General features: G+C 38.7%; 2 protein-coding genes across 2 annotated transcripts in view; both read right to left on the bottom strand.

Annotated features, from left to right (window-relative positions):
* Nucleotides 1-839: 839 nt before the first annotated feature.
* LOC143860364 (putative E3 ubiquitin-protein ligase ARI8) lies at nt 840-74,796 on the bottom strand. The gene is made up of 15 exons (XM_077370951.1): nt 74,335-74,796; nt 64,604-64,728; nt 60,690-60,798; nt 60,421-60,511; nt 44,930-45,102; nt 28,470-28,574; nt 28,277-28,365; nt 20,383-20,490; nt 20,188-20,278; nt 19,988-20,077; nt 14,385-14,432; nt 8,931-9,002; nt 8,752-8,851; nt 8,539-8,665; nt 840-1,385 (listed from the first exon to the last, which is right to left on the bottom strand). The coding sequence occupies exons 1-15, from the start codon at nt 74,494-74,496 to the stop codon at nt 1,127-1,129; spliced, it is 1,749 nt and encodes a 582-aa protein (XP_077227066.1). The 5' UTR covers nt 74,497-74,796; the 3' UTR covers nt 840-1,126.
* A 64,817-nt stretch (nt 74,797-139,613) lies between these two features.
* Nucleotides 139,614-144,179, bottom strand: part of LOC143861365 (uncharacterized) — an 8,841-nt gene continuing 4,275 nt past the window's right edge. The window contains exon 2 of the mRNA XM_077372291.1: nt 139,614-140,536. Coding sequence (XP_077228406.1) covers nt 139,614-140,536 — 923 coding nt within the window. The remainder of the gene's footprint in view (nt 140,537-144,179) is intronic.

Consider the following 144,179-nt stretch of genomic DNA (forward strand, 5'->3'; position numbering starts at 1 on the left):
TCATAAATTTAGCTACCTTACCGCACATTAGATTGTCATATAAGAAACCATGGTGCTGAATATCCAGGAATTTATGCGATGTTTTGGAAAATGAATTTCCCAACATTTGGCTCACTCATTTTCAATGGGATCTTTACTTTCAAGAAAATGAAAATTCCCTGCTTTCTAGCATTTACAATGGGCACGCTTGGCTACCATGAATTTTTCAGCGTCTGCAAGGCGTAGGGCAGCTGAAGAGGCTAAAATCAAGAAACAAAATTCAGAAAACTAGCGTCTCCAAGGGGTCAGAAGTGGCTAAAAATCAGGAAACAAAAACTCTACCCAAAATAGGATGGACTTTTACATGATTTTTAGTCACTTCACACCCTCATCAATCAAGGGCTCTCAAATCTTTCCTCCCACAAGCCCCAACCGTCTCTTACCACTTGGAGATTCTAATTTATCAAGGAAAAATTGCCAATGGGGGACATCAAAATACGAGAATTGCCAAGGGCACACTATTGAAAAATTGTTAAAGAGGGTTATAACCCCCTTTTGAGAATTTGAAAACCTCATCTAGAGGGTTGATAACCCCCCTTTTGGAGACTTGATAACCCCCATTTCGTCCCTCCAACAATTTTTCAAAAGTGTGTCCCCCGTTGGCAATTCTTGTATTTTGATGTCCCCCATTGGCAATTTTCCCATTTATCAAAACACCCGATAACGACTACAAAATACCATGAACTTCTTTAAGGAGAGCCCTTTTGCAAATTGCCAAAGAAAGTGATTTCTTAAGAGGCCATCAATGTCACCAGCTTAGTTTCATAGAAAGAGATAACAAACCATGCAACAGATGAGTATATTTGCATTCGCCTCTTCTTGCTATAATCAATAACAAAACAAGTTAGACAGATTATATACAGTGAATGTAGTAGTTTATAGAGCTGTCCCTTCAACACACAAAACAGTAAAACACTACAGAACAAGGCTGGTTTTTTAAACCCCCTTTTTTCTAACCTTTTCACTTGTTTCCTTATCAATGAAATTCACATCCTAGGAGGTGGCCCAATACTTTTCGCCTGTGTTGCGTGGACGTAGAATGGCTTCATTGAGATCTTATGATTGTTACATATAAGGGGTCCAACACTTACCGATGTTGGTGGCATACCTCGCATGTTGTGGCAGATTTGGTGTTGGCGTACGTACAGTGCTCACATGACCAGTGGCTAGAGCTGTCCGAGTTACGGCTGGGACCCGATTTTAAGGATGTCTTGCCTCTCCCACCTCTCCCCTTGCCGCCCAGGTTCTTGGAGCTTCCGGTTCTGCTGCAAGCGCCGTGGGATTCGACATCCGACAGACCATATTCCAAAGCACGGACGAGATTCTCAAAGTAATTCCGAGTCACACTGTAAGAAGCAAATCAGTGACAGTGGAAAGGTGATACTTCTAATTATTCAGATTGCTGAAATAACCTTGACTTTAATGGAAGAAATCTCAGAGGAGGAAATCTCAGAGAAGAGGAAGAAGGAAGACAGAAAAGAAAACTTCATAAATTTATTCATATCCTCCCTTTTACAATTTCCCCTGCTTATAAGGGGATCCTATCAGTTACAACTGTTATAACTACCTTAGTCCAATCAGCAGACTTATTAACTAGAGTTCTAACTAACATCACTTCTTTTAACTATAGTTCTAACTACCATTAGTTGTCTTAACCTCCTAGCTGACTCAGCTTCTTGTTACTTGGATACATAGTCAGATAACCATTTTGGTTGACCCTTAGGGGTGGGGTTAGTCATGTGGGATTTTCATGTGCGGACAACTTGACAATGACTCTTGAGGACTTGGACTTTCATGTGCAGACATTTGAGGACTTGGGGACAAATTGTCCATGACTCTTTAATGTGTGGACACTTAGAATAGAGTTTTTTTTTCCCCTTCAGACTGATAGCTTAGAATCCATTTATAAAAAAACAGTCAAACATTATTCTTCAGTAAAATTGTTTAGAATCCATTCATAAACACACAATTCAAGCTGTTTCATGTTTAACGTAATATTATTGAGGTGTTCAAGAGCCAATATCAGAGCCTGAGTGCCCAAATCCCCTTTCCCCATGCCCTCAGCGACACATACAACTGATGAGCTAACGCCAGCCCTGGCAAAGCAACACCCATCCGCAGATCCGCTAGCATTCCATCAAACAGATTCCCAAATCTTTCACAAAAAAGCCGAGCTTCAAAATCCCTCTTCAAAATCCTCCCACCATAAAAAAACAAGCGATTTCGAACTGGCCGCCCTGTAGAAATCACACTTCGAATGGAGTTTCCGGACTACATAGAAAGGGTTTTGATAGAGGGTTTTGAGAGGAGGGAAAGGGTTTCAGATTGTGACAACCGATTGCCAACCCTAAACCTATTATTGGAGTAAAATTTAAATGTAATTTTAAGTCCAATAATAGGTTTTGGACTTACAATAAGGAAGAATAACAAAATGGGCGCATGAACAAGAAAAGGGGAGGTGGGGATTGAGAAAGAACACAGGGTTTCGATGGTTCTGCGGCTACAGGTTCTCTTTAACCTCCTTTAACCTGATCTGATGAAAAAAAGGGCATATAGGAGAGAGAGAGAGAGAGAGAGAGAGAGAGAGAGAGAGAGAGAGAGAGAGAGAGAGAGAGAGAGAGAGAGAGAGAGAGAGAGAGAGAGAGAGAGTACCTTTTTTCAGTGGGGAAGATGAACCAACCGTTGGGGAGAGACAACCAGAGAGCAGAGACGAAGATTATGGAAGAAAAGACTAGTCGTGAGAAGCGTGGACTTTAAGTTTCACCTATTTGAGGTGGACTCAAGGCTCTACGTTTTCTTTCATAAAACGTGACTTTAAGTCACGGGAGCTTTTAAGGCACCGACAGAAAGTCGGACGCGACTAACACCGGACTAGTGAAATCCGCCAAAGTTCGCTCAAATCCGGCGCGACTAACCCCCCTTACTTCTCTGAAGTCGTACTCTTTCTGTTGTGTGAAATGCTTGATCCACTGACTCTGTTTCTGCATTTGGAAGTGTATCATTGCCTCACCCATTGAGAACCACCTTGTCCTCAAGGTGAAGAGAAGGATGGAGTTGGTGAAATTCCTCAGCATCTTCCCATGAAGTTTCTTCCAATGGCATGTTCTTCCACTGGACTAGCCATTGTGTAACCCATTTGCCAAGCTTTAACGCTTTAACACCTTTCGCTCACCCACAATAGCTAAAGGTTCAATAACGGGCCGATTGTTGAGACAAACCAGAGGCAAATCAAGCGGTACTATGGCTGAAGGAGGATCTCCTTGAAATGGTTTCAAAACAGAGATGTGAAAAACAGGGTGAATTTGTGATCCTTCCGATAATTTGAGTTTGTATGCAACTGATCCAATCTTTTTGATAGCCTGAAATGGACCAAAAAACTTCTTTCCAAGTTTGTGATTTGGCTTATGACCCACCGTTACTTGTCTGTAAGGTTGTAATTTCAATAAAACCCAATCACCCTCTTGAAATTGTAATTCTGTTCGATGGCCTTAGCTTTCATTCTCGTTTGAGCTGAAAGAAGGCATTGTTTGAGACTGAAAAAGCTCATCTCTTGTTCCCAAATCTTGATCTAAAGCTTCCAATTTAGTACTCCCTCGGCAATAAGCTGGAATGCTAGGAGGAAGGCGCCCAAAAACTGCTTCAAATGGGGATCGTCCCAAAGAAGAATGAAAAGCAATATTATAGCGATATTCCGCCCAACCCAGAAAATTATACCATTTGGTAGGATATTCAGAAGTAAAAGCCCGCAAATACTGTTCTAAACAACGATTGACAACTTCCGTTTGACCGTCTGTTTGTGGGTGATATGCATGCAGAACTCATCCGTAATTCAATTCCTTGTAATTGAAACAAAGTTTTCCAGAATTGACTCAAGAACACAGAATCCCTGTCACTGACTAATGACCTGGGTATTCCGTGGTGCTTACAGACCATGGTCATAAACAATGAAGCAACCTTGCTGGCATTATAATGTTTGGGTAAAGCGCCAAAATGGGCACTCTTAGAAAATCTGTCTACTACCACCAGAATAACCGAAAAGCCTTGAGAAATTGGTAAATGAGTGATAAAATCCAAACTTAAATCCTCCCAAACCTGTTCAAGAACAGTCAAGGGTAGTAAAAGACCATAAGAAGGAACGGTAGGACTTTTGATTTGCTGGCAAGTCACACATTGGCGAACAAACTTGTGGACATCTAATTTCATGGATTTCCAAAAAAAAATTGTGGCTAAACGAATATATGTTCGATGAATACCAGCATGCCCTCCAATTGGTGTAGAATGAAATTCCCGAATCATTTGTTCCTTGAGTGTAGAATGAACAGGCAAGTAGAGCTACCCTTTAAAATATAATAACCCATCCTTAGTTGACCAGTGAAGTGTATCGTCATTCTGTTGTTGTAGCCTCTGAAACACTTGTTGAGACTCAGTATCCCCTGCTAATTCCTGCTTTAGAATGTTCAGAAATTCATATTGAGGTGTAGAAATAGCCATCATTTGCATTGATAGTGAAGTAGAGGTTCCCAATGGTAATCATGACAAGGCATCAGCGGCGGTATTCTCTCTTCCTGGTTTATATGAAATTTCATAGTGATAACCCAATAATTTGGTAAGGTAGTGTTGCTGCTCACGGGTTTGAATCAACTGGTCCATAATTCCTTTTAAGCTTTTATGATCTGTATGAATATAAAATTTGCTTCCCAACAAATATTGTCGCCATTTCGCCACTGAAGAGGTAATAGCATATAATTCTTGTATATAAGTGGAAGCTTGTTGCATTCGAGGACACAACTTCTTACTGAAATAGGCAATAGGAAGGCCTTTTTGCATTAATACAGCGCCAATACCCACCCCCTAAACGGAGCCTTTGTCATGGCTTGTTTTAAGTTCTCAAAAGCTAATTGAGCCAAATTATTCCATGAAAATCCATTTTTTTTGAGTCATTCAGTTAGGGGAGCTGCAATGGTAGCATAACCCTTGATAAACTTGCGATAATATCCCGTTAAACCCAAAAAACCTCGTAGTTGTTTCAGATTCGAAGGAATTGGCCATGTCAAAATAGTTTCGATTTTCTTATAATCAGGTTGAACTCCTTTGTATGATATAAAATGACCCAAGTATTCGATCGAGTGCTTCCCAAATGAACACTTACTGAACTTTGCAGATAAGTGAATGATATGATCAGCCATAGTTTTACTGAACACCAAAATATCATCGAAAAAAATGATGACAAATTTTCGTAGAAAAGGTTTAAAAACCTGGTTCAAAGTAGCTTGGAAAGTGGACGGAGCATTGGTTAAGCCGAAAGGCATGACCAGAAACTCAAAATGTCCATCATGAGTACGAAAAGCTGTTTTTGGAATATCCGATGGACTCATTCTGATATGATGATAACCTGTTAAATCCAATTTTGAAAACACTGTAGCTCCATGTAATTCATCGAGCAACTCATCCACCGTTGGAATAGGGAATCTGTCCTTAATAGTAATAGCATTCAATCCTCTATAATCGACACAGAACCTCCAGCTACCATCACGATTTTTTACCAACAAAACAGGGGAGCTAAAACGGCTGGTACTAGTTTGAATTATCCCAGAATCAAGCATTTCTTTTACTAATTTTTCAATTTCCGATTTTTGAAAATGTGGGTATCGGTATGGTTCAATATTCACAGGTTTAGAATTTGATTCTAACAAAATGTGATGATCCGAAGATCTTGATGGAGGCAAAACAGAGGGTTCAGTAAATACCTCAGCAAATTGATGTAAAACAGGTTGTAATGCAGAAATCACTTGTTGATATGGATGTTCGGCTAGCTGTTCCTGTAATGGTGTTGTTGTTGAAGAAAGCAACATGAAACAAGATGATAAGCCCCCATTATCCGCCAATTTGTGAAACTGATTTGATTATATAAAATCTGACTGACAATCTTGAATTCCTTGTAAATGAATTTGATCTCCTTTCCAAACAAAATCCATGGCTAGTGTCTTATAATCGGTTGTAACATGACCCAATCCTTGCAACCACTGAACTCCTAAAATAACATCAGCCCCTCGTAATGAAATGTTGAAAAAATCAGTGACAAATGAATGGTTCTGAATGTCAATATGAATATCGGAACATATGCCTTGACAAGTTAAAAATTGTCCATTGCCCACTTGAACTTTCAAATGAGAAGAAGGGGTAATAGGTAAGCCCAGAAATTTTGCAACCCTTTCCTGTATAAAATTATGGGTACTACCTCCATCAACTAATACTTGAAGAATATGATTTGCAATGGTGCTAGCTAATCTGAGTGTTTTTGCATTGAGACCCATTAATGCATAAAAAGTAATAGTAGGTTCAACCAAAGGGTCTGACGGAATTTCAGAATCCACCGAAGAAAATTCGTCAGTTTCGTCATTTTCACCTTCAAGAAATAAAAGTGACATTTGATTTTTGCACTTGTGTCCAGGATGAAATTACTCATCGCAATTAAAACAAAGCCGTTTTTCTCTTCTTTGTTGCATTTCAGCAAAAGATAGTTTCTTGATTGGGATTCTTGTCGGAATTGTGTTACTTGAAGAAGTAGGTGTTCTTGATGTTGGAACAGTGGTAGTATAGAACTGATGAGGCTGATTGTGGTGTTTTTTTTTTTTTGGTTTGAAAAGCTTGGAGTTGGACCTAAAAGAGAAGGTTGCGTAGCAACTCTGGTATTCCATTGTCTACCATTGAGACGAGTCTCTGCAATTTTTTCTTCTTGCAAACGTGCGAGACCAATAGCCTGATGTAACCCAAATCGCTGATGTGCTAACACTTCTCTTTTAATCTCTGGTTTTAGTCCAGAAATGAAACAGCTTTTCAAGAAGTTATCAGAAAGACCATAGACTTTATTGGACATTTCCTCAAATTGAGCTTGATATTCAACAACAGAACCTACTTGAAGTAATTTGACAAACGCACCTTGCAGATCTTCAAAAGGATAAGGACCAAAACAATACATGAGTGCTGTTTCAAATTCTTGCCAAGAACGCAATTGAACGTTGTTCGACATCCATTGAAACCAATTCGAAGCAGGTCCTTCCATGTGAAAGGAAACCATTGGAAGTTTTTGATTTTCTGGTGTGTGATGAAAAGCTAAGTATTGAGCTACCCTGAAAAGCCAAGCTGAGGGATCTCCTCCACTAAACTTTGGAAAATCAAGTTTTAAATGTTTCGGAGGAATCACAGCAATAGCATTGGGTCTTCTTGATTTGAGAACGAAGTAGAATTGAACTGGGCATTCTGATGTTTGCTATTCTCAAAATCCGTATGTCTAATTTCTATTGCATACGAAGAAGGATAGCCATGAAATCATCATGCATTTGTTTCTGGAATTGAGCCATTTGAGGTGTGAGTTTATCCGATGCAACATCAGATTGGGAGTTTTGACGAGATTGAGTGCCGTTTGCCATTAGTTCAGAACAATGAAAGCACCAATGATACTTCTAATTATTCAGATTGCTGAAATAACCTTCACTTTAATGGAAGAAGTCTTAGAGAAGAGGAAGAAATCTCAGAGAAGAGGAAGAAGGGAAGAAGACTGAAAGAAAAGAAAACTTCACAAATTCATTCATATCCTCCCTTTTACAATTTCCCCTGCTTATAAGCAGATCCTATCAGTTACAACTGTTATAACTACCTTAGTCCAATCAGCAGACTTATTAACTAGAGTTCTAACTAACATCACTTCTTTTAACTATAGTTCTAACTACCATTAGTTGTCTTAATCTCCTAGCTGACTCAGCTTCTTGTTACTTGGATACGTAGTCAGATAACCATTTTGGTTGACCTATACTTCTCTGAAGTCGTACTCTTTTTGTTGTGTGAAATGCTTGATCCACTGACTCTGTTTCTGCATTTGGAAGTGTATCAAAAGGCAAATTTGTGCATATTTGGATTTTATTTTACAGTAGAACCGACAACTACATATTGGATAATCACATTCTCCAATGCCTAGTGTTCTTAGAGAAAAGACAGCGAGGGTAAATGATGGGAAGGAACAATCCTGGCCTCAGATATGTTCAGAATAAGAAGCATTTGGCATTTATAAGAAATAGTGAGGAACCAAAGAAAAAAATATGGAAATCCAAGCAGGCCATGTTAATTACCAATTTGAGTTACAAAAAATAATTTTTTTTCCTAAATCACTGAGTAAGACAAATTCACTTAAAACTTGGGGATTTGCTAGGGACCATCGCAGAAGGCATTTCCCGGACGGCCTGTTGCATGAGAGACCACTAGCCACATCAGAGAATAAAACAAAATAGGTTGAAAAGTTAGCCTATGTGGCTGCTCTCTCATGCAACAGGCCGTCCCCGAAATGCCTTCTGCGATGGTCCGTAGCGATTCCCTAAAACTTATCTATTCTTCATAAATTTAAGGATCATTGAACAGATTGGGTGCAGATATGGTGTTTCTACTTATCATATAATACAACAATTTTATTATTTCAAAGAAAAAAAAGAACTCAGATGAAGTTACCTGGTCAGTCCAGCTAGCTTTGTGCGGAACTCATTGAAATCCTTGGATGGGCCCTCAGCCTCGAGGTAAACTTGTAATTCCTTCTCTGCACATTGATGAAGCCGTTCTAGCCCCGATTCCGCCTCACCTGAGGAACAAAGCACATGTTATCTAACTTATCTCTGATTAGCAGCACATATGAATTATATGCCCATTTTAGATCAAAATAAACACCTTGTAAGTATTCAAAGAACTGTCTCCTGGCAAGTTCGTGCTCGGGTAGGTAATAGCCATATGCATAGGTCCATTTCAGAACACGCCTACATTCGACTATCTGTACATTACACTGCTAAATTTAGTAAAGAAAAATTCTTCAAAAAATTTTAATCATAGAAAATAACAAAAAAACTGACCTGCAACCAGGCATCTGTTATGAACTTGAGCTGAGACTCAGGTTGGGACTGCTTGTCACTAAGCTTTTCAAGCTGCACATTCAAAGAGAACCATTTGCATCCATAATTAAGAACAAAAAATTCTTTATAAAAGTTTCTTTTATTGTTATTCTTACTTGAAAACAAGCACATGTGCTCGACCCATTAAGCTAAAGATAGTAAGAAAAAGTAGTAAACACAGAATTTCAATGATCACTCTACTAAATTTCATCTTTCAACTCATCATCCAAACATTGATATGATAATATAAAATAAACCTCAAGTACAAACAACAAACAGAAACCATTAATAACACTCCTTGTTATCAGACAGTGGATCAACAATTCAGAACCAACATGTAACTAAAGCTTGCATCAATCCAATCCCAAGAATCACTGATAGGAGAGCCCCACGAGCTTGCAAGTTTGCAGCTTTTCCAATCTAATTCAAACTCGTAATTCACCAGCACATATTTAAACTTCCCTCTGAAATTGAAACTGCAACAGAGTATCAGCCTCCTTATTCTACTCATGGTTAATGGTTTCTCAGAAAATATACAAAATAAATGGATTGATTGCTACAAACCATTAAACTCCCACAGGTCAACCAAGGGCCTAGAACAGCAGACATGGGAACAGAAATAAATGCATAGGAAGCTCCTGGTAAAAATGTGATATGAAATATATTAATCTCTCTTTGGGCGTCAAATACAAGTCAAGATTTGTTGAAGTCACGCAATTCTTAAGAGGAAAATAATGCATCGGGATATGCTTGTGCATGTCACGAGGAAACAATTTATGCTGTTAGCACTATGGGGCACACCAACACAATCTATGCTAGGGATAGCTTAACCCAAGTACAAGGACATTGTGGATTGGCACACCTACCAACATTGTTCTAATAACCAAATTACCAAACACAATGAACAACGGACCACTTAGGCAATATCATACCATTAATCAGCCTTCCCATGCAAATCAAGCCCAACCTTGTGATCACCAAACATCACGAATCACAACGCTAAGCCACTTTGGCCTTGCCCATAACACCAACACTTTGGTCAACGAGGCATTGTCAATGCCACAAACCAATCCAGTAAAGTCTCCAATTCGGGCACTTGAGGCACTTGACCATGCCACAAGCTAATACAGGAGACAACCTCAGTCTTGCCTGCAGGCTTAAACCAGACTTAAAGACCTTGACGCACATCGCTCCTGAATGCCACATGAGCTCACGGCAACCCCAAACAGATATATAGGCAACCTTCACCCATAAGCATTCTTACCCAAGGAGACCATAAATAGATATCTAGGCTACTAACAAGGTTTAAAATTTCGGTTTCGGACATAGCCGAAACCAAAATTTCGGCCGATATTCAGTAAAAAAAAAACAAATTTCAAACTTGTGCTGAAATTTCAGCTGAAATTTTGGTTTCAGGAAGTTTCGGTTCCCGAAATTTTAGATTTCGGTCAAAATTTAAAACCATGGCTACTAACAGCACACAATTTTGAATGCTTAGGGTATAACAATAGCACTGCCAAGTCTGCCACCTAGTCGGTTCCCATTCAATAACTGAACATCCTCCTTTCAGAATCAATGTGATTAACCCATGACTAAACTTGCTCGGCACCTTGGTACCCCATACAGTCTCAAGACCGATCAATACTGCGATATAGACACAGAATTACAGATGCTGCCACTGAGAAGAGAATGGAGATACAATTCGGTATTTTTAAAAATCTACGACATGGAATAAATAAAGCATTAATTATATCATCTTTAATACTCACATACGCGGTGGGACCTTCTCAGTACACTTCTCAGCACACTAGAATTGGTGTATTATTCCTCTTCAGTAGACGATCAATTCGTATGGGCACTAGAAACCGGTGGGACCTTCTCGGCCAAATTTTCTTCGCAGAGTTAAACTCAGGACAACGATCTAATAAGAGACGTATCTGGAACTCAGTGGCCCCACCAAGGGTGGTTGCTATTGGGTGGACGTTGGTCCATAGAAAAATTAATACCTGCGACCGTTTGCAAAAGAGACACTTTAGCCTTGCCAGTATCTGTGTTCTCTATCGGCAACATTAGGAGACCTTGGATCATCTAATGCTCTACTGTCCTTTCGCGAATCAAATTTGGGGCCGTGCTATTGGAGCTTTCGGGATGTGTTGGGTATGCCCAAAATCGATTTCTTTGCTTCTCATTAACTGGATGGGAGGACCTTTTGGAGAGATTCGACAACTTCTCTGGCTCACTTTTCCCTATGCTATCGTGTGGAACATCTGGAAGGAGCGGAATAGACGAATCTTCCAGGACCAAAGGAGATCGGTGGGGAGGATTGCTACGGATATCAAGGTGGAACTGATTTCATGGGCAAGGAATAAAAGGAAATTACCATATGGGGTGGGGGATTTGATACGGAATTGGTGTTGGGAGAAGACAATCCGAACCAAACCTAAGCCGAAATGGATTGCTCCGCCGGTGGGATGGCTCAAACTGAACTTTGACGGAAGCTCCATGGGTAATCCTGGTAAGGGAGGGATCAGAGGCCTAATTAGAGATGGCAACAAAACAATCATTATGTCCTATTCTGGCCCAGCGGGCTAGTGTGATGCAAATGCGGCAGAAATCAAAGCTCTACTATTTGGACTACGGTGGGCTTATGAGAAAAACTTGAGGTTCCTGATAGTGGAGGGGGATTCAACGAACGCTGTTGGATGGGCCTCTGGTAGTTCACCGGGTCCGTGGCACCTTCAGAATATAATAGCCGAAGTGCTTGATCTCATAAAGATCTTGCAACCAAAAACTGATCGGAGAAGAACAACTACTGAGGAGGCGGATGTTCTGGCCAAAACAGGGGTGCTAAAGGTGTAGACCATCATTAACACAATCCTAGTTAGTTCAGCTGGTTGAAAATTGTATTGGGGTTACATTTTTATTTACCAACCTTGGTGTACTCGGATTTATCCGCTTTTGAATATTGGCGGGGACAACTTGTCCCACCTATTACTTAATAAAATGTCAACTTTCAAAAAAAAAAAACAAAACTCACACCCTATAATATACTAGCAAATATGTGACAGTGACAGGCAAGAAGTACGGCGATTAATTTGGAAAGAGTCACATTTGAATATAATAATTACTTTAGCCAGCAAACGAATCTATGCAGGACTCTGAACGAGTATCAATATCCAAGTATAATAGAACGAAACTACACTAATACCCTTGAAAATGCTCATGCCATGCTGCATAGTCACCCAACCAAAGTCGTTTTCCAACATGTTCGATGTTCTGCTAATCAGATAGCGGATGATTTAGCTAGAGAGGGAGTATTGAAACAATCTTTATCACTTTTTGATTCACTTCCGTCGTGATTCTAACGCCGTAGCTTGGAGTGATGTTGTATTCATGTTCTTCTTTGTACTTTGACCATCTCGGTCTTTATTAATATTAATGGCTATCATATTAAAAAAATGAAAAAAATAGTCACCCAACCAAGATGGTCAGGAGTCATGACATCTAGGTCTATGAAGGATAACGACTTAATGAGTTGGTACCCATCTTATATTTAGGAACCAAAAATTAACCAAACACTTTTAAAATACCCAAAAAGCATACATGGACATGTGACGACAGAGACGCACATGTACACATGTAAATAGGCAACACATGCATTCGTGCTTAAACACGATTGAAAGAAAGTATGCATGTGAAACTGTACTGGAGATAACCGTCATAAAAAGACTAAAATCTGCACCACTGTACATAAAAAGACTACAAGCAGCCCACACAAAGGCTGCACAACAATCCCAGGCAGTCCACATGGAGCAGCGCCACATTCCACACGAGGAAGCACAATAACCCAATCCATATGAAAATAGGTGTTAGTCACAATCATGGTTTTAAACTTTGGCCGGGACCGAAATTTAAAAATTTCAACTGAAATTATAAGATTTCACCGAAATTTCCACTGAAACCGAAATTGCCACCGAAATTTCGTTCAAAACCGAAATTTTAAACCTTCGTCACAATCATAAAACTGAAATTTTAAACCTTGGTCACAATCATAGATTAAGGCAACACAATCACAAATAAGGGTGGTGCACAACCTACTCCACAAAGGCATCAAATACGAATGGCACACTGCACACAACCTACTACACAAAGGCAGTGTAGTCACAAACTAGGGCATCACACTAGCTACTCTACATGAATGCAGTAGTGCGATGAACAAACTAGCCACTCCACATGAAGAAACACAGTCACTAATTAGGGAAGCACATAGGAAACAAGAGGATCATTCAAGCCACACAAACACTACAGAGGTAATATTCAAGCTGCACAAAAAGCATGAAGACAATAGTCGGACCACACGAACAGCATAGGGGCTTTATCCTCTTTCAAATTCCAATTATATGGGTTGTACATAGTGTACAACCCACACACCTTCACAGAAATCCCACAACAAAAAAGGATTACCCTGAGAACAACATTTAGCCTAGTCACAATCCCACCATGATTTAACAATGAAAGAAGAATCACTTCAGTAGCAATTATCATGACACAAAAGCACAGAGAACCTTATAGGCTTTCGGAGCACAACAAGGGGAGCCCCCTAGATCTAGTGGATCAATCAGCACAAGACGGATTAAGATTTTCCAATAGATGTATCAAGAAGAATAGGTTAACAAAAAGGAAGAGGATTCTACTACCAATTCAGTGCTCTGATATCATGTTAAAGTAAAAGAAGAAAATTCTGGGAGAATATATCACCTATGATGTAGAATAGAGGGAAGGGAATAGAAAGAGAGAAGAAAAAAAAGATGTTGGGTTTGCCGGGCTCTCCCTCGAAATCCATGCTTGATATATATATATATACCCTGCCATCAAGTACTGTCAAAATGGTACCCCCCTTGATATTTGATCCAACTGCAGCCCACTTTTTAAGAGGGCTGCTGTTAGATCAAATATCAAGGGTGGTACTTTTGAGGTACGACCTTCACGGGACTTGATGGTCTGGCACCATATAATTTCTCTCTCTCTCTCTCTCTCTCTCTATATATATATATATATATATATATATACATATATATATATATAGAGAGAGAAAACGGTTCCTACACATATATTAGTATAATTATAATTATAACAATGCCTCATTTTCAAAAAACAAAAAATTATTATTATAACAATACCTAGTTAAGTAAATGAGTTCCATCATAACCCATAAGACCAATCACTAACATAAAATAAACCACTAAAAACATTCTATTCTCAACACATACTAACAAAAACACATACTCCATGCTTAAAAAGCCATCCTCTTCTCACCTCCATATAAGTAATACATTGAGAAGGAATTCAAATTATTTTTACCCACCAGGGAAACAACTATAAACATTGTAATATTGTAAGGAAAACATGACTTACTTGCACAGCTTGCATTTGCTGAAGATCTGAAAGAGCCTTTTGCCTTGACTGCCATAACAGAACAAAATTTCACATTCTATACAGATCTATTAAATGAAAGACAAAATTACAAAGTGGAGAAACAACATGAGCATAAATTCATGCAATCACAGATCAACTCAAGCATCTATATATATATATATATATATATATATATATATATATATATATATATATATATATATATATATATATGTGTGTGTGTGTGTGTGTGTGTGTACGTGCAACGGTCCAAGATCTTGTGGAGCTGAGCATTGTTGAATTTCCTTTTACTTTCCCTTTAATAGTTTCTGTTCTAACCTTTTGAAAAGCAAAACTCACACAAAACAATTCGCTTGTCCTAAAACCAGAATTCCAGATTTAAGGCATACACGAATCTTGAGTAAATGATGTGACTATCAGAAACCAGCTCACATAAAAACATAATCATGCTAGATATCACTAGAAGCCAGAAAAGCAATGCAAGGATTCCTTCGTGAAGATTTAAGTTGAAGAAAAGATTATTCTTGTACTTAAAACCAGAAAATATCAAAGAAGACAAAACAAAGAACCCAGTTGTGTGAAATATTCCATATGTCAGTTAACTTAAAGAAAGTCCCCAACAGCAAAAGCCTACATAAATAAAATTCTCATACATATGCCTCGACAATTTTTTTGAGCAGCATATGCCACGACAAATCTATGTTTCAAAATTGAACCCAAACTGTATATGCTGCCTCAAAAATCTTGGGAGAGTCACCGCGACTTCTGGGAAAGAAAATCATATTTCATGAAGCAGTCCTTATGTTTCCTAATCAAACACACAACAAATCAATTTCAAATAATCAACTTTTTATTTATTATCATTATTTTTTGTAAAAGATGACAACGGATCTATTAGAAAGAAGAATAAAAGCACATAATCGAGATGATCCAGCAGAAAAAGGCTACAAGAGCAGTCATATTGCTAGACAAGTAAAGACACAGTATAGTTACAATAAAACAGTCCTTTATAACAGAAGAAATGCATCTCCAATACGTAGCCCAGCTTGATCAACCCCTGCTCCAACTAACATATCTGCAATATCATTTGTGCTCATAGGTATGTGTCCATAGGAGGATGGTAACTCCCTACAAACGTCAACTATTTGAAGGGCAATTCAGCCAGCTTCGATAGTGAAAGTCCCCTTGACGATGAGTAGCCCAGTGCCATGGACCCAGACCTCTCCGCTTCATTAGAATCTTTGATATCAACTGGACCAGAAACAACATGATGACCGGTCCACAATGGCTTCCAAAAACCCATACAATGCCCTTCCGATCCAGGTTTTCTTAACATCACTTCCATCAGTATTTAGATTGATAACATCAAAATGTGGGAGTTCCCATCAAGCAGCATATTGACTTCCATCAGTATTTAACTTACTCCTTGTGATCCCTTGGAAATCCTGGAATACGTCACTAATCAATAAACCCCAAAATTCTTTTCTCAATATCAGCCATTAAAGAAATGGATAACTTAATATCTAAGGCTAATGAGTCAATGTTTATGCTTGCTTTCACAGCACAATGAATGTGATATCCTTCAATGTGGCGGTGTGATTGCCTTGACGCTATAAGGTGTAATTGCCTTAGGAATACGAATGGTGCGATTGCCTTGATGAACTATCTAGCTATACGCTTCTATCTTAAATTTTTAGTTCACGTTGTTACTTTGATTTCAATCTTGAACTCCCTTTGATTTCCAATTTTATTCTAGAATGAATAATCATGATTTTTTACTCAAAGGACTTTTCCAACCTGTGAACATCCAGAGCTTAATTTAAACCCAATGAACAGATTTAATGTGGGGTTTTCTGCCACATACTTTCATTATCTCACAAGTCCGTTAGTAGTGCTACCTGAGGATTTTGTTAACAGATCTGGATTGTAGGCCTGGATTGATAAATTCCTGATTATTCAAATCTTATATAAGGATTGCTAATTATCCCATGCCAGTCCTGGACCAATTCTGATTCCAAATTCCTCTACAAACTGTTTGGGTTCCTTCTGGTTCAATACCTACGACATGCCTTTTCCCTTTAGATTTACTTGTAATTTTCTGAAATCCCTCCCATAGAAAGTCCTGTCATTTGGTATCATAGCAAAGCCTTTGTACGAAATGCCTACATGTTATAGTAGGATCTCTAAGGGGAGAGCGACATCTGCTCGAAAGGACGACCTATAATCAATGCTTGTTGATATGATCGTGCAATTGAAGTATCAATTGAAGGCATCAACGGGCCAAAGAACAACCTGTAAATGATGCAAAATAGACACCAAGGAGACCCAAAAGAGTGAGTGTGTCAAGAATGTGGAGTAACAGTATTTTCTGAGCTTCTTGCGTATTGTGTGGCCTGTCGAGTTCATGCAAGAAATCTTTATTGCCTAAATGATATATGAACCGATCGGCGATGCGTATATTGGAAATGAGAACCATGTCCGTCCAAAATTTAGTTTAGAGCCATTTTAGGAATATTTATTGTTTAGAGTTAGTTTCTTATTTTGGTGATTGGGTCAATTAGGCTCTGTTCACTCACCTTCTCGAGAAAGGAAAGCAGAAGAAAGTAAGCCAAATTTTCTCGTGATTGGACATGATTGGACATTTTCCGCCATTCACTCATTTTCTCGGGAAAGCAGATTTACACACGTGGAAAACCAACTTTCTTGCACTTTCCCTCAAAATTTTCTCACCAAAAGGATGAGAAAATCATTTTCCTGAGAAAACCACTTTGCCTGCATACCTTCTTTTCTTTTCTCGGCCAAGTGAACAAGAATTTTTTTTCTTTCTCACAGTTTCTTTCCTTTCTTTTCCAGTTTTCCACGTCAGATTCTTTTCCTTTCTCTTCTTCTCCTACAGCTAGAAAACAAGTGAACGGAGCCTCAGGGTAGTTTCCTATTTCTTAATGTTTTCATTGGAATGTTTTCAATAGTAGGAGAAGCCGCCTTAGAAACTCTAGATTGTATAGGATTTTGAGTTTCCAAATTTATTTGGAAATTGGCTATGCAATGTAAGAGGTTTGCTCTACTATATTGAAGGCCTTGGCTAAATCTTTAAGGAATGAATTGAATAAAGTTTATGCTTGTTTTTCACAACCCCATAGATGTGATATCCTCCAATGTAATGGTGTGATTGCCTTGACACTTAATGTCCAAAGCATATAGTAAGTCACTTATTATGCTCTACATGTTGTGACCAAAGCATTGGCACACCAACCTCATAAATGACTTTTTAAGTCTGGTAACCCATGCCCGATCTACCCACACCCAAAAGTAGAGTGAGGCACGTGGAACCACGATTAGTAGGCTAGACTTGTTTTACATTATCATCATTCAAAGAAGACACCAACCTCATAAATGACTTTTTAAGTCTGGTGACGCATGCCCGATCTACCCAGACCCAAAAGTAGTGTGAGTGTAAAGACCACCTTTCGACTTCCTCTTTTTAATCCAAAAAAAGTGATGTTTGGACCATCGGGTTGTAAATCCAAGGTCCCTGGTCATCAATCTACTCGAGATTGATGGCCAATTTTGATGAAAATCAATTAATTTCCCTTGTAGACCCTCGGATCAGCAAACCGCGAGATCGAGGGCTAATATTGATTTTGATAATCTAAAATGCTTTCAGATTTTTCCCATAATTAAGTTCCATGGAAATTTTGGTTAATTCCTGGAAAATCTGGTTTCAGATTTATGCCCAAGAAAGTGTTGCACGTTTTCCCATGGGAGGAAAAACGTGCGCACATCTCTTTCTTCAAATCATGTGGGCCCCACTTGTGTGGCTTAAATGACAAAAAAAAAGATTTCAAAATCTTAGAAGATAAGTATAAAATATATTGAGAAGGGAAAATACCAATAAATCTGGAAGGAAATAACTAAAGTCAACATGATATACATGGAAGGAGATAAAAAAGGGAAAAAGTCGCCGCGAATGGGGAAGATAATTGTGTGCTCACAACTCAGAATTCTGAGTTGTGCGCATTCCCCCAAAATCGTGGGTGGGTCCCACATGGCAAGTTTTGTTGGATAGTTTTAATTGGAAATTAAATCTTAATTAAATAATCCTCTATATTAGTATAAAATAAAAAAATGTCCATTCTTAGTAAAATAGTTATGGAAAACAACTATTTACACCTTATTAATTGAGGAAAGCCATGTTTTCTCAAAAAGGGAAAACGTATGCACCTCCCCTCATTATTCATGCCCAAATATGAAAAACTAATAGAAAGAAGAGAAAAGAGAAAGAAAGAAAGAGAAAGGAAAGGAGAATGGAGAGAGGAAAAGAGGAGAAAGATTAGAGTTGGTCTTTTCGAAACCCTAAATTGATCCCAAGTAACTATACCATTTATTTTATGACCTTATTAGTGTCTTTTCAGAAAAAAACCCTAATATTTAAGATTTAAAAGCTGTTTTCTTTCAAAAAGAGATAATGTAATCAATGATATAGATCTTAAAGGAATTCCTTGCTCTTAAAAAATAAGGTCACACGACTCACATGCATGATAACTAAGACATAGCTACTATTTTTTTTCGAGAACAGCCACTCGCTTAATGTCTGTGAGAAAGATAATCAATTTCTTTCTAAAACTCATCCCTACGCATGCTATTCATGATAAATACAACTGTTTTCCTTCAAAAAAAAGAAAAGATTTTTACTTATTGGGATTAAATTCAATAATTTTCTTGTTTTTTCATTAGCGTATGATCAGTTTATGAGTAAAATATTTATACTATGGAAATGTTATTTTCTTCAAAGGTAAGTTCACATGTATGATTTAAAAGGTGCAGGCAATGTAAACAATAAAAGTTTTTTTTTGGATATGTTCGCATACATGATAATTATGGGTTAAATAAGTATTCCTTCCGAAATGAGTTCACACGTGAGATGTGTATTTTGTAAATAATTATGTTCCTTCAGAATTCAGTATACACACATAATGATATGACCCAAAGAATTATGTTTCTTTCAAGCCTATCCACTCATGTGATATATTTGACCAGTACACCTATTGTCCAATAAAAATCAGTCCTCATACTTGATAAATGCAATAGACATCATTGTCTTGTTAGGTCATAAAATGATTTTTACTATTGGACTATACCGGTAATGTTAAAGTGTGTGTGTGTGTGTATAACTCTTTTCCTTTTCCAAAATATAGGTTCCGCAATGTCTCCACACCCTTCCTATTGGGACAAGCAATGGGACATGACAAAACAATGTTGGTGCCCAATATCATATAAGGCAGGTCCCATCAGTGCCTGATATATCCATACATAGAATGTGCGAGAGAGGAGTACTTTTTTGCAAAAATAAAATATAAAATGAAAATATGTTAGCCCAAAATGGATCATTTGACGGTAACAATCAGAACCTCAAAAATTGTGTATAAGGACTAATACAACACCAGCACAAACTGCAATTATTTCAAGGTAAATATAGAGCTTCCAATAGTTTGAAAGAGAAACTAAAAGGTGATAAATGACAGGCCAAGTAAGACAGTAAGCATTTCATCACATTAACATGGATAAGAGGAAATGGTACATACTGACTGGTTAGTTGCCCAACGTTCATAATAATGTGTGTATCTCTCCAAAGAATTTTTAGCCATTTCCCTTCTTTTCTCAGTTTCATCATACTGCAAACCGTAAAAGGAGTACAAACATAATATCACGGCGGTGCTACATAACGGTGGGCAAAGACATTATGTAACAGATACAAGAAAAAGGTAGGAAGAGTTAACCATACCGCTCCCTCCTGTTTAGCTGTTTCATAGCGATTACATGCATAGAAACCACCTGTCTTCTCACCGTGATCTGACCATGCACCAAGGCATAGCCTGCAAGAATAAAAGATGGTTTTCACATGGCAGAAAACAAATAGAGCAAACAATCATTTCAGATTTTAATGCCAGAGTTCAAACACAAAAGCATAAAGTTTTACCAGCAGAATTCAAATTTACAAGGAGGTGTGCATGTAATATGCATACAACCCTGGTTCTTCTCGATTGGTCGCTTGCACTTCGGACAAGGCTTGGAATTAGCTAATATCCTGATAATTCATAAATAAATAAAAATTAGCACCGAGCAAATAATGAAGGGAAAGCAGAATGCCGCAAAACATTTGTAGATATCAATATTTATATTTTAACAAACACAATCTTTTGATATAACTGTTGGTTAGATGTACATGCATTAGAACAGCAGATATCATAGTGTGCGAATAGGCAGGAGTTGCTGTGGAAGAGAGTAGCATGGATGAGTTTACAGAAGTTACAAGATATAAGATAAATCATCAATCTGATAAACACTCCAATTTGGCATTGGGTCTGCAGTCCCCACCTGATCCTTTCTCAGTGATAGAAGGTAGGAAGTTGGATATCTGGAAGAGGGATTCTCATTCTCTATGAGGTAGATTAATATTCATTGAAGTATTCTTTGTCTACTCTTCTAGTTTACTACAAGCCTTCCTTCAAAACCCCATGAGCAGTGCCATGTAAATTGGAGAGATTGCAAAGAGACTTCTTATGGGGTTATAGGAATATAAAATTTAACCAGGAAGATATCAGTAAGGGAAGTGGCTTTAAATATTTGAAGAGGAAGCTCTTGGGAGGAATACAATTGCATGTAAATATAGTGGGGAACAGGTTGGGATTCTAAGGCGTTGGATATAGGGTTTGACTCTGACATGTAGAACTCCATATGCGATATGCAAACTCTTGTTCGATTCAAGTCAGGTGTGTTAAAATGAGAATAAGAAGAGAGGAATATTCCATTATGAACATGAATAAGACCAACTTAAGAAGTTACAAAATACACAATGAAAAGGCAAAAGTGAAATGAACTTATGAGGCCCAGATACAAATATAGACATGGACACGAGAAAAGAGATGATTTGGCACTTTCCCAAATTTTGGACAGGGATACGGATATGGTTGTCCCATAGCATGAAATAAGACACTAGACATGTACAAATAAAATATCATAAAAATTAAGAGACATGTTTCAAACATTAGTTGTTTTGAGCCTATAACATCACTTATCTGATGACCTAGGGAAATACATCTGTCCTAGTTCCTTACTCTTACGCACTATGCATAGTTTTGAACTTTTGATGATGGCTCGTGCATCCCATCACTCATTTTGATTGCACTTCGATTTCATCTTCTTTGGGTTTGTTTTTGTTCATGGTGTGATCTCATTTTGGTTGCAGTTCGATTTCTTCTTCGTTTGGCGTGTTTTTGTTCTTGGTGTGATTGTTGTCTCTAGTCTTCAACGAGATGCATTATCTGTTTCTAAAACTCACCCCGCAGTTTTCCGGTTATATTATCTTCACATTATATTTTGTTTTTGTGAAAGGATCTGTGTTCAAAGAAAGTAAAAAAGTATGTGTGCACTAAACCTTTGTGCATGTACCACTGTTTAAAAACTCCTAGAGTCAATTCTCGGCTCACCCGATTTGACTCACCTTTACCTCGGGCGATTTCTCTTCGAGTCTAAGTTTTGCTCTACAAAGTCAATCAGAACACCATTACCTTGCTCGGATTAGTGTAAAATTGACCGCATCAATTATTGCCTGACCCGAGTCAGCTCCCTTTCACCTCGGCCGAGTTCTCATCAGAATCCGAGTTTTGGAACATTGTTATATCGATTAAGTTATAATATAACAATGTATAATAAATCTTCATTTATATCCTGTTAAAGGGTATTTTCATCTTTGTAATATATACATCATATAAATACGAAATCGTGAGGGAGAGAACTCCATCTCTGTCTCTCTCTCGCCATTCTCTATCTCTTCTCTATCTCATCATGTAAGAACTTAACATGGTATCAGAGCTAATGGTAGTGAGAGTCAATGATCCTGAAGACACAACGAGACGAGACGCCCCACTCCCACCATCCAAAGACGCGACGAGACAAGACGAACCCCTTCTCCACTCTTTTTGAGTTTTTCAATAAAACCTAAACCTCCCTTACCTCCCTAATCTTCACCACACAACCCTAACTGTTACCCTAACCCTATGCGCCCTCGCTCAACCCTAAACCTAGCCGAAACCTTCCTTTTTGAGTTTTTTTTCCTCATTCTACCGTAGCCGAAACCTTCCTTTTTGAGTTTTTTTCCTCATTCTACCCTAGCCCCCTTTATCCCTCCACCCCCAATAGACCTCCCAATAATTTTCGCCCAACCCTTTTCTCTCTTTCCCATCCCAAAAGTCCTTTTTTTTGAATTATAACCCTAACCCTAAAAGTCCCTAAATGTAATTTTTCTCTCAAACCTAACCCTAGACCCCCTCTCTCACATCAATTTTCTCTTCTTCTTGTAATGATATCACCTCATAACTTCACGTTCTATTCAAATCGGTCCCTAATCCACTCTTCCTTTATGTTCTAAACTTGTTTCTTCTTCTCTTTTATTCCGTTATTGGTTCTGAGATGTAGGTTGGTGGTCCTCTTTTCTTTCTCCTATGTTTGTTGTATACTAGACCCTTTGTTTGTCCCGGAACCACATCTTGATGTCTTCGAAAGTGATTGTTGGTGGCTCCATTTGTAGATTCGTACGTGGTGGTGATTGTTGGTGGCATTATTGGTCATGGTGATTGTTGGCTTTGTCAGTGGTGGATTTGTTAGTAATTGTTGGCAGTTTGTTGGTGGTGGTTAGTTCTGTGGTTGATGGTTCTTGGTTGTTTGGTGATGTTATTGGGTGTTTGGTGGTGCCCTCGTTGTGTTTATGGTGCTTTGTTGGTGTTGGTGCTGGTGTTTGTTATTGGTGATGGCTCTTTGTCGTTAGTGGTGCATGGTATTCTTGGCTATAGATGGTAGCATCTTTGTTGGTGGTTGTCGGATGATTTGTGACATTCTAGTTGTTGGTGGCTTGATGTTGTGTTGGTAGTTGTCAGTGGCTTGATGTTGTGTTGTTAGAGGCTACGGCTGATGTAGTTGTGCCCTCTTTGTTGGTGGTTCATTGGCGGTTCGTTGCTTCTACGCTTTGTTGGTTGGTTGCTTCTCCACTTGGGTGTTTGTTGGTGCTTGTACAGTTGTACATGATGTGTGTAGTTGTTTTACGGGGATTTACGCATTCGTTGTGGTTGTGGTAGTTTGCGTGCCTTTGTCATCGTTTTTGGTTGATCGGGTTGTGGTTGTCTATTGGCCTTTGTTGTACGCCCCGTTGGTTCATGATTGTGCGCCCCTTTGCTGTGTGTCATGTTGGTTGGTTGATCGTTAATGGTTGGTTGGTTGCTTTTGTTCTATTGGAGACGTGCCGTTAGGCCAACTCTCCTCGTTGTGCTTTGTCGCTTTGGTGTGCTTTCTTGTTGGTGGTTTGTTGTTGTTTCCCTGCTAAGGCGCTTCAATTAAGGCTCTCCTCTCGCGTTCGACTCCAACATGTGTTGCTACTCTGTCTGGATAGGCTCTTGGCTCCTATGGTGATCTCTCTAGTGGTAGTTCTGGTATAGGGGGAGGCTGTTGTTCTGGTGGTCATGGCTCTCGCCATTGTACTCATTGTGGTCAAGATGGCCACTCCTTTGCCTTTTGTTCTGATCTTCATCCTGAGCTGCGCCGCCTCCATCGGACAATAGGGGTAGCTTCTATTGCGACATTTGATGGCCCTCTCAACTACTCATATTGTGCATGCAGGTAGTTCCACCTCCACTCTGTCTGATAGCCCACCCTCTTGCTATGTATCTTCCTCTAGGCCATGGCTTATTGATTCCAGTGCCTCCCACATATGACTGATGAATCTGGTATCCATTCTGCCTTTCGACCTTCATCGACCGTTCCTTCTGTTACTTTAGTTGATGGGACCGTCTCTCTTGTATGTAGACTTTCCCCTAGCATTTCTTTATCATTTGTCTTATATGTACCTCGTTTCCTCGTTAACTTACTTTCTGTTCGCCAGTTGACTAAGGATCTTCATTGTTCTGTCACGTTTTCTCGTTTGTGTTGTTTTCAGCATGGTTTGAAATTTCGGTTTCGGCATATATTTCGGTACTAGCTGAAACCGAAATTTCAGCCGAAATCCCAAAATTTCGGCCGAAATTAGGTAAAGACGCTCGAAATGTCGTTCTTTTGGGCTGAAATTAACTGAAATTTTGCAAAGGAGTAAAAAATTCATATTTTTATGAAATTTCACCGAAATTACCGAAATTTTGTACGTTTCGGTAATTTTGGATTTCGGTCATTTCGATGTCGATGTTGACCAAAATCCAAAATTTAGGATCTCGGTCGAAATTTCAAACCATGGTTTTCAGGATCTGGCGACTGGGAGGACGATTGGTTTGGGCCGTGGGGTGAACAGCCTATATTATCTAGATCAGCTGATGCACATTGTTGCTTTGCGTGCCTCGGTTGATGCCTTTCAGTGGCACTGTTGTTTATAGGGCATCCCTCTATTGATACGTTGCGCCGATCTGGCCTTTTCTTGGGTCATGTTACATTCGTCCGTTGTGAGTCTTGTGAGTTAGGTAAACACCATTGTGTGTCGTTCCCACCCTGCAGTGTCCTTAGAGGTTCTCGTCCCTTTGAGTTAGTTCACTCCGATATTTGGGGTCCCTGTAGCCTCCTCCATATTTGGTCATCGATATTTTGTTGTATTTATTGATGATCATTCCCGTCTGACTTGGATGTTTTTGCTGAAGGATCATAGTGAGGTTTTTTCTGCTTGTCGCACCTTTTACCATGAGGTGTGTACTCAGTATAGTCGTTCGGTTTGCTGCTTGCAGACTAGCTATGTCAAGAAGTTTTTTTCCTCAGCTTTTGGTTTGTGCGCCTTCCTTGACTCTCATGGTATCCTTCATCAGTCTTCTTCTGCATATACCCCCAGCAGAATGGGGTAGCCGAGCAGAAGATGAGGTGTGTACTCAGTATAGTAGTTCGGTTTGCTGCTTGCGGACTGACAATGTCAAGGAGTATTTTTCCTCAGTTTCTGGTTTGCGCGCCTTCCATGACTCTCATGGTATCCTTCATCAGTATTCTTGTGCATATACCTCTAGCAGAATGGGGTAGCTGAGCGGAAGATGAGGACTTTATTAGACATCGCTCACACTTTTCTTTTTCAGATGAGGGTTCCCAAGATTTATTGGAGTGATGCCATAAGATTATGACATGCTTCCTTGGGAACCGTCTTCCATCTTCTGTGTTGGGTGGTCATTCTCTTTTTTTCATTCTTCACCCTTCGGGTAATCCCTTTCCTCCGAAACCTCATGTTTTTGGTTGTTTGAGCTTCGTTCATCGGTTTTCTCCTGGATTGGATAAGCTTGACCCCCGTTCTGAGAGGTGCATCTTTCTTGCATACTATCGCACACATAAGGGGTACAAGTGTCACATTCATATCCTTCGGCGTGCCTTTGTCTGTGGTGACGTTACCTTCTTTAAGGATACCCCCATTTCTTGCCTACTACAACTAACCCTGTTCCTGCGTCTAGGGTACCTCTTTCGTTACCTATTCTTGCCTTTACTGAGTCCATTGTATCTCCTTCCTCACCCGGCTTACCTAGCCATGTCGTCACTTAGTCTGGTGTATCTTCTTCCTTACCCACCTTAACTAGCCCTGTCGTCCCTGAGTCTTGTGTACCTCCTACCTCACCTAGTCCTGTCGTCACTGCCTCGTCCAAAGAGGTGAAGGTTTATACTCGTCGCCCTCGCAAGTTGGTGTCCACTTATGCAGCTGCTCCGTCCTCTCCAGCATCTCACTCTTATCTACCTCCTCAATCTGGCGGATCCGCCACAGGTATTGATCTTCTGTCTACTTCTGAGTCTCCTATTGCTTCTCGGATTCGCTCACGGTTTGTTGCTCATCCTATCTCTCATTTTGTTTCGTATGATCATGTTTTCCCTTCCTATATGAGTTTTCCATCTTCCTTATCGTCTCACGCTATACCTAATACTGTTGCAGAGGCCTTATCTCATCCAGGTTGGAGCTCTGTTATAGAGGCTGAGCTGGAGGCTCTTGCCTCCAATCGTACATGGGAATTGGTTCTGCAGCCTCAGGGTGCCCAAGCCGTTGGTTGTCAACTGTTAAATATCTCCCTGATGGTATTGTTGATCGGTTGAAAGCCTGTTTGGTAGCAAAGGGCTATACACAAACCTATGGTGTGGATTATACAGAGTTTCTCTTAATTCTTCAAAAAAAAAATATGGAGATCTTTTCTCCAGTGGCCAAGATAATGTCGATTCGTGTGCTTATTTCTTTGGTAGTTAACTATGGATGGCATCTCTATCAGTTGCATGTTAAAAACACCTTCCTACATATTGTCTTCTCTGAAGAGGTGTATATGGAGCAACTTCCTGGGTTTGTTGCTTGGGGAAGATTGGTTCTGTTTGTCGACTTCGGAAGGCGTTACATGGGCTGAAGCAGTCTGCAGGAGCTTGGTTTCGTAGATTCACGAGGCTGTTAAGCGGTTTGGTATGAGACAGTGCGCCGTTGATCACTCTGTATTCAGTGCTTACTCTGGTGATGGCTATCCTTTTTATCGTGTATGTGGATGACAATGTGATTACTGGGATGATGAGTCAGGTATTCAGAGACTCAAGAAGTTTCTTTAGACAGAGTTTTGTACCAAAGACTTGGGACGTCTGAGGTACTTTCTGGGTATAGAGGTGGCATACTCCGTAGTGGCTTTTCCTTGTCGTGAGGAAATACGTTCTTGATATATTAGAGGAGAAAAGAACCATAGGAATAAAGCCAACTGAGGTTCCTATGGATCCCAATGTGAAGCTTCTTCCAGATCAGGGGGAGTTGTTGGAGGACCCTAGCAGCTACAGGAGATTGATTAGTAAGTTGATATACTTGACTGTGCCCGCCCTTACATATCATATGTAGTGGGAGCAGTAAGCCGGTTCATGAGTTCTCCTCGTACTTCACATTAGGCAGCTGCTCTTCAGATAGTTAGACACTTGAAGAGTGATCCTGGAAAAGGTTTATTTTTCAGGAAGCATAATCATATGACACTGGAGGGGTTCACAAATAAAGACTGGGTAGGATCTCCAGCAAATTGGAGATCAACTACAGGCTACTGCACATTTGTGGGAGGAAATCTTGTCTCTTGGCGTGGTAAGAAACACGATGTTGTATCTAGATCGAGCGCAGAGGCTGAGTACCGAGCTATGGCTCACACGTGTGAAGAGTTGACATTGTTGATGTCTCTTCTGCAACAGATTGGTATTAGTTTTTCATCTCCAATGCTTCTGCATTGTGACAATAGGGCAGCAATTCATATCGCTTCTAATCCGGTGTTTCATGAGAGGACCAAACATATTGAAGTTGATTGTCACCTTTGATGAGCTTCATAGTGGAGAGATTAATACCATCTTCAATAGGTCTGCAGATCAGTTGGCTGATGTATTCACCAAACCATTGGCATAATCCAAGTTGAGAGATATTGGTAACTTGTATGATATATATACTCCAGCTTGAGGAGGAGTGTTAAAAGGGTATTTTGGTCTTTGTAATATATACATCATATAAATATGAAATCGTGTGGGAGAGAACTCCAACTCTCTCTCACACCAATCTCCATCTCTTCTCTTCTCTATCTCATCATCATGTAAGAACTTAACATATCCAAAGAGTAGAACTTTTGAAACCTCCAATCTCAAGGAAGATTGTCAAAACAGAGCATTTGAAATTTGAAACAATGAACAAGCACCCAGGGATTGAATGAATTAAAATAATGAGAACCTATGAGAAAGATCCAAACAAACAATAAGACAAGCTTCCTATGAACAACATTAAACTCAATCAGAACTAACAGGTTCACAGTCCATAAGTCAGGCTGCACACACATATTGTAAAAGGCATTAATACGAGTAACTTCAGAGTCCATAAATTTATATCCTACCAATTCATGTTTTCAGACTCAGCACTATTCTTCAAAATCCACATAGCCACTGTGCCACAGTCCACTGGCCGGTGAGCTTCTTCCGTACACTGCAAGTTTTGTTACAGAAGTTGTAAATTACCCATATGGAAATAGCAATAAATTGAAAGGGAAAATGAGACTATTTGTGAAATTATGCCAAGAGAATACTTACATTCCAGCAAAAGTTATACGAACAATTGCAAGAAACATCATAGCTCCCACTACCCATGATAAAATCCACAGCATACTCACAACCAGGAGCAGGGCACCATTTCGTCTACAAAGAATTACGAAGAAATGTAAACAATAAAGAAAAGACAGTGTACAGGTCGCAATTTCCAATAAGAATGCCTAACCATGTAGGAAGATCCATGCTAAATGACAATTGATGTATGATAAACAATAAATTCAGGATAATGAACAAGCCTCATACTAAGTTTTTACTACTAGTCATCGTCAAATATCATTAGACTTTTTAGATCATGGAACAAACAAGTATAATGGAAAATAATATATGAAACCCAATCAAATTCAGTCATCCATATGGGAATTACTTTCACTCACTCACCAACAGTTAAAGTTCAAAATTATTTTACTACGAACCTTCAATCTGAAGTATGGATGCTAAAGAATTTTCTGTTTGTGCATAATCTACTGTAACATTGCCACCAACAAAACTTTACAAATTCGGGCATATAATTCAGCACATCCTTTGGCCCAAAATTACAATTGAGTGAGAAACAAGACTTCCATTTCCTGATATTACGATAAACATGGAACCCAAGGGTGCAAACCAATCAGTTCTCTACTTAGATGAAGTATTTATAATATAAAATATGGCAAACTTTTTAAACCCGGACTTGCTCACTTTGCCTAAGCAATCACATCCGTAAAGATGTCCTCTATCCACAACAGGCCAAGAACTCCACAAAATTTTGAACCCCGCGAAAAAGCTTTTGCCTTTGCTTTATCTGAATCATTAGCAAAAATAGAAATAAGATAACTATCTCGCAATCTCCTACAAATTATTACACCCCTCCCCAAATAATACATTGACGTCCTCTACCATAACACACCAATAAGTCGTCCATGAAAATTTGTAGCATGGCTAAAAGGGTTCTTGCCTCCACTTCCTTGGAATCTTTAGCAGCTATAGGGAAAAAAATCATTTTCCAAAACAAAGGACAATCATAACTGAACAATCTCAACCAAAGTAGTCCAACACCACCCCCGCCCCCTAAGTACATACTAACCCACGGTTACCTTACAGCTTCATTGAAGTTGAGCTGGATGGAACCCGTTGGGAGACTCGGCCTATCCACAATTCTCTATCCAACAGCAGTTCTTAGACGTCAAAAGTTCCAATTTCAAAACACCTCTCGACCATGGCTATTCGAAAATCTTCCCTAATAACCGTCCATATAGTTGTGTGCCTAATGCTAGTATCCAAGTGGTGCTAGATAGCCATCGATTATCCACTATTTCTTTCATTTTTTATAAACTCCAAGGCATGACATATGGAGTCACTGACGTGGTGCAACTTCAGACATATTTTTATCACAAGAAGATGAATGATTGCAGCCCAAAATTTTACCCTACTGTTACCCAGGATTGATGCCAAAGCTCGAAACAAAGACGGGTGGAAAAACTATCGGTCGTGACTCATGATTGGAGCCCAGTATTGACGTAGATGGGGTCCACATCAATGTGGTAGTGTGAGGCTGATGGAGCCCATCCTTCACAAGAATCAAGAAAGACACCTAAATTACTCAAGAAAGACACCTAAATTACTGAAGTGCATTAGAATAACAAAGGGCTCACCATACTCCCATGACACTGTTCACATCACTGCTCCCAGGGTTAGAGTTTGGGACCGAAGTAGATTAATTTTTGTTTAAAGTCAATAGTCTGAAGGATTAAGTGTTAGAACTATCAGTGTCGTAAAAAGAGTCTTAGCTTAGTTAGCCTTTTATGTTTCTTTTACCTTTTTATTATTAGAAGTGGTCTGATTAGAGCTCTAATGGGACGATTGCTATGGGGCAAATATATTTGTATATGGGAGAGTTTTTTGACTTTTGGAATAAGAAAAAGGAGATTATGCGCCAGAATTTGTTTGTTCATAGGTTTCTTAGAGAAGAACATTCAAACCTTAGAAGATTTCATCCGTAAATTTTTTCGTAGATTTCTTAAAGGTACAATTGTAATCGACCTAGATCAGATTTGTTTCGCTGCAAGTTTCATCTTGTGGGATCTTTATTCAACTTAGGTTGGTTTCTGTGCATTTTCCGCAGTAATTTATTCCTTGCATTTGATTTCAGATCAGAATTATGTTGTAGATATTTCAAATCAAGAGCTACAACGACTCTTAATTTATAGTTTTTTAGTTTAATTTCCATCATAATTCAGTATTAGAGCATCAATCGTAGATTTTAACTTCATTATTTGGTATCAAAGACAAGATGCCACTTAAAAAAGACATCCGACCTTGATTCTAGTGAAGATGTGCAAGAAAACAAGAATCGTGCGGAGGTTAGGAAATTAATTCAAAAACAATAGGAGTTGATTCAACAAGGGGAGAAGCATGATCAAGAGTTGGAAGAGATGGAGCACTCGGCAACTCAACACTGTTCTCTCTCATGTTCTGTGAAACCAAGCCATGCCACATTCTCTAGATCCGCAAGAGGTATTCTATGAGGATTTGAGTGAAGAATCATATGAGGTAAGTGAATCGTTTCGTATACCACAAACTAATCCAGACGGGGATTCTTTCAATAATACAATCAAATAGAATTAATGGAGATATAATTGAGCTCAAGGGAACTGCATCAAAAGAAATTGTGCCAAGAAAATTGGTGTATGATCAACCAATGTTGGAATGGATCTATTGATAAATATATGATCGGTCTGCGCAAAAAAAAAGTCCATTGATTGGGCGAGACGAGTATTGAACTTTCATTCTTCAGTCATCCAATCTTAGAGGAGTTTATTCATATCATTCCCAATGATACACCATCAGGGTTACCACAGGTATTTTCTTTCCAAATATATTGTTTGGAAAAGGGACAAAATCCTTAGGTTCATAGATCGTTGTCACGAAGTTTTCATTGAAAAGTAAATATCTTTGGAAGATGATGACTTGAACTCGAATTCGAGTTCAATATTCAACTTCACAGTCACACATTGATGAACAAAAGCATGAGCTAAAGAACAGTGGAAACCATGGTTGGTGGCCCAGGATTAGAGCCTAGTTCTGATGCAGATGTGGTCCACTTCAATGTAGATAGTGTGAGTAGATGAGACACATCCTTCACAATAATCAAGAGGCATTACACTACTCAAATGAATTAGAATAAAAGAGAGCCACTGCACTCGAACAACACTATTCAAATGACTGTTTAGAACACTATTCATGTTACTATTCGCAGGGTAGGAGTTTGGAAGTGAGGTTGATTTATTGTTGTTTAAAATCAATAGTTAGAAGGTTTGACTGTTAGGAGAGATAGTGCTTTAACATGAATCCTTTGTTTTTTAAGTCTGAAGTTTCTTTTATCTCTTTTTTAGTAGAGGTGCGGACTGGTTAGAACACTAATTGAACAATCACTACGGTGGAATGTCACGGGGCAACTCACCAAAATCAAAATTTCTTCGATAAAGAGGATGTTCGTGATTGCCTAGCACTACACTAGTCAGCCACTCAAGTTTGCACACACAAAGATCACACAACAACACAAGAACACACACACACAACAAAAACACAAGAGACTTTTTTAACGTGGTTCGGCCAAACAATGCCTACTCCACGGGCAACTCCAATGTCATCCTCTTTCTCAAACTCTTTAGGAAAAAGCCATTACAAAGGAAACTCACAACAGATTGCCTATCTGTTGCCTATCAACAGCCTATCTTCCTTCTTGTTGCCTATCTGTTGCCTATCAACAGACTTGGGCATTTTGCACATAGACGCCCATTACATACAAATTGCACAATCCATGTGCCTAAGCACTTACAAATGACAAGCCACCATATGGCATAACAGTTGCCTAACCACCCAGCCATGATTGCCTTTGGAAGTCTTCACAATGTGCAAGTGCATGCCAATGCCTTGCTGCCATATGTGCAAAAACGCCCACCAGTTGCCTTTGCTTCACCCTCCTTGTGCCCAAACCTTTGAACACGACCAAGCAATGCCTTGATTTGAATCATAACCGTTTACAACCGTTGCCTCCATGTGCCAACACACCCAGGTGCTTGCCAATTGTCACATGCACACTGGTGCCCTGGTTTTGCCTGTCTGTTGCCCACCAGTTAGTGCCCACCAACCAGTGCACACTATCCAACACCCACTAGCCAATGCCCACTAATGATCCAGTGCCCAACCCAAACAGTGCCTAACTAATCCAGTGCCCAACCAATCCATAGCCCACTGATCTAGTGCCCAACTAGTCCATACTCGAGTTAGGTTAGGTTCCCACTAATGCTTGCCCGTGCAAGCTATGCATAGCCCACACCTATGCTTTAGGCCATACCAAAGCCTTGGTCCCATGGCCTTCTTCCCACCTTGATGTTCCAAGTGCACATTGCCAAGGGTGCAAGGTGCCACCACAAGCCAATCTGTGTGCCAACATTTTAAGGGGGTGACTAACCTCCCCCACCTAAACCATCCAACGCCCTCGTTGGATCCCTTGGTAGGCCCTTCTCATTGAGGCGCTCCTCTAACCCCAATTTTGTACTCTCTTCACCAAATGCCTTTGCCAACACTTGTTTCTTTTTCTTTTTTTGTGCCCCATGTCCTTTGTCAATGTGGTTGAAATGGCCTACTTCATTAGCCCATCCTCCACCCGGATAACTAAGCACCTTTCAACCCCCTCCCTATTGACTTCAACAACCGGCACAAAACATGGACTTTGCACCTCCATTACAAAAATCCTACTCAAGTAAGGCAACAAACATACATAGGCTTGTACAAAGAAATCCAAGCCAAGAATGACTCCAAAGTCATCCAACGGAATCACCAAGAAATCAGCAACTCCTTTCCATTCCCCCACCCTTAGAGGAACCTCCCATGTTGTGATTAGAGGACGACTCTTGTCCTCCGATCTTGTGTGCAACCATAATTTTGCATCTCCCATAAGATACAAACATGTGAACTCCACCTTGTCCACATCCGGTGTGCGGACCGCCTTGAAATAGTGGTTCATGTCCCATAGAAAACTCTCCAACTCTTTGGCAGAACGAACTCTAGAAAAAGGTTTTGGTTCTGGAACTTTGGCCCTTTCGCTTCCACTCTCACTCCCAACAACATGGCCCAACATTGCTTTGTTGCAACAACACCATGTTCGAGTCTCCATCCGGCAAACCCAACAATTCCACCAACCTTTGAACCCTCTCCTTCAATTGCTCCATAGCAGATCCGCCCGCCATTTCCTTCGAACTTTCTGCTTTGATACCAAAATGTCACGTTGCACACACAAAGATCACACAACAACACAAGAACACACACACAACAAAAACACAAGACTTTTTTAACGTGGTTCGGCCAAACAATGCCTACTCCACGGGCAAATCCATTGCCATCATCTTTCTCAAACTCTTTAGGCAAAAACCATTACAAAGGAAACTCACAACATATTGCCTATCTGTTGCCTATCAACAGACTTGGGCATTTTGCACATAAACGCCCATTACATACAAATTGCACAATCCGTGTGCCTAAGTACTTACAAATGACAAGCCACCATGTGGCATAACAGTTGCCTAACCACCCAGCCATGATTGCCTTTGGAAGTCTTCACATTGTGCAAGTGCATGCCAATGCCTTGCTGCAATGTGTGCAGAAACGCCCACCAGTTGCCTTTGCTTTGCCCTCCTTGTGCCCAAACCTTTGAACACAACCAAGCAATGCCTTGGTTTGAATCATAAAAGTTTACAACTGTTGCCTCCATGTGCCAACACACCCAGGCGCTTGCCAATTGTCACATGCACATTGGTGCCCTAGTTTTGCCTATCTGTTGCCCACCAGTCAGTGCCCACCAACCAGTGCACGTTATGCAACGCCCACTAGCCAGTGTCCCGCAAACCAGTGCCCACCATTGGTCCAGTGCCCAATGATCCAGTGCCCACTAATGATCCAGTGTCCACCGATCCAGTGCCCAACTAGTCCCGTGCCCAACTCGTCTATACTTGAGTTAGGTTAGGTTCCCACTAATGCTTGCCCGTGCAAGCTATGCATAGCCCACACCTATGCTCTAGGCCATACCAAAGCCTTGGTCCCATGGCCTTCTTCACACCTTGATGTTCCAAGTGCACATTGGCAAGGGTGCAAGGTGCCACCACAAGCCAATCTGTGTGCCAACATTTTAAGGGGGTGACAGTGGAAGTATATATGCAATTGGAAGGGTTCTTGGAAACATTTTTTGTTTATGACTTGGAATAAGAAAAGAAGGGGGATTGTGCGCCTGATTTTTTGCAATTTTTCTATTCGTGGGTTTTTATAGAGAGAAAATCCAAACCTTAGAAAATTTCTGTTGTAAGTTTTTCTGCAGATTTCTTGAAGGTCTTTGATCTATGGTTGTAATTAATCTAGATCAGGTTTTTTTTCGCTACAAGATTCATCTTATGGAATCTTTATACGACTAAAGTTTAGTTTATATAATTCTTTATTAGCAATGAATTTTTCTGCAGATTTCTTGAAGGTCTTTGATCTATGATTGTAATTAATCTAGATCAGGTTTTTTTCCTTACAAGTTTCATCTTATGGAATCTTTATACGACTAAAGTTTAGTTTATATAATTCATTAGCAGCAATGTATTCCCTATTTGATTTCAGAGTTTAATATTGTGGATGTTTGAAATCAAGAGCCACCCATCGACTCTTGATTCATAGTTTTAGTATACTTTCCATCATAATTTGGTATCTGAGCAACAATCTGTAATGGACCAAACTTCTCTTCCTTACGTCTATAAACTTCCAAGTGTTATTTATATTCAATATTGCATCCACACAATATAAGATAAAACACAAACTTGAACAACAGGTTCCATGCCCATTAGTTTCATGTACAGAAATCATGCATTCACTGGAATTTGAAGGAACATTACAGAGATTTAATTGAAATTTAACTCAGAAAATAGCAGCCAAGGAGATACATGTAAGCTTCACAAAACATCACGAGGGGACTGATTGTTCAATTCCTATTGGCAGCAACATATAGAAGTAACAATCCTGGGTTGATTGGGAACAGATGATCCTGGCTCACTGCTGTTGGGAGTAATTTGTTGATGAAGATAGAGGATGCTCACTGCATCTTCACCAAGTAAGAAATGCACTATTGTAAAGACCACTATGTTATTTCCCTTGTTAATCTTAAAAATTTGATAATTTGACCACTTGATCATAATTCAATGGTCGAGATCTATCTCTCTTGTTAATCTTAAAAATCTGATAATTTGATCACTCGATCGTAATTCAATGGTCGAGATCATCGATCTACCTAAGATCGATTATCGATCTTGAATTGATTTCGTTATTTTCTTCCTTGAATATCACGGATCAAGTGATCTAGAAATCAAGGGCTCTTGTTTATTTAATCCAAATCTGTAAATGGCTAATCATTTTTTTCCTTGAAAACCAATTTTTCCTGGAAAGAACAAGATTAAGGAAAATGTATAAAATAAGGAGTTAATTGGGAGTGACCCACGTGTGCACATCTCCCCCCCCCCCCAAAAAAAAAAAAAAAAAATCGTGTGGGCCCCACTATGTGGCTTAAAGAATTTAAAAAGGAATGCAAATCTTAAAAGATAAGTATAAAAATATTGAGAAGGAAAAATATCAATACAAATGGAAGGAAATAACTAAATATAACATACATGGAAGGAGATTTTATAGATAATAGTTGTTGCTCACCAAGTCTTCTTCAATAAAGGAATTTTAAAGGAAATAAATCCTAAAAATATTATGGAAACTTAACTAATCACTAAGATATGCTAGGAAGGAGAACTAATAAGAGTGGAAGGTTAGCAACATTGAGATCTTTTAAAAAAAAAAGAGTGGAAAAGAATATATATTGGATTCCCAACCTCTCTCTCTCTTAATCCCACGCCCAATTCTCTCTCCCTCTATCTCACGCCCACTTTGGGTGTGGTTAAAAAACTGGTTTTTATTGGAGATTTGAAAGAAAACTAATAGAAGGTTAGTGTAGATCCAATTTTCGTCTTTGCTATTCCATCAAAGCAAGAGCGTCACGTTTCTCATCTACGACAGGATCTCTCTCCTTAATTCAGAACTTCCATAAGCCGAGGCAGGTGATAGCTAGACTCGGCTTGTATAATTATCAATTAATGTGATTGGGAATGTGATAAGTATCTTGTTATTTTTACTTCATTTCAAGTCTAATTCCATTTTGTTCTGAGACTTTAATAGTTATCGTTTTGTGCCATCATGAGGTTTAAAATAAAGTAGTGCTTTATTGGTTTCACGATGTGAGATAGAAATTTTCAGCCACGAAAATACATGTGATTAGAACCGACATAAGAAGAACAAATAAAATCGTTAATATGTACGGGTGATGGGAGGCCATGAGCTATCCCCGATAAATGACTAGACAACATGGGAGTCATGCGCAACCCCTGTTGATGATGGAATCCTCTGCAGACCATGAGTCTCTAGGCGATAGGATCTACCGTAACAAGTCCGCATGGAACAGACCGTGTTGGCCAAGGTAGCAGGCGAATGGGAGCTGCAGTACCTTGGGGTAACGTGGATACTTAAATGAAGAGATAATGAAAATTTTGGTAATCTATATTTAGTATCTCATGCTTTACAATTAATCATCCTTGTTGGTTTCAGCTGTACAGTTAATTATCTTCGTCGGTTTCATAAAGTTTTATTTCCAGCACTTGTTTGTCAATAGATATTTCTCATGAACTCGTCTCATTCCATTGATAATAAATACTTATTGAGCATAGCCATATGAACCTGCTGTTCTCACTCAGTTTTCATCTCATGGTCAGAGAACGTAAGAGGAGCGTTTGCGGATGAGGACATTTAGTTCGTTGGGCAAGGAAATGGAGTTGACTAAAGATTTTGAGATGACGAGCCCCATCAATCTCTACAGTTTAAAGTTTTTATTTGGAGAAACGTTTAAGAACTTCTAATTATGCTTTTATTTTAGACATTGAATAATTGTAATGGGATTCTCTTTGAGTCATGGAATAAGATTTGTAGATGGTAGAGTTTGAAGTTAGAATAATTACATTTTAACAAAAGTCATGGTAAGTTGGACAGGTTTTGTTCTTGTTCGTAGCGACCTGTTGGATCAGGTCGTTACAGTTGACGCGCCTCGGTTATAACCTCACTAATTGCGTCATTGCCCCAAGCGCAAAGATACCTTCAGTGCTCGAATAGTTATCGCTTACTTATTGCACTAGTGACTTCTTCATCCGGGTGAAGTGATACTTAATCTTCCCTCCTCCACGAACTCTCGGAATTAGATGAGATAATATGGACAATCCTTTCTATTGACGCTTCTCTTTCAAGTTTGGGAATTTCTTCCCCAGGTTCTTTTTCTGATTCCACTTCTGGTTCTTCTTCCGGATCCTCTTCTGGATCAAAAGAATTATCCTCGTATTTCCTTTTTAAGGACTTAGCATTAACTGGGATTGGCATTTCTTCCTCGAGCTCTCTCTTCGAAACAGAATTCTCTGGTTGCAAACATTCTTTGCCAGGCTCTCCTTTCATTATTTGCTTGCCTATTCCATAGGTGTGTCTTGTTGGTGGATTTTCTTACGGTAATCTCTGTGCGAGCCATCCTGAATTTTCAACAATTTCATGATAAGATCGTCAGATATAGCAATATAGCAATATACTATATCCAAAAATACCACCATATGTAGAGGAAATCTTCACAAGTCAAAAATTCTTTCATTGATAAGATCTTGGTGCATTTTCATTCTTATCATCATCAAATTTCATAAACATACTCGTATATTTTCATCAACAATCTTATAATCACGTAGAAATCAAACATAAAAAATTATCTTTCTAATATGATCGCACCTCTTGTTACATTAATATTAACCATCCAATAGCATGACAAATTAAAATCATTCCCTCTACTTTGCCAGCTCTAATTATGATTAACAATCGACTGCCTATGAAATCCATTTAAATCTTCAACTCCTTCGGGTTATCCTCAAAATCCCATTATAAAGTGATCTTAGGCGCAAAAGGTTTAATCCTTTTTTCCGACATTAATGAAATCATTTTTAAATTCCCTAAGCTCCACAGATCTCTCTCCCTTACGAATCCTACTATCTCATACCCAAAATTCCGAAGTACTAATCACGGACGCGAAAACTCTACGAATTCCTACCCTAGGCCAATACTCTACTCTTATGATCCCCCCAGAATCAAGACCTATCGCTACTACTCCAACGCTAAACATAGCTTATAATTACAACAAGAATAAAATTACAACGGAAAGCATTAATTAAAAATCCTAGCCTTCAGCCGCCGCATCTGATGCCTCAGCATTGTCATTAACGAGTGCAAAGAAACGCCTCTAAGCTCCCTGAGGCGTATTTTTGCCTTGGGTCAAAGGACGGTACTGATTTCCCTTCCCTTGGTTTTCTGAGGTGATGGGTGAGGCTGAGCATACTGCGAGGACTTTGGGCAGTCCTTCCTCCTGTGGTTCGGATCTCCACAATGGTAACATACATTCAACGTTCTCCAGCACTGCCCGACATGAACTTTCCCACAATGAGGGCACAACACCTTAGACTGCCCCGAACTAACCTCAATCTTGGGCCTCTTTGGCAGGGGTCCCTGTTTCTTGCAAGCAAACGATTGCGATCTGGCCACCTGCACTAATTTCTCGCTGTCCTCAGCCACTTCTGCCTTCTCACAAACTTCAGTGAAAGTCCGAGAACCTAGGTTAATGATACTCGCCCTAATAGAAGGGCGAAGACCGCTAACAAATTTCCGAACCCGATCTGCCTCAGTCGCTGCATACCAAGGTGCAAAACGTGAGAGCTCCCTGCACTTGGCCCCATACTGAGCCACTGACAACGCCCCCTGCTTTAAATCTGCAACTGATCACTGACACGCGCAGGAAAGAACTGATTGTTGAAGCGGGATTTGAACTGCTCCCAAGTCTCAGTCCTGAATGCGGGATAGTTCTGAACCACATTCCGCCACCAGACACCCGCCTCTCCCTTGAGCAGGAAGGAAGCAAGACGTATCCTCTGATTGTCGGTGCACTCCAACACGGCAAAGATCCCCTCTATTTCTATAAGCCAATGGTCTGTCGCCAAGGGATCGCCTGATCCAGTGAACTCAGATGGCTGATAGTCTCGAAACTGGCGATGCACTTGAGAGGCATCGTCACGAGGCCTCGATTCCTGGCGAGCTGCAAGGCAAGCTGTAATAGCCTGAAGGGAAGCCTGATTGGTAGCATGATTCTGCTGCAGGATCGTCGCAAGCATCTACAACCAATCCTGATTAGGGACCGGAGCTGGATCAGGTCCATCATTTTCAGGGGCATTACGCTGGCTAGCCGCTCTCCTCCTCTGATACATCTGATAAATAATTTCAATCATGCGCTACTATGGAAGATCTCTTTCTTAATGCAACAGACATTAAATTAGGGTGGGTTGGTACATTCTATTTAATATTATCCTAGTGATACATTGGTTTGTGATTTCATACGTATAAGGGACGTAAATCCAATCATGATGTGTAACCCATTCCTAATACCTACCCAAGACTCAATCCAAGTTCCTCACTGACCAAACCTGGCTCTGATACCACAATTGCAACAACGCGATCCAACAGGTCGCTACGAACAAGAACAAAACCTGTCCAACTTACCATGAATTTTTTTTTTAAAAACGTAATTATTCTAACTTCAAATACTACCATCTACAAATCTTATTCCATGACTCAAAAAGAATCCCATTACAATTATTCAATGTCTAAAATAAAGCATAATTAGAAGTTCATAAACGTTTCTCCAAATAAAAACTTTAAACTGTAGAGATTGACGGGGTTCGTCATCTCCAAATCATTATTTGACTCCATTTCCCTGTCCAATGAACTAAATGTCCTCATCAGCAAACGCTCATCTTACGTTATCTGACCCTGAGATGAAAACTGAGTGAGAACACCAGGATCATATGGCTATGCTCAACAAGTATTGATTATCAATGAAATGAGACAGGTTCATGAGAAATATCTATTGACAAACAAGTGCTGGAAATAAAACTTTATGAAACAACAAAGATAATTAATTATAAAGATGAAACCAATAAGGATGATTAATTGTAAAGCATGAGATACTAAATATAGATTACCAAAAGTTTCATTATCTCTTCATTTAAGTATCCACGTTACCCCAAGGTACTCCAACTCCCATTCGCCTGTTACCTTGGCCGACACGGTCGGTTCCGTGCGGACTTGTTACGGTGGATCCTACCGCCTAGAAACTCATGGTCTTCAGAGGATTCCATCATCAACAGGGGTTGCGCATAACTCCCATGTTGTCAAGTCATTTATTGGGGATAGCTCCTGGCCTCCCATCACCCGTACGTATTAACGATTTTATTTATTCTTCTTATGTCAGTTCTAATCACATGTATTTTCGTGGCTGAAAATTTCTATCTCATATCATGAAACCAATAAAGCACTACTTTATTTTAAACCTTATAATGGCACAAAATGATAACTCTTAAAGTCTCAGAACAAAATGGAATTAGACTTGGAATGAAGTAAAAATAACAAGATACTTATCACATTCCCAATCACATTAATTGATGATACCTGCCTCGGCTTATGGAAGTTCCGGATTAAGGAGAGAGATCCTATCACAGATGAGAAACGTGACGCTCTTACTTTGATGGAATAGCAAAGATGAAAATCGGATCCACCCTAACCTTCTGTCACCTTCTATTAGTTTTCTTTCAAATCTCCAATAAAAACCATTTTTTTAACCACACCCAAAGTGGGCGTGAGAAAGAGGGAGAGATAATTGGGCATGGGATTGAGAGAGAGGCTGGAAATCCAATATATATTCTTTTCCCCTCTTTTTTTTTAAAGATCTCAATCTTGCTAACTTTCTACTCTTATTAATTCTCCTTCCTAGCATATCTTAGTGATTAGTTAAGTTTCCTTAATATTTTTAAGATTTATTTCCTTTAAAATTCCTTTATTGAAGAAGACTTGGTGAGCAAGGAAACCATTATCTATAAAATCTCCTTCCATGTATGTTATGTTTAGTTATTTCCTTCCATATGTATTGATATTTTCCATTCTCAATATTTTTATACTTATGTTTTAAGATTTGCAATCCTTTTTAAATTCTTTAAGCCACACAGTGGGGCCCACACGATTTTTTGCGAGGGGAGATGTGCACACGTTTTCCCATGAAAGGAAAACGTGGGTCACTCCAATTAACCCCTTATTTTATACATTTTCCTTAATCTGGTTCTTTCCAGGAAAAATTGGTTTTCAAGGAAAAAAATGATTAGCCATTTACATATTTGTATTAAATAAACAAGAACCCTTGATTTCTAGATTACTTGATCAGAGATATTCAAGGAAGAAATAACGAAATCAATTCAAGATCGATAATCGATCTTAGGTAGATCGATGATCTCGATCATTGAATTACGATCGAGTGGTCAAATTATCAGATTTTTAAGATTAACAAGAGAAATAGATCTCAACCATTGAATTATGAACAAGTGGTCAAATTATCAGATTTTTAAGATTAACAAGGGAAATAACAGAGCGGTCTTTACAACTATCCACTATTTGGCTGGCTACACTAGCCCAAAGCAAACCCACAAAACAGACAAACTTCATATAGAGAAAAGAGCATGATTCGTGCTTGTCCTCCTTGCCATGTAATATAAGTAGTTGCTAGGTACCCACCCAAATAGAATTTGGGTGCCAAAACATTCTAGAACCCTTGTAAGAATAACCAAAGGCCCTTGCATTAACGGCACTCATGGCCCATACTCATCCACTCACACACATGAGTGGCAATATCATTCGAGCACCCTAGCAAAGATGACCAAAAGAGGGTGGCCTTTGGAGTTTGGACGACGGTGGAAAGATGTAAAGGGGGTGCTCCTATCATTCTAGCGCCAAGGCAAAACAACACCAAGAGATTAGATATTCCTATTCATGACCAATTGCATATACCAAACGGGAGAGGGTGTCGATATCATTTCTGCCCCAAGGTAGTGACAATCCAAATAGATGGCCATCTCATGGCTCCTTGGCCCACGTCCTAAAGAGGGACTCCCACTCCATATGTCCTGCAAGTGGGCCACCTCCATACGACCGGCCCCATGGATGATGCCCAAATGTACAAAAAAGGGACCCCTTATGACCCAAACCTTACACTTACATCCGGTCTATGGCACTTGATCACCGTCCCTAAAAAGGAACATTACACAATCGTAGATTTGTCTTTCATTATTCACAAACCAAAGATGATCTTTTCTTTCCTTTGCTATTAGTAGCCATTCTTAAAAGAACCATTCACCAAAGAGAACATTTTCTTTCCTTTGGTATTAGTAGCCATTCTTAAAAGAACCATACGACACTCAAGATATGTAAAAACACCGAGCGATGCTTTACTTCTTTTTTTGAACAAAAGCATGATAGCTTTTTTGAATGGAAATATAGCAAATTATGAAAACAGAGACCAAAAACACACAGAAACCCCCATGATGAGATGATTGAGGACTGAATGACGTTCAATCAAATCCAATGCATTTCTAATGTTTTAAGAGATAGTTTGCATCTTCCGATGATTCCCTACATACAATACCTACCAGCATACTTAAGAAAACCAAAAGTACTCTATTTTCCAGCCACCATAGTCCAACAAAATGCCTCTTTGAGGGGCCATAGGACCTTAAGGGTCATAGGGGGGCTACCAATTGATGAAAGGGAAGGGGGAAAAGACTACCAAAAAGAGACCTTCAAGGGTCATAGGACCGAATCGTCCTATCTAGTACAAAACGGCACACAATAAAACTCTTTAAAGTTCTGAGGTGTAAAGTGGAATGCCCTATACTCAGTGTTCTTAAGGTTCCTTCAAAGATAAACCCCAAACCACTCTTCCCCACAATATTATAATACTCATAGATGCTCACCCCTCTATAGACTACTAAGGTATACAAGCTCTAAACGACATAACAAAGATAGCTCGCCAATTTTGCAATTATTCTAAATGAAGAAATCGACAAAAGATGAACAAAGGGTCAACATGCACCTGAGCTACTACGCATAGAATGAGTTCCTAACAACCACTCAACCCCCTAGAAAGACCCCAAACTAACCAGTACATGACAAGTGTCAAATATTTAAAGCATGATATCTGATTCGATAAACAGAAGTATACATGCATCACTAAGTACAACCATATGAATCTTATGGTTGTACTTCTGTAAGGCAATTGTTAAGGTGCTTCTTACTAGTATCCGTCTTATTGATTAGCCTCAGCTGGATCATCTCAATGTTGAGGGAGACTCCCTCAATGTCGTTAGGTTGGCGAGAGGCTGAGTTTGCTATCCTTGGAGGTTCTTGGACGTTATTGAGGAAATTCTCTATAAGATAGCGGAAGTGCCATTTGGATTCGGGCTTTGTTAATAGTGATGTTGAACTCTTTGCTCAGCCTGGGTTGATATAGACACAATTCTGACTTGCAATCATGCCCATAGAAGCACGAAGCGGGTGCGGGCACAGGGAAGCATGGGGTATAGAAGAGTCTAAGGTTGGGAGCATTCCTTTAGTATTTTCATCATGCCTTCTACAATTCAAGTACATAAAAAATAGTAATTTTTAACTATCTTCATATAAATCTTTCAAAATTTAAGTACATCAAAAGTAGTAATTTCTAACTGTCTTCATTTTCATGGCTTCTGAAGATTTGCCTCCGTGCTTGCTCCAATGAAGTACTTTGAACAGTTGAAGGAGTTTGATGCAAGTAAGTTGGTGAGGGGATACTAACGGATTAATAGGAGCGGGTTGGGAGCGCCATGGGAGCGGTTTCCATCTCTTCGGGATTGCGCCCCCCAGAAGCTCCTTCCTAAGGAGCACCAAATCAAGGTTCCGAGTCAGTAGCGGCACCCCAAGGGAAGATTCCTACTTCTAAGATCATGCCCCCTCCCCAAGGAGTTTTGTTTTCTCTTGGGGTTTCGTTATTCTGTTTTGGTTGCTTTCGCTAGAGGGGGAGGAGGGGGGATCTCAGTCATAGATAATTAACCTTTCATTAAGTTTGAGATGTGGAAATGAAGAACGGATGAGAAGTAGGGCAAAGTATTTATTTGAAACATAGAGATGTAGGGAGGTGTACACGAGAACCAATATATCACAGAACCAGTGAAGATTCATTACCAGCCATTGAAAAAATGACAGTTGAAGTAAAATTAAAATATAATCAAGAATACGATTCATAAAATCCCGCAATTTATATACAATTTTTCTCTAGAAAATTAAGATGCCAATGACACATGCATGTTCCTAAAATTTGCTCACTTCCATTGTTGAGTAAAACATAAAGACAGGAGAAGCAGGAAAATATTGCAAAATGTAGAGACCAAGATTAGGAGTCATGGGCGAACCTTCTTATTATTTTCAATATAAGATCTAAGAAGGTAACGAGAATACTTCTCTTTATCTTCTTCAGAAGCCAATATATTGATCATATCTTGACCAACAGCTGCAACACAAGAAGGATCAGGGCATCTCAACATCAAGCATCCTGGCCCATCATTTATTGATGTGCTAATATAACCTGCCAACAAAAAATCAGATCAGTTCGTAAGTTAAGTAGCCATTGCAGCACTCACTTAGTCAACGAAAAAAAAAAGGTCAGTGAGAAGAAAAATATACCAATTGCAACCATTCAAAACACACACACACACACACCAATTGCTAAAGAGTAGCCAAGTAATAGAGAAATCAAATCATCGCAACAAAATTCATAACTCATATACAATGTAATTCTAGATAACTCAAGTGTGAGAAGCAAAATCATGCAAATCCCTCCATCAAAGTAAGACAAAAGACTAAAGACTGAGCAACAGAATTATTAAAGCTGTCGGTCATATGCACAGTTTCGTTATAACAACAAGAAATATGCTAATAATTAAAAAAATCCCTCCACACGTCATATCAGATGTTAATGATGTAAACCAGCCACATTTTAAGCAGATACTTTGCAAACAAGATCATGTTGCATGAGTCCCACTCCACCCACAAAATACACCAATATCAAAACAAATTGGTCGCAGGTATGAATATCCCTAGCATTTGTTTTATGGAGAAATCTACTACTCTAATCGAGTTGGGCAATGCTGTTATCACTTCCCCCTAATCATTTCAAAAAAAGTACCTATCTCGAACAGGCTCAAGTTTCCAAAAGAAGAACCATCAAAGTTATGATTGATAACTTGAGCGGAAGGGTGGGTGGGTGACAGAGAGAGAGAGAGAGAGAGAGAGAGAGAGAGAGAGAGAGATCCAATTTACCTTCCTCCTTCCTCTAGTTCTTCTATCCACGAGAATGTCCTAGTTAAGTACTGAAGATAGTATTTCTTCCTCTCAACGGACCAATTAAAGGCATTGCTTAGTAAATCGAACAAAATATCAGCAATTGATGGTTCTTCCTCTCAGTGGAGCAGAATTCTGCTGGTGTATTCGTTTCAACTAATCGATTTGACAAGAAAGTCCCTAAGAGATTTTGGTAACAGGAGCTCATGTTTACAGACAGATTAGCTCCCCTTTTCATAGTTGTATATCTAAACAAAACTCCTAGAACTAATTTAAAAGTACCCAAACTCCTAACAAAACTTGCTGAATTGATTCCTGTCTTGCTGAATTGCTGCTTGTATGGCCATGCTTGACAGGGATTCTCAAAAAGCCTATTTACACTTCTAACGACGACCCAATTTCAGCATTAGGACACTCCAGAAAAAGACAAGTAAAAATACCAATTTCTTTTCACTACTAACATATACATTGCGGAAGCGATAAATTGAAACACATTTAAAACCTTAAATAATCTCTATTCTCATTATTTATTAATTACAGCCATAAACAAGACAATAATAAAATCCATTATTCAAACTTGAAATATAGAACTACTACTCCTAAAATCTCAAACCAACTATGGTCTCTTGAAATAAAACTTAAATAAATGAATTGTATTAAACCCATAGGTCTATCCATAGGACCCCACATATTTCCCAATTCCTGTGATTTGTTTAGAGATCTTCATTGCCAAACGCTCCTTCTTCCTCACATACCACTCGTGTATGGGAAAAGCAAGGATTAGCGCAAGATCTTATAGAAGGCTCGAACAATAAGAGTAACTATGAATAACAGGCTACTATAACAATATACAAATCAGAATTCATTCTCCCAAATATGTAAAGTAAAATGCATTAATTAACATCATAAATGCAATTACTTAACCCGGTAATCAACGGCAATATCCCCTTTTCTTTCTTATTTTATGGTGGCATTTGGCCTACAGTGGCTTTTTAGCCTGGCCGTCAATCACTGACCATCAAGGATGCTCCACTTCCTAATGAAGTGTAATCCCTTCTAGGATTTCCCTTAAGTCACCCAATACGTGCCCACCCGAATATGCATCGGTAACCAGGTGTCGTACGCTCTCGGCCTGGTTAGCTTTTGGCTCACAACCCAAGGTTAGCTCTAAGAGGTCTACTCAGTCCTCCCTCCCACTTCTATTAATTTCCTAATTTATGGCACACATTCGTGAAGGCATCGTTATGTACCTCTTCCCCCTCTGTTATGAGGAAAAACTTTCATCTGCAAAACAAAGTTAATTCATGTCCCATAGTATTATTCTATTAACTTGCAATATACTTTATCTTCGGTTTTACATAAGCAATAAAAATCAATTTACATTTACCATCTCTAACATAACCATAAATAAAGACTACAACATAATAAGGAAGAGAGATATAATCACTCAAGCTATTTATACCACCATTATTATTCGAGTCCACCATCAAATTCCATATTTAGTTTGAGTGATAAACGATGATGCGAGATAGCTCTAGGTATCAACCGAAAAATGACCGGTAAACGTAACACGTCAAAGGTGTCAATCGGTTTATTCTTCTACTTCCAATCCTATTTGTTTCCCTTAAATTTTTTGTTCTTCCCATAGTTCTATTTCGAACCTTTTTACTAAACTTTTTGCAACTACATCCCACTAGCCTTCTTTACCAAATTCTAACTGCTTTAAACCCTTAAACGCTGAATTTACAAAATCTTTCCAACCCTATTTGTTGCCGAAATCAGTTGTTTCGTTTAAAATTCCAGAAAAGACGAAAACAATTTGTACCATGATAAAAAATAGATCTATTTCCTATTTGAGTTTCCAGAAGAGATTCACTTAGTTTATAAAGTTATTAAAAAGATTTTCTGTACAAAATCAATTATCTCGTAAGTTTTTCAGAAAAGACAAACTAATTTAAGGCTATCAAAAACGGATTTTGTCCTAAAATCGATAATTTCTTTGGTTCCAGCAAGTATAAACCTTTCTTATACTATTATAAAAAAATTGTAGCAGATTTGATTATTTTCAAATAAGACGACACCATTTGGTGCCATTATCAAAAACGAATTTCATCAAGAAATAATTTTTTCTAATTTCAGCAAGAATACACTTATTTATATTACTAATAAATAGCCTTTTATCATATATTTAATTATTTTTAGATAACACGAAGTTACTTTGTGCTGATATCAAAAACAGAATTGATCCAAAATCAGTTATTTCTGGAATTTCCAGAAATCTTTCTTGGTTGATTTTGAACCAAAATAAAGAAATTTTCGTAATAAAAATTTTGGTAATAATTTAATCTATTTAAGATAGTTTCTTTAAAAATCTTCGTAATATTTCAATATCTAAACCTTAAAATTTCCTTCGAAACCCTATATTTCATCAAAGAATGTTTTCCTTTATTCTTAAAAGATTTTCAAAGCAAGAATACTAACATCATAGGAGATTTTTGTTACAATTGCGAAAACTTGAAAGTTAGGAACTTTCTCGAAATCCAAAATCGAATTTGAAAGAAAAATCACAATTCTAATATTTTTAGGGCTAAAAAATAAATTCTAAATTAAGTTTCTTGATTCTTTTGTAAATTCAGCCTTTAAGGGTTTAGAGCGGTTAGAATTTGGTAAAGAAGGCTAGTGGAATGTAGTTGCGAAAAGTTTAGTAAGAAGGTTCGAAATAGAACAATAATTTAAGAGAACAAATAGGATTGGAAATAGAAGAATAAACCAATTGACACCTTTGACGTGTTACGTTTACAGGTCACTTTTTGGTTGACACCTAGAGCTATTTCGCATCAGCGATCAATGTTTTGAAAATCGGAATCGAATCGTAAATCGTAATTGGGGTTGAATCGTATCGGATTGTAAATCGTAAGATTCATTAAAAATACAAAAAAATATGTATAATAAAAAATTATAAAAAAATTAAAGAACAAAAAGAGCCAATTATTCATTTTTCATCCAAATTCATTAATTCAAACAGAAACTACCATGATTAATATTCAATATCGTAATACGAATTGTTTACTGACAAACTTGACACATACTAATCATCTAATTCTCATCCAAACCCATGCATCTTTGTTAATAATCTTTAAAAAAAGACACAAGATCATATCAATTCTCAAAGTCTCAAACATCAAATGACAAATATCAATCATAAAAGACGGGATCGATGTTGTCCTTATTATGGTAGTCTCCACCTCGACTCCCACCTCGATGTGAGTAATGCCCTCAACAAATGCTTTGTGCTCGACTGGTTCAATTCGTTCGAAGTCCTACTCCTCTGTCTTCTTTCTTCTAATGAGAGGGATTTCAAAGGCTTCTTGTAATGTAGAAAGGAAATGAGGTCTTTTGAAAGAAAGACATATTTTCTTTTATACAAAACTTAATTTGGATATCGCATAAATCGTACAGTTTACGATCAAATCATAATATTGAATAAAAAATCGTAAGATTCATACAAAGTAAGATTGAATCAAGGGATTCAAATCGTTTTGCCTAAGAATCGTAAATTGAATCGTAAATCGGTAAATCGTAAGATTTTCAAAACAATGTCAGCGATTATCACTCAAACAAAAGAAGGCAAGTGATGGTGGACTCGAATAATAATGATGGTATAAATAACTTGAGTGATTATAACTCTCTTCCCTATAATGTTGTAGTCTTTACTTATGGTTATGTTATAGATGGTAAATGTAAATTGATTCTTAATGCTTATGTAAAAAGGAAGATAAAGTATATTGCAAATTAATAAAATAATGTTATGGGACATGAATTAACTTTGTTTTACAGATAAAAGTTTCCCCTTATAACAAAGAGGGAAGAGGTACGTAACAATGCATTCATAAATGTGTGCAATAAATTAGGAAATTAATAGAAGTGGGTAGGAGGACTGAGGAGACCCCTTAGATCCAACCTTGGGTTGAGAGCCTAAAGCTAACCAGGCCGAGAGCGTACGACAACTGCTTAGCGATGCATATTCGGGTAGACCTGTATAGGGTGACCCAAGGAAAATCCTAGAAGGGATTACACTTCATTAGGAAGTGGAGAATCCCTGATGGTCAGTGACTGACGGCCAGGCTAAAAAGCCACCGCTAGGCCAGAGGCCACCGTAAGATGAGAAAGAAAAGGGGACATTGCCGTATGATCATTGGGTTAAATGATTGCATTTGTGATGATAATTCACGCATTTTACTTTACATATTTGGGAAAATGAATTCTGATTTAGTTCTTATGGCATCTTAAAAAAAATTATGAATTGTTATAAGGTAGATTATTATAATGACCTGTTATTCATAGTTACTCTTATTGTTCAACCCTTCCATATGATCTAGCGCTAATCCTTGCTTTTTCCTTATATGAGTGGTAGGTGAGGAAGAAGGAGCGTTGCCGATAAAGACATCTAAACAAATCACGTAGGGGTGCAACTCGGGTCGGATTGGGTCGGGTTGAGGCCAACCCGACCCAACCCAAGGAACCCATTTTCCCAACCCGACCTGATTTCTAACCCGGCTGGACCCAACCCGATTTCCAATTCGGGTTGATTTTTCCCAACCCAACCCAACCCGATTTAAAAAAAACCCAACCCAACCTAACCCAAAATCAGGTTCAACCCGTCGGGTTCGGGTTGAACCCAACCCAAGTTGCACCCCTAAAATCACGGAAATTGGGAAATGTGTGGAGTCCTATGGATAGACCTATGGGTCTAATCCAATTCATTTATTTAAGTTTTATTTCAAGAGACCATATTTGGTTTGAGATTTTAGACGTAGTAGTTCTAAATTTCAATTCTGAATAATGAATTGTATTATTTGTCTTGTTTGTCTTTAATTCATAAATAATGAGAATATAGATTATTTAAGGTTTTAAATGGGTTTCAATTTTATCGCTTCTGCAATGTATATGTTAGTAGTGAAAAAAATTGGTATTTTTACTTGTCTTTTTCTATAGCGACCTAATGCTGGAATTGGGTTGTTACAACACTACGCAAGAAAAGTCTTCAAAAAAAATAAAAAATGACAGGTAAAAAAAGTGGCAGGATAGCTAAAAGTTAGTCAATATCTATGATCTAGCCAACACTTTGAATGTTCAACAGACACGTATCGACACTTGTAAACATAGTAGTAGAGCTGTGAGACTTAATGAAGACACATTGAGACGTTATTGTACCGTGTCAAGTGAAATACTATTTATTTTCGAATATTGTGTTTAACTCCTCTTTTATCATTAACTCTTATTTTATTATAAACTCTTCTTTAACTAATATTTGTTGTTATCCCCTCCCCTAAAACCTAAAACACTAAGCAAACACTCTTCTAATATCATATTCAGTATATCCTATTATTGGTCACTCTTTCTCAATGTATATCAAAGACTGAATGTGACTAAATTAGATTGATGAATGCACTATTATTGGTCACTCTTTTTCAATGTATATTGAAGACTGAATATGACTAAATTAGATTAATGAATGCACTATTATTTGAATATCTCATGTTTCTTTGAGACTTATACTTGCTTAATCCTAAAATGTATTAGTTAAATGAATACAATATTTATTTTATAACAAATTATGATTATTAATCAATCATTTAATATGTAAGTATGTATACGGGCGTGTCCCCATTTCTAGATTTTGAGGGGTTACTATGGTGGAAATCTCGTATCCGTGTCAACAATCGACACATGAATCCATGACCACAGATCATAGGTTTATTTAGACTACGGTAGGACCCTCCGTTGACATCAACAATACACGTCCACTAGCAGCTTTTTCTGCTGGTTCTGATGACCATTTTCTGCATTATATGTATCCCATGTTCTCTTAAAGATCCACTCGATCTGCGGTATGAACACATAATTTTCTAAAAAGATAAGCTCATCAAATTTGGCCATGACCACAAACTAAAAACTACACAACTAGCTTATTAACTTCAGTTCCAATGACCATAATCTTGTTCTAGTTCGCAAATGTATCAAAATTTTATCAGAACCATCAGCTTCCTTATGTATCAGGCTATGTCACAAATATCTCCGATATTTCCAAATTATCGTGTTTTTATCACAACATTTTGATAAAAAGACAATCACAAAATAATCCCGAGATTTTAAAAATCTAGTGATATTTTCATTTTTATCATAAAATAACGCGATAATATCACAAAAGTTTCCTAATATTTTTACGATATTTTTATTTTATATTTTTTCTTAAATTTTATATATTTATATATTTTTTAAATAACTTTTTTTTATCACATATGGTATCCCCTACCCAATTTTTTAGGGCGGAACTATTCCCTACGGATGCGCAGCTGCGCGCAATCACCCATAAACCACGTCATCGGTTAAGCCGGGGAGATTCAAACTCGTGTCAATGGGGAGCATACCCATTTTTATCATTTTACCCCAATATAAACCCCAAAAAATAAAAATAAATTCAATATATCCCGAGATTTTTCCTTCCCGAGAAATTCCCGAGAAAGATATTTGTTACATAGTGTAGACACCCCATTTTAACCGAACCCTAAACAAGTCCGTGTGAAAAAAAATTCCTCAAATAAGTGAATTAGCGTCCCGAATTTAACCCTAGGGTAGGTTAGGATCCCAAATAGGTCCCTACAAAATTTCATAGAATTTGGATAAGAAATTTCAAATAAGACAAGCTGATTAAGTGCATTCATCAAAGCATAAATGTGTTAAGGACAAACCAAAAGGGGAGTGAACTACTCAGACAGGGGTGTACCCATACTAATTCTTGACTTAGAAGCAGGAACCTCCTCTCGGGGTGCCGCTCCCACCTCGGAACCTTGATTCGGCGCTCCTTAAGAAGGAGCTTCCAGGGAACGCGACCCCAGAGAGACGGGAGCCGCTCTAATGACGCTCCCAGTCTGCTTCTATTACTCTATAAGTCCCACCATCACCAACTTCCTTATATCAAACTCCTCCAACTCTTCAAAGTACTTCATTTGAGCAAGCACAAAGGCTTGTACATCTTCAGAAGGCACAAGGAACGAGTGCACACAAATGAAGATGGTGAAGATGGTTAGAAATTAGCTTTTAGATGTACTTAAATTTTGAAAGATACAAATGAAAAATGGTTAGAAACTATTATTTTTTTATGTACTTAAATTTTGAAAGATATATAAAGAAAATATTACATGCACGCTCCCACGGCGCTTCCAAACTTGGGACTCTTCTAGACCCCACGCTTCTCCGCCCCCGCTCCCGCCTCCGCTCCCGCCCCCACACCCGCTTCGTGCTTCTAAGGTTCTTGAGTGTTAAAAAAAAATCATTCCCCATCATTTGCCAAGACCACCTCCTGGAGTAAAAAGAATAGTCATAAATACATGGAGTGGGTTGTCCATTATGAAACAGGGGGGTAAAATATATCCCCTTCTTATATAACCCATTGAATTAGGGCTAGGAGGGGGCTTCTCATTTGGGAAAAAAAGTCAGAGAGAAAGAGAGAGAGGCCGGAGCAAAATCCTCTTTCCCGACCATATTTTCCGGTCAGATTCAGTCCAAACCTCCATGATTTCCGATTGATTGTAATCTCTAACCATTTTTACTTTGTTTGATAGCCTCTCTAAAACCCCCAGCCACTATCAGATTCATCTTCAAAGCTTTGAAACCCTAGATCTTACATCTCCTTCTTTTGAAATCTAGATCTACTATCCGAGCTCCAAGTTCTCTATTACATTTCAAATTGAGTAGAATTTGATGAAATCTTCATTAAATTTGAGGCCTTTCCAACATCTCTGCCCCTTAAACCTTCGATCCGATTTTACCTTCTTCGCATTGTCTATTGTCTCTGATTATATTTGATCTTCCTCGAAATCTTGTGATTTCCCGTGGAAAATCATTAGATCTTGTTATAATCCATAGGATCATTAGATAATTTCGTAGATCTGAAAAAATAGGGTGAAGTTTCTGGGAGGAGAAAGCAAAGAGAATTGAATTCAGATCATTTTATTTACATATTCTGTCAGAGATCTTATCGTTCCTATCATTTTCCGGCAATCTTCATCATTTCCGGCAACTTTCAATGATTTCTGGTGAGTGATTTGTTCTTTGAAGATCACGAAGTGGATCCTTTCAGCTTGATTACAAGGTAAGGTAGATAATGCTCCTTTTAAATTCGTTGTTTGATATCATTTTTATTTACTGATTGTATCTTATCTTGATCTATGATTTACAAAATTGAATGGTTTATGTGTTGAATTCTAGAATTTTGGTCTTAATAATTTAATTTTTTTGTTCCAAGATGAATCTCTGAAATTTTAGGATGATCTGTTATGTTCATCAATTAAATTTGTTTTTTTAATGTGTAATTCAAACTATAGTCCTTTGAAGTTTTGTGATAACAAAAAGATTGAATGATTTATTTTTAAGCTCTGTTTCTGTCCTAGCCAGACTTATATGGTTTTAAATAAAGTATAAAAAAGTTATGTGATTTATTCCTTACGAAAATTTGAGCTGTGTGATTCATTAGTGACAGAATGTTTGCTGGCTTCGATTGTTGCTCACACGATGTAAATTTGATGGTATAGATTTAATGTTAACAAAAAGCTTGGTTTATTTTTTCTGTATAAAATAAAAGATTGCTTAATATTATTTTCATGTATAAACAAGGAATGTCAATTTGATGAAAGAGTAAGTATAGACTTTTATTTTATAGTTCCTTGAATGCTAATTATGATTTGTTGAATTGAACTGGTATAGTTATACAGTTGACATCGATGAATGTAGTATCCATAACTTGATAAAATCATTTCTTTATTGATCGATTATTAGTAAAGTTGACCTTGTACCTGGATGCTGATTTCATATACTGAAGTAAGTATATATTTAGAATTAGTATTATCATGTTTCATAGGCTGACCAAAATCAACTTGTTTTCCTTTGTATTTAGGCTCCATTTTATGTAGTGCAGTGTTATGTGTTAAGAATTTTATCATTCTATGTTTTACTGCGTTGGCTAGGATAATATTTCTTGTTGTTTTTTGATTTATTATTCTAAGTGGAGCCTGCTTTAGATCTTGATGATTGCTAACAGCAAAAATGAAAACTGAATTCAATTTCCTAGCTAATGTCGAATTTTCTATAATTGACTGGTACTTTTGGACATTAATAACCATATAGATTTATTATCACTTGTAATTGTATTAAAATGATTTTTGTTTTCAATACCAAGTTTTCCCTTAATATTGTCAAAAACTTATGGCTAAGCTTGATTTTTAATTTAGTTTAGTTTGTTCACTCAGAATTTAGTAAAAGAGCTATAATGTAGTTCCCGCTTATAATTGCAGTTCAAATGTCATTGGGGATAATTTTTACTAAGCATGTAATTAAAATAGAATGATGCCATTAGCTACATTGAACTGATGATTATTTATTTCATGAATGATATGTAATAGGGCATATAAATGAAGTTGACCAATGTTATTAGTTTCAAGGTCTGATGATAACTCTCCTTTAATTTTGAGAATGGTCTGTAATGACTGTGTTCTGTTTACACTAGCAAAACAAAATACATTAGATGGTTTGAACCAGAAAGTAGAATTTGGCTAAAAGGCACTTTATTTAGGATTGTATTATTATTATTTTATTTTTTTTGGAGGTATTCTACTCATATTTTAGCCACAGGTAATTATTATTTGAAGATCAGGAGTGCATGTCTGTGCATTTAAAAGGGGAGGGTTATGATCTCATTTGAATTCAACTCTTATCCTTAGATAGAGGTTCATCTTTAGGCAAATTCCTCTTGTTTTCTCTATATATGTGTCTTGAGTGTGATAGCTGAATCGACATCATATTGCAATCCATTTTTTTAGTCATTCTAATTAACAATACAGTACAGATATATTTTCCCAGATGCATTATTGCACATTGTGACTTCTTTTCTTTACTCTGGTAAATGTGATTTTAGAGATGTGTTATTTTTTTGAATTTGTGGTGTAAGAGCAGGATAGATGTAGAATAATCATTAAATCAATTTAGTTTGCCTTTATATTGGAATTGAATTGCTCTTTATTTCGAGAAATGAGAAATGCTTGGTATAATAATAGTTTTGTGTTAAGTCTCTTGTCAAGAGTAATCTTTGCTAGGAGTGGCCCTTACTAAGCATAACAAGTTGAGTTTTGTGTGGCTAACTAAGGAAGATAATGCTCATGAATCTATTGTTGTTGAGCTTTTATAATGGTACAGTAGTTTTATCAGTTGTATAAGCCAATTATCTGTTAGGCTTGATAACAAAGCAGATTAGAAGCTACTGATATTCACGCTATTATGTTTTGATAGTATCATGCTATTAATTTTTTTTTTAAAAAGGTTGTTTGCTTAAGCAGATTTTTGTATTCAATGATTTTCTATCACATAATAGAAAGGCTATTTATTGGAATTGATAAACCAACCTGATGTGGTGAAGACAGTAAATTCTAATCACTTCGTCTGACTTGACTTCAAGCTGAAGTTTCACTTTTAATCTATTAGATCTGCATTCTTTGTGAGACCTTATTCATCCTATTTTCTTTGTTATCACTAGAAAGTTATGATTCAAGGAAATAAATTCTATCTAATGTTTTGCCAAAGTACCTATGGGAAGTGAATTGCTACTAGGTGGATGGAATCATTGTCTGAGATCATACAACAGCAAAAAATTTCTGTCTACTCTAATATTTCTCTTTCATTTATCTTGTTCTGATGGTGATTTAGGTTGTTCTTAGTGTTAGGAAATTTACTTCCAATGAGGCCAAATGACACTTCTTTTGGAAATAAGTACTAGTATGAAATTTTAGTCTAATTTGCATAAGTAATACACTAATTCTTTGTTGACTTTTAAGAAAGTAACCATGACTGCATTTTCATACCACAAGTTGATGGTTCTCCTGTTAATTTTATTTCAAAAATATAGTAGTATTTAGAAATTTAATTGCATATCCTTGATGCAGATTTCTTTCAAAATGCAGTAGATATCTGATATTTGGTTTCAATATTTTGGAATTTTGAATGCCTTTTGAAAGTAATGGTTACTGAATATCTGATCACATGATTTTACTGATCATGTTGACAATTGCCTTTGGAGTATGTGTTTATCAGAAACCTGATTTTATAGCCTTATTTTGAAATGAGAAAATGTATATACCAGTACGTATCAGAATAAAATATGAAAATTCATGCTCTTAATGCTGAAAGTGTTGTTGAATATTTGTATGTCATAGAAGAAGAAGAATTTTAATCTCTTAGTTAGTGTGTGTAAATATGCTAAGTTTTCATTAGTGTTGGGGTAAAATCATACTATCAATGATGTACTCTGCTTGGATAAAGATGTGATACCTCTGATCACTTGTTATTGGCCTTCAATGAATTCAGTTCAGTCACGTTGGTAAGTTGATGCTTAGACTTTGAAAAGGTCATTGTCAGTCTGTCTATTTACTTGGTTTCATGACTCACTGAATATAATAAAAGCTTGGTTGTCAAAGGAATTTACATGTATATAACATATATAACTTTAGTTTACACATTTTTAGTTGATGTCACTGCATAATAATTGAAAAATGGCTTTAGTCATCTTTGATACTTGTGTCGTGAATCAGTTCCAAACATTGATTTTCTGAGTTACAAACCTGATATATATTATTATATGATCATAACTCTCTTGTTGGACTAATGAAAATTGATTTATATTTAGCAAGGGGTTTGCCATGGTTTGATTTCTTTATTTGTGAGACTCTTTAGATAACCAAAATGATACAAATGATAATTCTTACAAACTTTAGACAGAAAATTGATTCATGAAAGTGGCCTGAACATTAATGTATAAATTTGATTAACATCAATATGTCTAGTAATTGCACATAATCAATTCATTTCCTTTACCTTAACTAGCAGGCTAAGGGCTATGATGGAGCTATCCGGAGACACCCCTTTTAGGAGACATGCTTTGTCTCATTAGGTAGTCCCCTTTAGGAGACAAGCTTTGTCTCATAAGAAAAGTCATATCTTTAGGGGCATGCTTTGTCTCATTAGTAAGTTATCATTTAGGAGACCATCTTGGTCTTAGTAGAGAGTCACCCCTAGAAGACTTTCCAAGTCTCATAAAGTAAGATACCCCCTACTAGTTAGAGGCTAACTTAGCATTTTAGATAAATACCCTTATTTATCATTGCTTGCAATGATAAGGTTACTTGGATCTCTTCCATACGAGACATGCTTTGTCTAGTTGTCTTATCTTCTTAGGGAGACATGTCTTATCTCATTAGAACTCCCCATCATTAGGTCACTATTTTAGAAGTCTACCCTTTAGACTAGGAGTCTGTCCTTAGATAGGAATTTGTCCTTTAGCTTTATTGTTCACTCATTTTCCATAGAGACTAGCTCAGACTTGTTAGAGCCTTACCTTCTTGGAATCATCAGTTAGTCATAGTGGGACACTAGTTCACTCATTTAGGGATATCCTTTAGGCTAGAGGGATTCTGTCCTTAGTGTTGACACTCCGCCAGGCTGTGGATCACGGAGTGTAGTCTTATAGGTTCCCTTTGGCCAAAAGAGTGTAAATAACATAAAATAATAAAAACATCATAAATCTAAAAGACAAAAAATCAGAAAAGTTAAAAGACACTAGAAACATTTTGGAAAAAGCTGTTTCCGAACTACGTTGGCTTAATCCTCTTCCACGAGGTACGTAGGCAGTTTGGGACCGTCATCCAAATCCAGTCAAACTTTTTAAACAAAACTTTGCAAATATTTTCAAAAATTTTCTTTCTGTGCAGTAGGAGTCTGTCCTAGATGTATTGGAGAGTCCTAAAGTTAGGAGTGCCTCTGTCAGGTTAGTTGTACACATGGTCAACTGATGACTAGAATAGGGTTCACTTAGATAGCCCATCTTTTCTCTAGGATAAGCCTAGTTACAAATAGGATGTAGGGTCGACCTGCATTAGTCCAGGGTTCAACTGCATTTAGACTAGGAGCATATAGGAAGTCTTAAAATCTACCTTCAACTTAATTAAACATCTTCAATAAGCTTTAATCACTAGTCTAGTCTAGTTGGTCGAATCAAGTTTAGTGGTTCTAGGTACAATAGGCATTGTAGCTTAGAATAGCGCCACCGAACTACGTTGATCTTGATTCCAAAAAGGCTTGGATACGTAGGCAGCTTGGACAGTCATCCAGGTTCAGATCACCCTATGCACATTTGTTATAGGGTTATTAGAGTTTTAGGGGTTTGTGGTCTATTATCTATCATTATCTTTTGCATTGGGGCATGTTAGTGTGTTTACTTCTCTGTCTTGAGTGTTCATACTTTAGATACATCTCTTGAGTAGTTTTAATTATTCATACATATGCTTAGCTGTAGCATTTACTTGCTTACTCACATGCTTAGCAGTAGCATTTACCTGCTTATCATATCTGTTCATATATCTGACATTATCTACTTAGCTGTAGCATGCATGTGGTTGTTTACCGCTTTCTTAGATGTGATGAGTTGGGATTAGAAGTGATGCGTTAGGATTAGTGGAGACAGGTATCAGGGTCATCTGACATTGGATTGGCTCTAGTCTTTACCGCCTCCCCATGAGTGATGTGAGGATGTTTTGAGAGGGGGAGACGGCGGATTCTAGTGTTCATTCCAATGTCAGATAATACTGATATCAACCCTCCTTAGGCATGGATGTTTTTTTTTTTTGCACATCCCCGAGTCATGCATGCTTAGTTAGATCGTCTTCTCAGGGATGATTGTTTATATCATATGATTTTTGCCCAAAATTCTTCAAAAATAATAAAAATGCCATAAGAGACCGAGTTTTCTCAGGCGAGTGGGGTGCCTAACACCTTCCCCACTCATAACCAAGTGCGAACCTTTTCTTCTCTGGTTATCCATTGCACAAAGCACTTTATGGGTTCCAGGCCTACTTCCTTGATGGCGACTCTTCTTTATATTTAGGTACGGCTTGGTTCTGAGTTCTTACTCTGAATTAAGAAGTATCGCATGCTGTGAGGATACTACTTTCAGAGAGCCGCAGTGAAGCTCTCCAACTCATGTGGAGATCGAGAGGCCCGCGGGGTCTCATCCCGCCGTCCGCGCCTCGAGATCGGGGTCTCACACATAGGCATCAGGTCACTTGAATCAAGACACTGCAAAAGGTTATCACATGACAAGGCTGGCAAGTTCTCCATCACAAGCCTATGCAGAAAATGGAAAAAGTTGATTTTGAAGTACAAGTGTTACTTTCATACATGTAGGTCAACTTAAAAGTCAAATAAATGTAGCAAGATCCATTGACATTCAAAAAAATGTAGCAAGATCCATTGGCTTGAAATAATACCAAGCATACATATGCAAATCCAGAAAGATCTAAACAAAATAACACATCATCTATGCACAGATTTATCATATTTTAATCATACTAAAAATAGCATCGTTTTATATAAAAAAATTGAGCCAAATAATCAGATCATGCACTTTATATTTCCTTTGGGAAAATGATTATAAACCCGGAGATTATTTAATGAAACAAACCTGTCCAGCAAACACTACAAAACTGATGGCCACAAGAGGCAGTATTCATCCTATCATGAGGGTAGGATTCAAAACAAATCCCACAAGTCAACTGCCACCATGACAACAACAAAAAGGTATATAAGAACCAATGAGAAACAACACAAAATTGAAAGACTAAATTCCACTCTTGAGTTTTATGCAAAAATGTGATTGTCAAATATCTCCACATATAAAAAACATAAGGCAAACTTAATTTTTTTCCTATAACAGTAATAAAGAAGACTTACTTCCTCAGCATTAGGCATTAGATCAACGACTTCTTTTTCAAACAAGCCCACAGTCTTGCGAACTTTTTCTTCATCTGCAAACCATTCATCGTGAACATTGCTGACACTCCTGTACACCAACAAACGATAAATTACAGTCAGCAACATTAGATAAAGTTCTTAACCAACATTCTAATCATAAAAAGTTCAGCAGGCAAAATTAAAACAAAGGTTCATATAATATATTATGGATAAATCAGGATAATTGAAGAGGCATCATGATCAAAGAAACTAGATTGTCGTACTAACGATTGAAATTTTTTTACTTTCCAAACGTACCTTTATTTCATATAGCTATACGCAGTGCACAATGAATAAATAAATGAACAAAGGATCTGCACCGTCTACACATCATACATTTCCTCAAAAAAAAATTCTATGATAAAAATAGTCACATGTTAGGATGTTCACTATACCCAGCAAATTAGCATGCAGAGGTAACAGAAAAATCTCCACACTCCAGCACAACCCAAGAAAGATCCCTTCAGAAGAAAGATTGAGTGGAGAGCTTTTCCGGGCTGCTCCATTTTAAAAATCCCCTATCTGACCCTCACTACAGAAGGTACACCTCAAACCAGCCAAGAATCCTGTAGCAATGTTCCCTCTCAATTCTTTTCTGAAATTAAGGGGGTCTAAAAAACATATTTCTGTCTTCACTTCATAAAACTCTGTTATGCCCTTCTTTCAATTACTAACCAAAAAAAGAAAAAAAATAAACAGATAAATATTCCCTTCACACAGCACAAACCTCCCAAAATCTCACCAAAGGATCACCCATTTTACCATAAGATCTTTAAACCCATGAGACTCCCCTCGAGGAATAACTGATGCCATCACAAACAGATCTTTAACCCTTTGAGACTCACAAAATAGCTTTTACGTATCAAATGCTCCCAAAAAATTTCATAGAATTTGAAACATCGTTCCATGTTATAAAGTTGACTTTGACCACAAAACTCAGTTGGAAATCTGTACATGCTCCCCTTGTACATTACCTTGAGACCTGAGAGCAATGCTTGTACTCGATATGGCAATTACCTTGAAACCAATGTTTGTACTCGATATGGCAATTGTTCATTCCCAACCACCCACCTCCCAATCTCTTACTATCTTTGTATCGATCTATGGAACCTGCAAACTCGAAAACTGCCAAAAAAACTTGAACCTGCAAACCCTCCTCATCGCATCTCCTCCAACAATTCGCAATCAGTATTGGATACCCTACGCAATGTCCCTTCTTCTCTCCCTCCACCTTCTGAAATAAGAGTTGCTTGACAATCTTTTTGATGCAACGTTCCTAGATGACACACTTGATCGCCCTTCTCGTTTTGGGCATATTCTCCTAGGGGATTAACATACCCGTGATAGGGCAGAGAGAAAAGAAGAGAAGAAATAGGATGAAGAAATGTTGAACAATTAAATCTTGATTTGTAGGGATAATGGAAAATCAGATCACTCCTGGGATTTCAATATCCCTAAATTAATCAAAATGCCTTCCTCGCCATCCTATCCACTCCGCCCTTCCCTTCTCTTCTTCTCTCCGCTTTCTCATACGATGAAGAAATATTGAACACTTTAATCTTGAATTTTAGGAATATTGAAATCTCATATCACTCGTGAGATCTAATGATTTGGGTTGAAATGCCTTCCTCTCTGCCCTACCCACTCTGCCATTCCCTTCCCTTATCTTCACTTTCTCCTCTCTGCCCTATTTAGGGTAAATTAATCCCCCAAGAGATCAAGCCCTTTGGATTTGAACTCGGGGCTCTTCTTGAACTCGGTGTCAGAGCTGTTGATGTTGTGTTCCAAGGATGCAAACATCCGTAAAGAGGGAGCTTAGATCTCATCATTGGAGAAAGTGATCTAGTCCGGGGGGGGGGGGGGGGGGGGGCGCGCGGGGTGGTAGTAGTCTGCTCAGAGGGTAACAGAATCCAGCATATCTCTTAATCTGGGCTACATCCATCATAGGGGGCGGCTAATGTTAATGGCCTTGGCATGGATCATGTGGAGGGGCAATAAGCAAAATGTGAGGGGATTTAGTCCAGATAGGTTTTGGTTTTAGATATGTATTAATTCAAAATGGGTGGGATTTTTAAGAGAAAATGGAGGTGGTCCAAGGATTAAATTATGTGTGAACCACAACTTATTTGGAGAAGGATAAATCCATCCCCTTTCTTCTTCTCTTCCGCCCCTTCTTACCGGTTGTGAGCTAATAATCTGTCTTTCTCTCCTCGATTGATGCACGACTTTTATTTTATTTTTTTGGTCAAGCTCACAACCTACTGCATTGGTAAACTACATTAAATATTTAAATAAAAAGTGTGACTCTTGCTCTCTCCTCTTTCTCAACTCTCCCAATATGGACAAAGGAAAGCGGCAGAAAGAAACAATTTTCGGCTCTTACCTATATAAAAGTTGAGGACAATCCCTCTAACCTAGCCATACTAATCAGGACGAACAAAGCCGTTAAAACCACTGATAGCATAAGCCCTGTCGGAAAAACCCCTCCAAGCTTCCTAATGGTAAAGAGAAGATAATTCAACAGATGGGGCATGCAAATACCACACTAATGAGGGAAGGCGACCCTGTTGTAGCTGATGTGCATCCTTGGTGGACCGCCAAAGTACACCACAGGTGGACACTTACAAAAGGTATACAGATGGGATGAAGAAGAGGAGGTCAAGTCTGCGACGGAAGAAAAGAGAACAATGTGGTGGAAATCAATATGGAAGCTAACAGGTAAGAAGAGAAGGAGAGCGTAAAGGGAGCTATCAAACCATCTCTTCCTTAAGAACACTACATAAGCCACTGGAATTCTCATTTTTTCCACCTCGTAATCGCAATTGTAATAATTTCAAAAGCCATTCTGGTTTCATTTCCATTATATTTTGACAGAAACCAAAAGATTTGTAGTTTTCTCTTTTGTTTGTTTTTCCCCTCTTTTTGAGGGTTAGAATTGGTGAATATTGGAATTTTTGTGAGTGAATCCGATGAGTTCATCAAACTGGCTGATCACAAACTTTTCAAGTGTGGTAATTGATTCCTAGTAAGCTTATGGAAAGGATACTTTGCATGCGGTGACCGCTTGCCTATCTCAAGAAAAGTGGGTTCAAATTGGGATTGAAATTTATTTTCCAAAAAAAAATATCATACCATTTGGGGAGGATGCGTGTCAGAGTGTTAGTTTTATCAGTTGGTTCATGGAAACCTAAAGTTAAAGGAGGGTTCGATACAACTGTTTACCACTGAAGGAGCTCTAATGAAGACGAATATACCCATGAAAAAGAAAATCAATAGCAGGTATGAGAGAGAGAGAGAGAAGAAGAAGAAGAATCTTGAGTGTCTTTTTTTCCATATATTTAATTAGAGCTGAGATGTTTGCACATTTTCATATCCCATGCGCACAAGTTGCACATATGGCTTTGCATTTTGTCCAGTGTGAGAGAGAACAGAAATAGCAAGAGCACTTGAGGGTTGAAGATAAGTGCTAAGAAATGCTCCACAACTTTGAAAGTAGGAATATCTTTGCGTGTAAAAATATATTCATAATTTATCCACAATATAGAAAGTACCAATTAATTCAGCATGTATGAAGAATAGCCAATCAAAAATCACAAAGAGAGAACAAAGAACTTTCATCTTTTTGACATTTATGACACTTTACCTCATAGAATCAATCCCTAAATAATTTTCTATTTGATCAGAGATAGCTACCAAAAGAGCTCATTTGTTGGTGTGCACTTGCAATGTTTTACAGTGTACAGGTACATCAAAGATTACATAAAATGCCAAGGAAAATGAACGTCAAGTAATTTTATCTCAAGGCAATAAGAGATAATTTATTTGCATTATTATCAATGGGGAGGGCCTCTTACCAATGATAGTGGCGCAGCAAGATGCTAGCTGAGACTCTTGTTATGGAAAGTACTGTAGATACCATTGTGATTTGTTCCTCCTGGCGCTGACGTATATCAGTTTCACTCAAAATGGTGTAATTTTGCTGGAATCAGAAAACCAACACACATTGAAACAATTAGTGATGTAAAAAGGAGGAAATGGAATATCAACACGATAAGCATTTAAAATAAACGTTAAGCTGAAAAGAATCATATTTCATAGCTACAAAATGAAAATACGTTCAAACATAATAAGCATTAAGCTCTAGTACTGGGAAATGACAATGACCACGATAATGCATGAAATAATAAAACATTAGCCAAGATATCAATGCACCTAATCACCAAAAAGCATGTTGTTGAACATTATCATGTTTTATAGTTTCAGGCAGGAAGGGTACAAATTCTCCTAGAAAGTTCATTGAGTGCTTCGTGAAAATATTGGACCTAACCACTAAAGTCATAGAAAGTTCAGGCAATTTATAAATTAAGTGATACAAAGCCATTGTCCAATGGACAATTGGACAACAATTGGACAATGAGCTCTTGAAACAACATCAACATGCAAATATCTACGCTCGGAAAAGATACCCTCTTCTCCGGCGATATGGTTTAGTCCGGTGAGAGGGGCTCGTCGTCCGACTCTGAAGCTAAGTAGAACATGGGGCTTGGACTTCTACTGCGACGGTTTGGGCTAATCCTGTGGGGAGCAGGTGGGGATTGATAGGTTGATAGAAAAGCCTCTGGGTTGTGTGTTTCTGGTGAGGATCGTCTTCTCCGGCGAGTCCCAGTCGTTCTGGGGAGGGGTCTCCCGATTGTTCTCGCAATATCCTCCCCTATTTCTGTTGTCTCTGTTTCTCCGTTTGCTTCTTCTTCTTCTGCTGCTTCATCTTCTTCTTCCTCTTCTTCTTCTATTTCTGTGGTAGAACTCTCTGGTTCTGTGTCAGAATCCTCCACTGTATACACTTCTGGTTCATCATATTCACTATCTGTCTCTGATTCTATTTCCATCTCGTTATCTTCATCTGTTTCCGACTCATATCTAGGGGTGAGAGGTGAGAAGTTCTGTCTACACATTGTGAGACTGTCAGATTGGAAATTGCTGGAGGTAGGTGGAATAAAGATCACCAACGCCTACAATCTGTTTCGGCTTGCAGCTTATATTGATGGAGGAATTTGTGAAGAACATGAACTCAAATGGGCATGAGAGGTTTATGAATCGAACTGCTTTTCAGCCCCGAATCTGGAATAACAACAGGGATTCTCTGGCTAAAGCGTACCAATATGGGAGAAAAAGATTACAGGAGATTTGGAAAGTAAAACGTAGTAGAAGAGATGAGAGATTGTTCAGGGTGGCCAAAAGAAGGAAAGAGTAATTTAGGGGATTGGAAATGCTCTAAGTGCAAGTTTATCAACTTTAGAAGAAGGGTGGAATGTTACAGGTGTGGGAAAGTTTGGTCGGGTGACATGAACGTTCCCGCCAATTTCTTCAAAAACCCCTTAGTTATCTCATCCAAGGAGAAGCTGAAAGAACCTTTGCCTAAGGTAGCTGTAATTGGGGAAGTGGAAAAAGAAACAGGGGTATTCACTGACGTAGCTCGTAATGAGGGGTTAGAAGGCTATGATGCTGAACCAGGACTTAATGAGGATACAGTTTTTTGTCAGGAAAAAATCTGGGCGGACTCCATAGCATTAGTTCCTCAGTTCAGTATTAAAAGCACTCTATGAGGGAAAAATAAAGGTGAAATAACTCTTGATGCAGAGGAGTTGCAAGGTGGTTGGAGAAGATGTCAGGAAACACAGGAAGTTTAAAGGTTACGCAGGTGGCTCCTCAGGAGTTTGCTATTGCCTCTTCACAGATTCTCTTGTTGGACTCGTATAAGGTTCAATGGGCTAGCGGTGAAGCTAGTCCATTCGAAATGGTATCTGAGTGGAAAGATAGATTTTCAGGCAATTTCTTATCTTCTTGGTGGTCGATTAAAGGTCTGCCTCCTCATGCTTGGTCTGTGGTCAATTTTAGAAAGATAGGATGCAGAATCGGAAGAGTGCTAGCGACAGATGGGTCTTGCGAAATGGGTAATGGGTATGAGTCGGCTATGATCTTATTAATGGCGTCCAATTCTGCTTCCGATGTAATGAAACTTCCGGTGTGTATAGATGAAACAGTATTTTGGGTGGTGGTATTACGATGTTTTTCTTGGCCTTGGCTTTCTGAAGTTCGTGAATCGGAGGAGACGGCGGAACTATTTTGTCAACCTTGGTCTGGTTCGATCGAGTTTACTAGCGGCGTCGTGCCGGAGAAGAGGGGTGCGCAGTATAGCAATCAAGGGGGAGAAAAAATTTCGTACGCCTCTTCTTCTTCTAGTCTACCCTACGACGTGTCCTCTTCACGTGGTGGTAGCATGAGCTACAAGGGGGTAGCTTACGGTGATTTGAACGATGAGATGATTACCATGCAGAGGGACAACGTGGCGTGCTCTCATTTGTCTCCAGTAAGGCGGTCGTCAGTAGTAGGTTTCTCGACGTTGGTGGAGTCTCATAACCCTCTGATAAGTTTAGTGGGTTCTCAACCGTCGGATGGTCAGTATTTGCAGATGGGCCCTTTGTCGCAGTTTGTTTTTTCTCCTATCCCTCGGATCTGTGGATCTAGCCATTCAATCGAATCCTCTCCGTTGGGTTATATGGAATTATCACGTTCGACGAACCTTTTTAATCTGAGCTGTTTGGAGGCCCATAGCCCACGTGATCTGGTGGACTTTTTGGACAATTCGGTTATTGGGCTTCCTATATCTTATCCAAGCGGGGTTAGTAGTGCGGTAGATTCCCAAATCAGGTTGAAAGCCTCTGGGAATTTTTCTTCTCTTACGGTCTGTTTGTCTGTGCGAGCCAAGTGTTATCCGATCCTTCAAACACCAAGTCTGGGGAACCAAGGGGCAGAAGGGTTTTTGGGCGAATCTAATCTCATCATTAATCTGTTGGACGAGTTTGCAGAAACAGTGAGGAGGGTCTCGTGGGAGATGTTATTTTGACAGGGGGGAGTCAAGGTCAGTTTCTTTTGCAAAGTGAGGAAGTGAATGATGTTCTCCCTTCATCCAATGTATCTTTAGACAGATTTGTGCAGATGTATAGGTGGGAGGATATCGGTGGGAAGGACAGTAGGGGCCACGATTACTCATCTTGGTCCGATAACAGGTGCAATAATCTGGCTATGGTTATTACTCAGAAGGAAAATCCTAAACCCATTTCCTGGGTTGATCCTAAATATGAGATTTTGGAGGTGTTTGTAAACCACATCATTTCTACTAGCAGAGCTTTGGGCTTGACTTATTCAGAACCGGATGATCAGTTAATAAATATGTTCAGGGTTGCGGAGGGAAGAGAATTAGATCAGAGAATATTTTCCAACCCTTCCAGTTTAGAGGGGATTAAGAAGATGCTGCGGGAATTAGCCAAACTCAAATCCGAAGTTAATTATGATGGGTCTAATGGTAGACACTCCAAATGTTCAAATAGGAAAAGTAGTAAAAGAGGAGGTCCCAGGGGTCATCTAGCTCTCAAATCGGTTTGCCCATGAAGATAATTTCTTGGAATGTGAATGGGTTGGGGTCATTGGAAAAAAAGGCTCAAGTTAAAGAAGTTGTAAAACATAATAAACCTGAGGTAGTTTGTCTTCAAGAAACAAAGATGGGGGTGGTGAATAGGTCTTTAGTTAAGAGTTTAGGAGCGAATGCGAATTGGGAATTCCTATCCTTGGATGCGATTGGAGCCGCAGGGGGCATTCTAGTTATGTGGGATCAATCAAGGTGGGAAATGCAAGACTCATGGATAGGTAGGTTTTCAGTTTCAATCGTCTTGACGACGAAGGTGGGGAACCTATCTTGGTAACCTTCACAGGTATATATGGTCCAACAGTGAGGAATGAAAAGGTTTATTTATGGGAAGAACTAGTCGTAGTCAGAAATAAGTGGGGACATCCGTGGTGCTTGGAGGGGGGGATTTTAACGAAATTAGATGGGTTGAAGAGAGGCTGGGTTGTAGAAGATCCAATCAGTATATGGGTGAATTTTCTGATTTTATCGCTAGTCATGAATTGATTGATATTCCTTTGTCGGGGGCTAAATTTACTTGGTCTAGAAACACCAGGAAGAGTCGAATTGGCCGGTTTTTGTTTTGCTCAGAGTGGTTATCCATCTTTCCGGACTCATATCAAAAGGCTCTTATTCATTCAGTCTCGAATCAGTGCCCGCTATTGCTTGATCCAAGATTGGATTCTTGGGATCCCTCTCCGTTTAGGTTTGACTTGGCTTGGCTTGAAATTCCAAAGATGGAAGAGTTGATGGGGGTTGGTGGGTATCGCATAAGGTTGAAGGGGCGGCGGATTTTGTCATAGGGGAAAAGCTCAGAGCTCTAAAGAAGAAAATCAAAGAATGGAACTCTAATAGAATCGAGGTAAGATCTTAAAGAAAGTTGTGGTTGACAGAATTCGAGCTATCTCTTTGGCGAATGAGGAGGGGACTGCTTTAGAGGAAGAGCTGAATGATTTGGGTCGATACAAGGCAGAACACAGATGTCTTTTATTGCAGGATGAAATATCGTGGAGGCAGAAATCAAGAGCTTTGTGGTTGAAGGAGGGGGACAAAAATACTGCTTACTTTCACAGCATAGCTAGTGCGAGAAGGCGAAACAATCGTATAGCGGCTCTAGAGGTCGACGATGCATTATCATACAATAGGGAAGTTATCACCAAGGAAATTCTGGATTTCTATAGGACTTTATATTCTTCGGAAGACATAGTGCGACCGGTATTAGATGATGTGCATTTTAAGGTGCTAGATGAGAACAGTAGGGTGGAGTTGGAAAGGCCGTTCTCGGAAGAGGAGGTGGAGAAAAGGGTTTTTTCGATGGACCGCGATAAAGCTCTGGGGCCGGATGGTTTTTGTATGGCATTCTTTCAATCTTGCTGGGAGTTTGTGAAAGGGGACCTCCTTAAATTTTTCAGGGATAGCTAGTGCGAAAAGGCAAAACAATCGTATAGCGACTCTAGAGGTCGACGGTGCATTATCATACAATAAGGAAGTTATCACCAAGGAAATTCTGGATTTCTATAAGACTTTATATTCTTCGGAAGACATAGTCCGACCGGTATTAGATGATGTGCATTTTAAGGTGCTAGATGAGAACAGTAGGGTGGCGTTGGAAAGGCCATTCTCGGAAGGAGGTGGAGAGAGGGGTTTTTTCGATGGACCGCGATAAAGCTCCGGGGCCGGATGGTTTTTGTATGGCATTCTTTCAATCTTGCTGGGAGTTTGTGAAAGGAGACCTCCTTAAATTTTTCAGGGACTTTTTTGAAGGTATGGTGTTGGATAGAGGCACTGGCGCGTCGTTCATAGCTCTGTTGCCAAAAATTAAAGGTGCAGTGAAGGTCTCGGATTTTAGACCTATCAGTCTAGTTGGTTACCTTTATAAAGTCCTGTCAAAGATATTGGCAGACAGGATAAAAGTGGTTCTTCTTCATATTATTTCGTTAAATCAGTGTGCTTTTGTGAGCCAGCGGCAGATTTTGGATTGCTCTTTGGTGGCCAATGAAACGGTGGATTGGATGGTAAAGGCGGGTATTGCAGAAGTTGTGTGCAAACTTGACATGGAAAAAGCTTATGATAGAGTAGAATGGCATTGTTTGGATCATTTCCTTGGGAAAATCGGGTTTGGGAACAGGTGGCGTGGGTGGATAAAAAGTTGCTTATTGTCGGCTTGGTTTTCCATTCTTATAAATGGCTCTCCAAAAGGATTTTTTAGATCGTCACGAGGTTTGCGGCAAGGGGATCCGTTATCTCCTTTCCTGTTCGTTATTGTTGCTGAAGCTCTGAGTCTTTTAATGGAGAAAGGCAAATCTGTGGGGCTAGTTGAGGGGATACAATGTAGCCAGAATAGAATTGAGGTGTCGCATCTGCAATTTGCGGATGATACCCTATTATTTAGTATCCCCCAGATATCCCAAATTTTGAATCTTAAAGCGGTGTTGAGATGCTATGAAATCGTTACTGGTCAAAGGTCGAATTTTTTAAAGTCTCGGTTATATGCAGTGAATGTGGGAGAGGATGAAGCAAAGAATCTGGCAAATCTTATGGGGTGCCTTTTAGATAGTTTTCCTTCTTCTTATCTTGGGTTCCCTTTGGGAGGGGGAAGACCAAAAATAGGTTCTTGGGCTCCCATTGTGGAAAGAATTGAAAGGCGACTAGATCCCTAGAAAAGGAATTTGGTATCAAAAGGGGGAAGATTGACATTGAATAAGGTTGTGTTGTCTAATATTCCTATTTACCAATTATCTTTATTCATGTGCCCTATTAGCATTGCAAAGTGTATCGAATTGATCTAGAGGAGGTTTTCATGAGGAGGATCGAAGGAAAAGAGGAGTCTCTCTTTGGTCTCTTGGGAAGATGTATGTAAGCCCGGGTTTGGGGATCAGAAAGATCAAACAAGTAAATGTTGCTCTCTTGGGGAAATGGTTGTGGAGGTTTAGCGAGGAACAGTCACGGTTGTGGGCGAAAGTTATTTGTGGTAAATATGGTGCAGATGTGGGAAATTGGAGATCTCTAAATCGTTTCAATAAAACGGGGGTGACTTTGTGGAGGGATATTATGCGATTGAGTTCAAGTTTCGATCGCGGCGTAAGATATAGAGTTTATTGGGGGGATAGAATTTCTTTTTGGAATATGGTATGGTGTTCCGTCATTCCTTTAAAAGATTTATTCCCTAATCTATATGTTGTGGCCGCAGACAAGCAAGCTTTAGTTAAAGATTGTTTCGAGTTTCGAGACAATAAAGTGATATGGAAGCCGCTATTCCGCAGAAACTTCTTTGACAGGGAATTGCTCTCGATGGTCTCGTTACTTCAGGTCTTGGAAGGTAATTACATTAGCTCTTCAGGGGTGGATAAAAGGTTATGGGTTTGGTATTCTTCGGGTTTTTTTCGGTAAAATTCTTCTTCAAGGGCCTGAATCCGTTTGAAGAAAATCTTTCTGTTGCAAAATTGTGGAAGATTAAGGTTCCCCCAAGAATTTGCTTCTTTGGGTGGGCGGCGATTCAAGGTCGTATACAAACGGTGGACTTTTTGAGGGCTAGGAATATGATTATAGTCGATCATTGCGCTTTGTGTATAGAAGCAGGGGAGTCGGTGGATCATTTATTTATTCATAGCAAAGTAGCTCGAGAGGTTTGAGGAGGGGTCCTGTCGAGGTTCGGTATTGCATGGGTGTTCCCTTCTAATGTGAAGGATCTTTTTGAAGGGTGGTCTTTTATTCCATGGAGGAAAAAAGGGAAAGTATTGTGGTCGATTTCTTTATTGGCCACGATGTGGGTTCTATGGACGGAAAGAAATAATAGGATTTTCGTTGGGCATGCAAATTCTTCTTACTATCTATATATCAAGGTAGTCGCGTTATCGATTTCCTGGGCGAGGGCGCTGCCAATTTTCAAATTTGTCTCGACTTTCGACTTGTGGGCGGGGTGGAAAGTGGTTTGCAACAGTCAAGTCCCCGATCCTGTAATTGTACAGAAGTGGGTCAATCCACCTGCTGGTTTTTCCAAGTTGAACTTTGATGGATCAAGCTTGGGCAACCCCGGTCTAGCCAGGATCGAGGGTGTCTTGAGGAGTTCCGATGGGGAAGTTTTGCAGGCTAATTCCGGGCCTATCGGCGTAGCAGATTCGAACAAAGCTGAAGCTAGAGCCGCATATCAAGGCATTTTGCTTTTAGCGAGTGAGAGGGTGGCGAGCACTATCGTGGAAGGAGAGTCGTTAAATGTCATTAGGTCGCTTAAGGGTTCGGTGGTTCCTCCTTGGAGATTTCTTCGTTTTTTCGATGAAATAAAGGATATAACGGTTGGGTGCTCTATGTCGTTCTAAAATGTAAGGAGATCAGCTAATGAAGTCGCTGACAAGTTGACTAAAGCGGGTGCTGTCAAACAGGCTCTGGAGCTTTACGACTTTCTGCCCCCTTAATTTCTTATTGTATTGTTTTTCTTTTTCCTTTTCTCTTTTGTGTAATTCTGTTTTAGTGGGGTGTGCGGGGGGACTTTTTCGGTCTCTCCCTTTTTAATATATTCAGTTACCATTCGAAAAAAAAAGCCATTGTCCAATGGATGCATACTAATTGCCCAATAACACATGATAAGTCAACGCTTTAGGAATCCGTATAACGGATGTCAGGGTGTTTTGGACTTTGATTTTTCTTCCAACAAGATACATATAAGTGCAAACATTTTTAAGGTACCTCAAAATAATAAGAGTGAAGAATTAATTAATGTTCTCTTAAAATTTGAACTTAATCTAAGCAAATGAAGTTAGAAAAAATATGCAAAATTGGGGATTGCCGAAAGAAACACATTTAGAAACTGGAGTCTTGTTTAAAATTCCCAGAGTTTTCTTGGTTCACCATAAGCACATGTTTGGTTCAGGCTAGGCTTGCAATATGGGTCAAACCTGATATGCTCTAACCAAATTGTGCTTTATGGTATCACGTTAATAGAAGAAAAATGGAAAGAAGAATCGTGAAGACTAACTGGTGGAAATGCCCACAACAAGCAAGCTTGATCGACAAACAAATTGGACTAAATGATACAGAATAATAAGCTAGAAAGTGGCAGACAGCCAGAGTGCTTTTAATATAAAGGGGATATATGGAACCAGTGTTTCATAATGCGTATGCGCCTATGCGGGTCAAGAAAATCCTAAGTACTCGGTTGACGCGGCTGAGTACTCGGCTGACGCAGCTGAGTACTATGTTGGAGCGGTCAAAACTCAGGAGAGTCAAAGGAGTTTTTATTGATTTGTAGGACAAAACGCAGAAAGCGGCGACGTAACACTGAACGCAGCAAAGGTAAAAGGGAGTCAACACAGGGCAGTCCACAATAATGCAGGGTGTTTAAAAACTATGGAACATATGATCCCACTGTGACAGAGGATCACATTACAGTTATGAGTTACGAAGAGAGAGAGACAGACAGACATGCAGATATTCTGTAAGAAACTCTACAAAACTCCAACAAAAATATAGTTCCCTACAATTCCACGGCTCAAAATCCAGAAACTTTCAAGTTCAACAACTAAATCCATGAGAATTACCAGCTAAAATACCATCAGAAAAAAAAAATCCACTGTCTACATATATTCCAACCTTCCTCTATCAATCCTATGACCCCCAATCGTTGAAACCCACGTCTGATGGAACAAATTGAACATTAACCCAAACAAATTAATCATTAACCTAGAAAGCTTTTGCAATTTAAAACCTGAACTGATGATAAATTACAACAGACTTTTCAGTATATACATATCAATCCACCCCGATTTCAGCTTCGAATTGATTGCACAAAAATCAACAAAAAAGATGTAAGAAACCCAACAGAAACAAAACCCATTGTCAATGACACATCCAAGCTAACAAAACCCTAATTAACATAATCAACACACAGTCGAAAAAACAGTTTTTTCGACTGTCATAACTGTCAAGCCCAATTTTCAGCTTCCAATTGATTGGACAAAAATCAACAAAAAGTCATTAAAACCCAACAAAAACACAATCAATTGTCAAAGACACATCCAAACAAACAAAACCCTAATTAGCAGAATCAACACAGAAAAAATAACTTTTTAACCGACTATCATATATAAAAAACCAAAATCTTTCCACGAATTAGGGCTCAGAAATCACCTGTTGACGGTGTGAGTTGGTGTCATCAGACCCATCTGTGTCATTATCAAACTCATAATCCCCATCAGCATCATCATCGCTTGCCATGGCCGTCTCCCCACTGTAGAAATCCTCCACCGATTCCACATCATTCGCATCGTGCATATCGTCCTCCGAATCCATTCCCCCAGGAGAAAAAAAAAACCCTAGAATTCCCTTCCAAAATTAACCCCAAAACACGAATTAGGGCACAAAAATACGCACCGAATATGATGAAATAGAGATCAAAACGAAGCAAGGAATTCAACGGATGAAAGGAAGGAAGGATGCGATTGAAGAAAACGAAGAAATTCGAAGAGATTCGAAAGAGAATGGAACATCGTTAATGAATATCAAAGGAAAAGATAGGTTTTTTGAAGTTTGTTTTTGTCCCAAGAGACGAATCTAGCTTTTATATTTCTCTAAAGAGAGAGAGAGAGAGAGTCCCTCTGTCAATAATAAGAGTCCGAGTCCATTGTAACTTTGTAAGAATAAGAGAGGCTATTGATATTTGCACTACCATGTTTTGATAAGTGCATTAAATTATCTTGACTTTTATTATTTAAAGGTATTGATGTCAAACGTTATTATGGTTCCAAAAAATATCTCAAAAGCTAATTACAATAAGACAAGCTGAATTTGTACTGAACTCAACTCAACCCAACCAAGCCTTTTAATATTAAAACACGGTAGTGCTAATATCAGTAACCTTTTATAATTAATATTAAAAAACTAAAAAGCAAAAAGACGCGAGTCACGCTCGCATACGAAGCTACTTAGTGGTCGCATGAGTTTTAACTTTGAACCTGACGCCTCTCCTCCACGTATTTATTTACTTTCTAAAACCAATTTGAGAATAACAAATTTAGACTGCTAGACTTAATCGCACGATATTCTAGTCGCATCATGACTGGTATGTAGCCTCTAAAATGGGCGACCTATTTGTAATCAAAGAGGTAACTATTTCTAACAAGACACCACCTTGAGACTAAAGTTAGTGTGCATAGGATTCCTCCAACTAGAAATGTTTGGCAAAAAGTTGGTCGGTTAGGACTAGACCCGGCAAAATGGCAACCGTACCCGCGGGTACACCCGGCCCGTAGCAAAATTTGCAGGTACGGGTACCAATTTTGTTACCCGCCAAAAAAAAGACCTACACCCGTGACCAGCGGATGGGTCTGGGTCGAACCCTCGTGCCCGCAGGTTACCCGTCAAAACTGGTTAGGTTTTTTCTTGGTTTTCATTCACTAAAGACTAAACAGTAATATCGATTCAAGCAGATTTGGCACAAAGCCCAGTTGTAATTTCAAGCAGATTTTGCTACATGTTGAATTTCAAGCTCTCATCTCCAATTGTTTTGTGGACAAGTCTGGTGCAAGATTTAGGGTGGTCTGGAACAGTTTATGCAGACAATTGTAGCTAGAAAATTGGTTGGACTTGGCTCCCACAAGTGATATCTTGCCTTTCTGCATCCATGAGTAGAATCCTTCTATTACATGCCGTCCTTGATTGGGGCTAAGTTTACTAGAATGTGTTTATGGAATTTTTAGTAGAAATATAGTCAGGTTTCTTTATAATTCAAGATCTGCATGTTTGATAATGTAATAATTGAGTGATATCTATCACGAAGTCTCCATGGTTATTTGATGCTCTTTTCGGGATCATTTGCTCCTTAGCAAGTACTAACATTTTTGGTGGTGGCATTGAAAACCATGGGCTGCTAGGAAATAGCAAAGCAGAGACTATTATTTCCACGTTCAGGATTGTTGATTGAGAAGTTTAGATATTCAAGGAGTTTGTAAGGGTATCTATGGAAATTACTGAATTAATCACTGCACTTGACTGCATTTTCTATTTGATTATGGTCCATAGAAAATGAAATCGTCGTTGCCGTAAAAGGTGTTTTTTTTAAAAAAAATTAAATATATATTTGTTGAGTTACCCGCCGGTTTACCCAACTCGCACGGGTTGGGTCTGGGTTACTGAAAAGCTACCCATAGAACTGCGGGTATTTTTTACCCGTAACAGCTGGGTACGTACTCGCGCGGGCTGTACCCCTACCCGCACGGGTTACCCATTTGCTGGGTCTAGTTAGGACAAGTTTGGACTGCATGAATTTCATGCCGTAATTTTATGGAAGAGTTTGGCGATAAAACACTTTTCCAAAATTTCATGCTTTACCATTGTTTGATTACAATCCTAAAAAAGTATCATGCCGGTTTTAGCTTATATAATTCTAGATTATAAAATCCATGTATCCAAACAGCCAGTTTATTATAGTATTCCTAAAAGGGATTTGCTAGCGTCCATCGCAGAAGGCATTTCACGGATGGTCTGTTGCATCTTATAGCAGCCACAGAGGCCCACTTTTCAGCAGATTTTGTCTTCATTCACGAGGTGGCTACTGTTAGATGCAGCAGATCATCCGCAAAATGGCTTCTGCGATGGACACTAGCAAATCCCTTCCTAAAATATATCGTTTCCATCTTACAGAAACAACAGAATTTCTAAAGGAAAAAATCTTAAGAAATATTTTCCCTGCAATCCAAATTAAGAGGTGGGATCAGAGTGGGTCGATCAGATCCAAACATTGTGTTGACCACAACACACACAATTCCATTATCCTGCGGATGGCCAATCTACCCGACCTTTGAGATGCCGTCAACTCCAATCATAGCTCATCACTACAAATCCAGATCCAACGACCATTGGTTGTCTTTAGTCTGTGCCTTATGCCACAATCCTCTGAAGTCTTCTGCCGTTCTCTCCGTACCATCATCTTAGACAGTTTCAGAGAGACACATCCACTTCTCCGCCCTCGTTCACTCTCACTGCAATATCTTTGTTCTTGTCACAGATGCCGCTGGCTTTGTCGGCACTCATATCTCCACCCTATTTCCTGCATCGTGTGTGTTCCTGTCATTGTCGATTCCTCCATGCCTTATCATGATACAACTCTCTCCATATTTGATATATGTACTCATTTTTTTCATGTTCGAGCAACAAAAAGTCTATGGCACAGCCAAACATACAAGAGGTCCAGACTACCTGCAAAAGGAGCCTGAGAGGATGCAAAGGATTATCCAAACCATTTAGAGTCTCCACAATGATAGTGGGAACTGGGTTAGCCTTGCTCTACTCAATCACATCGAGGATGGTCGAGGATGCAATATTGGAACTCTGACACATGAGAAATCTAGCATAGACACAGAAGATGAGTACCCTTAGACCTGGCAAAATTAACCCATGCCCGCAGATCGACCCAACCCACCCACAAATTTGCGGATACGGGTTGGCATTTGAGTGACCCATCAAAATTGACCAACGGGTCACCCAACCCACCAAAACGTGGGTTGGGTCAGGTGAACCCGTTGGTACCCGCATTTTGTTTTTTTCGATTCGAGTAGATACCGGCCGCATTTCCTAACTCGCAACAAAGGGCAGCTTTCACATAAAAGAGGGGATTTCTCTCTTTTGGAGGGTACTCCAGGCATTTTGTGTTACTTCATTGAGAAGCAATCCATACGAACCGTGAGATCAAATAAAAAGATAAATGGATGGTCTAGATTAAGAGGAAACACAACCTAGTATAAAAGGGACACGGGTTTGTTTGTAATGGGGGTACTCCAGGCATTTTTTCTAAGTCTCTTCTTTTGTTTTTGTTGCTATAATTTCCTTATTCATCCAAAAAAAACTCTTTGGCAAAAAATTGCGGGTTGACCCAACCCACTTGCAGTGGGTGCAGGTCACCTAAGTGATAACCCGTAGGGATGCAGGTCATTTTTTACCCAACCCGTTTGACCCGCACCCGCATGACCCGCGGGTAACCCAACCTAATCCCCCCGTTTCCTAGGTCTAAGTGCCCTATATCAACAAAATTGGAAACTGACTTTATCGGGGTTTCCATCTGGACCATAAACTCGGATAAGTCGATTAGTTAATATGCTTTTGTCTTTCACAAAAGCCTTAGCATCGTGTTGCTTATCACAAATCAATTCGTTGAACATAGTGTGGTACTCATCTTTGAGTGAAGGCTTTATCATGGGTCAATCATATGGGAAGTCCAAAAGAGTACACCCCTCCTCATGAATAGGGCAGGCTTCTTCCGTACCAAACTGGAAGAAATGATAGTACGAATCCCAACATTGGGCAGCAGCACGAAGGAGTTTCCGGTCTACTGGAATAGGGGCTAAGAAAGGAAAGAGTCTAAGATTGGGCTGCTCGTGTGGCTTAGAATGCTTGATCCAATCTAGTAATCCCTTTGATGCCATGAGGTGAGATCCTGATACACAAGACAAAGTGACAGGAGGAATGATAATCTCAATTATTCCAAAGGAAACTTTTTGTAAAAAAAATTCTTTGTTTATGTTTTGTGTTTTTGCTATTTTTGTTTTGAACATTTTTTAATATCTTTCATAAAGATTAAAAAGGAACCTGATTATGTTTTGTGTTTTTGCTGTTTTTGTTTTGAACATTTTTGAAAAACTTTCAAAAAGATTAAAAAGGAACCTAAGCTAAGGCACCTAATGAATTATCTTGTGTTAAGGAAATAAGGTCCTATATCAGAAAGGAAGGAAATAAACCTCTATCTATGGAATAGAATCCTAGATCGAAGTAAAAAAAGGAAAAATCGTAAGCTAAGGTTGAAAATAGGCTCTATGCTAGGAATTGGGATTCTACACTAAGATTTGGAAATCCTAATCTAGGGATTGAAATTCTAAACTAGAATTTGAAGATTGATCTCAATCTAGGGATTGGATTCCTAAATTAGGATTTGGAGATTGATCCTAATCTGGGGGTTGAAATCTTAAACTAGGATTTGGGGATTGATATAATCTAGGAACTGGAATCCTAAACTAGAATTTGAAGGTAGGTCCTCATCTAGGAATTGGAATGCTAAACTAGGATTTGGAGATTGATCCTAATCTAGGATTTAGGTTGATCCTAATCTAGGAATTGGAATACTAAACTAGGATTTGCAGTTAATGTTTGAAACCTTGGGTAGGACAAAGATTCCTAAGGTATTAACCCTAGGAGAGGTTAAGGGTTTTTAAGCTAAAAAGGAAGTAGAACCTAAGGTGAGGGTCTTTGAAGCTTAAAATGTCCACTCATAAATGAAGGAGATCCTATCCTAGGGTAGATGAAGGAAGGCCTTAAACTAGGGAAGGGAATCCTAACCAATGTATAGATGAAATTTAATTAGGCATGAAGTGAGACGTCCTAATTAGACATCTCACACCCCTCCCTAAGACCTACAACCACGTGCTATGTAGGGCATAGACTTGATTATTGGACTTAGGAAGAATCTAAATTGCGAATGCGCATCGGACTCGGGTGATGAAATCCCTAGCAAAGACTTTTGGCAACCTAGGGACACCTCTCTAGACTCAATGGATGTGTCCTATATGGAGCAAAGGCTTAGGTATGTCCAAATCATGTGGTAACTCACATCTCATAGTATGGGTCAAAGGCACCCTAGTCTAGGCTCAACATACCTTAAATAGGCATGAACCATTATGCGTTAGTATGCTGGGGTATGCAATAAGACAGGACAAATTTTTCCCTTAGCGCAAGACCGTGGCCTGATATACCCATCGAGAGTCCCAGGTGAAGGTACATAGACACGAATCGGAACTCGTTTTAGGTACTAAACCGTGCCAAGCGAAGAGGTTGAGCTTATACAGCCACGGTGTTAAATCCAAATGCAAGCACGTCATCACTCATGCAAGCACCTAGACAGTCCTGTGTGCTGCTAACTCCGAGGGTAAATAGGTAAACAAATAATGAATTTATATACATGATAGTGAAGTGTGTTCAACTTTGGCTCCCTAGTGCCTCCCGAGGCGTTTTCGGTGCAAAGCAAGTGGCTATAACCATTGGGTTATTCTAGCAATTTTTTAACATTGGCTCAAGCAACCTGCAAGCAAAAAGGTTATCTATATAGTTTCCACTTTGAACATTTAAGTGTTTTCTAATTTTCCAATTTTTTTGGATTTTTAACAATTTTCAAACATCTTCCCAGATTTACATAATGTAATTTTCATACAAATTTTTATAATTTTGTACGTGATGAAACCATGCGTATAGACACCCCAGTTTGACCGAACCCCTAATAGCTTGATTTGAGCAAAAACCCTTCAAATAGGTGAACTAGAGTCCCAAATTGTACCCTAGAGTAGTTTAGGATCCCGGGAAGGTCCCTTTAAAATTTCGTTGAAATCTGTCGAGGTTTGTTTAGCAAACGAGCAAGGTAGGTAGCCTAGTGTAAGCATAGTGTAGTAGAAGGGGGGTAGTTTATCCAGTCTGAGGGCTGTCTTGTCAAAATAATTTGTTGTCTAAATAGCAGCAGGGGGTTGTCCAAGAACTTAAGGAGGGGTAGGTTATGTCAGCCTAATATTTCATTAAAACGTTTCCCATAGGCCACTCCCCATTCAACCAAAACTAAGACCACACATATAGAGGGGGGGGGGGGGGGGGGGGGTGGTTGTCCCATGAGATTTTGGGTCCAAAAATTATCGCAAACACGTATAAATACCTATCAAGAGCTTTCATTTTCGTAAAAAAAAAAAATCAGCAAAAGAGGGAGAGAAAGAGAAAAATCCCTAATCCTAAATCATATTCCTCTTGTCTTCTCCGGCCGATTCACCTGAGCTCCGGCCAAAACTTCGGCTATGCTCCGGTGTGCTCTTCTAGCTTTTGTGATCCTTCATTTTTATCTTCTTTTTCACCTTTCTACTCAAGCTAGAAACCCTAAAAAACCTCTTCTGTCATTGAAACCTTAAATCAGACTTTGTAAATCTTAGATTAGGAATTTTTGTGCATGAAATCCGTTGGTGTGGCTTGAAATTGATAATCAGGAGTTATCTTGACCAAGATCTGAACATTTACGTTTATTCTGGAAAGATCCCTTGAAACTCAGCAAGATCCGCAATTTCTTTGGAACATTTTGTGAAATCAGCTCTCTAAAGTGATTTCAATAGAAGGTAAGTATCATTCTTTTCCGTTATGTTTCTTTTATGATTAATATGACATTTAACTTGAAGTGATCTTTATTATAACATGATTTCTTAATTCTCTGTGTATTTGATTTCAATGTTAAATTTTCACTTCGAAAAGATCAGAGTTGGAATTACATTTATGGCTTTGATGTATGTTGTTATTTCGATTTATGATTTTAGCTCTTTTCATTTAGTTTACACAGATCTTTCTTAGTCTTAAGTAATAAGCACTTATTTCCTCAAATTAAATTGCACAAGAATGAATAAACTACAATTAAATGATGGAGTGTGCTCTTAGATCACGTCTTGATTTATATATATAAAATAGAGGGATCATTTGAGGGTGAGTTCACTTCTTTTCTATCGCATAGTAGGAAATTAGGCATTCTTGTTCCTACTTAACCTGTGAGCATTTAAAGGTTTATTTCTTGAAGTATATATGTTCGAATAGTGTGTGGATACATGGAATGCTCTGTAGTATGGTTTGACCCTATTTTCATAAGAGAATTTCACCCTCTGTTCTCTTAACAGTGCACTATGTTTGAATCAATTTTCTAAACATAGGTGTAATCAATAGACCTGTTTCGTTTTGAGATTTTTCCTGATTGATATGATTGTCATTTATTTTGGGTTATCATCTTGGAATCTAAGTCCATATGAATTTATTAAGCTCCCCTTTGGATAACCAGTCATCCATGCACTCTATGTCATTCTTTTGAGTCTTGTTAGTTTTATAGGGTGTGCAAACTGGTTCATATGGCCATACAAAGTTGGATTTTATTTTACATTCTATGTTGGATTTTCAACAGCAAGTGAGTGGCTATCATTTCCTCATTTAGGTTGAGTTTTTCTTTTGAGAATTTACAAACAGAGTTCTAGAAATCCTCTTCTTTAGAGAAAGATAAAATAGGTTGGGTACAAGTATCGAGGCAAAGCAGCGCTCATGGTTGTGTCATGCTTTTGTATTCACATATGCTCAGGTTATGCAACTTGTACTAGTCAGAAAATCATCGTTTCTTGTGTATACGCTGTTCTCAAAGCATGCTTTATCTATCATATAGAGGTAGAGTCGGTAAGATGGATTCTTCATTATCATATCTTGATACACTAAGATTTATATAGTTAAGCCCCATTTTTATTAGTACATAGCTTCATTATTTTGCTCTGTTATTTATAAAAATGTCATTTGTTCAAAAATATATTAAGATCCAGGTTGTTTTGTATATGAAATGATATTAGTTTAGTTACGGTTATATGATCTGTGCTTTTGTTGGCTTAACTTCGATTAGATTTTTTTTAGAGTTTTTTTGTGGTGTTGTGCCAATTCACAATGTAGGTATTTAGAAAGAGGCGAGAAATGGTTTTGTAGCTGCACTGATTTGGAGAATTCTTTGAATCAGAGGTTATTCATGTTCAACCTTAGGCACTTGATAGTTAGATGTATCCTCTTTCATTTCTGGAGAATCGTTATAGTAATTATTGGAGAAATATTTAGGATTCGGTGATTGTAATATTTGAGATTAAAAGAAAATTGAAGTGATCTAGCAGTTGAATTATGTCAACTATAGTAATAAAATAGCTCTGATCAGATTTTCTTTATGGATATTCAATGTACAAGTAAGGAAGGTTCTGAAATGTGACTCTATTTTTCTTGAATAGTTAAAAAAATTTATTTTGCAAGTGTTTGCTTAGACAAATTTTTCATGAGGTAGTCAGTTGAAACTTTTTGGGATGCTTAAAACAAGATGTCATGTTCATTACCTAGACTGAAGTTTACAGCATCACATCCATTAGAATCCCTATCAGATGTTGTCTTCCATTAAAGCCTTCAACACTACAGCCACCACTCATTTTGATATTTGCAGCCCTCTTTTGATTATGATCTCAGCAGCCCTCACACATGTTTTGATAATGCATCCCTGACTTCCTTTATCTTGGTAGCCCTCACACACATTTTGATAATGGCAGCCCTTACTTCCTTTATATTGGCAGCCCTCACACACGTTTTAATAATGGCAGCCCTTACTTCCTTTATAATGGCAGCCCTTACTTTCTTGATAATGGCAGCCCTTACCTCCTTGACATTAGCAACACCCTATTCTGATGAGTATAACACATTGATTTGCTTTGCTTTGGGTCAGGTGCTCATTATTCCTGTGTTTTTTTAATTCTCATCTATTAGATTTGTAACTTGTATATGTCTTGTTCTACAGACTTGGATACATCCGTACGTCTCTTCAGGTCTCCAATCTTAAAGTTCATTACTTTAAAAAAGAAAGAAAGGAGGTTTGTTCCATAGGCCTCTTATCTTGCATGCATGTTTAAAAGATTTTCTTAGTCTAACAAGGCATGAGCCTGATCACTAAGCTCAAATAGATGTTGGGAATAAAGTTTTGTTTTAATCATGTATGGTATTGTTGCAAAATCTTCCATCTTGGCTTTATTTTAGATCAAAATAAGACCTTGGGCTGGTTTTGATCATCGGGTGAATACTTGGAATTCTAGAAGTAGCAAAAAGTGGTGCTTATTTGATTGTTATTACGTACACTTGAGAATGTTTTTGTAGGTTTTCACATTATTCCTTCGCTCATTTTTATTGAAAAGTGGATCCTGAGTGGGTGAATTAATATCTCTTTGGAGTCGGGGATAAGTTTTGTGTTCGGAGGCATTTTTTTAGAAACAGGGATCTAGATATGCATCTTGTGGCCTGACTTGGAGAGTGGATTGTGATTATTAAAATAGGATAACGTTTATAAGTAATGTTTATAAAGACTTCTTAGCCAGTAATGTCACCATTGCTCTGTATTTGAATATGCATTCAATTCGCTTGCTCTTGGTTGGAGTGTTTTTATCCCGTTTGCATTGTTTGTTTCAGTTTTCCTTACTCCTATAACTAGTGCTCTTGACCTTTAGACCATGATGAGTTTAAGTTTTCAGTTTCAAAAATAATCTCTTAGTTTGTGGCGTTTGGTTCGATGCTTTTTACCCAAAGAATGTCACAAAAAAGAAGAAGAAAAAAACCTTTAGATTCCAAAGTTTTATGGTGTACTTTGGGCCTTCCATTAGAGTGTTGTGTTATGTTTATTATCTGATGAAAGGTCACATCTTTCCCAATATACTATATATATATATATATATATATATATATAGTAGTAAAACAACCCGTGCGATGCACGGGGTGGCGAAGAAAAATTAAATGAATAATAAAAAGATGCCCTAAGATGATTTGAAAAGTATAGTATAAATTGCTGATATATTTGATTACCCAGGTGTAAAGTGTAGTCGTAGTTTCAAAGTATTGGATATGAGGGTTCAAAAGGCAAGAGAGAAATGAAATGATAAGTTTGGTTAATTTAATCTGTCAGAAACTACATTGGAATAACCTATATTGAAGTACTGTATCTCAACACTAAAGAAGAATTGGTGAAACTAATGCAAAAAGAATTTAGTCAAACACAAAGAAATAAAAAAACTGAAAATCAATGGAAAGAAACGGTATTTTACAAAACGAAAGCATTTTAAGGTTTAAAATAGAAGAAAAGAAATTTTAAAAAACTGAAAAGCAATGGAAAAGCAGAAATTCTAATCTAATCAGAAGCATTAGTCCATAATCAAATATAAAATATATTTCCTACTGAGATCAAAGCTCAAGTGAGAAGGAATGAAAAGAAATGGTAAGCTTAAATAAATTTCTACCTTGGATTTTTAAATATAGATATACATGCAAACTATGTGGTATTCACATAACCAAAATACCCATATTCTATGATTTTCCAATAACTAAATGACAACTATCTCAAGCCGAAAAGAAAAAAGAAAAATTAAAACACAACTAATTCGGTAAACTTTATACCCTCTGTTTTGGATTTTGATAACCAATTGTGGGTCTAAAATTGATTATTGGACTTAAAATTTAACGTATATTTGAAGTCAAAAAATCAGCTTTGCACTTGCAATCGGTTCTCAAAATTCAAAACAAACAGGGCTTTAATGAACATAAAAGTTATGGCAGTTCAATTCATAGTAGTTGTAGAAGTTGATCAATGCCTTTTCCTCGTTTGCAATAGATCAGCACCGGATGATTCCTGTTATTTGGAGACATAAAAAAGAGAAGCATGGAACACCACCGGGATTCTAAGATTGGCATAGCAGGTAAAGAGTGTGTAATTGATAAAAAATTCACACAAATCGCCACTGAATGAGAACCTAACATCATGTAAACATCAAACATTGCACAGGATATAAAACCAAATGATTAAGAAACAATTCTATTATAAGGTCATGTGTAATGGATCTATGCTCTCACACTCTACTGTTGGACATTTTTTCGAACAGGTGGCAACTGTTGACAGAAGTTGCATCCCAAATAAAACCCTATGAAACTAAAACATAAGAGACACAATAAAAATATAACCCGGCAACTCGGAGATTTTAGAGTAAATTTCTTCACATCTAATCAACTATGACCAAGCAAATAAATCAGAGACTCCAGAGTCTATTGCATGTTTCTAACGCATTGGTCAGAAAAGAGCTACAAACAGAATCAGCACAAAAAACTAATCCCAAACCCTAATGAAGAGAAATAAACACAAATGCAAATGGGAAAAAAAGAAATAGAGATAAGCCTGATCTTGATTATTGCTAAGAACCTCTTTTATCCTGAGAACCTTCGGTTGTGCTGCTATCCACTTTGCCCTATCAAAGCTTGCCTGAAGGTAACTACTAAACAACCTGAAGAAAGCAAACCCAAAAAAAACCCTCTATTGTTCCACGGCTCATCACAATGCAGGAGAAGAGATTGGCCTCGTCCCAACAGCCAAGTCCTTGCAAAAAATATGGATCATAGATGGAAGAGAGAGAAGGATACGTGTTTGGTTAAGCAGAGTAGTTGGTGAGAGAGGAGAAAATATCTCTGACGAGAGAGAGAGAGAGAGAGAGAGAGAGAGAGAGAGAGAGAGAGTCGGAGATAACTAAACAAAGAGCCCTATTTTGCCCTTCCATAAATTTATTGATGGATGCAGCAGCAGCGTGGTAAATAAGGAAGTTTAAATTTTTTGAGGGGTGGAAATGTAATAGATGGATAGAGGGGAATGGCCTGACGTGTTAAATTCACAGAATTTAGGAAGAAATTCAAAAAATTCCCCATTTTCTCTTCTGCTATATAGTATATAGATATATATGCTCATCCTCCCTGTACATACACTTTCTTAATTGGCATAGTTTCATAATGGAACTCATGTTCTTTTGTTGCATACAAGGAATCTGTTGTCATTATACAAGCCTTTACAATTAGTGTAATAATGATGTCATGACAGACCTTATCTTTGTTTTGTTTTTTTATTGCTAAAGAGTTGAAGGATTGTTTCATATATACGAAGAGCTATATGTCATAAACCATGTATGCCAGTATAAATATGTAGTAAAATATGAAGAACTGTCATTGGAATGATGTGATAAGAATGTTAGTTATATGTTATTGGATATGGGCTTCAAGTTATTAAAAGTAATGTATTTGTATTTGTTTTCTTGGTAAGGTTCGTTCATCTCCACTGGCAAGTATTCAGTTGTAGTTGGAATAGTACTATTTTTAGCACTTCATTGATTGATAGTAGTCCAGATACATTATTATTAGGAGTCATAACGCATTGTTCCATGATGAGAAACTGGTTGAGTTCTCCTTAGTTATGAGAATCTATTGATTTTTCTTACAACATGATGATATTATAATAACATTATGCTCAACCTTCACCATACCTACTTGCTAAGTTTCTTTACACACGTTTAGACTTAGTCCCTAATCGTTGCAAGGGCGATAAAAGCGTTAGCCCAAGCCCATTATTAGAGGGAATTATTAGGTCAGGGTAGTACCCTCTCTCATCTTCTTCCCTCTTCTTTAGATAGAGAGTGTGTAGTTCGTAGAGTTTTTAGTCTTTTAGACACCCTTAAATCATAGATCCTTCATTGCAAAGGCGATGAAGGTGTTAGCCCAAGCCCATCTTTAGGGGACTTGCTCGGTCCTAGTAGTGTTTTTCCTCTTTATTTAGTAGACTAACTAAGTCTTTTAGCTACCTTACCCTATTTTATCATTGCTAGGGCAATGAAAGAGTCATCTAGAGCCCCCACTAGAAGACAGACTCTGTCTTGTAAGGCGGATCTCCTTCGGAGACAAGCCTTGTTGTCTAGAGCCTACCTTTAGAGAGGTTACCTTGGTCATGTTAAGGAGTTTACTCATAGGAGGCATGCTTGGCCTCATTTATAGAACCCTCTCTAAGTTGTACCCCAACTTGTACCCCCTACTAGTTGGAGACCAACTTGGTTTGTTAGTCACATGTACCCTTATTTATCATTGCAAGGGCAATGATAAAGATACTTGGAACCCACTTTTGTGTCTAGGAGATTTGCCCAGTCTCACTAGCACTCATTTTTTACAGCTTTATTAGAGAGTCTTTGACTTATTTTCCTTCATTTTTTGGTAGCGTTATTAGAGTTTTTGACTTATTTTCCTTCATTTTTGGTAGCATTATTAGAGAGTCTTTGACTTATTGGCACCTCCTCTTACAGTTGTTAGACATATTTGGACCTATTTGCCCCTATTTTAGAGTTACTTGTTTAGGAGTTTATCCTCTTATATAGGAGTTTACCCTTAGTATTGTCATCACTCTCCTTCATTAGAAACTATATCAGTATTATTAGAGTTTACTTATTTGGGATCGTATCTTTTAATTTTCTTGGGACACTAGTTTATTCATTTTGGAATCATTTCACTTTTAGTGAGTTTGTTTGTTTCGGGGTTTCCCCTTTAACCCTAGGGTTTGGCCCTAGTGTGTTGTTTGTGTGTTCCCTTTTTAAAGGTTAAAACTTTTTTTAAAATCCAAAAACACTTGCAATCAATTTAAAATTCAAAAACACTTAAAAACTTTAAAATTAAAAAACAACAGAAATTTAAAACTTAAAAACATTGAGAAACCTTTGAAAGCATAAAAAACACTTTGAAACATTTAAAACTTAAAAACATCAGAAACTCTCAAAAACTCAAAAACATTTGAAAACTTTAAAATATTCAAAAACATTGGAAAAATTAAAAGTTTTATGAGTGTAGTAGGAGAGTTTGTTTTCGAACTACGTTGGCTTGATCCTCTTCCACGAGGTTTCGTAGGCAGCTTGGGATCCACATCCCAAGTCCAGTCAAATTTTGTAAATAAATCATTTAACCCTTTTAAAAATACAAAAGTCTTTAATACAAAATGTTTTTGAAAAGATTTTCCTCTAGAGTTAAGAGTTTGTCCTAGATAGAGTGTTTTGGTTGTTGTGTGTTTGTGTTAGAGTTAGAAGTTTGTCCTAGCTAGGAATGCCTCTGTCCGGTCAGTTGGCGATTCACATCGCTAACTGATGACTAGAATAGGATGCGTTAGATAGCCCATTATTTTTCTTAAGACACAGCTTAGTTACACATAGGATATAGGAACCACCTGCATTAGTTTAGGGCTAACTTGCATTTAGTTAGGGCATATAGGGTGTCTTAAAATCTATAATCCACTTGAATTTAAATAAACGTTCAAGAAGTTTAAAAAACCAGTCTGGTTTTTTAGGTTGAATCTAGTTTAGTGGTCTAGATGTCTTAGGCATCATAGTTTAGAATAGGTGCGAAGAACTACGTTGCCTTGATTCTTGTGGAGGCGGGGATACGTAGGCGGCTTTGGATGAACATCGGACCATCCAAAGAATCGGGCGAATCGTCTAGAGTTTTAGGGTTTGTTGTTAGTATTTTAGGGTTTGTGTTTATGATTATCATTATTTCTTGCTTATATGTATGATAGTGAGTTTTCTTTCTGACTTAGATGATTTCTTTATTTGTTTACTTACATGCTTAGTTGTAGAGTGTTTATGTCGATATCACTTTGCTTGTTCACATATTTAGCTATAGTTCTTTACTGTTTATTTGTTCATTATCTCCTGATGATATGCTTAGTTGTTGCTCTTTATCTTTGCTAATTAATATTCTTGTTATTACCTACGGACGTTTGTTCACTGTGCAGGTTTATCTCATTAGCTATAGATGTGCATGTGTTTGTTTATTGCTTTATTAGATGTGATGAGTTATGATTATATGAGATGTATAGAGACCGGAAATAAGGTTATCTGTTATTGGATTGACTCTAGTTTTCTTCGGTGGATTCTAGTGATCATTATAATGACAGATGATACTAGTTCTAGCTCTCTTTAGGCATGGATGTTCGATGGATGTGCTGAGATAGATAACAGGGTTATCTGATATGGGATTAACTATAATTTTCTTCACCTCTTTGAGAGATGGTGGATTCTAGTATCTATTCCCATGTCAGGTGATACTGATATCAATTCTTTTTAGGATTTGAATGTTTATTTTCTTTTGCCCATCCCCGGGTCATGCGTGTTTATGTAGACGTTTTCTCGGGGATGCCCGTTCCTATTTCACATGATTTTCGCCCAAAATTCTTCAAAGTTAATAAATAAATGGCATAAAAGACCAAGTGCTTGCACTTAGGCGGATTGAGATGCTCTTATGACCTTCCTCATCCGTAATCAGGCACAGACCCATATATATATATATTTCTGGTTATCCATTGCATAGGGGATTTGTTTTTGGGGTTACATGGCCTATCCATGGATGGCGATTCTGAATTATTTTAGGTACGTCTTGGTTTTGAGCCTTGGCTCTGGATCAAGAGGTTTCTCATTCGTTTATCGCCACTCGTGCTATGCTATAAGGGTTGCATCATTTCGAGAGTTCCTTGGTAGAGCTCTCCTTCACGTGGATGATCCAAATGACCAATGGGGAACCCGTTCCTCGCCGCCTCCTTAGGATCGGGGTCCACAGCTGGCTGTAGACACCCCATTTTGACAAGGCCCTAAACCCGCATATTCGAATGAAATCCCGAGGTTGGACTGTGGGACCCGATCCCGTGAGAGGGGTGGGGCGTGAGCTGCCACGCTCTCTCTTGGTCTCTCGTACCCACGCGAATGGCGTGTGCATTTTTAATATTGACTTTAATTCGTCTTTTATGTGAACTTGGGATCACTGAGACAATCCGAATTCCACACAAAAGAGACTGACAGAGTCGCCACCTAGATGTGGGATCTAGGACCCATGATTAACCAGAAATCTAGACTCGCTACCTGGTTACAAGAATGGAAGGTATGGGGAGTTATCCACCACATGCACCATTCCTGCCCGATAATCGGTCTTCAATTCCAAAAGCTAACTCTTTTAAATTCATTTTAAATGGCTCATTCAACTCTTTATTAATGTGCTAGCTATGTGACATGCATCCTATGATCTAATTTCAATGTGAATCCTAAATGTGTATCTTGATTTCTTAATTTGTCTGGATTCAATCTAAGTGAAAGTTCTCCTAAAATTCTAATTTCATGGAAAGTCCTAAGTGATTTAATTAAGTATTTACAAGAAAATTAATATACAAAACACCACAATTTGTTGTAGTGCCGACTCGCGGTTGGTATGCCATCAGACATCCAAGCTGCCTACGTACCCAAGCCTCACTGGGATCAGAGTCGACGTAGTTCGGTGCACTTAAGCTAAGCTACTTATGCCTAACTCGACTAAGACACCGACCTAGACGGGATTGACTGTTTCAACAGTTTTAGGAGAAGTTATTTAATTCAAATTGAGGATTTTATTATCCTAGGATTTCATCTAAGATGCTATATGATTCTTATCTAAATGCAAGTTATTCCTTAGACTAATGCAGGTTAGCCTACATCCTAGTTTACTAGGCTTGTCCTAGGGAAAGATTGGGCGACTAGTGTAACTAGACCTATGGTACGGTTGCTATCCATAGCAAGCGTCCGTGATGAGGCTGGACTCCTAACTCTAGGACTCCCTAAAACCTAGGACACGACCTGACACCAGTGTTCCTAAATTGGGCTCTAATGGTTCTTATATCGAAAACCATAATCCAATGGTTCCGAAAGACTCGAGACAAATCGATTCAAGTTCTTGAAGTTAATGAATTTTAGATTTTAAGGATTTTTGGTTTCTGGACATTTAAGGATTACCAATGGCTCTAGGATTCACCAATTTCGGCCTAGAATAACATCCAAGGAAGGGAATCGTGCGCTCTTTCCTTGTGCAATTTAATACTTAAGTTATAGCATCTTATTGCCTGGCATATCTCAGGATTTCCGTGGACAGTAACCTCGGAGCCAACAACATGCTATAGGTTAAATGTTCAAATTGTCAAAGATCGAGTGCAATAGGGATACGATTATGGATGCACTGGCCATTTTTCCAGGAAAATCTAATGATCCTAAAATTTCTGTTGCAATGGATTTAGGAATTAATATGTGACAAAAATTCAAGGTTCTTTAGAAACTTTATGATGATTTTTAATGAATTTCGAATTTTCAATGGATTTTATCAATTTTAAACCAAATGAGTGATTTTACAAGTGAAATTATTGCAAATGAATTCGAAATGAATTGAAACTTCTACAGCAGCAAGAAATGATGGGATGTAGCTTACTGGAAGATTTTTGCAGATTTTTACATTCAGTTCATATTTAATTTTGATTTAACAATAACGAGACCATATTGCAAAAATAACACAGAAACTACTAGAAATAGAAATCTAAATTCATTGAAATTTCTACAGTAGTAAGATATAAGTAAAAATAGCATGCTGTGAGATTTTCATGAATTTTAGAAACTATTTACTATCAATTTCGGATTTTTCAATTTTCAGACCAGATTATGAATTAACACTACATCCCATAGGAAACAAGATCCAAATAAATTGAAAATTTTACAGAAGTAAGAAATATGAAATATAAGACTACTGTAAAAATTCTGTGAATTTGAATAGTGATCTGATGTCAGTAAAAACTCTCACAAAATTTGATAAGTTTCAAAAAAAGCATTAAATAATATATCAAACAGAATCCAAAAATTCTAAAAAATTCATGGTAGAATGTATCAGTACCATATTATTTTTCCACGAATTTTCATCAATTTTGGAATCTATTTAGTATATATTTTACTTTTCTTCGTCGAAAAGATATTTTTGAAGAGTTTTCCATTTTTAAAACACGATTGTCGAGGAAATTACGACTCCGGAAAACATCCTTTAATCTTGTTCTGATATGATGAACACAAGAAAAATTTTAAATTCTAAAAAATAGATCATCCTGAGATGGCTATTCTTTCGAATTTTGTAATTTGTCAGCCATTATTTTAAATAAAATTCCACTCATCACTCAAATTTTCGAAATCCTTTGATTCAATGTCCGATCCAATCCGATGGGTATTTTAGTCTATTTAAATAGATCAGTGTATTAAATTTCGGGACGAATCGGAATTGAAACACTCATGTAGATCGTGATTTTGAGCACACACATATAATATTGAATTAAATTCAATTAAATGCTAAAAATCGTGCAAAAATACATAAAAAAATATCAAATAATCCTGGAAAAATCTGAGAATAGTGCACCTACCTGTGATAGAGATTTTGGGTATCCTTTGAATAGGACAAGATTTGAAGGCGGGGATATGGAGGATTTCTCTAGTAGTTTTCTTTGAGTCTTCTTCCTCTTTTTTTTCTCCTTTCTTGAAAGAAGAGAGCATGGGTATTTATAGGTGAGGGATGAGCCAGGTTGCCATCTTTAGGGCCTAGAGGTGTAGGGTGGAGATTGAGTGATGGAAAAAGGAAGGAGAAAGAATGGCGAAGATCGGATTTTTCTAGAATATTCTCACTCTTCTTTGGCATCTTCCATTTAAGCCATGGCTATGTTAAAAATGGCAGGCACTTATGCGGCTAAGATCAAGTACTAAAGATTTAGGAACAATTCAAGGTCCAAGATGATGCCATTTGTCCTTGGAATCTTTGTAGATTTTGGAAGCAAATTTCAAGGTAAGGGAAATGTCCAATTTCGTTGCCTTTGTAGAGAATGGCAACGATTTGGATGGTTGCGATTAACTGCAATCTCAATGTGATGGAAAGAACGGGCGAGATCGGGTCTCCAAATATCCTGAAATCTTTGCAATGATATGGAATAAGATTGGGTGGTTGAGATCAATTTCGATCGAAAGAATGGACGAGATGATGCCTCCAAATCTCCTAGAATCTTGTAAAAGATTTTTCAAATATTTTGAATGTAAAAATCGAAAAATGCGGTTTTCAGGAGATTTTGAAGTCCGATTTCGATAATTCTTTCACCATTAAAATCGTTGATTTTTCCTCTTTCATTTAAGCCCAATGTTGCCATAGAAATATTATTTTCAGAATTTTTGACCAATGCGAGCCGTCGGTTTTTAACAGCGAATCGTTTTTCCAACCGTTGATCAAATTGACGATTCGATTGATCCAACCAACTTAATCAATTTTTGATGAATGATCCTAACCTTTGAAATATGAATTTTGACAACAATTAAAGTACTGAAAGCACTGTTGTTGATAATTTGGTTAAATTATTTCGACGGCTCTCGTTCACCCACATTGATCCGTGATTTTTCACTGGGTTTTTGCTCAATTAAGTGACACAATGTTTAATCTGAATTTGAGATTAACCTTGATCGATCCTATTTTGACTAAATGATCACAAATTCTTAGTAAGGAAAGACACCCAGGTTAAGATCTGACCTTGATCTAACGATTTACGGAAATCGGGTCTCGGAATGGAATTAGGTCCCGGGCTGTGAAGTGACCCTAGCTTATTTTGTCCCGATTGATGATCCGTAAAGTCAGATCGAGATATTAATGACCTAAAACATATAAATCAATGATAGAGGGGCTCTCACATGGATTTAACACACTAAATTCACCAATCAGGGTATTTGTCAGTTTTTCGGATCTAATCATCTCACCAGGTACATCTCTTTATCATTTCGGTTTTCAGAAAATTTGAGGATGCATACTTTACCAATGAAATTCCACGGATCAATATATTAGGTTATTATTGGTTAAAGTGTAGCAAAATGAGGGTGTCTACATGGAAAAGGTCCGGAAATGCGAAATGAACCCGAAAATTTTGAGAAATACGGTTGTCGCCAAGCCCTTTGATCGATGTTCATAACCCGAGAAACCCCCTTTAATTTGAAGCCTTGATCCCCACTCTCATGTCCTCGGAATTGGTAAAGTTATCAATGTAACCTTCACCTCTGAGATCGGCCCCCCTTTTATTTGACCCCTGAATTGTTGGTATTAATATCTGACGCTCAGGTCTATAGATTGGGTCGAGTCAGGCCAAGGTCAGGCGGAAAATGAATGGAATCAATCCGAACTTAACCCAACCGCAAGTTGAAAATCTCAACCCGAATTTCATGAATCGACCCAAGTCGCATCCCAACCCATGTCTCGAGCTTGAGCTGGGTATAGTATAAAGAAATATGAAAAGGGAGGGTGAATTAGCAGGGCATGGGTGTGCCAATACTAGCTTACCATAGGCAGATCAAAGAAGAAGAAAATTTATTCAACCCCCATTTCCTACCCGAGCCACCCCATGTAAAGATAAGAGTAGTTAAAATACTCTAGATGGGGCTGTCTAGAGCAAAAAGGGGGGGTTAGGTATATCTTTCTTCTTTAATAAAAACCAAAATAGGGGTTTGGGCAAGAAGGAAATCAACCCATCTTTAAGGGTATTCTTGGATGTTCTCATTGCTTCCTCTATAAGCAATGAGCAAGGACCCTAAGATCAAAAGAAGGACAAGTGTAGGGCCATGATGGATAGCACATGTTTAGGGTTTCAGATTTTAGCACAAGGAGAAGTGATCTAGGCCATCAAAGGAGATGGATGGTGAGGATTAGAACTAGGTCCCTAACCCTAGTTATAAAAAACAAAAAAAGAGAAGAAGAGGCAGCATTTTCGTTTGGGAGAAAAGGATCGAGAGAGAGACAGAGAGAACAGAGGAGGGTCATTTTTTTTGCTAACAAAGAAAGAGAGAGAGAGAGAAGAGGAGAAGCAGCATCCCTAACATCTAAACCCAAGCCTTCGTCTTCTTCGGGCATCCAGCCGGAATCCGGCAAGGCCAAACCCATCTCCACCCTCTCTTTCACCCACCTCCTTCTCCGGCAAGCCTCCGGAATCCGGCAACACTACTAAAGCCACCTCCTCATTTTTCTCCACCCCCAAATCCACCACCTTCATTTCTCCACCATTTTTCCCCAACCTTAAACCCTCCTCTGCAATTTCTGACCTCCGGCCGGAATCCGGCAAGCCTCTCCCACAGCCATCATACCCCATTTCCCCCATTTTTGCCCTGCCGCCACCTCAGCCATCATCTCTGCAAACCCATTTCATCAGACCCTACTCCATCGTCCCTACGACAAGACCCAAACCCATTTCCCTCTTTTCCGATTACCATCTTCGACCACCTCATCCGAACTCCACCTCCCCGTCAAACCCACATCATTTTTCCCTGAGCTTGTTCCAAAAAAAAACCACCTCAAAACCCATTGCAAAAACCAAGTCACCCATCTTCTCCGGCCGGCCTTCTGCAACTTCCATTGGAGCCGATCCCCACCCACCACCGCCGTGCCTCCACTTTGGCTCCACCAGCCACCACAACCTCTGCATCTCCTCCCTTATCTCCACCGCCATCATCCACCACCACCCTTTTCTTCAAAACCCATCATCTGCAACTCCCAAGCGCCGGCCTCCTTCTGCGGCAACCTTGCCGGATTCCGGCCGAACCACCTCCACTTTCTTCCTCTTCTGCCACTACGACAAGATTCAAACCCATTTCCCCATTTTTGATTTCTTCACACCCTCTGAAAAATCAGACTACCTCCATTGAATCCAACCCCATAAACAGTTTCCCACCTTTTTTGTCACCTCCTAAACCCATTCCACCAACAACTTCATCTCCTCATTACCACTGCCGTTTCCATTTCTAATCCATTTTTCCTCAATCCGGGCACAAATCCGAGCCTCCATCTCTGTTACATCTCAGATTTGGGACTTCTCTTTTTTAGAAAAACAGAGAGAGAGAGAGAGAGAGAGAGAGAGAGTGAGAGAGAGAGAGAGAGAGAGAGAGAGGAGCCCCATTTCTGTGAGCAGATGAGGGGTTTCTCATTTGTTTTTATATAGAAAAAATCAGAAGGGGAGCTCGAGCTCCACTTTCCGGGCGCTCTCCGATCAACCCCGTTTCATCCACCGAGGCCCCATCTCCCCCATTTCGTTGACACCCCATCTCCACCATCTGCTCTTCACCCGGGTAACATCTCTGACCCCTTTTATCTTGCTGAAATTCATATGGTTATTTGCCAGCTTTCTGATTATAGAATTGATTCATGGATTTTGGATTTTAATTCGATCCTCGAGTGCAAGGTGGCAATCGAATTTTCTGTGACGAATGGATGGTGGAGTTGTATATGTTTAACTGATGTAGGAAATCAGATGATTACTCTGCTCCATATCGTGGGCACGAGTATCATCTGATTTCACAGGAGACCCCATGACGAGGGTCTGATCGTGTGAATTGCTTGATCTCATTTCCTTTGAATATTTCCAAAGTACCTGTAGTTTTCTCAAAATTGGTGTTTCCATGTATCTATTGATTATCTTCTTTGGAGGTTACTCATCAGTCTTCATTGTTTCTCTTGAAAAATATGAGTTCATTATCTTGATTTTGGAATGATTTGGTTTCTTTATCGCAGTTTCTTTGTGTGGATTTCTTTAAATACGTTACAAACTTTGACTGCCCAAGTTGGACGTGTTATATTAAAAGTTCTTTCCCTTTGTGTGGATCGTCGTTTCATTCGGGGCTAGGTGATCCTTTCTTTTCAAGGTTATCCTTTCCTATAGGGTTTAGAAGTCCCCTCCTTTTTATCAGGTTTATTCTCTTCATAGTTCCTTAGGATTCTTCATGTGTTTTAAGATTCCATCGATTTTGGAAGCGCCTTTGCCAGGTTCAAGCTATGACGGAATGCTTCTTGAGCCAACCCCTTCCCTTCCTGCCTTAGAGTCTTCGCAGGTTAAGGGATTTCTTCCTCTATAGAGTCAGTAATAGAGAGTTTAGGAGTCTGTCCTACTATCCTAGGGTTTAGGAGTCTGTCCAACCCTTGTCGGGTTTAGGATTCTGTCCTATCCTTTCATAAAGTTTAGGATTCCGTCCTTCCATCTTTCAGAGTCAGTCTTCAGCATAGGAGTCAGTCCTTCAGTCTTTCAGGAGTCTGTCCTATCATCATAGGGGTTAGGATTCGGTCCATCCTCTCATCCAGTCATGTGATTTTTATCCGCTCTTGCAAGGTATAGGATGCTGTCCAACCCTTGCAGAGTCGTGATTCTGTCCAGTTCCCCCGCAAAGCATATGATGCTGTCAAACCTTTGCAGGATATCAGGAGTCTGTCATACTCTTATGATGATAGGAATTTGTCATCTTGAGTCAAAAATAGTTGAAAATTCAAAAACATCTAAAAACCAAAAATCTCAAAAATCAAGAGTCATTAGGAGTAGTTAGGAAATTTAGTCCGAACTATAGATGGCTTGATCCCTAGCTGAGGGGTACGTAGGCAGCTCAGGCGTGTAGCTGGCATCCTGAGTCCAGTCACCATTTTTACACACCATTTTTTACACCATTTTTACAAATATTTCTCACTATTTCGTTCAAACTACGTTGGCTTGATCCCTCTCCGCAGGGTACGTAGGTAGCTTGGGTCCACCCAAGTTCAGTCAAACCTTTTTAATAAATATTTTCAAACATTTCAAAACAAAAGCAAAAATGGGCAAGGATGGTGATTGCCAGGTCACTCGGAGCCCTCTTTTCATTCCATTTCCGGTTTTCATCGTGATTTTCGGTTTCCATCGGTTTTCTGACATTTTATCGGGTTTTGGGACGGGCGATGACGTAGTGTGGCCCCTTTACATGGATTGTCCTCGCTGAGCCCAACGATAGGTCATGACGATCGCGAGACTTGTCCGATCTTCAGCAGATTAGGATCGCTGGGCTTGATTCCTTTTGAATCGCCTTCTGAGCCTATCGTGTGTTCCATCTTCTTTCCCCTAGCATTTTTGGTTCTCACATGCCGTTGATTTTTCAATTTCTTTCTTTTCTTACACCTTTTAGCTTGCTGTGTGCTTATCTTAGATTTCTCATGCATTCTAGTTTGTTTGTTCTTCTAGTGTGCGATCGATTGCCATTTTCTTAGTCTTATCTGTTGCATAGGCTCGCATGCTAGTGTGTTTACTTTACTGCTTTGATTGCTTAGCTATAGCGTTTATCCATTCGTCTTAGCTTGATCATCTGTCTAAACTTAGATATTTGCTTTCCTTATCTCATTATATCTGTCATTATCTGCTTAGCTGTAGCTATGCATGCGATTGTTTATTGCTTTCTTAGATGTGATGAGTTAGGATTAGATGCGATGAGTTAGGATTTGGATGTTCACTTTCTTTACCCATCCCCGGGTCATGCATGCTTAGATAGACGTTTTCTCGGGGATGATTGTTCCCATTTCACATGATTTTTGCCCAAAACTCTTCAAAGTTAATAATAAATGGCATAAGAGACCAGGTGCTTGCACTTGGGCGAATTGGGGGCGCCTAACCCCTTCCCCATTCGTCATCAGGCACAGACCTTTTGTATCTCTGGTTATCTGTTGCGATAGAGCACAGCATGGGATCCAGGGCCTACTTCCTTGGATGACGACTCTTTCTTTGTTTAAGGTGCGTCTCGAATCTGGGCTAGTCCCCGAATCGAGAGGTATCTCACTTTACATCGCCGCTCATGCTGTGAGGGGCACTCTTTCGAGAGTTCCTTGGTGGGGCTCTCCTTCACGTGGATGATCTAGAGATTCTCTGGGGGGCTCGTCCCTCCGCCTCTCTCGGATCGGGGTCCACACTGGCGACTCTGCTGGGGATATTTCGATTAGTGCCTAACTCTGTAAAATGCCATTTTTACTAATTTTGAAGAAATTTGGGCTAAAATCATTTATAAATGGGAACCTTATCGTTAGAAACCAGGGGCACCAAATAAGTGCGTAATAAAACAAGGGCTCACACACCACTCTCATCTCTGCATATATTATCTGTTTTGTGGTTACTTTCTGCTATGGTTTGATGTGGATGTGCTATCAGATTACCTATTTTGGTGGGTTACTATGAGTAGGAGCCGTGAGGGCTATACCCACCTTCTAGAGCTACCGCACCAGTAGTATACTCAGCACTTGGACACCATGTGTGTAAAACGGACATAGTTCGATGCTGGGCGATAGTCACAGCATACAAGTAACTATGCACCCGGCCAGGTGGACCTCACAACGTTACCCCTTCTATATATTGCATTGTCTTTTTATTTGCATTTAGGGACGAACATGTGTTGCTTACACATGTGGAGCCTAGAGTTAGGAGCCTTGTCCTATTTTTAGACTAGGGTACCTCACTTTATGTGGCTACAGATGCAGTCCTAGTACACTCACCAGTCTGTCATGAGTCAAGACCTCATTGACTCCGCTAGATTAGACTATAGATGGTACCCCTAGTTAGGGTGTATATATGTATATATACCCATTTATATTGATTATTAGTTTAGGGCCTTCATATTTAATGAGGCTTCCTTGTCTAATTCAAATCAATTATATCAATCCATTTTTCAGATTTAGACCTAGCTTGTGGCTCTTTCTTTGCCGCTCTTGTGGCTATGGTTTATCTTTTGATCCATTGATGGTAAATTCGATCCTTAGACTCGGACCTACTCATTGTGTGAGGCTTCTTTGTCTAAGTTTACCTTTGATATCAGTTCATTTCTCAAGATTTGGACCTGGTCAGTGGCTTCTATTTTGACACTCTTATGGCCATGGTCTATATTTTGTTTCGTTGATGATAAATTCAATCTTTGTATTTCTTGATTTTTAGACTAGGACCTACTTCTTAGTAGGAACTTCTTGTCTAAGTTGATCAAATATATTCATCCAACATGTAGATTGTAGATTTGGTCCTTGACCCTACTTTGTCATTATTATGGCCATGGTCTATCATCCATTGATTATCCATTAGATTAGTGTTTATCATTTATCTTTTTTACCCTTGGCTCATATCGAGATCATTGATGGAAAAGTTTGATCTTGCTTGTATCCTACCTGTATCCTTTGAGTGTATGATTTATTGTCAATACCTTTCCTTTTGTAACTCAATATTTAGGGTTGACCATATTCTTATCCTATTTACCTCCTTTGATTATCAGGTGAACCATCATGTCTAATGATAAATTGAAGAAGTTGATGATGATGAAAGAGGGTATCGCCTTGTAGAAAACCATGCTGGTCATAACCTTAATGCACTCTAAAGCTTACCCTACATCAAAGTAGATTGGAATTTCCTCAATGCGGTCGTCGAATTTTGGCAACCCGATCTTCACGTATTTCGCTTTGGCATGCAAGAAATGTGTCCAATCATTGAAGATTAGTGTCATTTTTTGGGCTATGATTGCAAGGGTCCCCTGGTCAGACTTGAATCTAAATTGGGTTATAATATTAGTTTCGAGAAACAGTTTTCCACATCGCCTGAGCCCGTCAGTTTCTTTTTAAATGATAAGGGTTGTCAGTTCTCCAATTGGTCAAAGTCTTTTTTTATTTGGGGAAGTGCACTCGAGAGCATCAAACCAGTCGCATTCATGCCCTAGTTCTTTGAGTTTATGCCAGGTGGCTCTTTTTTCACCAGGGTGACAATACTTCCCTTGTGCTCTTAGATTTTGTTGACTAAATCTCTCGAGGAAGTAATCCAGTGCCAACTATCCTCGCCGAAACCCTTAATGGATTGGACGATATTGCTAATAAAGTTTCTACTTCTTTCAAAGGTTCTCCAATCCTTTTATATGTCTGGCTCTGTTTGAAACTTCGAATCTTCATACCTCTAATTAGGTTAAAAAGGAGTTAAATCTAATTAGGTTTATAAACTTTAAGCAAGTGAGTTAAAAAGGAGTTTAGGTTTATAAAAATAAAATTTACCTTTTGAAATTTTAACCCAATTATTTAAACTCTCCAATGAAGGATTAAGAGATCAAAGAATAAAATAATTTAAGCAAGTGAGTTAAATCTAAAGTGTAATGCAAGAAAAGACCAAGAGACAAGAAAGAGTGCACCCGAGATTTAAAGTGGTTCGGTCCTCAAACACACAAGGCCTACTCCACTCCATCAACCAAACCCGTTGATGGCTTCACTATTTGATCTTGTTAACTTCGGCGAAGCTCGGTGCCGATTACAATTGCTTTAACCTTGGTGGCAATCCTCACCACGGAGAGAGGGCTCCGCTTCTCCAAACACTCGCCCTTGGGTTGGCTCCGCGTCTCCAAACACTCGCCCTTGGGTTGGCTCCGAGTCCCTTCGCACTCGCCGAAATACAATAAAAGAAAATAGAAAAATACAACTTCCCTCTTCAAGGGTAGATAGCTCTCAAGCTCACACAAATTCCACTATTTGAAATGATGTACAAATTCAAGCCTAGGTCTAATCCCTTGAGATATCCCAAATTGAGGCACAAGGGTGATTACCACTCTCTAATATGTTTAGAACATGTTTAGGAATGAGAGAGATTTTCTTCTAAGGCATAGAGAACACATATATATAGAGAAAACCCAAATATGACCGTTACAGGGGCATAGTCGTAATTCTGTGAATTTTCCCAACGGTCATAATATTCTACTTTCTCGGAGTCGTAATATTCTACTTTCTCGGAGTTCCGAGAAGCTTAAATCAGCAGATTTTCTAGATTTTTTATGCTGATAATTTTTGGGCTTCAAGGGCTTTCAAATTCCACATACATGGGATTGTTATTCCAATTAGGGTCAGTTGTTTGGTGACTCCATTATGCCTCAAGGTGGGGTTCTTAATAGGGATTAGATGTACAATCTAACACAAGACTTAAGCCTTTAAATCTTCTACTTTTGAAGCACATTTTCAAGTCTTGAACTCTTGCATGGATCACCTCCATTTCTTTGGCTCTTCAAGATCTCTCATTGAATGCTCCAAGCCTTCATCATTCTTTGGCTTCAAATGGTGTTCAAGGATGTACAAGCCTCGATCCATGCTGTTTTCCTTGACCTAAGTGTTTGAAATGCTTGAATCTTCAATACATGCACTTAAACATCAAACACGTTAGAAAGACAACACATTTCAACTTGTGTTTGGAATCATCAAAACATAGAAGATTGCTAAGGTGAGAGCCATTGGGCTTACAATCTCCCCCTTTTTGATGATGACAACACACAAGGTGATTGCCACATTTAAGCACACTAAAACATAAAACTTCTCCCCCTTTGTCATCACAAAAAGAAGGGATGAAAGTTTTAAACATTAGGGAAAAAATATGCAATGTGTAGCTCCCCCTTTGTCAAGGAATAAATCAAATCAAAACTCCCCTTTAATAAAAACAAAATTCAAAACAAGGAGGGATTTGAAAACTCATATGGGGTTTTGAAAGATAACTCATTTTCTAGCTCCCCCTAAATCAAATGTCCCCTTTAAACAAAATACAATCATCAATAAATGGGGATCATCCAAATCAAGTTCCCAAGATAAAGATATAATAATCTAAGTAAACGTCTTGGGCACAAAGAACCAAGATTCATAAAGATATTCAAATTAAGCATTTGCCCCTAATCTAATGCAAAAGCATAGAAAACTAGGTTGGGGCCTTTGGAACCCACATCCATTTGGTTCCAAATGGCTTAGATTTACCTAAAGTGTTCTTTTCAACCCAAATCATCTTAGTCTTAGGTAAAGATTTAAGCACACATTCATATTTAAAATGTCCTAATCTACCACCAAAATGACATTTTGTGCAACAAGTAAATGGACATGTAACAATACAAGAAGATTTAAGATTTTCAACATTTTTCTTCTCTTCTTGCAAATTTTGGTTTTCAAAAACCAATTTTTCATTTTCTTTTGCAAATGACTTACATCTTTGAATCAAGTCTTTGTTTACATTAATCAAATCATTGTTTATTTGATTCAAAGCTTCATTCTTGAGCGAGAAATTATCAATTTCCAAGTGCAAGGAATCAATCTCATTTTGTAGTTTGGAAATTGAGGAGTTGAAATCATTTTTAATATCAAAAGTGTTTAAACAAGGATTCACAACACTACCATGTAAATGAGAAACCTTAGAATCTTCTAATGAAAGATGACAAGTATGGTTTTTAGAGATTTCATCAAGTTTAATCCAAATCTCATGTACATCTTTACATGTTGAAATTTTCTCAAAAACATGAGGTGACAACGAGCAACAAATTGCAATCAAGGCTCTATTTTTTAATGCATGAATTTGGATCCTATTTTCCCCTTTTTAGAAATACCATTTTCTACAAGATTTAAGATCTCTAAATCCAAAGATCCTAAAAAGAACCTCATACGGGTTTTCCATTTCCCATAGTTGGTTCCATCAAAGGATGGAGGGATAGAGATGTCATGACCAGTTTTAAAATCCATGGGTCTTGCCAAAAAAGACCTTTAACTCTTACCGGTTAAGGCTTTTAAAACAAGAGCCCTAGCTTTGATACCAAGTGAAATTCCAAGGGTAGGCCCAAGCGGCAACCTAAAAGGAGATTAGGTTTATAAAAATAAAATTTACCTTTTAAAATTTTAACCCAATTATTTAAACTCTCCAATGAGGGATTTAAGAGATCAAAAAATAAAACAATTTAAGCATGTGAGTTAAATCTAAAGTGCAATGCAAGAAAGGAGCAAGAGACAAGAAATACTGCACCCGAGATTTAAAGTGGTTCGGTCCTCAAACACACAAGGCCTACTCCACTCCACCAACCAAACCCGTTGATGGCTTCACTATGTTGATCTTCTTAACTTCGGCGAAGATCGGTGCTGATTACAATCGCTTTAACCTTGGTGGCAATCCTCACCACGGAGAGAGGGCTCCGCTTCTCCGAACACTCGCCCAAATACAATGAAGGAAAAATAGAAAAATACAACTTCCCTCTTCTAGGGTAGATAGCTCTCAAGCTCACACAAAATCCACTCTTGAAATGATGTACAAATTCAAGCCTAGGTCTAATCCCTTTAGATATCCCAATTGAGGCACAAGGGTGATTACCACTCTCTAATATGTTTAGAACATGTTTAGGAATGAGAGAGATTTTCTTCTAAGGCATAGAGAACACATATGTATAGAGAAAACCCAAATATGACCGTTACAGGGGCATAGTCGTAATTCTGTGAAATTTTCCAACGGTCATAATTTTGTTCCCGACATAGTGGTCTCGGAGTTCCGAGAATTTCTCTCGGAGTTCCGGGAATACAAACAGAATTTGGAAAAAAGTTACTGGACCAAATCTCGGAGCTCCGAGAACTTTTTCAGAGTTCCGAGCTCGGAGCTCCGAGAAGCCTAAATCAGCAGATTTTCCAGATTTTTTATGCTGATAATTTTTGGGCTTCAAGGGCTTCCAAATTCCACATAGATGGGATTGTTATTCCAATTAGGGTCAGTTGTTTGGTGACTCCATTATGCCTCAAGGTGGGGTTCTTAATAGGGATTAGATGTGCAATCTAACACAAGACTTGAGCCTTTTAATCTTCTACTTTTGAAGCACATTTTCAAGTCTTGAACTCTTGCATGGATCACCTCCATTTCTTTGGCTCTTCAAGATCTCTCCTTGAATGCTCCAAGCCTTCATCATCCTTTGGCTTCAAATGGTGTTCAAGGATGTACAAGCCTCGATCCATGCCGTTTTCCTTGATCTAAGTGTTTGAAATGCTTGAATCTTCAATACATGCACTTAAACATCAAACACGTTAGAAATACAAGACATTTCAACTTGTGTTTGGAATCATTAAAACATAGAAGATTGCCAAGGTGAGAGCCATTGGGCTTACAACTTCCCTTGCACTCTTAGATTTTGTTGACTAAATCTCTCGAGGAAGTAATCCAGTGCCAACTATTCTCGCCGAAACCCTTAATGGATTGGACGATATTGCTAATAATGTTTCTACTTCTTTCAAAGGTTCTCCAATCCTTTTATATGTCTGGCTCTGTTTGAAACTTTGAATCTTCATACCTCCAATATACCATGAAATAAATTCTATCCTAGCGTAGGTTGTGGGAACATAAGACCTTCAATTTTACCAAATCGGAATGGACAGATTGTTTAAGTTCCCGACAAGACGACCAGATTACCTGGAGGTTCTTCCTTGGTCACTGAGGAATAATCAAAACCCGAGCCAGTAGGGGTATTCAGTTTCTTGGTTTAGAGAAAATTTCTTTCTATATCACAAACCGTATCTTCCGTCAGTACGGAGGACTCCAGACCGAATGTCCATGTTTGGGTTTTGAAACAGAGTATTACCGTCCAACACCAGTTCATCCCCTTGAAAAATCTAATCATCATCTTGCCTAAAGCATTTGTGAAGATTGGGTGCGTAAATTTGAGGATCTTTTGCATTGTATGCGAGATAGAACTCCTGGAGGGATAATTGGAGCAACAACACCTGGAGGAGGAGTTCAAGCAGGAGTGACTCCGAATTATTATCAATGGTTGACGGAGGATATTGAAAATCGCAAGCCTAAGAGGGCCAGACTGGAGGAAAAAGACGATTGAGAATGTTCATCTATCTTATGTCCTAAGCATCTTGTTGTTCAGAATTTCATTATTTTGACTATGTTATCCTTTATGTTACCAGTTTATCTTTGTAATCAGATCAAGTTTTATCAATGAAAGTGTGTTTGTTTTCTCTTATCTTTATTTGATCAGAATGTCTTAGTCCACTTATCATTCATTTAATCTAATATGTTCATTTATATCCAGGATTCTGAAAAAGAGCAACCATCGCTCCAACAAAAGATAACAATCCAAACCTACCTGGTCTAGACCTTCCTCTGTCTTTAGACTTGTCTGTCACTTCGACTTACCTGTAATATCTAGAGAGAGAGAGTCTTTATCCCCTACCTTGGAATTACCCAATTCACCTGAATCTTGTTCAGTGGCTGATCCTACTGATATTCTAGTGAGCATCCAAGAGATGATGAAAAACATGACTCGGGATATAGCAGGGTTAAAAGAGGAAGTCACTTAGGTGAAAGCCCAGAATACTGACAAAGCCTCTACTTCTAGAGGGCCTGTCATTCAAACTCCCCCTACCACATTTCCTAACCCTGCTAGACCTGCTATACCTCCTGTGGAAATTGATTTAGAAGAGGAGTAATATGCAGAGGAGTATTGTGCCCCACAGATGAATAAGGAAAAAGAATTATTTGATATGTGCGAGAAAATGGCTCGTGACATTGAAAGCATGAAATTTCAAGGGCCCAAGAGGTTCGATATTTCTGAATTTCTGATATCCCCCGGTGGTATATTCCCACCTAAGTTCAAGGCACCTGACTACGATAAGTATGATGGAACTGGGTGTCCAAGAAACTACATCAGGTGGTTTATTACTCTTTCTCAGCAGCATGGTCTGAATCGGGATAAGATGGCCCAATTGTTTCCTATGTCCCTTACAAGAGTGGCTAAAAGATGGTTTTTAAGACTGAAACCCGAAGAAGATAGGACTCTGGAAGAGATCTCTAACCGATTTGTTGAACAATTTTCTATGGAAGAAGGGATAGAGGTTACTAAGAGAGATCTAAAGCAGTTGAAGCAAGGTCCTCAGGAGACCTTCACCTCATTCATCAGGCGCTGAAGGCGCAAGTCTGCACAGTTGAGTCAGAGGCTTTCTGAGGAAGATCAGATTAAGTTAGTAATCAAGAGCCTATCCTCCCAATATTTTCATTTCATAGCACCACAACTTACCCGAGTTTCGATCATTTGATAAAAACTGGTACCCAGACAGAGGATGCTATTGCTAAGGGCCTTAGAGCCAAGACTTTGACTGACGTTCGAGAGGGTAAGACGCCTATGGTCCCACCTAAGGAGGTACATGCAGTCAACCATGTTAAACCAGCTTTCAGACCAGAGGTCAAGGTTGTTACTGAGGTGGCCATGCCAACAAGGAAAAATGTTTTTAGGCAATTCGATCCACTCCCTTACCCTTTACCCATGATATTGAAAAGGCTGATAAAGGACAAAAAGATAAAACTTTCGGATATCAAACCTGTGCCAAATCCATTACCACCATACTAGAGACTAGATCAATATTATGAATATCACAGAAATTCAGGTCATTTGACTGAAAATTGTCTAGCCTTGAAGCATGCGGTCCAGAATATGATTGATAAAAAAGAACTTGCTGTCGAAGGGCCGAATATTACCTAGAATCCTCTTCCAAACCATCGAGCTATTCCTCCTCCTGCTACTAATGCCATCATTTTAGATGAGCCCGTCCTTGATCCCTCTACTCTTATTTGCGATATCACATCAGATAAAACATATGTTTTGAAGTTTGACGATGAAGAACTCAAAGATGAGAAAAAGAAACAGCTGTATGTGTTGTCGTTTAGCGACACCGAACTTACCGAGTCCTCTTCATCTCGGTCTTATGTGCTTCAAAGTAATAACATGGAAAAAGAAAAGAAAGCTTCGTATGTCTTGAGGATAGAAGACTTTGAAGAGGAAAAGGTCAGTGGGACTTCTTATGTTTTAAGAATGGAGGAAGACAAACTGCTGTTGTTAGATAATCAGTGTGACGAGATGCATCACATGACCAGGGGAGGGCGAGTCTTTAAACCTTCTGAGCTGAGTGTTGAAAATCCAGCAGAAGTTGCAAGGGCCAGTGAGAATCAGAGGTAGAACAGACTTGTAATAGAAGAAGAAGATGACAATATTTTGAAGCAGTTAAAGAAAACCCAAGCCAATTTGTCTATTTGGGGTATCTTGATGTCATCCTCCAAACATCGGAAGGTTATGCTAAAAGAACTGAACGCAGCTCAGGTGTCTGTTAACTTAACTCCTGATGAGCTTGTCAATCTAGTCGCTATGGCCAGGGCAACAAAACTTTATCGTTTACAGGTGATGATTTGCCACCAGAAGGGAGAGACCATACGAAACCCCTCAGAATAACTGTTATTTGCAACAAAAAGAAAGTACCCGAAGTACTTGTTGATAATGGGTCTGCACTGAACGTATGCCCACTAAGCACAACAACTACCCTGGGTTTTGGACCCGAGAGCTTCATTCCTTCAGATCAGGGTATTTTGGCCTATGATGGGACTAGGCGTGATGTAATAGAGACCTTAGTAACTGAAGTGCAAATATGTGGAGAGGAATTCGATCTTGAGTTCCAAGTTTTGGACATTAAGGCCTCCTTTCTGCTGTTGACATTAAGGACATTAAGGCTGCCCTTGGTTACATAAGGTTGGGGTTGTCCCATCCATGTTACATCAGAAATTGAAGTTCATCTCGAAAAATAAGGTGATAACTGTTAAAGGGGACCCTGACCTAGAAGTGGGACAAATCTCTTAGGACTCTTTGTTGATAACTTCAGGGATGTTAGTCTGACCGGATTTTCCTTGGAGGTGACATCTATTATTCTGGAGGAAGCAATGAATAAATAAATTGTTTTCTTAAGCAGTACCAATTCGAACGTAGTCAGGATGATACGTCTACAAGGTTACATCCTAGGTGCAGGACTTAGCAAGAACCGTTAAGGTTTAACCGAATGGCCGTTTGTTCACACCTTTAATGGTTTGTTTGGGCTTGGGTGCAAGCCAACCAAAGCAGAGGTCAAAGAGATGAAATAATATATGTTGAAATGGGCAGAGTGCCGACGAAGGGGTTTAGACCTTTCAATGGCACCGCTCGATTTGACTATGAATGGGAGATTCCGCAAAGAAGGATCTGATATCCCATTCTTTGGTTTTGCTGAGACATGGAAAGATGAATCGAACGGGTAGTGGCTACCGGGATTCAAGATTTTCTTTGACTTAGAGCTTGATGATGAGTTGATGAGTCTGCAGGGCACAAGAACTGAAGAGGTTGAAATAGACTGGGCAAATGCAATGGAGCCTGACGCACTGAACTCATTTTTTCAGGAGAGGTCACACACTGTGGCCGTGATCAGCAAGAGCCCGCTTGTACTGAACCCCACTCACCCTATCACCCCGGCCGAGGAACCTTTGACTAACTGGACCTCTCAGGTCCTACCTCAGGTTACTTTTCAGTCCTGTCATTTTTCTTTAAAAGAGTCAGTTGTTCATAGGTATGTGTCAGTCTCTGAGTCTGATTCAGAGTCTATTTCTTCTAATGATTCTTTTGATGCAGGTACCCTAGAGGTCAAGTCTATTTCTGAGGTCGGTGACGGGTTTGCTTCTCGTAGTGAGGTCGAGTTGGAGGCTGTTTCTGTTGATGGATATGATGTTTCTTCTTTGCATGTGTTTGAGTCAGTTGACACTGATGTCAATTTGTCAATCGAGTCTGTAAATACGAGTCATGAGTCAATTGTAAAGCCTGATGTGGGCTATTCATCATCTGATGTATTCAATTCTACTTTCAATGAAATAAAGGGCTCTTCTTCTGTGTGCATTTCTATTTCTATTTCATCTACTGAATCTGCTTTAAAGGCTGATAATGTTAATAATAATAATCAAGACTCCCCCTCTGATGAGGATGCTGACGAAACTCCCCCTGAAATCAAACATATGAGTTAACATGAGGAGAGTCGCTGAGCAAAACTGCTTGAAGAGGAAGTTGAAACCGTGAATATTGGTGGTGAATCCTTGATTTGTGAAATAAGGATTGGTAAAACTTTATTTCCTGAGGAGGGCGAAGAATTAATCACCGTGCTTAAGGAATTCATGGAAGTTTTTGCTTGGTCTTACGATGACATGCCGGGATTGAGTGAGGAGATTGTTTAGCACAGATTACCCTTAATCCCTGGCATTAAGCCAAAGAAACAAAAACTCTGAAAACTCAAAACTGAATGGGAGTTGAAAGTTTATGAAGAAGCCAAGAAACTTTTAGAAGTGAAATTCATCCAAGTCGTCGAATACCCTGAATGGCTCGCTAACATAGTACCGGTGCCCAAAAAGGATGGGAAGGCTCGAATGTGTGTTGATTTTCGGGACCTGAACAATGCAAGTCCAAAAGATGATTTTCCATTGCCGAACATTGACCTCCTGGTGGATAATACGGCTGGACATGCACTGTTATCCTTTATGGATGGATTTTTCGGGTACAATCAGATTAAGATGGCACCCGAAGACATGATAAAGACAACATTTATTACTCAGTGGGGTACATATTGCTACAGAGTAATGCCATTTGGGCTAAAGAATGCTGGTGCTACATATTAGAGAGCTGCAACTACTCTTCTTCATGATATGGTTCACAAAGAGGTCGAGGTTTATGTAGATGATATGATTGTAAAGGCAAAGACTAGACCAGAGCATATAGTTGCCTTGAGAAAATTCTTTGAGAGAATCAAAAAATATCAGCTTCGCCTGAATCTAAACATGTGTTTATTCGGAGTTACATCAGGAAAACTCCTAGGATTTATGGTCAGTGAAAGAGAAATTGAGGTTGATCCTCAAAAGATGAAGGCAATCTAGGAAATGGAACTGCCTAAGATAGAAAAGCAAATCAGAGGTTTCCTTGGAAAAGTTCAATACTTGAGAAGGTTCATATCTCAGCTGACAATGACATGTGAACCAATTTTCAAGCTATTGAAGAAGAATTCTCCAAAGAAGTGGAATGATGAATGTCAGGAAACGTTTGAAAAAGTTAAACGTTTCCTTGGAGGTGACATCTATTATTCTGGAGGAAGCAATGAATAAATAAATTGTTTTCTTAAGCAGTACCGATTCGAACGTAGTCAGGATGATACGTCTACAAGGTTACATCCTAGGTGCAGGACTTAGCAAGAACCGTTAAGGTTTAACCGAATGGCCGTTTGTTCACACCTTTAATGGTTTGTTTGGGCTTGGGTGCAAGCCAACCAAAGCAGAGGTCAAAGAGATGAAATAATATATGTTGAAATGGGCAGAGTGCCGACGAAGGGGTTTAGACCTTTCAATGGCACCGCTCGATTTGACTATGAATGGGAGATTCCGCAAAGAAGGATCTGATATCCCATTCTTTGGTTTTGCTGAGACATGGAAAGATGAATCGAACGGGTAGTGGCTACCGGGATTCAAGATTTTCTTTGACTTAGAGCTTGATGATGAGTTGATGAGTCTGCAGGGCACAAGAACTGAAGAGGTTGAAATAGACTGGGCAAATGCAATGGAGCCTGACGCACTGAACTCACTTTTTCAGGAGAGGTCACACACTGTGGCCGTGATCAGCAAGAGCCCGCTTGTACTGAACCCCACTCACCCTATCACCCCGGCCGAGGAACCTTTGACTAACTGGACCTCTCAGGTCCTACCTCAGGTTACTTTTCAGTCCTGTCATTTTTCTTTAAAAGAGTCAGTTGTTCATAGGTATGTGTCAGTCTCTGAGTCTGATTCAGAGTCTATTTCTTCTAATGATTCTTTTGATGCAGGTACCCTAGAGGTCAAGTCTATTTCTGAGGTCGGTGACGGGTTTGCTTCTCGTAGTGAGGTCGAGTTGGAGGCTGTTTCTGTTGATGGATATGATGTTTCTTCTTTGCATGTGTTTGAGTCAGTTGACACTGATGTCAATTTGTCAATCGAGTCTGTAAATACGAGTCATGAGTCAATTGTAAAGCCTGATGTGGGCTATTCATCATCTGATGTATTCAATTCTACTTTCAATGAAATAAAGGGCTCTTCTTCTGTGTGCATTTCTATTTCTATTTCATCTACTGAATCTGCTTTAAAGGCTGATAATGTTAATAATAATAATCAAGACTCCCCCTCTGATGAGGATGCTGACGAAACTCCCCCTGAAATCAAACATATGAGTTAACATGAGGAGAGTCGCTGAGCAAAACTGCTTGAAGAGGAAGTTGAAACCGTGAATATTGGTGGTGAATCCTTGATTTGTGAAATAAGGATTGGTAAAACTTTATTTCCTGAGGAGGGCGAAGAATTAATCACCGTGCTTAAGGAATTCATGGAAGTTTTTGCTTGGTCTTACGATGACATGCCGGGATTGAGTGAGGAGATTGTTTAGCACAGATTACCCTTAATCCCTGGCATTAAGCCAAAGAAACAAAAACTCTGAAAACTCAAAACTGAATGGGAGTTGAAAGTTTATGAAGAAGCCAAGAAACTTTTAGAAGTGAAATTCATCCAAGTCGTCGAATACCCTGAATGGCTCGCTAACATAGTACCGGTGCCCAAAAAGGATGGGAAGGCTCGAATGTGTGTTGATTTTCGGGACCTGAACAATGCAAGTCCAAAAGATGATTTTCCATTGCCGAACATTGACCTCCTGGTGGATAATACGGCTGGACATGCACTGTTATCCTTTATGGATGGATTTTTCGGGTACAATCAGATTAAGATGGCACCCGAAGACATGATAAAGACAACATTTATTACTCAGTGGGGTACATATTGCTACAGAGTAATGCCATTTGGGCTAAAGAATGCTGGTGCTACATATCAGAGAGCTGCAACTACTCTTCTTCATGATATGGTTCACAAAGAGGTCGAGGTTTATGTAGATGATATGATTGTAAAGGCAAAGACTAGACCAGAGCATATAGTTGCCTTGAGAAAATTCTTTGAGAGAATCAAAAAATATCAGCTTCGCCTGAATCTAAACATGTGTTTATTCGGAGTTACATCAGGAAAACTCCTAGGATTTATGGTCAGTGAAAGAGAAATTGAGGTTGATCCTCAAAAGATGAAGGCAATCTAGGAAATGGAACTGCCTAAGATAGAAAAGCAAATCAGAGGTTTCCTTGGAAAAGTTCAATACTTGAGAAGGTTCATATCTCAGCTGACAATGACATGTGAACCAATTTTCAAGCTATTGAAGAAGAATTCTCCAAAGAAGTGGAATGATGAATGTCAGGAAACGTTTGAAAAAGTTAAACAGTGTTTATCTTTACCTCCTGTCCTATCACCCCTCATTCTAGGCCAGCCCTTGTTGTTGTATTTGTCGATTACAGACACGGCAATGGGTTGTATGCTTGCTCAGAAAGATCCAGAGTCTAAGTGGGTAAAGCCTATTTATTACATCAGTAAGAAGATGCTAGAATATGAGATAAAGTACTCCATTTTGGAAAAGACTTGTCTAGCATTAGTTTGGACGACCCAAAGGCTTAGACATTATCTGTTGTCGAACAAGGTACTTTTACTTTCACGGATGGATCCGTTAAAGTAATTATTTGAGAAATCCGCCCTTACAGGAAGAACTGCAAGGTGGTTATTGTTATTGTCTGAGTTTGACATCACTTATGTCACTCAGAAATCAGTTAAGGGGCGGGTTATAGCTGAGCAGTTGGCTGATGCTCTTGTTGAAGAGAATGCTTTTCTGAAGGCAAAATTTCCTGATGAAGAGATTATGGATATAAAAGAAGAGACTCTCAGTACTAAGTGGCTTATGTACTTCGACAGTGCAGTAAATAATCAGGGACAAGGAGTAGGAACAATACTTGTATCCCCTCGGAACGAGTACATTCCTATTTCTATTAAGTTGCAGTTTGAGTGCACAAATAATATGGCAGAATATGAAGCATGTATTGCTGGTTTAGAAGCAGCCTCAGCTCTCCGAGTTCAAGACATAGATGTGTTTGGGGACTCACTCTTGATCATTTGCCAGGTTAATGGGCAATGAAAAACTTGAGAAGACAGATTGATCCCTTATAACACCTATTTGGAATTTCTGGTCAAGAAGTTCAGGAGTATTACTTTCACTCATTTGTCGAGGACCAGGAATCATTTTGCAGATGCTTTAGCTACTCTTGCTTCGATGTTAGATATTTCTGCTACAATGGAGGTCCAATCCTTAGCTGTGAGATTACGTGGGCTCCAACTCATGTGAACACAATTGAGATATCAGCCAGGTGTCCAGATGGTAAGCCATGGTATACAGACATAAAGAACCTCATTTCTGGTAAAGGGCATCCTCTTGAAGCTTCAAGTAAAGAGAGGAAGGCTCATTAGAGATTAGCTGCCAATTTCATCATTACTGGCGAAGAGCTCTGCAGGTGATCTTTTGACGGGATACAACTCTTATGTTGTGATGAGGACAAAGCTGCAGAGCTTATTGAGCAGACTCATGAAGGAATTTGTGGCCCTCATATGAATGGTAAGATGCTATCTAGAAAGATTTTAAGACTTAGTTTTTATTGGCCTACAATGGAGACAGACTGCTTTGCTTTTGTGAAGAAGTGCTACAAGTGTCAAGTTTATGCGAATCTCATTCATATTCCTCCTTCGGAGTTGCACTCTTTGACTTCGCCATGGCCATTCTCAGTATGGGGGATAGACATCATTGGAAAGATTTATCCAAGATCCTCGAGTGGTCATGACTACATTTTGGTAGCTATCGACTATTTTACAAAGTGGATCGAGGCTGCATCTTATGCTTCCAAAACTTCGAACACAGTTGCGAAGTTTATCCGTACCAACATTATTTGCAGATACGGAGTACCTCATGAGCTGATTTCTGATAATAGATCACATTTTAAGAAAGAGGTAGTACACCTGTGTCAAGAATTTAAGATAAAGCATCATAAGTCATCTCCCTACAGACCTCAGACAAATGGTGCTGTAGAGGCAGCGGACAAGAATATCAAAGTCATTATAAGTAAGATGACTAAGACTTATAAAGACTGGTCGAACAAGCTGCCATATACCTTGTGGGCATATCAGACATCGATCAGGTCTTCGACAGGTGTGACTCCGTATTCTTCGGTGTACGGAATGGAAGCGGTTTTGCCAGTTGAGCTGAGAATTCTCTCTTTGAGAGTGATGATAGAGGCTGATTTACCAGAGTCTGAATGGGCAAAAGCCAGGCACGATGAATTGCAGATAATAAATGAGAAGAGGCTGAGAGCTTTATATCATATTCAAGCATATCAGAGGCGGATTGAGAGAGCTTTCAACAAGAAAGTTCGAGTCCGTAACCTGAAGGCAGGAGATCTCGTCTTGAAGTCCTACAGGGCACCGGTGTTTGATCCCAGAGGAAAATTCAGGTCAAACTGGTCTGGTCCTAACATTGTTGGTGAAGTTCTGCCTGAAAAAGCCGTAAGACTCCTCGTTGAAAATGGAAAAAAATTAAATGAACCTACAAACCTAGATCAACTCAAGAAGTACTTTGCTTAAATACACCAGGAGGCTATCCTTGATCGATTTGAGCCTTGAGCCAACAACCCACATGTTTAAAATCGTTTGCAAACCCTTTTGGGCCACTTAAAAAAAAACTTGTTTTCTTTGATAAACACAAACTAGGGGAATTTTATTTTTTATTTTTTGTTTTGAACTAGGCCATGACTTGATCCCTTTCTACAGGGTACGTAGGCAACCTGATCAATTCAGGTTCGGTCGCAACCTTTTAGAAAAATAAAAAAATAATAATTCTTTGAACCCAAAATGGGCGAACTACACAGACCTGATTCCCATTTTCTTCCGGGATACATTGGTAATCTGGAGGGTCTAGATTCGATCTAAATACATATGCAAACAAACCAAGGTTTAGCCTTTTTCAACCCAAGCCTACCTGAAAGTCCTTTTGGTGTATTTCGACTCAGATTTGTAGTGAAATAGAGAGAAAGAAAAATGATGGAGTCTTAGACCTGCTAGACTGAAAACCTGAAAGGGCGGTCTAGGCAAAAGTTAGGGTCATTCACCCGCTAAGCTGAAAACTCGAAAGGGCAGCTTAGGCAAAAATCGGGGTGCAGAGCTCACTGGATGGAAAATTTGCAAGGGCAGACAGTCTAGGCAAAATATAAGGCATATGATCCGCCAAATCGAAAACCTAGGAAGGCGATTTGGTCATGGCAGTGATTTCATGCAGAGAGGATAGAGCTTCAGCTAGACTTTCATTTTTCTTTGGCATCACTTGAATATAAAAGTAAGCACCAGCAAGGCTTCCTTTGATACTCGTTGAGTTAGGGAGGTTGAAACTAAGCAATCTAAAGGGATAATAACCATGATAGAAATATCGAAAAGGGGAATGAATCACCTTTAAACGCGGTATTCAAAAGACTCTAAGAATGGTTGACTTTTACCATCTTTAAAACACTTATCAGTCTAAGAAGCAGATTTAGTCTCTCTTAGTGTAAAGTCATGTGTTTGTCAGAGTCCTCGTTTGTTACTTGTCGAAGTCTTTCTTTTGTTGAGTCAAGTTCAAGTTTCGAGGTCTTGTTAGTCAGAGTTCTCCCAAAGCCGAGGCGGATAAAAAAAACCTCAGAGAAGCAGAGAGTTTGTGACTCCCGTGGACGATGTGAAACCGAGCAGAGTTCAGAAAGTGACAGGCTCTTAAGCACCTTTACAGCATCAACAGAGGGCAGAGATGAAAGAAATTCTGAGCAAAACCAGTTTCTAGTACTTGAGAAAAGTCATGCAAGTCCAAATGTTCATGAGAAAAGTTTTTGTAAACTCAAGTGTTTTTTTTGAGAAAACTTTGTAAATCCCAAGTGTTTGATAATGAAAGCCTTTGGCCTATTCTTTTGTGTTGCTCTCCAAGGAATTTTGTCATGGAAGTAATCATACTAGGGGCATCTTTTATGACTTGCGTCATAAAAGATGTCAAGCAAACAATGATATTTGAGATGGATATTCTCCTCAAATAGAGATTAGAGTAGTTTGAACACTTTTTGAGATGAACTCCTCAGTCAAGTTGTTTTCCTTTCAAGTCAAGTTTCTTTGAAAAATCTTATCCCCAGCAAAGTCTAAAATTCACTCCTGCCATTTTCAAACTTCAGCAGGATGCTATCCACCTGAAAAGAGTTGCAGCCTGAAAATTTCTTCAAGTCACTTCAGTTTAGTTTTCGGCAAAGATCATACATTTTCATTTTTCTCTTTGAGAGATGATTCTTTCATCGGTGAAGTCGATATGAGGTAATCTTTTTGAGTTATTTTTAATAAGGGAAGAGATTATTAGATCCCGTGATTCGTGGCCTGGTCCTTTTCTTCCATCTTCTAAAAAAAAATTCCTTTGGTTCACATTTGTTTTGACAAAATTTCAATCTATAAAAGCAAAAAATCTTTGAGTGACTAATGTGCCCTTGTTTGATTTGTACTCTTTGAGTGTTTGATTTGTGTGTACTTGTTGGATTTATACTCTTTGGGTGTTTGATTTGTGTTTGCATCAATCTAAAAAAAAAGAACTCTATGAGTGTTTGGTTTTCGTTTGCTTTGGCGAAGTTTTTTAAAAATGATATAAAAAAAACTCTTTGAGTGTTTTTAAGAAGCAAGAAATCACCGGATTCTATATTTTACGGACTGGTCTTTTTTTTCCTTCGTTCCGCATTGTGCGGCTACCTAATGAAGTTAGGAGTCAGGTGTATCTGTGAAGAAGTTCATATAGAGCTGGTTTATGCAGAACCATACGAATCTAGATTTACATGGAGCTGGTTTGTGTGGCACCATATAAAACTTGGGTGATTCGCTACCTTGAAAGAGAGGAGTCAGAGTTACCCGGATAGTTAAACAGATGGATTTTTAGTAATGGTCTGTATAGCTATCGCCCTGGTATTAGATGTTTGAGTTTAGCTCAAATATTCAAGTACCCTAATAATTGGCCAAATAAATTCTAGCATGAGTGAAAAAAAACAAAGATATAAAAAAAACTCTTTGAGTGTTTAGTTTTATGCTTGCTTCGGTATATTTGTGAAGGGTTCATATGGAGCTGGTTTATGCGGAACCATACAAATCTGGATTTACATAGAGCTGGTTTATGCGGCACCATATGAATCTTGGGTGATTCGCTACCTTGAAAGAGATGAGTCAGAGTTACCCGGATAGTTAAACAGATGGATTTTCAGTAATGGTCTGTATAGCTATCACCCTGGTATTAGATGTTTGAGTTTAGCTCAAATATTCAAGTACCTTAATAATTGGCCAAGTAAATTCTGGCATGAGTGAAAAAAAAATAAAGATATAAAAAAAAACTCATTGAGTGTTTAGTTTTATACTTGCTTCGGTATATCTGTGAAAGGTTCATATGGAGCTGATTTATGCAGAACCATACGGATATGGATTTACATGGAGCTGGTTTATGCGACACCATATAAATCTTGGGTGATTCGCTCCCTTGAAAGAGAGGAGTCAGAGTTATCCGGATAGTTAAACAGATGGATTTTCAGTAATGGTCTGTATAGCTATCGCCCTGATATTAGATGTTTGAGTTTAGCTCAAATATTCGAGTACCCTAATAATTGGCCAAGTAAATTCTGGCATGAGTGAAAAAACAAAGATATAAAAAAATAATTCTTTGAGTGTTTAGTTTTATGCTTGCTTCGGTATATCTGTGAAGGGTTCATATGGAGCTGGTTTATGCAGAACCATACGAATCTGGATTTACATGGAGCTAGTTTGTGTGGCGCCATATATGTTTTGGAAAAAGTTTGGTTATCTCATATAAAAAAAACTCTTTGAGTGTTTGGTTTTATGCTTGTTCATATGGATCTGGTTTATATAGAATCATATGAATCTAGATTTACATGAAAGTGGTTTGTACAGCGCCATATTTGATTTTGAAAAAGTTTCGACATTTCATACATGAAAAAAAAACTCTTTGAGTGTTTGCGGTTTGTACTTATTTTGAACAGGTCTCGATAAAAATCGTGGAGTGTTTGGTTTTCGCCTGTTCCAATGACTGATTTTTATTGATTTGGTTTGTACTCTTTGAGTGTTTGTGTTGTGTTTGCTTCAGCAAAATTTTGGTTTAAAAAGTATCTGTGTCTTGCAATTGTGTGTTTTGAATAATAGTCCTTGTGGACTAGTTTAGATAGTTGAGTCATGAGCGTTAGAGAGATGCTATCTCTTTGAGATGTCATAAGTTGTTTTGTTAAGAGCCATTTTGTGGATTTACCCTTGTGAATACTATTTTTAGAATTGAAAACCCAAAAATTTGCTTTTCCTTTATTTTCGGGTAGATCAAAATGTGTTGTCTGTTCAACTTTGGCATTCGTGTGACAAGCACGCTCTGCCAAAGAGGGGCATCTGTAGACACCCCATTTTGACCGAACCCCTAATAGTTTAATTTGAGAAAAAACCATTCAAATAGGTGAACCAGAGTCCCAAATTGTACCCTAGAGTAGTTTAGGATCCCGGGAAGGTCCCTTTAAAATTTCGTTGAAATCTGTAGAGGTTTGCTTAGCAAACAAGCAAGGTAGGTAGCCTAGTGTAAACATAGTGTAGTAGAAGGGGGTAGTTTATCCAATCTGAGGCTGTCTTGTCAAAATAATTTGTTATCTAAATAGCAGCAAGGCTTGTCCAAGAAATTAAGGAGGGGTAGGTTATGTCAGCCTATTATTTCATTAAAACTTTTCCCATAGGCCACCCCCCATTCAACCAAAACTAGGACCACACATATAGAGGGGGGGTTTTCCCATGAGATTTTGGGTCCAAAAATTATCGCAAACACCTATAAATACCGATCAACGGCTTTCATTTTCGTACAAAAAAAATCAGCGAGAGAGGGAGAGAAAGAGGAAAATCCCTAACCCTAAATCCTATTCCTCTTGTCTGGTCGATCCGCCCATGGATTAGTCCTTGAGATACCCGGAGAAGCAGTGGAGATGGGGTCGACGACCTTTTACCTCTTGGGTGTATGGTCGATCCTGACGATCTGCCCTTACTCGGGTCGCCCAAGGTACAAAGATGGTCGGCGAGTGCTTTTTTGCTTAGCGACGGAGCTTTTTAGACACCCTAACAAATGAAGATATCGTTTCCCTGAATTTGGAGAATACGGATCTGCAAGCTGAAAAATCTTTTACACAAAAAATGCACTTCAAATGGATTAAGCTTTCACATTCAAACTAACCACCAAGCTTTTAATAAGATAAAAGATGAGTCTTTCTATTAGAAGGAGAGGGTGTATAAATATTAAATCCTACAAAAAGAAAGTTCAACAAAATGAAAAAACAAGGTGGTATCGTGGTCCCGAATGAGGTCCCCGATTTTGATGGGTGAAGCTTCATCCTCGGAAGGGACTTTCTTTAGCTCGGCCTGATCATATTGGCAAAGCTCGGCCTCGGTGGGGAACATTAGCTCGACCGGATCTTGGTGAGGAAGCTCGGCCTTGGAGGAGACTCTTTAGATCTTGGTTGGATTTTGGAGGAGCTTTTAAGGCTGGCCTAGAGCTTTATACTTTATCCTTGGCGAAGCTTTCAAGGTCGGCCTAGAGCTTTTTATCTCATCCTTGGCTTTGTTGCTGTGTGCCCGGAAGTCCGCAACAATCTACTTGATGGTAGGCTCTGGAATTCTTATTAAGCTGTAAAATTTTTTTATGTGGCCCACCGCATGCGCGTATAGTAATATCAAAGACTTGACAAAAATTAGATTTGGTAAAACCTAAAAAACTTTCTTTATCAAAGCCATTGGTTTTAAATCAATGTTAGAGATAATAATAGATAGTCCTTAACAAAGAGGGTTTCTAATATGGTTTTATGACCCCTTTATAATTGGTATTTGGAAAAAGGGAGGACTGTTGACTTTTTTGGCTTCATTCCCCCTTATATCGAAAGTGGCCTAAAAGTGTTTCAAACAGCTTTTAAGAAGGCACAACTGTCAATAGAATGTGGGTTATCATGCATAAACTTAAGTTAATAAATAAACACATGCTACATGCTCTTGCACAAAAGCAGTGTTTAAAAACTCTTTGACGTGACAAGGAACTCACTTGAGTCGACAAGGATTTTTATTGGCCGCGTTCCGCGTTACACCACATCTGCATTCTGCTTTTGCCCTACGAAGTCAATATAAACTCCTTTGACTCTCCTGAGTTATGACCGCGTCAACAAGGATTTTTCTTGGCTACGTTCACGCCGAGTCAACAAGGATTTTTCTTTGCCGCATTCCGCATCCTGAAACAAAGGGTTTCGTTGGTTTTGGAAAAGGTGATCGAACCTGAATTTATCAGGTTGCCTACTTACCCCAAGGAATGGTGGGATCAGGTCCGCATAGTTCGAGGCTTTTCTATGGGAAAAATGATCGAAAGGGGTAATATGAAGGGTTTTGTTGGCATTGCCAAAGGGAGACCAAACCTGAGTTTGTCAGGCTGCCTACATACTCTAAAGAGGTTGGGATTAGGTCCGGGTAGTTCAAAGCTTGAAGGCATCTTTGAAAGGGTTTGGAATTTGTGGGTGAGTCATTTTAGGCTCTGATTGGCGCAAGGAGGCCTTTGATATTTATGAATAATATCATTTGATTTGATCGAGGTTGGTAGGTGAAATACAAGGTGACAACCCAAGAAGGGGGGGTGAATTGGCTAATTAAAATTTTTAGGCTTAATTATGTGGATTAATAAAATCAGTTTACCAATTAAGCCTTAACAAGTCTAACCCTTGATCAATCAATAAATATAATGTAGGCTAGGGATTAGATATTACTTTATGCTTATATACTCCAACATTTGCTCAATGGAACATAAACAAAAGTAAAGGGTAGAGATTACCAAACACCAAAGTGCAAAGAGAAGGAGAAGAGAAAGCATCCACAAGCACAAGTTTTATAGTGGTTCGGTCACAACTTGACCTACTCCACTCTTCTAAGTTTTCCTCCTTGAGATTCTTCAATGGGCGAATCTCAAAGCCGTACATCAACTTCTTCAACTTCAAAGGGTACAAACCCTTTTTGCACAAAGCCTTGGCGAGGGATCACTCCCTCTTACAACGTCTTCACATTTCTTAACGGGCCGAAGAGTAGACCCTCACAACATCTTCACCTTTCTTAACGGGCCGAAGAGAAGACCCTCAATTACAAATGAAGAATTAAAAGATAAGAAATCTCAATGCCTCTAGATTAGGCGGATTACAAATTTGATAGCTCACAAACACTCCAAGGAAGATAAAATGTAAAGCCCATGGAGTTCCTCTTGAAAGAATGTAAAAATACAAGTTCAAAGAGGTTTAACCTTTCATGTAAAAGTTTAACTTCAAGAAGATAGGATTTGATCTTGCAAAAGGTTATTTAGAAAGGTTTTGATAGTGTATATATAACCCACAAGGAAATATGACCGCTTGGGGGTAAAACAGTAAAATACAGGGTTAAAAAAGTCAACTTGCGCAAGCTCCAACGGCTCTATTTTCAGGTCGCGGCGGTCGCTCGCCCTTATCGGGCTCTCTATTTGAATTTTAAAATTCATACCGGCGCAGTCGCCCGGCGAAGGCAATCTGCTTGAATAAAAATTCGGCTCAAAAACACTATCGCGGTCGACCGGACCTATGGCGGTTAACCTCCAAGCCTAACCTGGATGTTTTCTGGATTTTCGAAAAACATATTCGCGGTTGCCCAACTTACCCTAGTTGACCAGCCCGATAAATTTCGAGATTCCCTGGAATTCCAGGTAGCATCCCTTGGTCGCCCGGCATAGCTTGGTCGACCGGACCTTAGTAAAATTTCATTTTTAACTTTAAAATCCAAGGGCTTCGGGCTTTGGTCATTGGGCTTAAGTCCTAGGTTTTCAAACACATATTTGGGTGTGTGAAATGATTTTCAAAGATATAAAAAGTTAAGTATGAAAACCATTTGAAAACCTATTGAAAGTGCATTTAAACATAAAATCAAGAGGATTCCAAATACATTCTAAAAATAAGAACCTTGAGTCTTCTTGGAATGTCTTTGCTCCTTTGCACTTCCTTGGACTTCTTTAACTTGAGTTGAACATCTTCAACTTGTCTTGCTCTTGTGACATCCTCCAATCTTCACTACATGTTGTGGGGTGCATGGGGTGTCATCAGGGCATATTCAACTCCTAGCTCCTTCTTGACACAGTGGACCCCGATCCGAGAGAGGTGGGGGACGAGCCCCACACGAACAGTCTCAGGATCATCCACACGAATGGAGAGCTCTACCAAGGAACTCTCGAAAGAATGTGCCTCTCACAGCATGAGTGGCGATATAAGGTGAGATACCTCTCGATTCGGGGACTAGCCCAGATTCGAGGCGTACCTTAAACAAAGAAGAGTCGCCATCCAAGGAAGTGGGCCAAGGATCCCATACTATGCTCTGTTGCAACGGATAACCAGAGATATAAAAAGAAGGTTCGTGTCTGGTTACGAATTTGGAAGGTCCGAAGAGCACCTCGTCCGCCTAAGTGCAAACACCTGGTCTCTTATGCCATTTATTATTGATTTTGAAGAGTTTTGATCGAAACTTATGTGAAATGGGAACATATATCTCTGAGAAGACGTCTACCTAATCATACATGTCTCAGAGATGAATAATAAACACACACAAAATAAATGAAAGAAGTGTCGCCTAAGAATATCTAAATTATGAGTGTCATACCTAATTGGTGTCTGAGTTCTGGTGTGCAAACACATGCATGCTACAGCTAAAGGTATAGGATCTGTACGTGAAAGTAAGAAAACACAGCAAAACACACAACACAAATCAATTATATACATGACTGGACAAGACAATTCCTAAAACTCTAATGCAGGACTTGACTCGGACCAAGATGGCCGTCCATCCCAACTGCTCTACGTATCCCGACCTCGGGAAGAATCGGAGTCAACGTAGTTCGATGACCTATTCTAAACTACGATGCCTAACCATCTAGAACCGCTATACTAGACTCGATTCCACTAGACTCGACTGATTTTTAAAGCTTTTTGTACGCTTGCTTAAGTTCAAGTGAATTGTAATTTTTAGGACTCTCTATATGCCCTAACTAATGCAAGTTGTTTAGCCTTAAGCTAATGCAGGTGGGCCCTACATCCTATGTGTATCTAGGCTGTGCAACCTAATGAAAACCATGGGCTGACTATATGCTTCCTAGTCTAGCCATCGGTTCCACTAAATGTCTAACCGATCGACTCGATGCCTCCTAACTCTAGGGACACTCACACGACAGGACACACCATATCAATACAAATCAGGACAGACTCCTAACTCTAAAACATCCCAAATAGCTAGGACAGACTCCTAACTCTAGAGGAAGATCTTTTTGAAAAGGGTTTGAATATTTTTATAATTTTGAAAGATTTGAAATGTTTATTTTTAAAGGTTTGGCTGGACTTGGGATGTGAATCCCAAGCTGTACTACGTCCCCTGTTGAAAGGGATCAAGCCAACGTAGTTCGAAAACAGACTTTCCTAACTACTCTTAATGACTGAAGACTTTTATGATTTTTAGTTTTTGAAATGTTTTTGACACAAAAGAACAGAATCATATCATCATAAGGGGAGGACAGACTCCTGATATGCCGCAAAGGTTGGACAGCATCCTATGCTTTGCGGGGGAATGGACGGAAACACAACTCTGCAAGGGTTGGACAGCATCCTATACCTTGCAAGAGCGGATAAAAAATACATGATTTGATGAGAGGCTGGATAGAACCCTAACCCCTATGATGATAGGACAGACTCCTGGAAGATTGACTCCCTAGCTAAGGATAGACATCCTATGCTAAAGAACTGACTCATATACGAAAGGACTGACTCCTAGTGCACAACCCTAAGAGAGGAGTGCCAATGAGACTAGGCTAGTCTCCTAAAAGAAGAGGAGATAAGAAGGGTGCTAGTGAGACTAGGCAAGTCTCCTAAACACAGAGATGGGCTCCATTGCCCTTGCAATGATAAGAAGGGTATGGTTTTTAATAGACCAAGTCGGTCTTTAATCTAAAGGAGGTATTCTATTTGAGACTTGGATAGTCTCCTATGCATGACTCGCTAATGAGACAAAGCTTGTCTCCAAAGGATTTGATTCTGTTTTCGTGAGACATAGCTTATCTCCTTAAAAAAAATACGACTCCAACTAAATGCTATCATTGCTCTTGTAATGATGAAAGGATAGAGTATCTACCAGACCAAATCGGTCTTCCAATAATGAGGATTGCGACTTGTGAGACTTGGATAGTCTCCTCAACTCTGAAAACATTATGACCAATGAGACAAAGCCTGTCTAAAAAAGGTTTGACTTTTCTACATGAGACATAGAATAATAAAAAAAATTGAATAGACTCTACTTGAATGTATTAGGTACCTGGACACTTCACTCTCACATACACACACCTACATAAACATATAGTCTCATAAAGACACAAATACATATGCTCATAGCTTTCAGTAGAGTTTTAATCCCTGAACTAATATACCACAAACAGGTTGACTTTTTTTTTATTACCCTGTTTTAATGTTTAAAACTGGGAGACAAGCATAAAAACAACTAAGTATTCCCTTCAGATTGCTATAAATACAAGAAAACTAGTATCAAAGAATTTCTCTTATCTCATTCTTCATTGATTATGTATACAAGATCATACTGAAACCCAACTACATATAGCAACATGGATATTATGAATAACATTTTCTCATTTATGTGCATATGACCAGAACATCTCATGTACTTCATCAAATAGCTTTGAGTGAGATTCAAAACATTCTCAAAGCTACAACCAGGGGTATCAAATAAAGCAGATGGCAATTATATTCAAATCTAAAAGAACTTAAATGCAAGTAGACAATATCTTCTCCTGAAAATTACACATCCGAACACTTAAGTAAGAATGACCACAAGTATCACAGCGAAGTGGTGGCTATTATCAAGTGAAATGAAGGGCTGCTACTATCGAATGTAGTGAGGGCTGTCAGCGCCTAAATAAAGAAGTGGCTACTGTTACCAGGTTTACCATTTCATTGAAATTCACATATTAAAGTGGGGTTAACAAATATCACAACAGGGTTGATAACTCATTCTACAAGAGCAAGGGTAGCATGTGCCACATAATCAAGGGTAGCAAATGCAAGTGAATTGATTTTACCTTATGAATATTATTGTTTTACATGTGAAGTGCCCTGATAATCATCTTTTGAAAAATAAATAATGAACTAATATGATATTTAAGCAAGCAAGTTATTTACATATTAAGGCATAACTCACCAGACATATCTTCATGAATACTACTGACATATTACCATTTAGGCGTACACATTTCAAAAATGCAATTTAAAATCAACCTTCATATGCTTGAACTCAGCTTTATGACAAACTGAACCAAGAAACCCCTTTTTCTTAGAGATGATGCATTCTTAAGGAGTAATATGCAAGTTGAATGGTTTAAATTCATGAAATAGCATTAGTATAGAAATGAACAATCTCAGCCATAACAAGAAGAAAACACACATAAGTATGAATTTATGAAATATTCTGCAGTAATTAAATACTTACCTGATAAGAAAAAATCAATTTACAATGCTTTGAAAGCTCTGAGCCTCAAATCGAAACTTTAGTTCTTCTTTTTTTCGAACTCTGAAATCACTTTAGAGAGAGGCCGGAGCTTTGCCAGAATCCGGCCGGAATTACGATCGGAGAAGAAGAGATGAAGCTATTAGGGTTTGGTTTTCTCCCCCTCTCTCTCTTTCTGGAATTTTTTCACAAAAATGAAATCTCCTGCTTGGATCTGAGCTTGCTTTCCACAGATCTTTTTTTTGAAATTTCTTCCCTGATCGGAGCTTTGGCAAGTTGCCGGAGAGACAATCAGAGAAGATGATCGGAGTGGGAGGAGCGGAGAAGAGGATTGAAGCCTTGCCGGAGAAGAAAAAGGGGGAGATGAAACCCTAGCTCTCTCTCTCTCTCTGCGTTCTTTTTTTTTTTTTTTAACAAATCTAAAGGATCAAAATTAGAAAAAAAAAATCAAACGAATAAGAAGATGAAAATATGATTTCATGAAGAGAAAGCTAGGAAGTTTAGGGTTTCAACAATATTAGAGTTTACAGAGAAGGATCTTTAGTCTAAATGAGAAATTAGGAATAAAATGAAGAGGACAAGTTGATCGGAGCTTGCCGGAGCAAACCAGAGAAGATTGGAAAAGCAAAGATGAGCAAAAGAGATTAGGGTTTAAAGTTAGAAATCTGAGATTTAGGGTTTGATACAAAGGTATGGAGAAAAATCTAAGGTTCTACAGAAGAATAAAGAAGATGAATAGAAAGAGGATGCCTACCGGAGCCTTGCCGGAGAAGAAGAAACTCGGCCAGGGATATAGCTGGAGAAGGTGACTGGAAATTTTCTCTCTCTCTCTCTCTCTCCCACTTTCTCAGATCTGGAAAATGAGAAAAAACCCTCTTTTTTTTTTGCAGAAATGGGTTTTTTCCATTTTTGATAGAATGAAGAAGGGAGGGATATCGGCACAACTAGTTTGATAAGCGCACGATTGCGCGAAAAATTGATGGCGCACCTTCGGATCGTGTCCTATTCGGTTCTGGGTCGGCCTCCTCCAGGATAATCCACCCCCCTTCTGCGAACTTGCACCACGACATTGCTTGACTCGTTCGCTAGGCAAACGCGCTCGGATTTCGACGAAATTTCGTAGGGACCTTGGTGGGAGCCAAAGCTAGCCTAGGGTGAATTTTGGGACCCTAAATCATTGATTTGATGGGGTCTTTCATAAAATTCGAAGGTTTAGGGCACGATCAAAATGGGGTGTCTACAGATGCCCGTCTTTGGCAGAGCGTTAGAGCGTGCTTGTCGTGCGAATGTCAGAGCTGAACAGACCGCACATTTTGACTGGCCCAAAATTGATTGAAGAGAAAGAAGAATGAAGAAGATGATTTTGTGAATATTGGACTTTTGGAAGGGAAAGATGCCTCAGGGGTCTCACTCGGATTGGATGTCTCAGGGGTCTTTATACAGAATGGATGCCTCGGGGGTCTTAAATGGAATGGATGCCTTAGGGGTCTTAAATGGAAGGGATGCCTCAGGGGTCTTTAAATGGAAGGGATGCCTCAGGGGTCTTCATTTGGAAAGGTTTTGGTATTTCTCAGATTTCTACGCTCAGGACGGATGCTCTCAAAGAGAAAAAAATGATTTTACGCTTGGAGCAAAAACTTTCAAGAAGAATTTGACTTTACGCTTGGAGCAAATGCTCTCAGGGAGAAATTTGAGTTCTACGCTTGGAGCGAATGCTTTCAAAGAAAAATTGGTTCTACGCTTGGAGCGGATGCTTTCAAGAAAATTTTTGGCTTTAGACTCGGGGTGAATGCTCTTCAAGAAAATAGTTCCTACGCTCGGGGCGAATGCTCCCAAAGAAGAAACTTTGGTTCTACGCTCGGGGGGAAATGCTTTCAGGGAAAAATTAAGTTCTACGCTTGGAGCGAAAGCTTTTAAAGATACAAAATGATTTTACGCTTGGAGCGAAAGATTTTAGAGATACAAAATGATTTTACGCTTAGAGCGAAAACTTTTAAAGATACAAAATGATTTTACGCTTGGAGCGAATGCTTTCAGAAATAATTTGGATTCTACGCTTGGAGCGAATGCTTTCAACGAGACAAAATTGATTTTACGCTTGGAGCGAATGTTTTTCAGGAAAAACTGAGTTCTACGCTTAGAGCGAATGAACCAAAAGGCTGGAATTTGATTTTAGCTGCGAATGAGCTAAGAATTGGAAGATTGACTCGACTGCGAGTGAGTCGAAGTCGGGGAGATTAGCTTGATTACGAATGAATCAAGAAATCAGTGAGAAACTCGGCAGCGAACGTGCCGAAGAGTCTAAGATTTTGACCCGGTTGCGAATGAACCAAAAAGGCCGGAATGATGACTTGGTTGCGAACGAACTGGAGTCAAAGAGATTAGCTTGATTGCGAATGAATCAAGAAATCAGTGAGAAACTCGACAGCGAACGTGCCGAAGAGTCTAAGATTTTGACCCGGTTGCGAATGAACCAAAAAGGCCGGAATGATGACTTGGTTGCGAACGAACCGGAGTCAAAGAGATTAACTTGACTGCGAATGAGTCAAGAAATTAGAAAAATAGACCTGACTGCGAATGAGTCGGAAGCCTAAGATTTTGGCTTGGTTGCGAATGAACCCAAAAGGCCGAGATGATGACTTGGTTGCGAATGAACCAGAAAGGTAATAACCTGACAAAGTCAGAAGTTAAAGGATTAATTCGGTCACAGATTAACCGAAAAACTTGACTGCAAAAGTCAAAAAGCTCAGGGATCGACTCGGTTGCGAATGAACCAGAAAGTTGAGGATTGACCCGGTAGCGAATGAACCGAAAAGGTCGAAATGATGACTTGGTTGCGAATGAACCAAAAATATAATAACCTGACAGAATCAGAAGTTGAAGGATTAACTCGGTTACAGATTAACCAAAAAGTCGGGGATAGAAGCTTGACTGCGAATGAGTCAAATACTAAAGGATTGACTTGGTTACAGACTAACCAGAAAGTTGAAGATAAAAGCTTGACTGCGAATGAGTCAAAAGCTCAAAGGATTGACCTGGTTGCGAATGAACCGGAAGGTCGAGGATATGAGCGAGACTGCGAATGAGTCAAAAGGCTCCAAGGATTGACCTGGTAGAGTATGAACCGAAAGGTCAAGGATATGAGCGAAACTGCGAATGAGTCTAAGGCTCAATGAAATGGTGAGACAAACTCTCAATGGGATAATGAGACAGACTCTCGGTGGTACGATGTAACAAATTCTCAAAAGATTGACCTGAATGCCATGTGAAAACGGACTTGAATGCCATGTGAAAATTGTAAGCCCAAGGGTCTACTCTCCTATCTTGTTTTGATGATTCTAAACATAATTGATTGTGTTATTGAATACTAATCAATTTGCCTTGAAGTGTTGTGTTTAAGATAGGATTGATCATTGAAGAAACCAACACACTACATGGTCATGCTTGAAGACGTTCCAACACAAGAGTTAAAAGAGCTAAGTGGAGCTCACATCATCTTTCAAGCAAGCATACAAAAGATGGAAGATCAATTGAAGACCAAGACTAAAGAGAAGTTGAAAGTTACATAGGTATCATTGTACATCCTTTCTCTTTAGATTTATTAGTTCAAGGCAAGGTTTTTCAAAAGAGTTTTTCAAAAACACTTAAGAACTTAAAATGGTTTAGTAAATGGTTGTGTGGTGGACCAACATGTTGGGACCCTCATAAACATTCCAAAATTATCATAGGAGTTGAGTTCCAAAAGCCAAAAATCAAACAAGCAATAAAAACAAAAAATCTAGTGATTTTTAGGCTTCTCGGAACTCCGAGATTTTGCTCGGAGCTCCGAGCTCGGAACTTCGAGAAATGATCCAGTAGCTTCTGGCCATTTTCTCGGAATTCCGAGAAATGGTCCAGTAGAAATTTTCATCTTCTGGCCGTTCTCTCGGAACTCCGAGAATATTTCTCGGAACTCTGAGAATTTCTCGGAGCTCCGAGAACCTCGCGACGGATCAAAAAATAGCCGTTGGGCTTTGATTTAAAAATTATTTTTTGATTTTCTTAATCACAAACGGTCATATTTTAGCAAGAGGTTATATATACACCTTCAAGAGGATTATTTTCCTCTCTTGAACATTTTGAAAAACCTCCTTAAGCTTTCAAGAATACTTGCAACCCATTTGAGCTTAAGATTTTATTTTTTATTCCCACAACTTGCCTTGCAACTTGCAAATCTATTGAGTTGGGATTTAGAGCTTTCACTTGCAACCACTATTCAAGAGCAATCAAGGGACTACGAAGTGTATCAAGCTTTCAAGAAGAAGCCAAGCTATTTATCTTCTATTTCTTGTAAAGGTGCAAGGGCAACCTATCTTAATTCCCTAAAGAGCAAGCGCTTAGAACTCGGCGGAGAAGGAGAGTCATTGTAAAGGTGTAAAGGCATCCTTATTTAATATCCCTTGGAAGTGTAACCGCCTCGGAGCCAGGCATCGTGGAGGTCTCGCAATAGTGGAAAACCTTAAGGAAAACAAATATGAATGAGGAACAGACTTTGAAGGACTCTTATCAAAGAAGAGGTACATTGTTCGAGGGACTCTACTCACTTTTGATTCACCCTTAAACCTAATGTGTATTTTTAAATGGTAAGGCTAGCCGCTCTCAAAATAATTTCGAAAACCATGTCAAGAGGCACTAATTTCCTCCATCAGGATTTTTGTCGTGGTTATTGCCCCTTTGGATTGCTCGGTTTCAATGCCCCTAGTTTAGAAAGGTGTCAAAGTAAATCTTACTGACACTACTTGGATTCCAAGATCCTGCCTTGTGTAGTGATTGTTTCTCCATATCTTCGAATTTCCTCTGGTGGGAGCTCATGATTATTGCATTCCAGGTTTCTGGTCTAGCAAACCATTTGCCTCAGCTTTTGCCTGGAATTCTCACACTATTCAAACGCCAGAGTTCTTCATAACCGATGAACTCTTTCCATGTCTTATCAGCTCACTTTTTGTAAGAAGTCTTTGCCTCTGACTAGATTGCCTCTTCAATTTTCAACCCATCAGACCGCTACCCTCACTTTCGCATAAGCCAACCCTTTTGGTTGTTGACTTAGCAAACGCATGACTCTAGGCCGCCCTTTCGGGTTTTCAACCTAGTGGGTCTTCAGACTCTCGTTCTTTTCATTTATTTCTGTTTTTGTTTTTCAATTGCCTTGAACCTTTGCTCGTTTCACCAGAAGAACTTTATAGGTAGGCTCGGGTTCAAAAGGGTTAGATATCAAAAGTTCAAACGATTTGGACCGAATCTGGTCTTGCCAGACTACCTACGTACCCCAAAATGGAGGATCAGATCCGTGTAGTTCGCTTTGGGGTTTACAAAGAATGGTTTAGCTTTTTAGCTTCAAAATTTTGAAAGGGGGATGATTTAACTTTTATCCCAAAGGTTGACCGAACCTGAGTTGATCAGGTTGCCTACGTACCCCTGAAGAGGTGGGGATCAGGTTCGCGTAGTTCGGGTGCATAATATGCCCCTGGTTTATAATGTGGTTGAAAGAATTGCTTGGTTTTAAAATGTTGGCTCAAAGGGCTCACAAAAGGATTTTTTTTAAACATTGGGATTTTGGCTATAAAGGCTCAAACGTCCAATGATGGCCTCCTGGTGTTTTGATGTATAAGCTCTTGAGGAATAAGGTTCAACGGCTTTGAATATTTTTGTCAAAGAGTCTGGCGGTATTTACAAGTAAGACTTCAACCACGGTGCTCCATTTGAACTTATGCGATTCTCGAATATCTTGAATTTATGCTCAAGGTTATACAACTCTCGATAGTCTCCAAATGTTGGAGACAATTCTGATATTCAATCTATCTCATAGACTCCATCACTTGGGTCTTTGATTTTTCTAAGGAGTTGTCTTAGGGACACATTCCCTTCTCCTTCTTGTCTTTCTTTAATATATTTTTTTTTAGACATTAGGAATGTCCTTACTCTTGAAGTATTCCACTTCAGAACCTCATAGAAAACATGTAGCCCAAGTGCTCTTTTCGGGCTCGAATTGATGACTTCATTTTTTGAAAGTCTTCTCTAAACTGCTCATCAGCTCAACTGGATGTCTGATGCTCCACTCTCTTGGATTTTACTTTTTGACTGATATCTAAAGCTGATGGAGTCTTGCTTTTCACAACAACAAGGCATTTACCTGGTTTATCCTCATAGGATCAGCAAGACTACCTCAAACCCTTATAAATAGGTTTATCAATTCCTCGCTCTCCTCGGGAGATAAAGTTTTGCCAATTCATCTTTCCCGAGTTTCGGATTTCAAAACCACTATCAACAGCTTTGATTTCTTCTTTGAGTGGCTATGCTCGACGCTCTTCCTCTCGTTTGATCGTGTTTCAGATCTCGAGTGGAATTTCATCTGCATTCTCATTCGAGAAGGGTGTGTTTAATCATTTAAACATTAGATCTAAGAGTGAATCACAAGAATACTGATAATGTTAGAATCAAATCTTTATTTCAACAGAAATTTCAAGTACATTGATTGATGACTTTCTTTTCTTTTCTTTTGACGCACCTCAATGGGTTCTACATTGGATTTGACAGAAGACAACACATTGACTTTGAAAGAACAAGACTGACAAACATGACTCTTTAATCTTTCTTTTTTTACATTGACACTGTCACTCACCAACTTTCAACACAAGAGTTGGTATACACTTGATAGAAGTCAAATCTTGAAACATGACATTTGGAACACCTCACTTGAAACTTGACACTTGGACATGGACAAGGACTAGGCACTGAAGTTCGCAAGTAGCACTCCTTCCTCCATGATGTATGACTGGGGAGTCCAATCCTGGTATAGGTTCTGTTGACCTGGCTGGGTGAAATGAAAGGAAACTGGTTCAACAAATAGGTGAAGTTAGTTAGGTCATGACTCCTGTCATGGAAATGATAAACACTAATTTTAGTGTGAGGCAATCTCGTTAAATGTTATACACAAGTTGAAACAAGAGATAATACAAACACATCTCTCCCTTGGGTAAGAACCAACAACATAATAATTGGAAGAAGGGTTATGGTAAGATAAACACATGACTCATCAACAATCCCAAAAGATAGCGATCACACTGAAAATGTGTTGGGTAAAATTCGACAGCATGACAACTATATAAGGAGATCCCCATAATTCAACAATAGGGTAAATGAATTGAAACTCGGTAATATAGGACTCCCAGCAAGGATACTTGCACTCAAATGATGGCGGCAAGATAGGCTCATGAGTGGAAAATAGAATATGGTCATCAGAGGGATGTGAGGGACTGACTATGAATGACGACATTTAGAGATGGGTTGAATTTGCAACCAAAAGATCGAAGGATAGATCGTGACCATAAGAATGATAATTAGAAGCCATCGATCTGATCATAATCTAAAAGAATGAATAGATAGGGATAATTGATTGGATTAGGAATGAAAACCTAACTAAGAGGTAAACCCTAATCTAATAATGTAAATCCACAATGAAAAACATGGATCAATTTTATGAACAATAGATCACGGGATAGATTATTGATAAAGAGCCAATAATCTAATGATTATCCACATAATGGATAAATAGAAAGAATTAATTAGATTAAGAAGAAAAACCTAACTAAGAAATAGGCCCTAATCTAAATATATGGAATATGGATCAATGATACAAGGTATGAATCAGATCTATGATAAGAAAATCAGAAAAAAGACCATGGTCATAACGATGACAAGTAGAAGTCACCGACCAAATCTAAATCTCAAAGAATATGACTGATTGGATTAGATAGGAAACATTACAAAGGAGTAAGTCCTAATCTAATAATCAATAAATAGGTGTATATACATATATACACCCTAACCAGGGGCACCAGCCCTAATTCTAATCTAGTGGAGTCGAGAGAGTCTCGACTCATGACAGACATGTGAGTGTACTAGGAGTGCGCTGTAGCCACATAAGGTGAACTACAATAATCTATGGATAGGACATGGTTCCTAAATCTAGGCTTCAACATGTGTCAGCAACACATGTTCGTCCTTATATGAATGCAATATATATATAAGCATATGCAGATCCTAATTGGGTTTTACTAAATCAACAAGTATATTCATGTACATAATATATCTAAAATGAAAGTAGAGCTCCGGACTCAATATATCGGGCACTATGCATATGATCCATACTTTAAGTATATAACACAAGTACACCTAGTGTTATATACAGTATGCTTCATTGCTCACCGGCTGCTGTAAACACAAGTACACCGAGTGTTTACGACTGTAGCACTGGCGTATAGCTTGGAAATAGAGACAACAACACCATCAAGGTAATGACTTCCCATGTGGCACCCATTGTATCTATCCCGTGGAGCCAATAATAATAAAATCAATAAAAGAAAATAAAGAACAAAATGACGTATGCTGTGTAGTGTGTGAATCCCTTGTTTTAAACACCTACTTGGTGCCCCTGGATTCTAAGCGATTAGATTCCCATTTATAATGATTTTAGCCCAAAATTCTTCAAAGTTAGTAATAAATGACATTTTAACAGAGTTAGGCAATGTTCCAAGAACTCCCCAGCAGAGTCGCCAGCCTGTGGACCCCGATCCGAGAGAGGCGGGGGACGAGCCCCACACGAACAGTCTCAGGATCATCTACATGAATGGAGAGCTCTACCAAGGAACTCTCGAAAGAATGTGCCTCTCACAGCATGAGTGGCGATATAAGGTGAGATACCTCTCGATTCGGGGACTAGCCCAGATTCGAGGCGTACCTTAAACAAAGAAGAGTCGTCATCCAAGAAAGTGGGCCAAAGATCCCATACTATGCTCTGTTGCAACGGATAACCAGAGATATAAAAAGAAGGTTCGTGCCTGGTTACGAATTTGGAAGGTCCGAAGAGCACCTCGTCCGCCCAAGTGCAAACACCTGGTCTCTTATGCCATTTATTATTGATTTTGAAGAGTTTTGAGCGAAAGTTATGTGAAATGGGAACATATATCTCCGAGAAGATGTCTACCTAATCATACGTGTCTCAGAGATGAATAATAAACACACACAAAATAAATGAAAGAAGTGTCGCCTAAGAATATCTAAATTATGAGTGTCATACCTAATTGGTGTCTGAGTTCTGGTGTGCAAACACATGCATGCTACAACTAAAGGTATAGGATCTGTACGTGAAAGTAAGAAAACACAGCAAAACATACAACACAAATCAATTATATACATGACTGGACAAGACAATTCCTAAAACTCTAATGCAGGGCATGACTCGGACCAAGATGGCAGTCCATCCCAACTGCTCTACGTATCCCGGCCTCGGGAAGAATCGGAGTCAACATAGTTCGATGACCTATTCTAAACTACGATGCCTAACCATCTAGAACCGCTATACTAGACTCGATTCCACTAGACTCGACTGATTTTTAAAGATTTTTGTACGATTGCTTAAGTTCAAGTGAATTTTAATTTTTAGGACTCTCTATATGCCCTAACTAATGCAAGTTGTTTAGCCTTAAGCTAATGCAGGTGGGCCCTACATCCTATGTGTATCTAGGCTGTGCAACCTAATGAAAACCATGGGCTGACTATATGCTTCCTAGTCTAGCCATCGGTTCCACTAAATGTCTAACCGATCGACTCGATGCCTCCTAACTCTAGGGACACTCACACGACAGGACACACCATATCAATACAAATCAGGACAGACTCCTAACTCTAAAACATCCCAAATAACTAGGACAGACTCCTAACTCTAGAGGAAAATCTTTTTGAAAAGGGTTTGAATATTTTTATAATTTTGAAAGATTTGAAATGTTTATTTTTAAAGGTTTGGCTGGACTTGGGATGTGAATATGACCAGAACATCTCATGTACTTCATCAAATAGCTTTGAGTGAGATTCAAAACATTCTCAAAGCTACAACCAGGGGTATCAAATAAAGCAGATGGCAATTATATTCAAATCTAAAAGAACTTAAATGCAAGTAGACAATATCTTCTCCTGAAAATTACACATCCGAACACTTAAGTAAGAATGACCACAAGTATCACAGCGAAGTGGTGGCTATTATCAAGTGAAATGAAGGGCTGCTACTATCGAATGTAGTGAGGGCTGTCAGCGCCTAAATAAAGAAGTGGCTACTGTTACCAGGTTTACCATTTCATTGAAATTCACATATTAAAGTGGGGTTAACAAATATCACAACAGGGTTGATAACTCATTCTACAAGAGCAAGGGTAGCATGTGCCACATAATCAAGGGTAGCATGTGCAAGTGAATTGATTTTACCTTATGAATATTATTGTTTTACATGTGAAGTGCCCTGATAATCATCTTTTGAAAAATAAATAATGAACTAATATGATATTTAAGCAAGCAAGTTATTTACATATTAAGGCATAACTCACCAGACATATCTTCATGAATACTACTGACATATTACCATTTAGGCGTACACATTTCAAAAATGCAATTTAAAATCAACCTTCATATGCTTGAACTCAGCTTTATGACAAACTGAACCAAGAAACCCCTTTTTCTTAGAGATGATGCATTCTTAAGGAGTAATATGCAAGTTGAATGGTTTAAATTCATGAAATAGCATTAGTATAGAAATGAACAATCTCAGCCATAACAAGAAGAAAACACACATAAGTATGAATTTCTGAAATATTTTGCAGTAATTAAATACTTACCTGATAAGAAAAAATCAATTTACAATGCTTTGAAAGCTCTGAGCCTCAAACCGAAACTTTAGTTCTTCTTTTTTTCGAACTCTGAAATCACTTTAGAGAGCGGCCGGAACTTTGCCAGAATCCGGCCGGAGTTACGATCGGAGAAGAAGAGATGAAGTTGTTAGGGTTTGGTTTTCTCCCCCTCTCTCTCTTTCTGGAATTTTTTCACAAAAATGAAATCTCCTGCTTGGATCTGAGCTTGCTTTCCACAGATCTTTTTTTTGAAATTTCTTCCCTGATCGGAGCTGATCGGAGCTTTGGCAAGTTGCCGGAGAGGCAATCAGAGAAGATGATCGGAGTAGGAGGAGCGGACAAGAGGATCGAAGCCTTGCCGGAGAAGAAAAAGGAGGAGATGAAACCCTAGCTCTCTCTCTCTCTCTCTCACTGCGAATTTTTTTTTTTTAACAAATCTAAAGGATCAAAATTAGAAAAAAAAATCAAATGAATAAGAAGATGGGAATATGATTTCATGAAGAGAAAGCTAGGAAGTTTAGGGTTTCAACAATATTAGAGTTTACAGAGAAGGATCTTTAGTCTAAATGAGAAATTATGAATAAAATGAAGAGGACAAGTTGATCGGAGCTTGCCGGAGCAAACCAGAGAAGATCGGAAAAGCAAAGATGAGCAAAAGAGATTAGGGTTTAAAGTTAGAAATCTGAGATTTAGGGTTTGACACAAAGGTATGGAGAAAAATCTAAGGTTCTACAGAAGAATAAAGAAGATGAATAGAAAGATGATGCCTACCGGAGCCTTGCCGGAGAAGAAGAAACTCGGCCGGGATATAGCCGGAGAAGGTCACTTGTAATTTTCTCTCTCTCTATCTCCCTCTTTCTCAGATCTGGAAAATGAGAAAAAACCCTCTTTTTTTTGCAGAAATGGGTTTTGTCCGTATTTTATAGAATGAAGAAGGGAGGGATATCGGCACAACTAGTTTGATAAGCGCACGATTACGTGAAAAATTGATGGGCGCACCTTCGGATCGTGTCCTATTCGGCTCTGGGTCGGCCTCCTCCAGGATAATCCACCCCCCTGCTGCGAACTTGCACCACGACATTGCTTGACTCGTTCGCTAGGCAAACGCACTCGGATTTCGACGAAATTTCGCAGGGACCTTGGTGGGACCCAAAGATAGCCTAGGGTGAAGATTGGGACCCTAAACCATTGATTTGATGGGGTCTTTCACAAAATTGGAAGGTTTAGGGCACGGTCAAAATGGGGTGTCTACAGACACTTGCTGGGGAACTTGTGGGATGTTCATGTTGAGCTCATTGACTTGATCATCTCCAAATGGTGATGACTCCAATGAAGGTGCACGCTCTTTGTTCCTTTGTCTCTTGATCCACAAGCTATGTGTTGTGAAGAGTTGTGTAATGGCGATTATGACATGAAATTCTTGTATATGACACAACACCTCAAAGCAACACATTAGTCCATAAAAGCTAATCAATTTGATTTGCTAGCTTCAAAACAAGAAGGTAAGGTGAATGAGTAACCCATGGGAACCCTTGGGCTTACAGTAGGTTCTGATATTCTATCTCCATTTTGGTCAAGATGTCTGACGGCTTTTCCGAATAGGATTTTATCAACGATGTAGGGACTAGACCAGTTAGGTCTAAATTTTCCTAGGATCGAAGACAGGAGCTCGACATTCTCAAAGCACCATATTGCCCTCTTTAAGTTTTCTGACTCAAACCTTCTTGTTGAAAGCTCTTTCTATTCTGCACTGATAGCCTTGTACGTGGTACGCTGCTTTCAGCTTTTTCTCATCCATCATGCATAACTCTTGATGATGAATACACGCCCATTTAGATTCTGGTCAGGATTCTGAGTGATGGGATTTTCAATTCGATTGGTAGGACAACTTCCATACAATACGTAAGTGAGTATGGAGTGGCTCCGTGGATGTACGGACAAGACGTTCTATATGTCCATACTGCAAATGGAAGCTTATTTGACCAATCCCTATAGGACCGAGTCATCTTTCGAAGAATATTTTTGATATTCTTGTTAGCTGTTTCGACAACGCCATTAGTCTGAGGCCGGTACGGAGACGACTTATGATGCTTGATTCTGAATTCTTCATACAACAAAGCTACCTCTTTCTTGAAGTGACAACCGTTGTCTGATATCAATTCGTGCGGGACTCCATATCTGGAGATGATGTTGGCCCTGATAAACTTGGCAACTGACGCTGATGAAATCGAAGCATATGACTGAGCTTCGATCCATTTCGTGAAGTAATCGATTGTGACAAGTATATACTCGTGTTCGCTGGAGGACTTCAGAGAAATCTTGCCGATAATGTCAATACCCAAAATTGAGAAAGGCCACGGTGATGTGAGCGAGTGAAGCTCTGAAGGCGGCATGTGTATCAGATTAGCATGAATCTGACATAAGTGACACTTCTTAACGAATGTGAAGTACTCTACTTAGAGAGTAGTCCAGAAGTAACCAAGACGAAGGATCTTTCGAGCTAACATTTTGCCGTTCATATGAGGACCACAAAGACTTGAGTGAACATCTTCCATGATTTTTGCGGCTCTATCTTCATTAACACAGAGGAGTTGGACTCCGTCAAATGATCTGCGGTAGAAGTCTCCTCCACAAATGACACACCTGGATGCCAATTTGCGCAATACTCTTTTCTCTCTTAAGGAAGCCTCTGGGGGGTGTCTCCTGCCGGAGATAAGATTTTTGATATCGAAATACCAAGGTTTCTCATTTGGACATCTGGCTGCTATCTGAACCGCTTGTACATGTGCTGGGATGAAATGTCTCTTTATTGCCAAAGGACGTACCTTTACCCCTACTGGAATGTCAACTGTGGATACAAGTGTGGCCAAAGCATCAACGAACCTGTTTCTTAATCTAGAGATGTAAGTAAAGCTGATATTGTGGAAACTTTTCATCAGGCTCGTAAGGTAAATGTGAAACGGAATCAACCTATCTTCTTTAGTGAGCCATTTCCCGTTTATTTGACAAATGATCAACAGAGAGTCTCTGTACACATCGAGGTCTTGTATCTCTAATGACAGGGCTACTTCCAGACTAGCTATGCAAGCTTCGTACTCAGCCAAGTTTTTGGTGAAATTGAATTCTAGTTTGATAAAAATTGGTATGTGCTCATCCCGAGGTGAGACAAGAACAATGCCAACTCCTCTGCCTCTTGAATTTGACACTCCGTCAAAGTACATGGTCCATGTAGTGCCACTGGGTGCATCTCTGATCATCATGATCCCTTCATCCAAAAATTCACAATTCAGCTCTGTATCTTCAGTAGGTGCATCAGCTAACTGTTTTGTGACAATTCTTCCTTTGACAGACTTCTGGGTGACATATGTGATGTCAACTTCTGGGTGACATATGTGATGTCAAATTCTGTTAACAATAGCAACCAACGACTGGTCCTGCCAACCAGGGATGGTTTTTGAAGTCCCGATAGGCAATCCAAGAGGGGGGTGAATTGGCCTAATTAAAAATTTAGGGAATTAATCCCAATTTAAAAACTAATTAATTAATTAATCCAATTAATAAGTTAAATCAAACAAATCACCCACACTCGTTACTTTGCAAATAGATGTGGAATTAAAATAAAATGCAAAGTAAAGATCTTACCAACTAAGGGAAGGAGAGAGAAGATGGGAGTGTATAAGATGTAAAGTGGTTCGGGAGATCCCCTACTCCACTCTTCCCAAGTTTGGTCTCCTTGGGGAAATCCACTAAGGATGATCCTCCACAAGATTTAAAAATATTTAGGATCAGTTATGATATGATTTATGCCTTGATCTCAAAATTCAAGTGCTAAGTGTGCCGATTTGAATCTTTTACAATTCTAAGCTATCTATGGCACTAAGGGTTTGGTCCACAGGTCTTTTTCTTATATTCTAATATTGTTTGGGACCTTATTAGTAACTTGATTATGCCTCAACATGGGATACCTAAGTGGGATTAAATTATACAATCTAACACAAGACTCTTTACTCACATCTTCAACTTTAAAGCTCATCTTCAAGTCTTGGTCTCTTGCATGGATCACTCCTTCAAGTTGGTTCAAGCTCCTTGACATTGTATGCGGTTCATCTTCAAGCATAGGCCATGAATGATGTATGTGCTAACCGGATTGACCTGTGAATTTCTTGTCTTTAGCACAACACTCAAGGCAAACAATAAGCCCATAAATGACTAATTAGTTTGTGTTTGTTAATCAAAACAAGGTGATTGAGAGAACCCATGAGGACCCTTGGGCTTACAATCTCCCCCTTTTTTATGATGACAAACCAAATAATTAGAGAGGTGGGAGGAACCTTTTATGAGGATTAGATAAACAATATAAGCATAACTACTCCCCCTCAACATATGCATATGTTAGTTTTAACAAGTTTAAGCATACATGCATATGGATTATGGACATCTAATCAATTTCATAATTCTCCCCCTTTTGGTATAAGCAAAAAGGAAGAATTAACCATTAAGCACAATAATAAAGAATGAAAGATTTTCAATGAAAATACATGGTCTCTCTAGTTTCTTATCATGAATACAAGATAAATGAAGTGTAGATTATATGATAAGAGCGTAACAACATAGAAAGAGAATATCAAATGGAAATCTAGTTTATGCTGGAAAAAATCAAAGGGACATTATGTTTTAGCACAGTTTTGTGTGTGGCACTATATAAAGCATGAAAGACATTCATATACACCCAATGACTCATTCAAACATGAATAGTATGACATTATAAAACTTATAGTATACTTATCATGAAAGAAATAGAGTAAATGTAAAACTTAGAATGATAAGCCCCCTTTTTTGTGAATTCCTTATAGAATCTTATCATGAGGTGATAGGTAGATATAATATGAGATGAAACCTATCATGATAAGCAAGAATAGATATAGAACAAGTTAAGAACTCCCCTTTTGATTTGTCATGCATAAGAATAAGTTTTAGCACTTTCATGACATGACAGTGAGGTATTTCATGGGTATATGAGTGAAAAAGTGAAAACACACATGATAACCACTCAAATTCATAGAAATTGTGATAAGCAAGTGTCTTTTACTTCTATGAATGTGGATCAATAATGATATTAAAGTTTTAGTACAAAATTCAAAAAGTTGATCATTGAACCCTTTTTTTGTAAAAGATATGAAAGTTTAAGCACAAATATGTGGGGAATGTCAAAATGGATGATTTGAGCATCTCATAATGATCCATATGAACATAAATATATGACTATTTAGCTCTCCCCCTTTGTATTTGTCATTGGCCTTAGGTGAAACATATGTAGCAAGGCATGACCACAATAGGCTAAAAATGTGAAAGTGAATACATGGCCAAAACAAAACTTATTCTTGAAATAATATTACCAAATACCAAATGAATATCTAAGATAAGTGTGAAGCCTAAATGGTGTGAACTTTAAGGTTTAGGCTAAGGGCCTTTAGTCTATACCAAGTATGATACCAAAAACTAGAAACATAAGACAAGCCCAACTAACTCATGTATGGAGCAACCATGCTCCAATGAGTGTACTTATCATATATGAAGTAATCACATTAGAGATCATATGATAATCCTTAAGGACAACATTTGAACTTTCAAGCTCCCCATTTGAAAAAGAATCATACAATGTATGAATCCAAAGGGTGTCCACACAGACACCAAGGGGATTGGATATATATATATTCCATAAGATACCAAATAGATGAGGACATCCCTTGGGTTACAATGACACAATTTGCATTAATGCTAAGGATCATAAGATCAAAATATTTTTTTTTTGATGACGTAGGATGTCCCCACGCCCTTCGGGAGTAGGACTAGTCCCTACGGATACACGCAACGACACACACATCACGTGTATCAGGTAAGTCGGAGGCGGGAGTCGAACACAAGTCAACAGGGAGCATACCCGTGACTTTATGCCGAAGAGCCAATTGCCGGTGTGTTATAAGATCAAAACATTGTCACGAGAACACCTAGCAAACCATGCTCCCCCTAAGTGTGATATCAAATTCAATAGTTCAAATATACTCCCCCAAGGATATAACATACAAATAAGCTAGGAAAATCTCACACACAAATATACCTATCCATGATTGAGATGTTGGCACAAGACAAAAGTAATTAAGTGTTTTAATTAAGGTTATGGTACCGTTCCTGCAAAAGAAGGCATGAGCACCGATTGAGTAGCTTTTAACATTAAGGTTTGAACATTTCGTACATGTAGATAATAACAAAACAAGTGGGGGTTATACACTATATAGATAGGGACAGAAATAGTAATCTTCAAACACCAAACTTACTTAGGACAACAGATGCCAAAACATAAGGAATGTATCTAGAGTAAACAACTCTATCATAGTGTGGAGAATAACTAGTTCTTTTCAAATTTGCTTATAAAAACAAACTAATTAATTATGAAGGGAATAATCAAACAAATTCATTTGTCCCTCGCAAGGTTTGAAGTTTGAGAGTACTTAGATAATTTCAAAGTTTCAAATCACTCAAACTTATGTGATATGTATAGTGATCTAACATGTAAGTATCACAATGTGACAAACATATATCAAATACAAATAAGGCAAATAATATGACAATTAGAACCAATGCCTTATGAATATATATATATATATATATATATATATATATATATATATATATATATAAGTTCACATATACTTGGATTTTTCAAATTTAGAACATTCTATGTGAACATGACCTAGATCACACGGATACTATTCATCTATGGATGGTTTACTATGTTTGGACACAAAAAATATAACATATAAGACATATGGTCCAAACATCTACCTACATACACAACCACAAGTCTAATGACAAGGCATTAGGCACATAGTGCATAAGCCTATAGGAAAACTAAAGTATGTGGGAGGCACATGTTCCCATCACAAAGCATTGTGTACGAACCACAAAAGTGAGTTATTGCCCAAATCGAATACTAAATTCCAATGATTTTTCAATTCTACTCA

The sequence above is a fragment of the Tasmannia lanceolata genome, unplaced genomic scaffold (assembly GCF_043159265.1).
Source record: "Tasmannia lanceolata isolate RefF3 unplaced genomic scaffold, GAP_Taslan_0.1 ptg000037l, whole genome shotgun sequence".
Classification (NCBI taxonomy): Eukaryota; Viridiplantae; Streptophyta; class Magnoliopsida; order Canellales; family Winteraceae; genus Tasmannia; species Tasmannia lanceolata.

Excerpts from the sequence above, each read along its gene's own strand:
- LOC143860364 (XM_077370951.1), bottom strand. The coding sequence starts at position 74,496 with ATGGATTCGGAGGACGATATGCACGATGCGAATGATGTGGAATCGGTG. Across the intron at positions 64,729-74,334 it reads CCAACTCACACCGTCAACAG|CAAAATTACACCATTTTGAG; the intron begins GTGATTTCTGAG and ends TTCTGATTCCAG. Across the intron at positions 20,078-20,187 it reads CAGCTAAACAGGAGGGAGCG|TATGATGAAACTGAGAAAAG; the intron begins GTATGGTTAACT and ends TACGGTTTGCAG.